The 143454-nt window shown below is 47.4% G+C and overlaps 3 protein-coding genes and 4 long non-coding RNA genes across 12 annotated transcripts; 5 read left to right on the top strand and 2 right to left on the bottom strand.

Moving 5' to 3' along the window:
- Positions 1-21123: 21123 nt before the first annotated feature.
- Positions 21124-24732, bottom strand: LOC125757172 (uncharacterized). 3 transcript variants are annotated; one of them, XR_007415101.1, is made up of 3 exons: positions 24703-24732; positions 22847-23019; positions 21124-21161 (listed from the first exon to the last, which is right to left on the bottom strand). It is a non-coding gene; the product is annotated as an uncharacterized LOC125757172 (long non-coding RNA). The 3 variants fall into 3 exon arrangements; XR_007415102.1 differs by lacking the exon at positions 22847-23019 and adding an exon at positions 23854-24026; XR_007415103.1 differs by lacking the exons at positions 21124-21161; positions 22847-23019 and adding an exon at positions 23612-23698.
- LOC125757171 (uncharacterized) lies at positions 21396-22945 on the top strand. 4 transcript variants are annotated; one of them, XR_007415099.1, is made up of 2 exons: positions 21396-21488; positions 22835-22945. It is a non-coding gene; the product is annotated as an uncharacterized LOC125757171 (long non-coding RNA). The 4 variants fall into 4 exon arrangements; XR_007415100.1 differs by lacking the exon at positions 21396-21488 and adding an exon at positions 21748-21821; XR_007415098.1 differs by lacking the exon at positions 21396-21488 and adding an exon at positions 22069-22163.
- Positions 23772-26023, top strand: LOC125757174 (uncharacterized). Its single transcript, XR_007415105.1, has 2 exons — positions 23772-23840; positions 25913-26023. It is a non-coding gene; the product is annotated as an uncharacterized LOC125757174 (long non-coding RNA).
- On the top strand, positions 24791-25294 carry LOC125757173 (uncharacterized). The gene is made up of 2 exons (XR_007415104.1): positions 24791-24856; positions 25184-25294. It is a non-coding gene; the product is annotated as an uncharacterized LOC125757173 (long non-coding RNA).
- Positions 26024-27159: 1136 nt separating the features above from the next.
- LOC119383225 (PHD and RING finger domain-containing protein 1) lies at positions 27160-94356 on the top strand. The gene is made up of 13 exons (XM_037651265.2): positions 27160-27279; positions 29740-29829; positions 32484-32564; positions 34205-34497; positions 40734-40984; positions 54840-55143; positions 59231-59418; positions 60758-61000; positions 69545-69783; positions 76449-76559; positions 78950-83630; positions 89937-90065; positions 93666-94356. Exons 4-13 carry the CDS (start codon positions 34257-34259, stop codon positions 93789-93791), a joined length of 6513 nt encoding a protein of 2170 aa, XP_037507193.1. The 5' UTR covers positions 27160-27279; positions 29740-29829; positions 32484-32564; positions 34205-34256; the 3' UTR covers positions 93792-94356.
- Positions 94357-99653: 5297 nt separating this feature from the next.
- Positions 99654-101517, bottom strand: LOC119383226 (serine/arginine-rich splicing factor 5). Its single transcript, XM_037651268.2, has one exon. The coding sequence runs from the start codon at positions 101058-101060 to the stop codon at positions 100134-100136; it is 927 nt and encodes a 308-aa protein (XP_037507196.1). The 5' UTR covers positions 101061-101517; the 3' UTR covers positions 99654-100133.
- Positions 101518-111401: 9884 nt separating this feature from the next.
- On the top strand, positions 111402-128317 carry LOC119383227 (cytosolic non-specific dipeptidase). Its single transcript, XM_037651269.2, has 12 exons — positions 111402-111559; positions 112289-112412; positions 114110-114280; positions 115945-116100; positions 118600-118757; positions 119473-119547; positions 121671-121815; positions 122735-122834; positions 123398-123569; positions 124302-124387; positions 127296-127462; positions 128204-128317. The coding sequence occupies exons 1-12, from the start codon at positions 111516-111518 to the stop codon at positions 128249-128251; spliced, it is 1446 nt and encodes a 481-aa protein (XP_037507197.1). The 5' UTR covers positions 111402-111515; the 3' UTR covers positions 128252-128317.
- Positions 128318-143454: the final 15137 nt, after the last annotated feature.

A 143454-nucleotide genomic window follows, 5' to 3' on the forward strand; every position in this document is an offset into this window, starting at 1 on the left:
CTCGAACAGAAGCACATAGAGACGTCATTTTTGCAGCAGTACTATTTAGAATGTCTGTAGATTCTTAAAATATCAAAAAGTGAAATTCAACTTTTTTGAAAAAAAAAAAAAACATCGTTTTCAAGGTTGGCAACATACCCTAACGCAGGAAAAATTTGCTCCGAAACACAAGCCCACGAGCCCCTCCCCCACCCTCCCTCTCCTGCTCCTATCGTCTTCACTGTGCCGGCCCTTGCGGGAGACGGTTAGGTTAGGTTAAGTTACGTTACGTTAGGTTTGATTTGGTTAGGCTGCGGCTCGCTAGCTGAGGTAGTTTGAGACCCCTTACCTAGAAGACGTAGCACACCCTAACAGCACTCACTTTCGTGTCACGCTCACGCGCCCATGCACCACAGTGCACGAAACAGGCCAGGTAGAAGAAGAGCTGTTGCGGCTTGAAGCTCCAGAACGAGTTCTGCTTGCCTTCGGGTGTCGCGGCAGAGAGACTCGGGTCGGCTGAAAGCGGCCGCCAGTCGGCTGACTCGGGCATGTGACTCGCTGTGTGCGCGGCAATGCTCACTTCGTACAGCACGCGAAACTCGTGATCGCTGGCGTCCGACAAGATGCCGCTAGCGCGGAGCACGTTTTCGAACCGGTACACGTCCTCGCCCAAGGCTCTCGGTCCCGGCGGGATGTTCTTGAGCCCGTAAGCCTGCGCGCGTCGCAGGCGATATCGCCGTCACCGACTACGCACTTTTGAGCGTGGAAAAAAAAACAATAATAATTCGCGAAGTTTCCAGTTCGTGAACGCGTTTTGTCGTAGGTAAGCCGGACGGCTTCACTAATGACATGCGAACGAACTATCAAGATTGGTTGATACTTTTTTGTACAAACAGTTTTAAGCATAGGCGTGCGCAGAGTTCTCCATAAAGAGGGGGGAGGCGGGGAGCAAGTTTCAGAGACAAAGAAGTGCTGTTAAGCTGCTCATAGCGGCCTGCCTTTGGCCCTCAGCTTTCCAGAAGTAAAAGTGGAACCTAAATAGCTCTTGGAATGCTGCATCTGTGGTACTCGGCTACCAGTACTGCCAAAAACTGCGTGGTCACAACCCCACACATTAAACAATGACGGGGCGGGTCCGCCTAATATAGGTACGGAGCAGACATGGCACCCTCCTTAGATTGACTTAGGTGCCCCCCCCCCCCCCCATGCCCTCCCTGCGCGCACGCTTATGGTTTTCAGTGCGTTTTGCCAGGTGCTAGGTCTCCGTCTGCAGAGCGGGTCAAGACACAGGGACGGGAAAAAAATTGCACTAACTCACATCTGGTTTTCAGCGGAATTACTGCATGTGAAAGTTTATCTCTTAAGCTCCTCCATCCAGGCTTTTACGCTGATGAGCAAGCCTGAAAGGCCGGCGCTCCTGCCTCAAAACATGGAACGGAAGATCGTGTTTATCGGCAACTACTGCAATTATTTTTATTATGTTTGTTTTGTTTAAAAGAGAAGTTTGTAATATAGTCATGGTAGCTTATTAGCAGTCTAGGCCGCCAAGAAACTAACACACTTAATTGGCTAACTTACAAAAACACAATTTCGCTACTCAATACACGCACTGCATGTAATAATATTCATATATGGTGGACAATACGCCGCTGTGAAATACCATCAGTTTATGAATGTAGGGGCTTTTTTTCAAAGCGCTCGTGAGCGGAAATTTTGCTTATAAGCTGCAACCCCATGTGTCGAATTTGTCGGCATTGACTGCCCTAACAGACGTTGTTTACCTAACTGTGGTAGCTACTTCGCGTGCAAAGTCACGGATTCGCAAAGTTCGTACATGCACACGTGGGCTCCTATTCAAGTGGGAATGTCCGCTCTGTTATCGCGTGACACTTCTGATCTAGCGGGTAAGTGGTGTAAGTCTCACCAACTATTTTACAGGCTGGGACATTCAATTGGAGGATATGTTCCCAGACAACGCGGGAATATAGAGCTTTCACGACAACTTCGCTCCCCGCAAACTTGTGCTGGCGAGTGTACGTCAACAGGGAAATGGTCGTTTGCCTGGATCTAAAGCTTCACTTCAAAGCAGACCTATATCTCGCTGGCGAAGCTGTGCAGTTCCATTGCAAGAAAATTTATGCAATTATTTTGGCGATATTTTTAAAGCATAATTTTCGTCCAACGCTCTAAGCAAAAGAATGTCCTTTGACTCTTCTTTTATACCCTTCCCTACATGCTTCGCCCCTCCCCAATTTTACTCCGAGAAATCGATGCTTAGTCACAATCATTAGTGGTTCTTCTAAATTAAGACTGAAATTTTTTTCTTAGAGTGAAGAGCGGAGCCCCAAACCATATATACTATACACTCTTAGAAAAAAAGGTCGGCATATTCACTAACGAAACACTAACCGTTTACTTCTCACAAAATACACTAGCCTCTTAGTAAGTGAACGTAGTAAAATGCAGGTTAGTGGAACTTGCTACCTAGTTAGAGAGTGAATAGTACTAGCCCGAATGGCTAGTCCATTACTAAGTTGTTAGTAACCGCGCTAGCAACTTACTAACCGTGTTAACTCTACTACATTAAGCCAATTAGAGGTTTACGCCTATTTTGTTTATATGTGCGTGTGCAGTGCCATATCAACATGATTCTATCACAAAAGTACCTAAAGGATTAAAAAAAAAACGAAGTGGCATTGTCCTCGTACATTAACTAATGGCCGCTAATTACTTCATGTAATTACCATGGTAAGTACACATCACAACAACATACATAGAGGCATGAATTGATCACGAATGAGAACGCACACGCAAGCGCACACACAGAATAGCAAGACTTTTACGTAGCCGATATCTACTCTAGCAGCAGCTTCAAGACTATTTATGCTCCTACTTGGGATAGCACACAGTGTTGTTGTACGGTTAGCAACCATAGAAATTTAGAAGATAATGATGTTTCTACACATTATAGTGTGCCCTTATATTGCTTTATGCGTCGTGCCATCACGTAACACGAAAAACTAATTCCAAAGATTCAATAAAATTAAAGTTTGTTTATTTAAATTTTGCTAAAGACCGTCACGATTATGGCAAAGTATATACTGCGCATCTACGAAAGATCTGGCAACGTGGGTTGGCTAGTAGTTACTTAGTTAAAAACACCGAGTAAACTTTCTGGTTAGTGAAGGGAGCACTTTACGACCTTTACTAACAGCTGGCTAGTAAACAGATTTCGCGAAGGTAGTAAAATACGTTCGAAACTAGTAAATGCAAGCATTTACTAACCATTTACTAACTTTTTTTTCTAAGAGTCTACGTTCAATGGCGGCTGAGCCACCTCACGCATGAAAGCATAGGCTTCGTGCCTATATTTCAAGCTAACTATATGCCTAAGGCACTGTAATACATGGATTCATTCACCCCCTTCCTTTTAATATATGATTTCGCGAAGTGCTGTACAGTTAGTATAAGAACGAATACAAACTGATGCATCACACGGACTTCGTGATTACTTCATGCAGTCTATTAAAGTTATATTTATTTACAGGTTCTGCAATCACCATTTGGTGATTTTAGCAGGGGGTACATGTAGTAGTCATGAACATATGGCAAGTACATGGACATTATTTATACATATATATGAGCTTTACGTGCGGGAAAACCACAATATGGTTACGAAGCACCTTAGTGGGTGACCACGGGTTAATTTCTGACCGCCTGAGGTTCTCCAACGTGCACCGAAATCTAAATGTGCGCAATCGTATTTGCATTTCGACTCGAAATGCATTCGCCGCGATGCTGCACTCGGATCCGCAACCTTTTTCTCAGCAGTGCAAAGCCATAGCCGCTAGACTACGGCGTGGGTTATATATGAGTATTCTATCAATCGTCCGTGTGCATCTTGCTGTTTGCCATCGGTCTTTGCGATATGAATTTAATCGTAGGAATAATGATAGCGTAATACTTTTCTGAATACTCATTTCAATTTGACGTTCATATTTCGTTTAAATTAATCTCATTTAAATTTATATCGAAGTTCCAGGCGCTTTTCAGACGTACGCTTATAAAGGCGCCAAGAATAACTCGTTGAGTAAGGCAGCGCGACTCACTCGGAAGCGGCTGTCGTAGTACATGGCGAAACGAAGCAGCGAGAGGACCTGTGTCGTGGCATAGATGCCGGCTAGAGCTGAAAGCACGGACGGCGGATGCCACGGCTCGTAGAGTGGCCACGACGTCAGGAAGTGCGGGACCGTCACCTCTCTGCCCACCATCGCTTGATACAGTTTGATAGAGGCGATCCCCGGCACGTGGTAGATACTATTCGCCGGTCGCCGCAGCGACTGCTTAAAGAAGGCCACGGTAGCCTTGGCGTATGTTTGGTACATCTCGAAGAAAGGCCCCTGGGTGTCGTTCGGGAGGTAAGCGAACGCGTTGTCGATCATCTGCCACGTGTTCGTCATGTTGAAGGCGTTGGCTCCCAGGCGCGACACGAGAGAAGCCACCAGTTTCTCCGTGTCGTCATCGTACGAACGCATCCAGTCGCTCAGGGCGCGCTCCGACAACCAACCGGAGTGCGCTCAGGTGGGCTCGAGGTTCTCTGGGCGTCTCGGTGCAGCTGCCACTTGACGAGCGGCATCAGGGTCTCCAGGGCATCGACACACTTGGAGAAACGGTAGTCGTCCGCGCTACTCTGGCGGTTCATGTCCTCCAGCATGCTTGGTCAGGTACGGACACTGTCGGGGACAACGCCCACACGACGTACGCGCCGAGGAACAGTTGAAGCGCTCCTGGTACCCGGCCTTGCGCAGGTGCGTCGCGTCCAGCCTCGCGAAGAACTCGGGCTGCATGTTGACGATCTCGTCGACGGGCCAGAGCTGCGAGTCGTCGGGTAGGTAGCCGTTGACGGCCCTTCGGAGGTCGGGGTCGCTCAGGCTGTGGTACTGCGGCACGGAGCCCTTGCCCCAGAAGCGGAGCACAAGCTCGACAATCTCCGCGTGCGTCTGCAGCACCTGCTGTATCATGAGCGAGTACGGACCTGTGCGGCCGACGATCTCGGCGCAGCGCCTGAGGTAGTCGTCCTCTTCCCGTCGGCGGCGAGGGCTTCGATGTCCCGGATCCACTGGCCGAAGCGCGGTTCCAGCGTCATGTAAATTGTGTTTTCCGATGGACGCGAAGGATGCCGACCCACGTAGAAGACCCAGAACATGGGCATACCTAACTGCAGGGACGCCCGCACCAAGGTGTCCAGGAGCTGAAATCGCGTTGCAGAAGACTTGCTCGGCCAGGGAAGACCCAGTTCGTTGAGGAACGCGGTAAAGGACGTTACGTTTTCCTTCTCCGTCTGCAAGCAGTTTGTATAAATGGCGATAAGCAGGACGCGTGGCTATCCTCTTTACTGAAGGATGAAAAAAAAAACAGGTTCTGTGACTGGGCTAGTTGGTAATACATATCTTCGTCTACTGCACAGAGGAAACGGACGGCGAAAAAAAAACCGTGCTTGCGGTCATTTTCGTCGCCCCTGTGCTCGTCTGCGTAGTAAGCAAAGCGCAAAAAAAAGAGGTGCATAAAATTGAGGAGCCATTCCACTCTGTGAAGTTGATGACGAGCGAAGCTGTTTAATTAACGCGCGACAAGGAGGTGACACATAATTTCGAACCATAGCCGATCACACGCTTTGCAACTAAGTCCGCAATGACTGTCCAGAAAGGCCCTCTTGAACTTATTTCATGCTTAAAAGTTTTCCATTTAGGCAGCGTTCGTAATTTTGCCGGGACATGCGTCGTCTTGCCTTTTGTGTGGCGCATATGTCGGTTTGCTGCCCATACGTTCCCGTCTTCATTTTTAGTAAACCTGCTGGGAGTAGTGGGTTTGTCTGATTTCTGTGGCACTACGATTGTGCCCGCTAACAAACGGAATGCCCTATAGCTTTATACCGCTTCGCTGTATTAGCCTCACACAAAGGGCGTTGGCAGCTATAACAAGGCTTAGTCTTACACTTCAGCTTTTCGGACGTTGTTTTAACTGTACATGGGTGTGACATTGATGCGACCTGGCTTGCAAAGTACACTTGCATGGCCTCCGCCCACGTGCCGCGGACGACTGAGGAGGCCACGCTTCCGGTGCGTAGAAAGAAAAAGTCACAGTTCCCTGCAAGGGCGAAGCAATGAATGCGATAGCAAGAAAAGCGGCCCGTGATGGACGCGCTGCTACGCTCGCAGAAACGTCTACCCCCGGCAGCAACTACCGCGCGAGCAGACAGCGGAAGGGCAAGGTTCTCCCTGCGCAAATATTAGAAGAAGCGAGCGAACTGGCCGACGACATTTAAATGCGCCCGTTGAGCTCCTCGCGCCATCTCGCTGGTAATGAAGAAACTCTTGTAAGCACCTGCCGCCTCTGAGTCCTTCCAGCGGTAAATGGTGTGTATATAACTCTCGCTGCTAGCTACCTGAAGGATCTACGCTTTGTGGCGTAGTGGTTAGCGACACGCGCTGCGGAGCGAGAAGTCGCTGATTCGATTCCGCGCTTCGGAAGCATTTTTCTGAATTATTTTTCTTTGGGACTTATATATATACTTATACATATACAGTGCATGACGGCGGCGACGGCGACGGCAAAAATCAACCGAGAATGTCCATATAATTACTATCGCAATAATAGCGTCCACGTAGTCACCATGCAGACACCTCACGAAGCGCATAACGAATATTTTAGCCAGAGGGTTTTAGGTATGGGAAACACCATAGCACAGGCGACCTCCCCCGGCGCCAACATGTTTGCACAAGAATACTATGATACGCATAATATCGAGGTCATAGATGCCGTCTACTTCTCGAAGGTTCTAAATAAAGAAAATATAGTGTAGTCAAGAGTACATTAGCGAAATTACAACTTCGTGAAAATTTTCAAATGCTCAATGTGACCACATTTCTAAAAATAGTATGGATAGATGGAAGCCTTCTGCAGCTCTATCGCCATACCTGAGCCTTGCGCCACGAAACGTCATATCCATCACCGAGGTCATCCGTTGTTTCTCAGTAGATATTTTTTTTTTTCGAAATGACGAAGATAATCTACCTCTAAGAATTACATATACCGTAATACGAAACTGCACAACCGAAATACGCGATGTCTCAACGTTGATATCTTCAAAGATGTATTAGATGCTTAAGGCACGTTCGTGTACGTCCATTGTATGTTTCTATATTGTGAGACCCGCTCTCTTGTACTCGAACATGAAGTGTTTAGGGGCGCTTTAAGGAATGTCCATTTTTATATTGCACGGAAAAGCAAAGTATAGTAAACGGCTCCTTTGCGAAACAATATCTCTTCTTTTCATTTAAGCGTTTTCAAACATTTAATAATATACATTTAAAACGTATCTTGTAAACATGTACAACAACCTATTGCTCTTTGTGTTATGCGATCCATGTCTCCTTTCCCTACGCAATGCCTTGTAGCGATGTAGCTAAAGCGTCAATTAATTAATTAAGTATTAATTAGTTAGTTAATTAATTAATGGCAGCAAACGGTGTCGGCACGGTTTCCATACATTTTAGACAAATTTTCATTGACGTATATTTATTGTTTATTTCGAAATATGTTTATTACACTATAAAGTTGTGCAGGTCTGTGCTACTTTCTATATCCACTCCCCTCTGTAATGCCACATGGCCTTCGGTAACTTGATATAATGAAACGTTTAAAAGATTTACGCTTTAATGACTATGCAAGCGATAACTCACTCGGCTCAGGCATCGAAAGAGGAAGCCCGCCGCTCTTCCCCTGGCGGTGGTGGGACGCTTGGGGATGTGATCGAGGAGAATGTGGTTGACGATACTTCGGCTGAATCTCGACTTGTATCTGCTCAAGGGAGACAGGTGCCGGACTTCAGTGCTTTCCCAACCGCCGCACACGTGCCTGCGAATTGCGAAGAGTGCGTTTCACCTGCATGCCATTGTCTGGATTGAAGCGCTTGTACCGAGCACTCGTATACAAGGGGAGAGGTCGCTCATGTAGTTCGCGTATACTCCGCGTAGTCTCCGAAACCTGGAGACATACAAAGAGTTCAACTTAAACTGAGGACGACGCAGCGAGCGATGGAAAGGAAAATGATAGGTGTAACCTTAAGAGACAGGAAGAGAGCAGAGTGGGTCAGGGAACAAACGGGGGGTTAAGGATACCATAGTCGAAATCAAGAAGAAGAAATGGCTATGGGCCGGGCACGTAGCACGTCGGCAGGATAACCGGTAGTATTTAAGGGTAACTGACTGGATTCCGAGACATGGCAAACGCGTGTGGGGGGGGGGGGGGGGGGGGGGGAGACAGAAAATTAGAATAACAGAGAGCTGAGCTAGTTGGTAAGTATTCATTCTAAAAAGACAGGGCGTGCAAACAAGGACACAAGAAAGAAGTCAGGACACCACAAACGCCGACTAACAACTGAAGAGACGCACACCGGCTGAAAAGAAAGAAGGCACGAAAACTTATCTGCGCATGCCCATGCAACAGGCGAACCTATCAATCCGGCACGCGTGGCGGTCTACGTTGAAGATAACTGTTAAGGCATTTGATTTCATCTTTATGCAAGTTAATCGACGGTTGGCTCACGCATGCGTTACCACTATTCTCGATATGCCATGCTTCTATCATCAGGCGCGTTTCTTCATTTCTATGACGGTACAACACTGCGCATTCATCGAATTTTGGCGTGCACTTACAATCTCGACAATGTAAAGATAGATTAGAAGGTGAGCCTCCTGTTAGCGATCTCTTATGTTCCAACAATCTCTGGTTTATGCACCGGCCCGTTTGTCCTACGTAGAAGCGACCGCAGCTGAAAGGGACCTTATACACCACACTCGTACGGCAATCAGTGAATTTGTTGGTGTGTTTTACGAAACAAATATCGGTCCGCTTCTTGTCTTTTACTCGCTCATTCTTCCTCTGCACAGCGGCGCAAATCTTACCTAGCTTATTGGCAGCCGTGAAAACAACATTAACGCCGTATCTACTTCCTACTTTCTTTAGCCTGTGAGACACGCAATGAATGTACGGTATACCTACGACACGTTTCTTCTTATCGCTTTCTGCAACCATGCTCGGACTTAACACAATAGACTTCTTTAAACGTTCAGCGACCGTGGCCACTGCATCACGAGGATACCCTACATCTAAAAGACGCGTAACCTGTGCGTTAAAGCTATCACTCATTTTGTGCTCACACGACTTGGTGAGGGCTGATTTAAGGCAAGACATGGCGATACCGTTTTTTACAACCTTCGAGTGCTTCGACGAAAAATTTAACAGCGGTTTCGAAGATCTAGGAGAATACTGCCAGCACACGTGATTCTTCTGGAACGTTAAGGAAATGTCTAGAAATTGTATTCTGTTATTCTGAGGTACCTCTTTAGTAAAGCGCAGCCCTCCTCCATTTAATTCAAATTTTTCGCTCACCGAAGTTACCACCTTTTCAAAATCCTCACCACTACAAAAGATCAAGTAATCGTCCACATAACGAAAAACCTTAATAACCGAATTACCTAAGGCGCCTTCCAAAAGATTGTCAATCTTGCTAAGGTATAAATCACTAAGAACCGGAGCAACCTTAGAACCAATACATATCCCTGATTTCTGCACATACACGCCTTCCTTCCAACCTACAAGCGTCGACTTTAAATACATGGAAAGGATTTCTAGAAATGCCCCGGTAGAAACACCACATTTATCGGTGAAAACCGTCTGGTGCTCTTGTTCGTTAATACATTCATTAACACACTTTAACAACTCCTCATGCGGTAAAGAATAATACAGGTCTTCAATATCCATACTAAAAGCCTTACAACAGCCGGGGTTCTCCTCGGAGAGGAACTGAACTAGTGCCTGAGAATTACGCATACGAAAAGGGTCTGAAAAACTCAAAGAGGTTAAGCAGCTCTGCAAATACTAGATACAGCGACTTGCCAGGTGCCTTGCTCTGAAACGATTGCTCGAAATGGGATCTCGTTCTTATGTGTTTTGGCTGAAAAAAAACAATTCTAAAGTAAGTGATTTAGCCTTCTTGACATTACAAGCTATTCTCTCAAGATTATGTCTTAACAAAAGGTCGACAGCACGTTGCCTGACTACCGATGGCTTAAGTTTTACCGTCCTAAAATTCTTTTCTATGGCTGTTAATGCTTTTTCTGAGAACAAACTGTCCGGCATAATTACAAAATACCCTTCCTTAGGAAGGGACGGTAAAACTTAAGCCATCGGTAGTCAGGCAACGTGCTGTCGACCTTTTGTTAAGACATAATCTTGAGAGAATAGCTTGTAATGTCAAGAAGGCTAATCACTTACTTTAGAATTGTTTTTTTCAGCCAAAACACATAAGAACGAGATCCCATTTCGAGCAATCGTTTCAGAGCAAGGCACCTGGCAAGTCGCTGTATCTAGTTATTTGCAGAACTGCTTAACCTCTTTGAGTTTTTCAGACCCTTTTCGTATGCGTAATTCTCAGGCACTAGTTCAGTTCCTCTCCGAGGAGAACCCCGGCTGTTGTAAGGCTTTTAGTATGGATATTGAAGACCTGTATTATTCTTTACCGCATGAGGAGTTGTTAAATTGTGTTAATGAATGTATTAACGAACAAGAGCACCAGACGGTTTTCACCGATAAATGTGGTGTTTCTACCGGGGCATTTCTAGAAATCCTTTCCATGTATTTAAAGTCGACGCTTGTAGGTTGGAAGGAAGGCGTGTATGTGCAGAAATCAGGGATATGTATTGGTTCTAAGGTTGCTCCGGTTCTTAGTGATTTATACCTTAGCAAGATTGACAATCTTTTGGAAGGCGCCTTAGGTAATTCGGTTATTAAGGTTTTTCGTTATGTGGACGATTACTTGATCTTTTGTAGTGGTGAGGATTTTGAAAAGGTGGTAACTTCGGTGAGCGAAAAATTTGAATTAAATGGAGGAGGGCTGCGCTTTACTAAAGAGGTACCTCAGAATAACAGAATACAATTTCTAGACATTTCCTTAACGTTCCAGAAGAATCACGTGTGCTGGCAGTATTCTCCTAGATCTTCGAAAACCGCTGTTAAATTTTTCGTCGAAGCACTCGAAGGTTGTAAAAAACGGTATCGCCATGTCTTGCCTTAAATCAGCCCTCACCAAGTCGTGTGAGCACAAAATGAGTGATAGCTTTAACGCACAGGTTACGCGTCTTTTAGATGTAGGGTATCCTCGTGATGCAGTGGCCACGGTCGCTGAACGTTTAAAGAAGTCTATTGTGTTAAGTCCGAGCATGGTTGCAGAAAGCGATAAGAAGAAACGTGTCGTAGGTATACCGTACATTCATTGCGTGTCTCACAGGCTAAAGAAAGTAGGAAGTAGATACGGCGTTAATGTTGTTTTCACGGCTGCCAATAAGCTAGGTAAGATTTGCGCCGCTGTGCAGAGGAAGAATGAGCGAGTAAAAGACAAGAAGCGGACCGATATTTGTTTCGTAAAACACACCAACAAATTCACTGATTGCCGTACGAGTGTGGTGTATAAGGTCCCTTTCAGCTGCGGTCGCTTCTACGTAGGACAAACGGGCCGGTGCATAAACCAGAGATTGTTGGAACATAAGAGATCGCTAACAGGAGGCTCACCTTCTAATCTATCTTTACATTGTCGAGATTGTAAGTGCACGCCAAATTCGATGAATGCGCAGTGTTGTACCGTCATAGAAATGAAGAAACGCGCCTGATGATAGAAGCATGGCATATCGAGAATAGTGGTAACGCATGCGTGAGCCAACCGTCGATTAACTTGCATAAAGATGAAATCAAATGCCTTAACAGTTATCTTCAACGTAGACCGCCACGCGTGCCGGATTGATAGGTTCGCCTGTTGCATGGGCATGCGCAGATAAGTTTTCGTGCCTTCTTTCTTTTCAGCCGTTGTGCGTCTCTTCAGTTGTTAGTCGGCGTTTGTGGTGTCCTGACTTCTTTCTTGTGTCCTTGTTTGCACGCCCTGTCTTTTTAGAATGAATACTTACCAACTAGCTCAGCTCTCTGTTATTCTAAGCTTCATTTCTAGTACTCTGAGCCCTTTTCCGTGTTCTCCTACTTATCTGAACAATCCTGCCTCTTTGGCTTCTTTAATTGCTATTTGCTTGGTCCGTGCTAGAACTTTTTCATGGTTTTCTAAGAATAGGGTTTGCCCAGTTGAAGTTCAACTGTTGTGCGGGTTTCTGCAACCATCTACCGGACATGCCAGGAGGATATGTGCCATAGTGACCGCGGAATCATGGCGTCAAGTGAGATTTTACCAGGAATGCCTCAAGGTCCGTTGTTCGACTTCGCGTGACGATCGCCGCCAGAAGCAGATGTACGCCGACTGGATGAGGGTAGCTAACCAGCATGCGGAATTCATATGGAGGGTAAAACTTCGAGAACTTCAACCATGTAAGAGGAAGATTATTTCTACTGTTTCACCGCAAAATAACTTGCTAGTCCTTGGAGGAGCTACCTTAGATGATAGTCACTGTAAAACCCTAGCCTTAGGTCCTAAATACTGTTTTAAGCCGAACCTGAAACCAATAGACGTTTTAAGTTTGCCGCGTACAATCACTAGACTTGTTCCTGAAGAAGAGCGTTCCCACTGCATTTCAGACTGCGTTGCTAGCATCAAGGGTTCTAATATGCATCTCAAGTGTTCTGATCCTGTCCAGCCTTTGGTTAATTACTGTGTGGAAAAGAAACTCAGGCCAGTAATTTCAGATAAGGAAGGGTATTTTGTAATTATGCCGGACAGTTTGTTCTCAGAAAAAGCATTAACAGCCATAGAAAAGAATTTTAGGACGGTAAAACTTAAGCCATCGGTAGTCAGGCAACGTGCTGTCGACCTTTTGTTAAGACATAATCTTGAGAGAATAGCTTGTAATGTCAAGAAGGCTAAATCACTTACTTTAGAATTGTTTTTTCAGCCAAAACACATAAGAACGAGATCCCATTTCGAGCAATCGTTTCAGAGCAAGGCACCTGGCAAGTCGCTGTATCTAGTTATTTGCAGAACTGCTTAACCTCTTTGAGTTTTTCAGACCCTTTTCGTATGCGTAATTCTCAGGCACTAGTTCAGTTCCTCTCCGAGGAGAACCCCGGCTGTTGTAAGGCTTTTAGTATGGATATTGAAGACCTGTATTATTCTTTACCGCATGAGGAGTTGTTAAATTGTGTTAATGAATGTATTAACGAACAAGAGCACCAGACGGTTTTCACCGATAAATGTGGTGTTTCTACCGGGGCATTTCTAGAAATCCTTTCCATGTATTTAAAGTCGACGCTTGTAGGTTGGAAGGAAGGCGTGTATGTGCAGAAATCAGGGATATGTATTGGTTCTAAGGTTGCTCCGGTTCTTAGTGATTTATACCTTAGCAAGATTGACAATCTTTTGGAAGGCGCCTTAGGTAATTCGGTTATTAAGGTTTTTCGTTATGTGGACGATTACTTGATCTTTTGTAGTGGTGAGGATTTTGAAAAGGTGGTAACTTCGGTGAGCGAAAATTTTGAATTAAATGGAGGAGGGCTGCGCTTTACTAAAGAGGTACCTCAGAATAACAGAATACAATTTCTAGACATTTCCTTAACGTTCCAGAAGAATCACGTGTGCTGGCAGTATTCTCCTAGATCTTCGAAACCGCTGTTAAATTTTTCGTCGAAGCACTCGAAGGTTGTAAAAAACGGTATCGCCATGTCTTGCCTTAAATCAGCCCTCACCAAGTCGTGTGAGCACAAAATGAGTGATAGCTTTAACGCACAGGTTACGCGTCTTTTAGATGTAGGGTATCCTCGTGATGCAGTGGCCACGGTCGCTGAACGTTTAAAGAAGTCTATTGTGTTAAGTCCGAGCATGGTTGCAGAAAGCGATAAGAAGAAACGTGTCGTAGGTATACCGTACATTCATTGCGTGTCTCACAGGCTAAAGAAAGTAGGAAGTAGATACGGCGTTAATGTTGTTTTCACGGCTGCCAATAAGCTAGGTAAGATTTGCGCCGCTGTGCAGAGGAAGAATGAGCGAGTAAAAGACAAGAAGCGGACCGATATTTGTTTCGTAAAACACACCAACAAATTCACTGATTGCCGTACGAGTGTGGTGTATAAGGTCCCTTTCAGCTGCGGTCGCTTCTACGTAGGACAAACGGGCCGGTGCATAAACCAGAGATTGTTGGAACATAAGAGATCGCTAACAGGAGGCTCACCTTCTAATCTATCTTTACATTGTCGAGATTGTAAGTGCACGCCAAAATTCGATGAATGCGCAGTGTTGTACCGTCATAGAAATGAAGAAACGCGCCTGATGATAGAAGCATGGCATATCGAGAATAGTGGTAACGCATGCGTGAGCCAACCGTCGATTAACTTGCATAAAGATGAAATCAAATGCCTTAACAGTTATCTTCAACGTAGACCGCCACGCGTGCCGGATTGATAGGTTCGCCTGTTGCATGGGCATGCGCAGATAAGTTTTCGTGCCTTCTTTCTTTTCAGCCGTTGTGCGTCTCTTCAGTTGTTAGTCGGCGTTTGTGGTGTCCTGACTTCTTTCTTGTGTCCTTGTTTGCACGCCCTGTCTTTTTAGAATGAGACAGAAAATTAGGTGGGTAGATGAGATTAAGAAGTTTGTAGGTATAACGTGGCAGCAGAAAGCACAGGACCGGGTTGATTGGCGGAACATGGGAGAGGCCTTTGCCCTGCAGTGGGCGTAGACAGGCTGATGATGATGATGGTGATGATGATGATGCTGATGATACTCCGTTGATTTCTTCGTTGTTTTACTTCGGCATAACAGGTATACATGGTTTGCCCGCGAGGTAAAGCAAAACGAGCGCTTTAACCTCCTTCACCTCACTGGAGCTGTAGAAGTAGCGCATTTACAAGTTAAAACTATATCTGTTTCAGTTATTGCTAGGCGTTGCGGAGTCGCCGACCCCCACTCACCCACGTCACTTTTCCCTCCCCTGGTTCGGCGTCCTTCGCAATTATATCATGTATGCGTGCGTTCTTTTGTTTTGTTTTGTTTTCGCACGTATAGCACCTCATTTTATGATGATTCGCAGTGGCCAAATGCCGACTGGCGTATACGTCTTAAAGTTAACAGTGGAAGGGCGAGCAGTACAGACAACTCTCCTTATTATTGGTGATATGGTGGCGACGAGTTCGTAGCCCCATGGAAATTACTGCTTTCACTTTCTCGGTATGCAGCCAAACCGGACAAGGAAAGCATAGCTCCTGTGTTCCTCAATAACTATATTACACTTCGCGGCGGCTCCTCTAGATCTACGTGTCCGAGAGAAGCACGAGAAACGATCCTGGCAGCTGTACACGGCATCATACAGGGTGTTTCAAATAAAATTAAGCATATAACGCTACGCGTCTCCAATTAGCGCAGTATTGTTCTGAGCCGTATAGAGCGCGTCAGAATATATTTGTGAACCCGCAAAGCGACCTTCGTGCGTGGAGCAGCCTTTGATAATTCGTTCAACTTACATTTGAGGGCACTAAAAGCGCCGCGCGTTACGCGGCAGTCACGAAGTATTTTTTTTTTATGCACGCGCTTTAAAGAAAGGCTGGAGAGAAATTACGCAGAGGAGTTATCTTACCATAGATTGAAAAATTCGACGTTTCTGAACAAGCGCCGCAACCTTTGTATTGAAGATTTTTCTCTAAAGTTACTATTTAAAAGTTCATTAAGCGATCTTTCTTAATTGCCAAGCTTTGCGGATTGGAAAAAAGTATTCTGACGTGCTCTATAGATATATGGCTCAGAGCAATACTGCGCTAATTGGACACGCGTAGCGCCTATGTTTAATTGTTTAATACTTGGTGTTTTTTTATCTGAAACACCCAGTATATGACGCGTCTTGGTCGTGGAAATATACGGTACCTCGCTACATTGACTTCAAAGCTTATCGCATTAATGGAGACAGTCAGAGAAATTTTCCCGCTATTAGTTTGAAACTAGAATGCTTTAACAGGCAACTGTGGAGCAATATCAGACGCGATTTCGCGTTACATGCGGTAGAAATGCGTTAGCACGACCTTAAGTACTTCCAGTTACCTTGATAGCCAAAACTAGCCTATATTAGATCAACACGATAGTCAACAGTTATCCGGTACGCAACTAAATACGGCACAGCCAGCAATGCTGACATTATGCGAGTAAAGACGGTGTAGGCCAGCCGCAAACAATCGGTTGGCTTCACACAGAATCGGAGATTCGTTTTTACCTTACACCCCTCTATTATAATATATAACTATTTTTTTTTCGTTTTGTGTTTTTTTTTGTTATGGGTTATTGCTATCGCATTACGACGTGCTTGAGATAATTTAAGAAACCTGCTGGTGATATGGTTTGCGAACTATTTTCGCATTGTTTTTATTATTGATTTGCTATCTTTTGCATTGTTCTTGCTCTTGTCTACTATCGTCGCAGCTATTTTTGCTATTGTTTCTGTTACTGCTCGTGAGCTTATGTATGGTTGGATGGAGCTTAGGCAGAGTTAATCTGCTTTTAGTCCTTTCAACCCAGAAAGCGTACGTCTAAACAATACCATTAAAAATAATGCCAACTCGTCAAATGGTTCGAGAGCTGCGCCTCACCAGTAAAAGTCGTCGCACGGGTGCACGCTCTCGTTGAGCGAGAATCTCAGATCTTTGGCCAGGGAGAGGCAGCCGTGCGGGCACGTCCCGACTCCGGCCATGAGCGCGAGGGGCACGGTGAACAGCGTCGCCGACATGGTCACGGCCAGGGTCACCACGAACGACGTGTAGCGCAGCCAGCGGCCCGCGTACGACGCGTCCTCCTCGGGTGGCAACCTCTCCTGGGCCGGTCCGCCGGCTCTCGCCGAGTCTGGCCCTTGACGCCGCTCGGCGTCCTGCAGTGGACGTCCCGGCGGCATCCAGCCGTCGACTACACCTTGGCTGCCGTTGGCTGGAGGCGAGGTCCACGACAGGAGGACAGAATCCATGGCGACCCCCCGAGCGATTTCTCCTTGCGCTCCTTAGGTAAAGAACGACAGTGGCGGTCTGGTCAGAGCGATATGAGGAACCAACCTTCCGGTCACTTTGTATCTTCTTCTTCTGCTGCTGGTGCTCGTGCCGACTCGCGACAAACAGGCGCGCGAACATGAGCCACGCATGTTTGTTTGTTTTGTTAAATGTAAAGCGTACGACCGATAAAAATTGCTGCATGTGTAATTGCTTATTGGAATCTAATCAACTGATATGGACGATTCGCAAACATCTTGCCTGCAACTGTACCCGCGAATCGAAGTTCGAAATGAAAGGGTAGTGGGAACTGGGACACATTGCGATGGTGATCATAATAATGATGATGATGATGGTGGTGGTGATCCACATTACTGACGCGTACCCACTAAAGGGCGTGGGACAAGCACCGGGTGGCAGGAAGTAGCCGACGAGATGAAGAGGAGGACCAGAGAATAAAAACAAATATATGGGACCGAGAAACGATAATGGTACAAGAGCGAGCAGTAAGGCTAACCTACCGCAGAATGTGAACGCGATACCACCATCGATTATAAGAAAGTTCCCACGAAATGGAAATATACGGGGCATTATTGTCACCGCCGTGAATACTGAAAAACGAAAGGTAAAGCCAATGAAAGCACGGAGACTTCACCACGCACTATGCTTTTAATGAGAATGACGATGACACTATACACAAGCGCACGCAGGCTTCCCCATTGGCGAAGGGGGGGAGGGGGGTATATCGCATCGCCCTCCTCCCCACCCCCACCCCACCTTCGTCGGTCGAGTTCAAATGGCAGCATGCTTCACAGTGAAGGCAAAAATGAAAATAAAACAATAACGGGCTGCTCACAAAGGCCTGCCTTTCGTCCCCGGCTTTCCGGGGCTGAGGGTGGGAAAGAAACAGTAGAATGCAACATCAGAGGCCCTCGGCCCTCAGTAGCCGGGGGGGGAGGGGCCTAGCCCCCCCCCCCCCCCAGCTACTGAGGGCAGTATTGGTATACAGGTATAATTCGAGCCCCTCTTAGATGATTAGAGGGTGCCCCCCCCCCCTTCTGCCCTTCTGTGTGCACGCCTGTGACCCTGCTGTGTAGTAAAAGCTACTGGTAGTCTAGTGCACAAATTAGCACACATCCATTTAAAATGTAGCGTGCACGAATAATAAGACGCTCTGCTGTAGCATCATGTGCAGTGTGTTTGTTATCAACCTGTGAAATAGAACGGAAGCCATGGGGCGATAACAGCTAGGTTTTATGTAAATTTATATTTCTTGTCCCTCTTGGCTTATTGAAACCTTCGTCATATACTCCTTGCCACTCGATTTTTGGTTGACCCCTTTTAAGTGAATACGCGCCATGGAAAAAAAAATTATCACCATCATCAACATCAGATATAAGGCTACGTGTCACTTCAGCAAGGAACAAAGAGAACGACGAAGGTACATCATCCCATGAAAGCCGCAACAACGCATTAAATTTACCGGTTTAAAGTCCTGGGCAAGAAAATTAGCAACGATGACTGAACGAACAAAGATGTACGCAAAGGCACTTCACCCCGCAGGGGAAGCGGGGGGCACACATTGTTCGCATAACTAATTGCTCGTTCACAAATCCGTGCTCGCATGCATATGCGAAGTGCGCGTAATGTCTTGTACTGAAAAGCAGCTCGCAGAAAACAGTTACAGGTATTAAATTGTAGTCACTCTGGATTCATTTATACGCAGAGCAAGTTTGCAAAAAACGAAAAAAAAACAAGCAAGTGTGTACGTAGACGGACCGTTGCATCCATAAACCATTGAACTGAAGGACAGTGCTTTGCGGCATGATATCATGCAGTCAATGACAAAACGACATGCTCAAATGTCCGTTATAAGTCACCTAATTTCTACATGGCTGCTGTCTCCAGTGGTATCGGTAGCCGATTGTATATCGGTTTTAGTAGTATCCGTGTCTTTCTGCTGCAGGAACTGAGACCGCTTTATTGCCGAGAGAAATGACCATGTATCTGTTGTCAGTCATTTATTGGTATGAACGAGTCAGACGCACGCTTTGGCAACGTGGTGTACCCTATACATGCATAGTGGGATTCTATAGCGGATATATATATCAGCGCGCGTCAGGTATTTTGGGGGCTCAAGGGAGATACACTGTTCATGAGGTGGCGTTGTGCAAGCGTTGCGTGATCCTTTTATTTGCATGCGAACGGCAGGTGCCGATATGAACCCATGTGACAATTAACATATAATCGTTATTCACGACACGTGCCCTTCCATTGCTTTAGATGGCCATCTCCCCGACGCTATAGGCATGTATATCTCGCCTAACAGTGCTTCATTGAGCAGGAGCTTTTAACACGTTCAGATCGCTCCACAGACTACAAGAATACAGACAGCGGTACAGTACAGCATCGTCCTGATGAAGGCCTAAGGTCTACGGTCCTATACGTATCCCTCAAAAGCATTCCTATTTAAGTCCACCTGAGCGGCTCGCATGACAACTATAGTGTGTGTCGGTCTGCTAGCGCTTCCTGAATGTGGAGACGATATTCCAGCGTAAGCGCGATTGCAAATACAGCTGTTTTATCAAATACTGTTGCCCTGTCCCTGTGATTAAGACCTTCATTTCTGCTGCTTTGAAACTCGTGAACTTGAGCAAACCGAGTGAGGTTGATTGTATAAGTAGGATTAACTCAAAATCCCATATAGTTGTTGTCTTAGCCCGTAGCATGGCATGTCCTCAGAACTTCGTCGTTGTCGTTGTCCTCTGTGCATGAACTGAGTCAAATATATATATGCCTTCTTCTTTATCTGCTTCACACACGCGTATATTCAAACGTATATACTTTACTTAGCAAAATTCGGAAATTAGTTAAAGCGTTTCTTTTTTTAACATACGCTCCTTTGATAAAATGCAAATACCAGTCGCCCAGCCGGCAGGTGTTAACGTTTTTGCGATGGGCAGTGCATTTCGCATCGTATCTTCGTTCACTTTTCAGAAACACCTGTTGCCAATTCCTTCGTCGTGGCTGAGAACTTTGCATGCGCACACAACTCGGAGGACGAAGATGACGATACGCGAGCCGGCGCTAATGTCACACCGCAAGTTATACTTCTCCGAAATAGACAAAACACGGTCTTGCAAGGGCGACGGCAGCCATGTTCTTCCAAGTTGGAACAAGCGATTCGGAGATGTAGCCGCTCGTACCACAACAAGCCTTCGAGTGACCTCAGACAAACACTGGGGCAGTGGCGTCGCCATGAGCGAAAGAGAAGACGACGAAGACGAAGAAACGCGACGAAGAAGAAGTCATCGGCTATATAAGCTCGCCCCGCATCGGCAGTCGGCACTAGCTGTCCGGGGGGCGCGGCCGGGACCAGCCGTGACCAGCCGCGTCGGCAACTATGTCTTTCATCTCATCTTTCTGCAGTAACGTCCAACCGACATTCCCTCTGCTCAAGTGGCTGCGACGCCTAGTCGCAGGCTCCGTTTCACGTTGCCTACGCTGAGATATGCTACCTGACCAAGCCAATACAACATTACCGGACGACCCTTGGTGCAGCGTTGGCCTTTACCGGAGGATGCCTGCTGGAGAATGGATGGTCCTTGCGGAACCACACCCGGAGCTTCAATAGGTGAGGCCGCTACCGACAACGTAAACGCCAGTAATAGCAGCAGCCAGATTATGTTGGCTAGCTTAACCACATCTGCTTAACGCATGCAGGTCCTCTCCGCGGTCCTCCTACGACGCGCTGACCTCGGCGAGCTTTAAGCACGTTCCTGTGGACGGACCAGCCGTGTGCAACCTGCTTGACGATCCTGGACGCTGTCAAGGTCTTCTGGAACCTGTCAGGGGCGTGGAAGGGGGAGGCGCCGAAGACGAGCCTAGCAGTGGCCTTTCAATGGCTCAGCTCGTCCGCTTCTGTTCATGGCCACAATCCAAGGGCGCTGCAACACAAAAGAGCCGCAGCAGTTGAGCCGATCAGTTTGGCTGTTACCTGCCCATAGCAACGACTGCCCCGTTGCCCCACGAGTTGCTGTCGGGGAGCGAGAAAGGATCCTCTTGCACAGCCATGGCGGTCCCGTGCACTATGTCCCCCGCTGCATCTACATCGTTTTCCAGATTTGCACAACACGGTCGTGACGGCCCTCTTCGGCTGGAAGTCTCCTTGGAACCTGTCAGGGGCGTGGAAGGGGGAGGCCCCGAAGGCGAGCCTAGCAGTGGCCTTACAATGGCTCAGCTCGTCCGCTTCTGATCACGGCCACAATCCAAGGGCGCTGCAACACAAAAGAGCCGCAGCAGTTGAGCCGACCAGTTTGGCTGTTACCTGCCCATAGCAAAGACGGACCTGTGGCGCTAGTCCTAGCGCTGTCGGACAGCTGAAAGGGGGCTCTCTGGTCGAACTGCTCTCTCCTGGGAACGGGACCTTGTTTTCATATGTGCATGTCTCTACTGACCAATATTCACTGCAGACTACTCCTGACGGCCCTCTTCGGCTGGAAGTCTCCAAGGAACCTGTCAGGGGCGTGGAAGGGGGAGGCCCCGAAGACGAGTCTAGCAGTGGCCTTACAATGGCTCAGCTCGTCCGCTTCTGATCACGGCCACAATCCAAGGGCGCTGCAACACAAAAGAGCCGCAGCAGTTGAGCCGACCAGTTTGGCTGTTACCTGCCCATAGCAAAGACGGACCTGTGGCGCTAGTCCTAGCGCTGTCGGACAGCTGAAAGGGGGCTCTCTGGTCGAACTGCTCCCAGGGACCTTGTTTTCATTAATGTGCATGCCTCTACTGACCAATATTCACTGCAGACTACTCCTGACGGCCCTCTTCGGCTGGAAGTCTCCATGGAACCTGTCAGGGGCGTGGAAGGGGGAGGCCCCGAAGGCGAGCCTAGCAGTGGCCTTACAATGGCTCAGCTCGTCCGCTTCTGATCACGGCCACAATCCAAGGGCGCTGCAACACAAAAGAGCCGCAGCAGTTGAGCCGACTAGTTTGGCTGTTACCTGCCCATAGCAAAGACGGACCTGTGGCGCTAGTCCTAGCGCTGTCGGACAGCTGAAAGGGGGCTCTCTGGTCGAACTGCTCTCTCCTGGGAACGGGACCTTGTTTTCATTATTGTGCATGCCTCTACTGACCAATATTCACTGCAGACTACTCCTGACGGCCCTCTTCGGCTGGAAGTCTCCATGGAACCTGTCAGGGGCGTGGAAGGGGGAGGCCCCGAAGGCGAGCCTAGCAGTGGCCTTACAATGGCTCAGCTCGTCCGCTTCTGATCACGGCCACAATCCAAGGGCGCTGCAACACAAAAGAGCCGCAGCAGTTGAGCCGACCAGTTTGGCTGTTACCTGCCCATAGCAAAGACGGACCTGTGGCGCTAGTCCTAGCGCTGTCGGACAGCTGAAAGGGGGCTCTCTGGTCGAACTGCTCTCTCCTGGGAACGGGACCTTGTTTTCATTAATGTGCATGCCTCTACTGACCCATATTCACTGCAGACTACTCCTGACGGCCCTCTTCGGCTGGAAGTCTCCATGGAACCTGTCAGGGGCGTGGAAGGGGGAGGCCCCGAAGGCGAGCCTAGCAGTGGCCTTACAATGGCTCAGCTCGTCCGCTTCTGATCACGGCCACAATCCAAGGGCGCTGCAACACAAAAGAGCCGCAGCAGTTGAGCCGACCAGTTTGGCTGTTACCTGCCCATAGCAAAGACGGACCTGTGGCGCTAGTCCTAGCGCTGTCGGACAGCTGAAAGGGAGCTCTCTGGTCGAACTGCGGGACCTTTTTTTCACAAATGTGCATGCCTCTACTGACCAATATTCACTGCAGACTACTCCTGACGGCCCTCTTCGGCTGGAAGTCTCCATGGAACCTGTCAGGGGCGTGGAAGGGGGAGGCCCCGAAGACGAGCCTAGCAGTGGCCTTACAATGGCTCAGCTCGTCCGCTTCTGATCACGGCCACAATCCAAGGGCGCTGCAACACAAAAGAGCCGCAGCAGTTGAGCCGACCAGTTTGGCTGTTACCTGCCCATAGCAAAGACGGACCTGTGGCGCTAGTCCTAGCGCTGTCGGACAGCTGAAAGGGGGCTCTCGGTTGAACTGCTCTCTCCCGGGAACGGGACTTTGTTTTCACAATGTGCATGCCTCTACTGACCAATATTCACTGCAGACCACTCCTGACGGCCCTCTTCGGCTGGAAGTCTCCATGGAACCTGTCAGGGGCGTGGAAGGGGGAGGCCTCGAAGACGAGTCTAGCAGTGGCCTTACAATGGCTCAGCTCGTCCGCTTCTGATCACGGCCACAATCCAAGGGCGCTGCAACACAAAAGAGCCGCAGCAGTTGAGCCGACCAGTTTGGCTGTTACCTGCCCATAGCAAAGACGGACCTGTGGCGCTAGCCCTAGCGCTCTCGGACAGCTGAAAGGGGGCTCTCGGTTGAACTGCTCTCTCCCGGGAACGGGACTTTGTTTTCACAATGTGCATGCCTCTACTGACCAATATTCACTGCAGACCACTCCTGACGGCCCTCTTCGGCTGGAAGTCTCCATGGAACCTGTCAGGGGCGTGGAAGGGGGAGTCCCCGAAGACGAGCCTAGCAGTGGCCTTACAATGGCTCAGCTCGTCCGCTTCTCTCACGGCCACAATCCAAGGGCGCTGCAACACAAAAGAGCCGCAGCAGTTGAGCCGACCAGTTTGGCTGTTACCTGCCCATAGCAAAGACGGACCTGTGGCGCTATTCCTAGCGCTGTCGGACAGCTGAAAGGGGGCTCTCTGGTCGAACTGCGGGACCTTTTTTTCACAAATGTGCATGCCTCTACTGACCAATATTCACTGCAGACTACTCCTGACGGCCCTCTTCGGCTGGAAGTCTCCATGGAACCTGTCAGGGGCGTGGAAGGGGGAGGCCCCGAAGACGAGCCTAGCAGTGGCCTTACAATGGCTCAGCTCGTCCGCTTCTGATCACGGCCACAATCCAAGGGCGCTGCAACACAAAAGAGCCGCAGCAGTTGAGCCGACCAGTTTGGCTGTTACCTGCCCATAGCAAAGACGGACCTGTGGCGCTAGTCCTAGCGCTGTCGGACAGCTGAAAGGGGGCTCTCGGTTGAACTGCTCTCTCCCGGGAACGGGACTTTGTTTTCACAATGTGCATGCCTCTACTGACCAATATTCACTGCAGACCACTCCTGACGGCCCTCTTCGGCTGGAAGTCTCCATGGAACCTGTCAGGGGCGTGGAAGGGGGAGGCCCCGAAGACAGCAGTGGCCTTACAATGGCTCAGCTCGTCCGCTTCTGATCACGGCCACAATCCAAGGGCGCTGCAACACAAAAGAGCCGCAGCAGTTGAGCCGACCAGTTTGGCTGTTACCTGCCCATAGCAAAGACGAGGACCTGTGGCGCTAGTCCTAGCGCTGTCGGACAGCTGAAAGGGGGCTCTCGGTTGAACTGCTCTCTCCCGGGAACGGGACTTTGTTTTCACAATGTGCATGCCTCTACTGACCAATATTCACTGCAGACCACTCCTGACGGCCCTCTTCGGCTGGAAGTCTCCATGGAACCTGTCAGGGGCGTGGAAGGGGGAGGCCCCGAAGACGAGTCTAGCAGTGGCCTTACAATGGCTCAGCTCGTCCGCTTCTGATCACGGCCACAATCCAAGGGCGCTGCAACACAAAAGAGCCGCAGCAGTTGAGCCGACCAGTTTGGCTGTTACATGCCCATAGCAAAGACGGACCTGTGGCGCTAGCCCTAGCGCTGTCGGACAGCTGAAAGGGGGCTCTCGGTTGAACTGCTCTCTCCCGGGAACGGGACTTTGTTTTCACAATGTGCATGCCTCTACTGACCAATATTCACTGCAGACCACTCCTGACAGCCCTCTTCGGCTGGAAGTCTCCATGGAACCTGTCAGGGGCGTGGAAGGGGGAGTCCCCGAAGACGAGTCTAGCAGTGGCCTTACAATGGCTCAGCTCGTCCGCTTCTGTCACGGCCACAATCCAAGGGCGCTGCAACACAAAAGAGCCGCAGCAGTTGAGCCGACCAGTTTGGCTGTTACCTGCCCATAGCAAAGACGGACCTGTGGCGCTATTCCTAGCGCTGTCGGACAGCTGAAAGGGGGCTCTCTGGTCGAACTGCGGGACCTTTTTTCACAAATGTGCATGCCTCTACTGACCAATATTCACTGCAGACTACTCCTGACGGCCCTCTTCGGCTGGAAGTCTCCATGGAACCTGTCAGGGGCGTGGAAGGGGGAGGCCCCGAAGACGAGCCTAGCAGTGGCCTTACAATGGCTCAGCTCGTCCGCTTCTGATCACGGCCACAATCCAAGGGCGCTGCAACACAAAAGAGCCGCAGCAGTTGAGCCGACCAGTTTGGCTGTTACCTGCCCATAGCAAAGACGGACCTGTGGCGCTAGTCCTAGCGCTGTCGGACAGCTGAGAGGGGGCTCTCGGTTGAACTGCTCTCTCCCGGGAACGGGACTAGCGCTGTCGGACAGCTGAGAGGGGGCTCTCGGTTGAACTGCTCTCTCCCGGGAACGGGACTTTGTTTTCACAATGTGCATGCCTCTACTGACCAATATTCACTGCAGACCACTCCTGACGGCCCTCTTCGGCTGGAAGTCTCCATGGAACCTGTCAGGGGCGTGGAAGGGGGAGTCCCCGAAGACGAGTCTAGCAGTGGCCTTACAATGGCTCAGCTCGTCCGCTTCTGTCACGGCCACAATCCAAGGGCGCTGCAACACAAAAGAGCCGCAGCAGTTGAGCCGACCAGTTTGGCTGTTACCTGCCCATAGCAAAGACGGACCTGTGGCGCTATTCCTAGCGCTGTCGGACAGCTGAAAGGGGGCTCTCTGGTCGATCTGCGGGACCTTTTTTTCACAAATGTGCATGCCTCTACTGACCAATATTCACTGCAGACTACTCCTGACGGCCCTCTTCGGCTGGAAGTCTCCATGGAACCTGTCAGGGGCGTGGAAGGGGGAGGCCCCGAAGACGAGCCTAGCAGTGGCCTTACAATGGCTCAGCTCGTCCGCTTCTGATCACGGCCACAATCCAAGGGCGCTGCAACACAAAAGAGCCGCAGCAGTTGAGCCGACCAGTTTGGCTGTTACCTGCCCATAGCAAAGACGGACCTGTGGCGCTAGTCCTAGCGCTGTCGGACAGCTGAAAGGGGGCTCTCGGTTGAACTGCTCTCTCCCGGGAACGGGACTTTGTTTTCACAATGTGCATGCCTCTACTGACCAATATTCACTGCAGACCACTCCTGACGGCCCTCTTCGGCTGGAAGTCTCCATGGAACCTGTCAGGGGCGTGGAAGGGGGAGGCCCCGAAGACGAGTCTAGCAGTGGCCTTACAATGGCTCAGCTCGTCCGCTTCTGATCACGGCCACAATCCAAGGGCGCTGCAACACAAAAGAGCCGCAGCAGTTGAGCCGACCAGTTTGGCTGTTACCTGCCCATAGCAAAGACGGACCTGTGGCGCTATTCCTAGCGCTGTCTGGCAGCTTCAAGGAGGTGCTTTCTCGACGTGTCTGCTCTTCACAGCCTTTGCTACATTGTCACAAGACATTCCGGGACCAGCTGCCTTCCTTGGTCCTGTCGGCGCCTCCCGGACAGCTAGAATAAAACGTTAAATGCGATATCCTCCAGTTGTCCCTCTTTTCACTGCTAGTGGCAGAGCACTTTTCTATCCCAATGCGCGAAATCTGCGACTGCTACAAGTGCCGCTGTTTTAACTTTGCGCTAAAAGCGGCGACTGCTTATGCTTACATCATCACCCTAATGTGCTAACTCGGTAACTTTTAACCGTCGCATTGAAGCCGTCATCAAACAAAACTACATAACCGCTGTTTACAAAGTACAAATTATATTATGCTTACATCATCACCCTAATGCGCTAACTCGGTAACTTTTAACCGTCGCATTGAAGCCGTCATCAAACAAAACTACATAACCGCTGTTTACAAAGTACAAATTATATTAGCAGCAACAGCAACCTATTGCGTTGACTCATATGCAATACGTCGCGGTGAGGGTGTTATAAAACGAAGCTACATGCTGAACTTCGCGGTCAACCACCCAATACGTCAGCTACAAATGGCGCTCTTTAAACTTCGCGGTCAACAGAGTACCAAACTAGAGGTGCTAGAGGTGCCATCTCTCGTTCAAGTCTGAAAGTGTAACATCCGGGTTTTTCTCGCAATGGTTGCCGGGAAGAGCTAAGGTTATGGACAATAATGGCTGCCGTCTCGGCGAGTAGTAAATGTCGAGCTTCGCATAAAGAATTGGGTGCGCACCTTTGGCACGCGCCGTTTGGTAATGATTTATCAGTTTCTCTCTCAAAGTTATGTGCTCGCATGGATGCCTGTACTGCTAACCGGTGCGCTTTCTGTGGTGCAATATCGCGTGCTGACGGATCTGTTGACCGAAGCTGCCGTTTGGATGAGGTGCCGGGAGCTGCTGCGTGCATGTCGTTTCCATGTTGCGTATACCACAGTGCGATATGTCGGCCAAGATCTGCTTCCGGACGTATTCTGTAACTACACTCTTCTCCTTTCTCGCTGAGTACGAGGATCTGGCTGGCCGGACGTCAGCAAAAATACTCTTACTTTGCGCACCGTGTCCACGATAAGCCTAACAAGCAGAAACTTCAACTCGACTTCCCATGGGCATCTCGTGTGCGATGTCTGCGGCCGTTTCAACCTTGGTGCTCTTTCCCGACAGTGGTTCTTGCCCCTACGACAGCGCGCGAGTTGGCAGGCGCATATTTTAACCTGCCGTGCTTCGACCGTCGTTGCCTACCTTGTTTTATAGATATTTTCTTTGCTCGGAGTGCTCTGCGTTGTGTCCGTCTAGGGAGCATTTTAACGCCCCGTGAACTGCTTCGCCACTGCGATCAGGTATGTAACAGCGCTGCGTTCCACGCGATCTTCAAATAGCGGTCCTGAGACCGTCGTCGTACCGAGTGCGGCACTGAATCAAGTGTCCAGTATGTCGTCTCCACCGAGACATCGGATTTTGGATCTTGTGTATCTGGCACAACCCATTGGGGATGCAGCGCTTTGCGCATTTGGTTGCTGGTGCTTTCTGCTGCTGCGTTGGTGAAAAAAATCGGTTAGTCTGCGAGGTAGCGTGTGCGACACGTCAGTTGCTGCTTGGCCGCTTCGCGTGCTTATCGGTAGGAGCCATTGCCGCGGTCATTTAAGTCGCTCCGTGTAGGGATCCAGTGGTCTATTTCTCTCTCCCCTCCCCCTTTTTTTTTTTCCATTCAAACGGGTGATTCAGGACCCTTCTTGACGTAGTTTTCAGCTGCGAAGCCAGAGCTTATATAATTTACTGGTCGTCTACGGCGCGACCACTGACCGAGGTTACGTGCTAGTGCCGTAGAGCACTTTCTTCCTTTTGAACTGGTCTTTTGAGTTTCATTTGCAGAACACGTCGCTGCTGAGCTCGTAGCCGTTGTCGCTACGTTGGTACGGCCTATAGGTGGTGTTCTTCACCGTTGTATCCTTCCAACACTTACAGATACTATCTTTAGTGCGAGTAATTAGTTAATGAAGAAAGAGTAAACAAAGAATTTTACCTGTGTCGCATTGCGCACGAGCTTGTGCAACACCTACCACGGCTTATGTTTTGTCACAGTTGCAAACGTGAACAGGCACCGAAAAGACTATTTCGTTAGATGATCATCCGTTCTGATATTCATGACCAACAATGGCTCTGTACGTAGTGATATTAGTGTGTATATGCATACACTGAAGTGCGCCTGAATAAAAGTGTCATTCCACGTACTGTACATTGACCATGTATGTGCAGTGCTCGTCAAATGAAACCCGAACACCGGCAAGCCTTCGCAGTGGTATAGTGCCGGCCGTCCATTTATCACCATGGACAGGTGCGCATATGCACAGTGCGGTCAAACCGGATGCGCGCGCCTGTCAATGGTGATAACTGGACGGCGCACGAAGGCTTGCCGGTGTTCGGGTTTTATTTGACGAGCACTGTACCATGTATGTATGCGTTGCCATTCCCAACAACACGGGTTATCTTACTTTCAGTTGTATATTAAAAGAAGTAGTGTTTGTTACAGTGGCCATTTGGCTGAAACCTAGTGGTTCTTTATTGTTGGAATAAAATAACAGGCCTGTTGTGTGCAGTCCTCTGCAAGCAGAACTCTTCATCTTCTTAGCAGTGCCAAACTTTAGTAAATGCTGTATTTAGATTCTCTAACTCAGAATGAGTTTTGTGGTGACACTCATCAAATATGTTAAACTTTGAGCACTACCCTTCATTACTTTTATACATAATTTTCACGTGACGTCACAGACAGGTTCTCTGCACTGGGTACCTCAACATGGCGGCCACCGTGACTCTTTATGCTATTAGAGTGTGTCAGTGCGGGGGAGAACACACAGTCGTTCGGTCCCAGTGTTCTTTTGTGTTCTCCCCGCTTTCTTCTCTTTGCCAGCTGCGTCAAGGGGGAACGCAAAGGAACGTGAGGGGCCACTGGCACTAATATGATGTCACCGTTTCTTTCTCCCCACATTCGAGTAAGAGTTCACGCAGCATGTCGACCAGCTAGTACTGCAAGATGGCGACCACGGTGACGTCAATGAAAACTATGGATATATGACAGGCATATATGACCATGACCACTGTCTCAGTTTTGGGCTCCGCTTTATTTGTTGATGTCCCTCCTTAAAAAGAAAAATAAACTATGTAGAGTGTAAGTGTGCTTTGCTGTCAGTGTTACAATGACCCCTTATTTTTGTGCAGACTTGTGCTGAGAACATGGTCATCTGTTCAAGTCTGCTTGGTTATTGACTGCTGCTGAGATCGGCTAGGCTTCGTCCACTAGTTTTCCAAGTGAGTGCACTTTCTTTCTTTTCATCCCACCAAAAGGTGTCAAATCGCTCTGCATTAAACACAGACATTGCAAGAATTTGCACAGTTTCTTAAGTATGACTTGGCCTGTAAAAAAATGGGCATAAGAAGCTAGTGTTTTCATGAATATCATGCACGCAACACTACAGTTGAAACTCATTTTAACGAAGGGGTGACCAAATGAAAGGCCAGGCCTTCGAGAGCGCAGAAAATGTACTACGAAGCGTGAATGCCCCCTGAAAAAGTCATTGTAGGATGTTTTTAAAAGCCAGTTTCGGTTCCTACTATACCCTGATGTCACAACATGGTATGAGCGTCTCGTCACGCGCTCCCGCAGGATATCATGTCGTTTCCTCGGCCGCTCTGCACTGTGGCCATTTTGGAAGTTTTAGTACCTGACGTCATCACAGCTAGTCAGACTGCTGTGTGCAGTCACCAGAATTGGTACTGTAGCCTGACGTCAAGCTAGTGTCGATGTCGGTAGGTGCGCCGTGAGAAAATTGACTCTATTATCAAAATAATATATCTTATCATCATTTGCTGAGAGTCACACTCGCTCAAAGCCGTCTCTTTATACAGGAAATTTCTATTGCAGAGTAAGCTTGCCTTCGAAAAATTGTGTCGGTGCCCCTTTAAATCGTTAAGTTGGTAAAATCGAGAAAGGGATTTTTTGGTTGTTCGATATCTAAAATTGTAACGTAGCGACACTGATTGACTACCACAGCATCGTTTTTGCCGCAATCCCACACCTGTACATGTAAATAACCCATGAGGGCACCCAAGGGCAGCCTGGACTGGAGTCTCCCATGTCACCCAAATATGCGGGTTTCCATGTGGGACTGATGCAGGCAGGTGGTCACGTGAAGCAGTCACAGGCTACCGATATGCAAAGATGGAGCGAACAAATGTAGTGATTGCGCCCGAAGACTGAGCGAGAAAGTTGCGAGGAGACGATCAATGCTATCTCTCGTAAACTATGAAATAACGAAAGCAGCCACCCCTAGTGCCATTTGGTATGTAAGAGAGTTACCGGCTGCAGAGTCCGTTGTTACAAGCATGGGCCGCACGTGCAGCCTCTTAAAATAAAGCTAGGGCTGTGACTAGGGTGTGTAGATGTTTTTAACACGATAGCGTCAGAGTGGACACCCGAAGAAACATCTACGTGTGCCAAAATCCGAAGGAAATCACTGCTTTGTTACTCGGTTATTTTAGGAAAAACTTCAGGTTTGGTGAGCAAGTTAATTCGGGTTCATGACAAATTGAATGCTATGGGTGCCTGCCAGGGAATTGAATTTTTTTTCATTAGATGGAGTTTCAACTGTATGACCCTGAAGCACGCAGGTGCTCAAAAACGTATATTAGCTTCTCTGCAAATGACACAAGCGCTATGACGGCTAGGCGTGTTTGGGTCCAGCATTTCTTTGCACTGAATACACAACGCATTCCAAAACAGTCCAAAACATTGCAGCAAATAGCTTGCTTGTGTGTTTTAATATTCACAAGAAGGTTACTAGTAGTGTCCCACATTGGCAAAAGCATAGGGAACTGAAATGCTGTAGCATCATCTGCTAAACAGAAACGGGTGTGTTTTCAGGAAAACAATGCCAATTTTTGTTGTTTTTTCTTCAGTGCTAGGAGCTCCTAAATTGGCTGATTGTGGTGGGGCTGGCAGACCATCTTATTCCTTGTTGTTGAAATGAGTTAGAATGAAGCAGAAGCTAATTGTACTGGACAGTCGTTTTTGTAATTGCGATGGAAGATTGGAGTGGCAAGTGTTGTATGGGGCTCTATGCCATCATCATCAGAAGTGTGTGGCTTAAGGCTCTTCTGTCCTCAGAGTATTGTGAGGCCCCTCTGGCATCTCTCTACAGATGTAGACACTAAAGAAGGGCTCCACTCTATAATTAGACGCGTTCCACTTGTCTTCGTTAAGTGAAGAAGCCAGCAGTAGCAAAGGCTAATCTAAACGGAAGCTGGTTTCCTTAGTACTGCCATAGTAGCAGTACTAAGTTCAGTAGCTAGTATGTATAAATTGCCTGCGAACCTACATTGCATTTCGTGCATGTACACTTTCACCCTTCTATTTTATGTACTACGCAATGGCTTTGCATTGCTGCTGCTGTGCATTAAACTTGCATTGCATTCGTCAAGCTTACAGATGCAAAATGACATTTTAGTAAGGAGCACTAAAATGTCATTTATGACCTTGAATTCTTTGTGTAAAGTGAATGTTGTAGTGCTCAGAACCTAAGCATAAATATTGGAAAGCCTCAGTGGGATCTCATATGCTGCGTAAGCCAGGTTATTTCATTTGCCAAGAGGTGTATGGAGAGAAACACACCATTTGCTCATCCTGCATTCCACTCACATGGAACCACACCAGTGATAGAATCTAAACAGAGCTGGCAGATTGGAAAAGTTACAGAAGAGCAGTACAGTCAATCTGCTGTGCGAGATTGTTTTCTTAACTCTGTAGTTCTTGATTCACTGGATGGCAAGCTGCTCTTTAGAGCTGCTGTATGTCATGTTCTGTTTAATGTTTTGAACCTTTCATGTTTGCTAGATGTGTGATGGTGTGAGGCCTGTTGGATGAGGTATTACATATCATTTTTTTGTTTTTCTTATATATTCCTCAGGGTGAAGAAAAGAACATGCCATCTTTGCCGACACCTTTCTGCCGAAGTAAATAAGGCCGCTACTTGAAACAACAAACACCCGTGAGTGCAGAGCTGTTTGCTTTCTTCTTAAAAGCCCTGGTGTGCTCGTTTTACTAAGTAGAAGGGATGTGCCATGGATGATGGACAAATAGAAAGCGGGAACAGTAATTGTGAAAACAGCACTTCTTTGTGGGAAAGTTTGGTTAGAGGCGATAATGGAAGGTATTTCGTGCATGTACTGCTGCATTCGTCAGCCCTGCTACGTGAGAGTAAAATTTGTACACCATTCAGGCAAGTGTTTAGCTTGAACTTTTAAGCTCTGTCACAACAGGTTCCATATTTATCCACGTTGAAGTTCTCACACCAACTCCTGAGGGCATCATGGATTTTAACAGTGTCTGCTAGAACTTGCATAAACCTCTATATAGCACTGAAGATAAATCGCACTGTGTTCCAAGGGAGCCAGAGACATAACGTGGAAATAGTAAATTTTATTGGGTCATCGTGGCTAAAATATTAAAAAGTAATAAAAAATGTAATTTTGCGGTGCGGCACTGATATTCAGTGCTGGAGTTTCAGTGCAGAATTGAAGAATGAAGCATTTAACTTAATTTTGTCTTCTAATGATGAATGTATGATTTCAAAATTAATGACAATGAAGTTCTGAAGGAATAATTTTTCAGTCTAAGCTGATTTACTGTGGCAGTTTGCAAACAGCAGTAGGCATAACACTTCACTCCGCTGCCGAGCTAATTGAGCATAGATTCGTGGCGGGTCCGCATGGCTGCTTTGTCATTTTACAGCTAAGTATGGCTGGGTGCCTTTTGTGCCTCTGGGAGGTTCAGTTATGAAGAATGCAGAAATAGTGCAGTTCTCTGCAGTGCCTGGGTGCCTGCAACTGTGTCAATGACAAGCTAGAACTTCTGTCATTAGGTAAATAATTTCAACAAAATTATAATATGTATGTGTTTCAGTGGCTTTGTTCAATGTATTTTGCTAAATGAGCAAAGATGTGTGCAGCCGATGTGTATAGCAGACAACTGCAGAAGCTGTATCTGCACAGCTGAGAATGCTGTATTTTTGTCAGTGAAGCATGTGTTACATAGATCCAACAATGATTCGAGAGATGTGAGGGAAAGACTGGCAAAAACAACGCTTACTTTAACAGAACAACATTTATTTAGATAATGTAAAGAAAACTGCTGGAGAGACAAGAATACGGCGTCTCTCGAGTTGCACAGCCGTCCCTCCTCTGCCTTCTCCCAGGGCCCGCGCACACTCGCATTACCCATGCTCACCACGGGAGTTCACTTCAGTGTCACATTACAGCTCCAGCCACCGGCCTGCTCGGCTCACACAGTGGTCGTGGCCTGGTGCCATCTTTCGAGCCCCGTCTCGCACAACAAGAGCGCGCACACATGTTTATCGAATTAAAGCATGTGCAAAGAGCATGCAACACCGTTTGGCGTTGTCACGCTTTCAGAGACATGAACCTGCCATGCCGGGCCTGAAAACGTGTCCGTGTGCCCAACAAAAGTACACTTTCTTTGGCATTGCAGTGAGGTTACTAAATTCTGGGCTGCGGAATTATGTAGCCCTGTAATACATGCACACGTGAATGTCACTCGCAGCTAAGCATATGCATACTATGCACTGCCAGTAGCTTATGTCAAAGTACATTATTCTCCCATGACCTTTAGGAGACAGACTCTACCATGACCAGCTGAAAGAGTTCACAGAGGTGTGACTGCCATGAGCTCCGACGAGGAGGAGATAGTCCCGCGGCGCAAGCGCAACGTAAGAGTGATAGTTGACGAAGAGGAAGAGCAGTCGTCGTCTTCATCGGACGGCGAATCGGAGGGAGGCAGTGGTGATGAGGATGATGATGACGAAGAGGGCAGCAGTGGGGAGTCTGGATCATCCTCAGAAGAAGCCGACTCTGCGGCGGAGGACGAAGGTGGCGGCGAGTCAGAGTGGGAGGAGATTCCCCAAGGTAGGCGGTGCATTGATCTGATCATGTAGCCGAGCGAGGTGAAGAGCGTTAACATTTAGTAGGGTGCAAGGCCTCGTGAGCAGTATGAACGCCTTTTCTTTTTTTCACTGTTTTAACATGTAACGCCAGATGCCTGTGTTACTGTCCACTCCCAGGTGTTTGCTTTAACTCCTAGTTATTTAAACTGACGTAACTGTAGAAGAATTGATCTAAGGTTGGTGAAGTAAGTGGCTCATTCTTTGTGTAACCATCTGCACATCCCTATGCTGTCCATGAATTACGGACCAGTGTGGGTATGTCATTATTCTCGGGAAGCAGCAGTATCGCTGCTGATCACAACACCAAATGATACCAAGACTGTCTTGTAATCACAGCAGGTCAGTTGGAAACCCATAGCAACCTCCTAATGTAGCGGCGGCTGGAGCGATGTTGCAGCTGTCTGTCAAACAGCAATGCTTTGATGGCAGAAGGCCTAGGACCAATTAAACTCGCATTCAGATTTTGGCAGCATTGTGGAGACCCGTTTAAAGGCGTGATGCCGTTACCTCTATCGTACCTCCCCCCAAAATGTGAGAGCATGCTTAGGGTACATTGGACTTAACATGGGTAACTGCGATTAGTGACACCTGGTGTGTACGGTGGGACATCATTTGCGTACACCTGGGGCCCGTTGCAGGTGCAACGCTTTTTGCTACCACCTGCCCCAGTGCACAACACTTGGTGACCATTGTAGCCTGCATTACAGGGGCCGTATTCTAAGACTATTGCTTTCAACAACAGTGTCGCTTTACATGGTATAGAATCTTACATGCCCAATGACTGAATCGACTAATTGCCTGCCTTTCCTGAATTAACCAAACAGCATGCGATGAAAGTGATATCTTGGCGATATCTCCAACTCAGAATACCTTTCCTGGTTTGCCTTTTTTTGTCAATGCATTCAAAATGTAATGTTGTTGAACGTACCATTACAAATGCAAAATATAGTTGTACAGGGGTAAAAAGTACTTTGTGTTGGTAATCTCTTGCTTCCCTACTTGCTGTATATATTTGTACCTTGAAAATTTCTTCTGAAAAGCTTGACCATACCGTGCAGGTAGTTGCGTAAAATGCTCGGACTTATATTTTAGCATCCAAGTGCAGTTACCGATGAGGCACAGCTCAAGAAACAAATCTTTTCTGTATGTTCCGCCGTTACCACTGCCATTTTGAAGCACTGTGTGGTTACTTGGCAGTATGGATTGACAAAGCTGTTGTACACACTAAAACATGGACATGCAGGGAAGCATGTACACGATAAATTATCGGATGTAACTAAGTCAAAGATGTTAATCGACAATTTTTGCGTATACAGTGAAATCTCGGTATAACGAACTTCAGGGGACCGCGGAAAAATGTTCGTTATTCTGAAAGGTCGTTATAGTGAAAGCCCAAAAATTTACCATAACAATAGAATTTCAGTAACGCAAACGTCCTACCTTTGCAACGGTACGTCCTTGAACTCTTTTCTCACAACAATGCACACGTGAACGTCAAACAAGGCACGTTTATTTGAAATAGGCCGTGACCGTTTTTGACGGGTGCAGCACAAACTCTGCGTCACGAACGATTCTAGACCGTCCGCATTTTTATGCGCCGCTTCGGTCGCTGTTCTGCTTTTTTCTATGAATAAGCGGAGTTTCCTCAAGTAGTCCAACGCATCTGTGGCCGACACGGACTCGTCGCGATCTTCGGGTGCTACCGTGACATCGTCCTCCATGTCATCGCTGCAATCCTTTAAGGCCCAACTGCATGCACGCGAGTTTTGAGCGACAGCCGACAGGATTTGCTGCCGCGGAGGGCCATCCATCGCCGTCGCTTGTCGCGTCGCAGGTTTCTGGAAAGCCAGGAAACATCGCTTGTCGCCCGGATCGGCAAAATGGCGGCATCTCTGACCCTCGCTTCGGTTGCAATTTGCTTGTGATGCTTCCAATCGGCGCGTACTTCAAGGAATACAAGTTATAGACTACCTTCTTTACAGCCCCATCTCACGCGGAGAGCGAGGCAGCGGCCGTATTTTGTCGTTAATATTGATCGACGGTTCGTTTTGATGTTTCGATGGTAGCTTGCTGCATTGGTGGTAGCTTGCTGCAATGTCAACATCGTCGTCGTGTGAGGTAGCCCTTCTACCTGCGAAGCAACGATGTGAGGCGCTGCGGCTTTTCTTAAACGTTCTATGACAGCAAGAGGAAACGTTGTCGAGATGTGCCTCATGGACTAACCCCAACATAACGCAGTTTGCAAAGTGCGACGTAGCGTAGGCAGCGTATGCTTCCGGGCGCCCCATGGGATCACAGCAGACTACTGTCGCGGTTAAACATAAGATTGCGAAAAAAGAAAGTCACGAAACGCTTTTATGGCATCCTTATCTCAAACAAGACAATAATAAATTTGGCATGTTGTTATTCATTCATGTACTCTGTAATTCTTTTTCGTAATTTGCCCGGTCGCGACAGCGCGACGGAGCCCGTTTGTCGCAGGCTCACAGCCGCCTTCGCTCGAAAGTCGCGTGCAATGCATGCGGTTGGGCCTTTACAAAACCTGATGCGTTGTCGCCTCCGCAACGGAGGGAGGAAAAAAATTCTCCGCCCGCGTCTTTCTCCTCCTGAGCCATCTCCGGTTCTTGCGGGAGGGCGTCCGCTCTTCGCGCTGCGTCGCCTGCTACCTTACAGCTCTGACTGCCATGGCCGATACACTGAAATCTAAGAATCCTCGCATTTCGGGATATAAGTTCGTAGTACTGAGGTGTTGTTAAGATTACATGGGAATTAAATAACGATCGTTATTCTGAAATGTTCGTTATTCTGAAGTTCGCAGTAGTGAAATATTTTTACATTGAAACTATAAGCAGTCGGCACGGGATTTCTTAAAAGTTCGTTAATTTGAAATGTTCGTTAATGTGGTGTTCGTTGTAACGAGGTTTGACTGTAGTGAGTTCAACGTAGTAAGTTGACCCTGCACCAAATGATAACTATTTGCCAACGCCCAGCAAAGCAACGTTGGGTTATGCCTAACGACCACTTGTGCAGCCATGACAAATGTGGGTCATAATGAAGGTACAGCCATCATTTTTATGAAAGAGAACACGCGAGCGCGTGGCGAATGGCCTCGTACCGCACGTGTGGCGTGGCGCTGTGGTGAAATGTGAAAACTAAAGGAGACAGCGGTGCCATTTCGTATGTTGCCTGCACACCTTGTTGCAGTTTTCCTTCTTTTTTTTATCGCTTTATATTTTGTTGTGCAAGTCTGATCTGTGCCAAAATTTGATTTGCTTTTCACTTCTCCCGAATGCTTCCGAAGCTGCGATAGCAACAATCCTTATCGAAAGCAATCGTTGTTCACTGAAATTTCCCAACAGAACATAGATATCAAGAAGAACGCGTAAAATAAAGACATTCGTGACGGGAGTGTAGGCAGTAGTCGGGAATGACCACTCTCTCCTTTTATTTTCATATCCTGCCACTGCGCCGCGCCACATGGGCGGCACAAGGCTATCTGCCACGTGCTCGCGTGTTCCCTTTCATAAAAATGACGACTGCACATCCGATTAGATTTCTGGGCTCAACGATGTTCTAAAAGGAGTGCCAACAAAAAATTTAAGGCAAGATAATAGCTGGCGAGATTGATTTATGTGGACACACACACAGACACACATCATCTAAAATATATCATCAGCAAATATAACCTAAAACATCTTTAAAGTCAGTTTTCAAATGTGTGTTCCATGCAACTGAGTACAAAACACAACACCTCACGACACGGATAGTATCAATTTCGATTGTATGTGAACCATAACCATCTACATCACGAGTCTCTGGACTGGCAAGGTAGTTTTAAACACTAGCGTTAGGGAGCTCGTTTCGCAGAAATTCCGCCGTCGGCATCGGTGACGGCTTCGTTGGTTTTGAGCGAAAAATCGTCCGTGGCCGAAAAATCAAGAAAGGTGCAAATAAAATAAACAATACGTAATAATTTTCGGTCCCATTGAGGATCGAACTCTGGCCGTTTGCGTGGCAAGCAGGTGTCCTACCACAAAGCCACAATGTTACTTGCAACTGCTTCGGAAAAAAAACACTACATAAAGGCCATGTAGTGGAAGGAGTCTCCTTGACACATTTTGTTTGGCAGGTGTCACGACGAAAATGAGCCCATTCGGCGATTTGTAGGCGCATTGGCGAAGCCATCAAACTACGTTTTACAGCGAAAGCTGTTATGAGATCATTTCACCGGCCGTTTTTGGCGCCGTAGTTGTCCGCTGCCGCCGCCGCCGCCGGTGTCCGTAACCAGTATCGCTCGAAATAAGAAAAAAAAAACGAAATAAGAAAAAAATTCCAGGATGGAATGAGGTTCGAACCTGGGCCCTCTGCGTGGGAGCCCAGTATTCAACCTCTGAGCCATGCCGGTGCTTGAAACTGCTTTGCATAAAGGTCCTATACAGGCTTCATGTCGGGAAGGAACCACATTAGAATATGCAATACAGCGTGGTAGAAGAGTAAAATAAGCACCAAGCGTCGCACAACGCGAATTCTGTAAGAAGGCGTCACACAATGCGAATTGCGCAACGAGTAGGTCGTTGAATGCTTCCAACCCATTACAAAGGGCTCTGCCATAATTCGTCAACATCATCAGGCACAGCATTAACAAAGTGCGCATTATGCCTTACATGCGTTTAGCAGGTACCAACGCTCTCCGTAGAATGACGAAAAATGGCACAGTGCCTGCTGCCCTACTTCTCAAAAATTACAATGATTTATAGCGTAGTGGGTTCCTCGCAAGTGCACTTGTATTGGTTGCCAAGGAATCCCATAAGCGCATGATCCATTTCCTCGGGGTCTCAGTATAAAGTTCTTCCCCCCCCCCCCCCCCCGTCTCTTTCCCACATCAACGTATGTTATACAGCATGACGGGAGAGGGAAATAGCGACAGGGCGTCACCCAATGCAAATTACATAACTGGTGGGTCGTTTCAAGATTCCAACCCATTACAAAGGGCTGAGCCATGATTCTTCATCGTCATCAGTCGTCGCGTCAACAAAGTGCACATAATGCCTTACAGACGTGTAGCTGGTGCCTCGCTTCTCAGCAGAATAACGAATAATGGCTTAGTAGGTGCTTCCCAACTTCACAAAAATTGTGATTTATGGCGTAGTGGGTACCTTTCTAATGTACTTGTATTGTAGCCCCAAGAGAGCTTAACGGGCTCTAGAAACGCCGCTCTTCCAGCTTTCGCTGTGACTGTGCTGCGGTTTCAGCGCAGGCCTGGCGTTTTTTTGTGCAATGCCATGCTTCGAAAAAAGCCGAGATAGTGCACCCATCGCCACTAAAAACAAACACACGAACTTTCAAACAGCTCCAAAAATGGACAACTATGTCCATCTAGCGAAAAACATATCAAGCAAACAGCAAACATTAGATAATGTGCTGCCATCTGCGAGGCATCGTGGAAAACATGTCTCGACTACAGCAGAGCCTATATGGTTCCGTCGTTCTAGCACAGGGAAGTGCTTTAGATTGAAAACCTGTACCATTACCATAGATACATCACGCGTGCGTGTGTGTGTAACAACACACATTAATAAGTATGCACTCAGTGGTTGAAGTGCGCACTAGGGGCTGGATTTCGCTATCGCGTTCAACTCTTAAAGGCGCAGGTTAAGGGTCCCCCAATTTTTTTGTCGTCTCTTCATGATGATGATCGCGAGAACATTGTAAAGCATGTGTTAAGCATAGCAGATTAACTATCAATGCAATGGTCACATACACATTGAAGCATGAATTCCCTGCAAATTTTTGTGTCTGCACACCTTTCAAGTGAAATTGCATATTATTTTTACACCTTTGTGCTTTAGTACGTGGTTTACAATGTCTAGGCCACAAGTGCAAATGCTGCGCTGTGGTTGCCCATGCAAAAGCACATTACTCTGCTCATTTGGTGGTAAATAGGTTCAGATCTTGGCCACCTTTCACGCAGTTTTGTCTTACCTCATGGCAAAGAAGTATCAGTCTTCATTTTGCAAACATGATGCATGTTTTTCTTTTGTATGTTACACACTATCTTTTGTTAGCCGATACAAACAGTGAGAAAAGTTGCACTAGCCTTTGTAGTGTTACCGGCTGTATACGAAACGGAGTACGCGATTCCCATCATTTGTAGCTTCAGATGACTACAGCTGCTCATTCATGCCCACTATATTGCAGAGCTGCTCTTGGAAGGTTGCCAGCAGCAGGTGGCCATTGCTGTGGCAGCAGTGCCAACCAAGAAGGCTGTCGTCGCTGTCGCTTCGCGCAAGGCCGCAGATGCTGCAGGCGAGGCTAGCGACAGTGACCTGAGCGACGCGCAGGCTGAGCGATGTGCTGTTTGCCTCAATCGTTTCCTTGGCCAAGAAGTGGGCACACCTGAAAGCTGTGACCACATCTTCTGCCTCGACTGCATCCAAGAATGGGCCAAGGTGAGCATAAACGTTCTGCGCTTGCGTTATTTTATTCGCTTGTTTGTTTTATATTCAGTTATGGACAAAAGCATTTTAGAGGAGTGCAGAACGTAGCTAAAACTCCTACTCTACTCGTGTTGGCATGCGAAATCATATCGCTGGTGCTCACCACCTTGTCCTTCCTAATGTCTTTTGTCCGATGCCTTCGGAATAAGGGTGGCTGGGCTGCAGCGCTGCTGAGATGAAGTCACAGGTTTGATTTTAGCCATGGCAGCCACATTCCGACGGGGGTGGGCTCGTGTGCCATGCATTGGATGCACATTGAGAAACCCCAGGTGGCCAAAATGAATCTGGATTCATCCCCAACAAAGCATGTCTCAAAAGAGAATACAGTAGACGTCCGATTTCTTGGACCCTCAAGGGACCGCGAAAACGTCCGGAAAATCGGGCAGTCCGGAAAAACGAATGCACGTGAAAACGCACCTTTTTGGTAGGTATTTTTCGCTGACGGAGAGGGTCACAGCCGGAGTACAAGATTCCCATAGCAATTCAGCCAATGCCTCGTTTAGGTGGCTCTGAAAAGAGCCGTTTATTAAAAAAAAATACGACGTGGCCGGCACTACCTCATAGGTCAGCACTTGGGCGCAAAGAAGTCGCTTATTTTCTTTTGCACGGTCCGCTTGCCCGCGATTATGTCTGCCTCAATTTCAGTCAACGTCATGTTGCCGCTGTACACCAATGACAGTGTCATCAGTGCTCGCGTCAACTCCGAGCTCGTTGGCTGTGTAGGAGCTGGCTCTTCGTTCTCGGTGTCGGAGTCATCGGAATCCTCCGTAACTTGATGAATGATTTCGTCATCGGTCAACTCCGCACATAGCTCGAGGTCTTTGTCAGCGTCGGCGAAGTCCTCAAGGGTTATCTCTGCTGGAATCAACACGCCGCCAGCGCGCAGATCGTCGAAGGCAACGTCCGCGGATGGCAGTTCGTCATCGTGAGCCTACGAGGTGGCTTTGTGCGCTTCGAAGGCACGGACGAAGACGAAGGAGCAGTGGGTGCCATTGCTGTAAACGGCGAATCCGCTCGACGAAAAGCGCAGCACGAAACAGCTAGGAACTCGGTGGATGCTGAAGGTCGGGAAACGGGATCACTGAAGGTAGCGCGCAGCAGCAAACGATCAACCGCAGACACGACCGCAGAGCTGGCACAGCTGACAAAACAACACGTGAACGAACACAGTGAGGTTTGGCTTGGCCAAGCTACGGCTGGCAACGGATTGACACGTGCGGCTTCGAGGTTACGGCAGCCGCGGCGCGGTGCGGCGGTGCTGCTGGCCACACCTGCAAGATGCGAGTATGGTGGGTTCAAGGATATGAAAATGAAAACAACCAAAATGGCGGCGTCGGTGGTGACTTTGGGTCGGCGGTTAACAGTAAAACGTCCGGGAAAGCGGATGGCGAAGGCTATAAGCGTCCGGAATTTCGGACTTTTTAATACATTGACTCTACGGGAAACTTGATGGTGCCACAGATGAGTCCGGGAAATCAGGCATGTCCGGAATTTCGGGCGTTCGGGAAATCGGACGTCGACTGTAGTACTGTTGTGGTGTGACATAAACACCAGAATTAGTCTACAGTTAAACCTGGATATAACGAAATTGACAAATTCCCGAAAAAATTTGTTACAAACAGGTTTTCTATATGCTGTTTCAGCACGAAAATTCAGAAAAGAAACGCACAAATTAAGCAAAAGGGGAACTGAAAGTAGAGCTCAACTAAAACATTTATTTAGCAACGAAAAACTGCGTTATTTTTTTCTACTGCTTGTTTGTGAGGGATGGCAATGCTGAACGTTCGTAGGACGTCAAACAATGCTGCTCCGTCATAGGCTAGCCGTGGCCTCAAAGATTGGCTCCGGCAATGCGCTGTCGCATTGCCTGAGGTAAATCATGAGGGCCACAGTCTTGCGAACCGCGGCACAAGATGGCAAAGCGCGTGATGAGTCAACCACCGAAGATCCGTCGTTGTCACCATAGTCACAGTCAGTTTCCACCAGCGCCTAATCTGACATCTCCTAATCCAGCACCTAATCTGAAACACGGTATGGGACTATGGTAGCGCTCCTCCTTTCTTGCTTGTTGTGCTTTTGCCGCGCCTAATTCCAGTAAAGGCACCCCAACACCACAAAGGCCTTTTCAATAATCACTGCGGGGTGTCGTGCCTTATTGTTGCCTGTCAGCCTATGCATTGTTAACGATGCACCTGTCGATCGGGGGATGCACTTTTTTATTATATAATAAGAATATTGAAACTTAAACAAGATAATTGCATTTAACCTACTTTGGAAAAAATTTGGGAAAAATTTCATGCAGATCTGAGCACCAGAAGTACCCGAAAAAGGAGGGGCACATTGACAAAAATGGCAAAATTTGCGTTTTGAGAAAAACGAGTTTTAAAGTCAAAATTGCATGTTTATTTATCAAAGATGTCATTGAATGCGACTAAATTTGTACACAAGAAAGAGCAATCCTCCTTGTAGTGGCCACTGCCATTAAAATGCGCCAGCACCATAGGTTTGGCCCTCACAGCTCTTTCGAGCTGACTCCTCGACAAGAGATTTTTTCTTCAGCGCACGCCGACGGGCCCTTTGCTTCTCCTGTTAGTTTTTGAGACATTTTTTTCTGGCGTGTGCTGTCCCGTGATGTGCCAAGAGCAACCAGATCATGAGGCGGGAGCACGCCAAGCTCTTCCAGAACACGTTCAAAACTGGAGTGCCCTCGATTAAACCAACATGTTCAGTGCTGTCATATCAGCAATCAACGAAGACTCGTCCTCCTGTGATGTTTTTTTCGTCTTCGAAGAGTCCGATCTTTTTCTGGGAGGCACTCACATATTCGAATGTCGCGGCAAACTCGTCGGACGCATCGGCGTCACTGCCACTACGCCTTGCGGCAGCAGACGCTCTCTTCGTGGTTTGAGTGTTCGGCTTTGATTTGCGCCGGCGTCCTCGAAATTTGTACGCCACGTGAACTTCACAGGCCGGTGACCGCACTTCCTATGGCTTTCTTCATCCATAACGGATAAGCACTCGAGAAAAGCGTTGTTCAGCTGCGCTGCTCAACGAGACACGGATCCTGCAAATAGGCTTCACAGCACACACAGGCGCGCAGCGGCCAATGGCGGCTCCCGATCCGTACCACGTGATTTAAAGCCAGTCGCGGCGCTCGAAAAAGGCGGCAAAAGCGTGCGTCTCTTTTTTTCTTGCGCTGCAGCAGCGCGGGAAACCTAGAACAACGAGCTGGAGAGAAGGAGCACTACTGTAGTCCCGTACCGTATTTGCGTACCGTATTTCCATAACTTGCTAAAACTCTCTATTCTCGAGCATACGCATTTGGGATACGATTCGCAAGATCACGCGCCACTCGCCCTGTCCGTGAAGAAAACTGCCACCCCCCTAAAGGCTTAACAAGCTCAACTCTGTGCAGTGCACGTAACAATTGCGGTACAACACGATATGTGAAACCTCGCGAAAGTGATATGCGTCCCCGAAAGCGACAGCTGTTCATGGCTATCGCATACTACGTCGCACACTCGCGTTGCGTTCTGTCTTAATTGAGACATGCGGTGGTATGTTCGCTGCCACTCGTAATTGTACCATCTCGCACGGCGTAATGGCAACCGAAAATGAAGTCCCCAAGCGCCTGCATTGCGATCCGTCAAGTCCTAACAAATATGGCGGCGAGCACGCATCCTCTAATTTTGGCGTCTGATAACCAGAAACCTTCCAGATATTTTCCAGAACAATTTTTTGTGGTAGCTTCTGATGGCCCGCTGGTAAGCAGAGTTGTCCAGCCAGAGAAAAACAAACGCCGACTGGAATTGCGCCATGCGATGGGAGGAACAACCCGAAAACGAACGCGCACCAGGAGAAAAGTCTGGGGGAAATTATCGGCCATATTCACTGGGCACAATGGCAGCGTTGCTGTGGTTATGTGTCGCGGCGTGTTGTGCAGTGGCGGCGATGCAATGGCGGCATGTGCGTTTCCGTAGGTCTTGTACCAAACCGTGGCGGACTGGAGGAGCGACAGCCTCCATTCTTTGGGCTGCATTGTTAGTTTCCCCGGCTGTTGTTGTAGCCACGGGGTCTGAACAAAAGTGTGTGGAACGAGTGTGCATCTATGTGCCGTGCTACGGATAAAGGATTTGCAATGCTCAGGAAAATCGTGCGAAGTGCTACAGAAAATACTTTTTTTTTTTTTTTTTTAGAGCCGTTTGAAGATTTTGACGGCACAGCGTCACCGCCTGCCTTCGGGTTAGTGTGTGGTTGACAGAGAGCGGCGATCTAGCAATTCGGAAGAGACGTGGAGGGGACAATTGAGCAATTCAGAGAAAGCGCGGATGGGGTAAAGGCACTGCGGAGAAGTCACCGCGCACGACTGTCTGCCACTTCACGCTTCACAAGTACACGAGAGGGCACATTTTGCACACCTGCATGAGAGTTTCTGAGTACAAAACGTATCAAACGACTGCAGTTTCCTGCGGTGCTGAACGTTGCTGCCGAATAATCGTATTTTCCGAGAACGTATTAACCAGAACGTATTACACACAGCTGTATTGGGTTATTTTTAATTTTCGCGATTGAGAGTGTAGGAGCCGGAAAATTGTACTAAGCGGGAATGTACCAACGAGGTTCTACTGTACATTTGCTTCTATGGAGTAACGGCGGGGGATAGAAAAACTTCGTATTATCGAGGAATTCATTGTATGGAGGTTCGTTATAGCCAGGTTTAACTGTATTTTGTTGCATCAAATTGTCGTTACAGTCGAAGCCACTTATAACGATCCCAGATATAACGATCTATCGGTTTTAACGACCATATTTTGGTGCACTTACGATTTTCCTATGCTACCCATTGAAATTGCGTCCACATGTAGCAACAATTTTTCAAAGCCTCTTACTCTTACAACGAACACTTCAGACACAGTCGTGGTAAAAATATGCCGTATACAAAGCGAAAGAAAGTTAAAGCAGGCCTTCTAAATCTTGAGAGGCGCACGCTCGTGCGTGCCCCGCTCCAGTTTACTTGTGACAAAGATATAGATCGGCAAGCACAGCAGGCTGATTTCAGACGCTGCGAGCGAGGTCGCTCACTTTCCTGGCATTTCTTCAGTGGCAGAATGGCAGTGACGAATACAGTAGAACCCCGCTGATACGTTTTTGAAGGGACCGTAGGAAATAAACATAAGAGACGGGAAACGTAAAAGCCGAAAAACAGGAAAAACGGCAAAATATTTAGTGGTACAGAATTTTATTTCAATTCTTACGAGCGGCACGAAAATTGGCACGCTCAGCTGCGATCTAGTCGATGGATAGAAACGCGGAGCTTAGGACGGCCTCATCCACAGAAATGTAATCAACGTATGTGATTTTTTTAACACCCACAGCTGTAGGCAGGAAAGAACTAAGCACACGCAATCACGACCGGCGCGGCGAGTCCGACCGTGAACCGCACACACGACCATGCGAGCTCCAACCAGCTCGAATTCCTCCCGTTCTCCGACAAATAATGATGATGATGAGTCTACGCCAACGCGATGGCAGAAGTGAATGCCAATCTCGAAGGCCTTGCTTTCGCAAGCAATTACGTCATACACGCCATGTTTGTGCAATGCAAATCTCAAAGGCTATGCTTTTGTCAATAGTAAATGCCAATCTCAAAGGCCTTGCTTTCGCGAGCAGTTACGTTACGTCATAGACGCCATCTTTGCAATTTGAATCTCGAAGGCCATGTTTTTGTTTGCATCAATTGAAAGATTCTGTTGCTTGCGCCTCTCATGCGGCTAATATTACGGTCAAACGAGGCCAGGCTGCGTGAAAATGCACCATGGCTGCTCTCTTTGGTAGTCACTCGGTCGGCTCCAAGCGCACTTCGCGGCGTATCATACGGGAACGGTTCAACAGTTACGACGTAACAGCGGGGTTCCGAATACATTGTATCCTATGGGAGCTATGCCGGGACCGGCGGAAAACGACGTAACAGCTGGGAAAACGCAGCAGTGAGGAACGTAACAGCGGAGTTGCACTGTAAAAAACAATAGGAGGCATCATGAAGCCTTGTGGTCGGCTTTCGCACGGCAACCTTTCCAGGCGCTGTTCTCGGCAGCTACGACCGCCTACGATGTACCTATGCCTTGGAATGCAAGAAGCCAAAAATGCAATATGCAATGACCGCGATAACTTTTCGGCGCTTAAAGGGACCGACAACTGGCCAGAACGGGTGATTAGATCCTGGCGGAAATGAAAAGGCCGTGAATTATAGTGACAGATTCCAGAATACTTTTCGCGATCTGAGTAGGATTTATATTTTTAAATCGCGTTTAAAAGTAACAAAAACCGGTATGTCGCGCAGCCTAGCGCGAGCGCCATGAACCAGACGTATGCAGTCTTAAGCACTTTGTTGTACGTAGTTTAATGCTTTTACACGCACCAGAACGAGGGCTGAAAATTTGAATATGTATGTTATTGTCAATTCCCGTTTGTTTCTAAGGTAAAAGAAATAAAGCATGAGATGCGGCGCTGCTTTCGTGGCTTCCAGTGAAACGGAGGCTGCGGTGCATGCGCGCGGCGTCCGGCGGCGTTTCCCGCGTAGCTCGACTCTCGTCTGCTCTCGTCGTATCGGACTTTTGAAGAGTAGCACGCGAGTTTGCGCTGCTGCTCGCAAAATGCCATCGACTTGCTGTTCTGTGGAGGATTGCTATCACTTCATGAACAGCACTGCTGGTGTATCCTACCACTTGTTTCGTTTTCGAAGGCTTAGCTTGGCTTGGCTTGACTAAAATATGATAAAACGACCTGTGAACGGCCAAAGTACTTCTATAAGAAGCCCCAGAAAAACGCTATAACTATTGTAAAATAATTTAATAGGCTAGAACGCAGTAGTCGCGGCACCGCATGCTTTGCAAACGTAACATTGCCTTTTCATACTTGGAGCATAACTTGTCACTACTGCTGGCGTATAATCACTATCGCGCTCACCTCTCACTGTTTGCAGCATGTGATATTAAGACTGCATAATCGCTGCAGATCGAAAAACTGATTACAAATGTTTTACGGCGTTCTCCGCTTTACCACTCCGTGATTAGAAGCTCTGACCGGTAAGCTTCCCATTGCACTCAAGAAAACGGGTACCACAAAAGTTGGTTGTCAGTCCCTTTAAACGTTCACTGCGTCGACACCACAATGTGCCGCAAGATGTCTTTCGTCTTTTCGGTAACGGCAGAGACCGGCTGATCAATGCATAATTACGACTTCCGCGCGATTGCGGCGATTCCTTCACGATAACCATCAGAAGAGAGCGAAGGCGATGTGGCGGCCGGTGATGAACGTTCCATTATGTCTTATCGCCGATGACGTTATCACAGTCATCTGCAGCTGTCGGCTCGGCTGCATGTGTGGCGTACACTGTTCGGATGGATGGTGGTACATGCAGTAAGCGCACAACGCTGCCGTTCACAAGTTCGCCGCCGCCGCGCCATGCGAAATAAAGTGTGTGTCGCTTCGTAGAAATGAAAGTAGCTCGCTGGTGTTGCGCGGCATGGGCACCGAGAAACGTCGATGCACTTAAAGCGAGCGTATACTGCGTGTTTATTAGGCGACAACCCAAGCGCGCCGCGCCTCTTGTGCAGGGCCGTCAGAGCATCGTAGCAACCTAGAGTGCACGTTGCTTCCAAAATGCTTGTCTTCGCCATGTTGAATGAGCAGGCTACTCGCCACACCCATGCACGGACCGAAGGGAAACGGGCACAAAGAGTGCACAAATGCACGTAATACCGTACATTGCCGATTATAAGTCGATGTTTTATATATACAGTCGAACCCACTTATAACGATCCCACATATAACGATCTATCGGTTATAACGACCATATTTGGGTGCACTTACGATTTTCCTATGCTAACCATTGAAGCTGCGTCCAGATATAGCGAACATTTTTCAAAGCCTCCTACTTTTACAACGAACACTTCAGACACGGTCGCGGTAAAAATACGGCGCATACGAAGCGAAAAAAAGTTAAAACATGCCTTCTAAAGCGTGACAGGGGCGCGCGTTCGCGCGTGCTTCGCTCCAGTTTACTCGCGGCTGAGATACCCAGATCGGCGAGCACTGCACGGAGATTTAGGACGCTGCGAGCGACGTCGCTCACTTTTCAGGCGTTTCTTCAGTGGTAGAATGGCAGTGAGGAAAAAAAAAATAGTAGGCAGCATGAAGCCTTGCGGTCAGCTTTCGCACAGTAACCTTTCCTGACGCCGTTCTCTGCAGCTACGCCCGCCTACGATGAACCAAACAATGCCTTGGAACGCAAGAAGGCATAACCGCGATAACTTTCCATCGCAAAAAGGTTCACTGCGTCCCTAAACTCGTCGAAGCCACAATGTGCCGCGAAAAGTCGTCCGTCTTTTCGGTAACGGCAGAGACCGATCGATCGGTGATTACGACTTCCACGCGATTGCGGCGATGCCTTCGCGGATAAGCATCAGACAAGAGCGAAGGCGAGGTGGCGGCCGTCAATGAACGTGTCATTATGCCTTATAGCCGACAACCTTATCATAGTCATCTGTAGATATATCTGCTCGGCTGCGCGTGTGGCGTACGCCGTACACTGCGGATTGACGGCGGTACGAGCGCGCCATGCTTAGCCATGCTGCCGTTCGCATGCAAGTTCGCCGCCACCGCGTCGTGCGAGACCGCTTTAAAGTGCGCGTCGCTTTGTAGAAACGAAAGTAGCTCCCTGTTGAGCGGCGCGGGCACCGAGAAACGTCGATGCACTGACAGCGAGCGTATACTGCGTGTTTGACTAGTAGGTGACAACTGAAGTGCGCCGCGCATCGTCGTGCAGGGCCGCGAGAGCATCGCGGAGACGTAGAGTGCGCGTTGCTTGCAAAATGCGTTTTCGCCGCGTTGAACGAAGAGGCTGCAGTCGCCGCACCCGTGCACGGTCCGGAATGAAGCAAGCACGAAGAACGTACAAACGTGCGCATACGGCATACAGCAAGCGGCCCGGCAGTGACTCCGCGACCCGAATAGGCGACGCGCTGCACGCAACTAGCCAGGGATGATCGGCTCCACGTCGCGGTACCGCGCCTGGTGAAACAGTGTCAGCTCATTGCAAAGGCGGTTAATTCACTCGTGAGCACGCAGCGGGCGTCGCTTCACGACGCGAAAAGGCTTAGCTTGTCACCGAAGGGGTTGTTAGCACTTTCATAAAAGTGCACAAAGAAAAAAGAACGGCTTGGCCGCTAAGCGCACGTTTTTAAGGCCGAGTCCATATACAACGAACTACTGATATAACGACCATTTTTCGCGACACTTTCGAATTCGTTATAAACGGGTTCGACTGTATATATAAAATGACCTTCCAAAGTTCGGGGGTCGACCTATAATCGGAGTCGACCTATATGCGGAATCGTAAAGTCGACTTATCTGTGGGGTCCGACGAAAGGTCGTCGTCCTCGGATTTCCTGCTATTCGACGCATCGATAACATCAGCCGCAGAGGCAGCGGAGTCGCGGCAACAGCTATCTCCCAACGCGTGCCACAACGATCGCGAAACTATAGCGAAACCACACAAGGCGAAACTACGGAGTGCATTTAAAAATCACTGCCGCGTGGCATTAATGCGAACTGCTTGGGAAACACGGTCTCGAAAGCAGCATTTCAAACCTTTGATAGAGAGCGAACGATGCTCTATAAATAAAGAGGAATTTACCTTGCGATGCGTCCTACAGTTTTGTTTTCATACAATACAAACGATTCGTTGACAAACCATCGGCGTCTGTGTGGGCTGGCAACACTTCGCAGGGAACTAAACCACATGACCAGTCACATTGCGCCCACAAGTGTCTTCGCGTCTTTTTGCACTCAGGCCTGTTCGCCATTTTTGCATTTCGCTTCGCTTGCGAGTAGTGGTGTGTGCGATTTGTGACGCTGCCAAGCGGACACCAAGATGCCACCGCTACACCGGCAACAGTACAGCGCTGCTTTCAAGAGGCAACCGATCCTCTACGCAGAGTCGGAAAGCAACGTTGAAGCAGGCTGCAAGTTTGATGTGTCGGAAAAGTGCGTGAGGGAATGGAGAAAACAAAGGACCAATGTCTTCGCGTGCGCTTCTACACACCGTTCCTTTCGCGGACTGAAGTCTGGATGATACCCTGCCGTTGAGGAGGCGGTTCGAGATTGGGTTCACGACCACCGGCACCTGTTCCGACGGTGAGCAGCAGCAGTGACTCACACGATGGCAATGACCGTGACTGCGTCCTTCTCAAGTGACGACGAGTCGTAAGCAATGTTTCACGGGCAAATAAATGTTTCTTTGCATCACTCCCTCTTCTGAAGAACTTAATAGTGAGCTATGGCCGCAGCATGAGGTTGTGTTTTTTCCCCTAGAAGGGGTTGCAAGTTGGGTGGTCGATTTATAATCGGAGTCGACTTATAATCGGCAATATACGGTACATTAAGCGGCCCGGCAATGATGGCGTGAGCAGAGTAGGTGACGTGCTGCATGCAACTAGCCAGGGATGATCGGCTACATGTGGCGGTACCGCGGTTCAGTGAAACGGTGTCTGTTCACTACAAAGGAGGTTTAATTTGCTCATGCACGCAGCGGGTGTCGCTTCACAACGCGAAAAGGCCTAACTTCTCACCGGAGGGCTTGTTAGCACTTTTCAACAAAAATGCGCAGAAAAAAAAAGCGGATTAGTCGCTAAGTGCATATTTTTGAGGGCGAGTCTATTTACAACGAACTACTGATGTAATGACCAGTTCTTGCAGCACTTTCGAGTTCGTTATAAACGGGTTCGACTGTAATATAGAGGAGTCCTGCTGCATTTATTCCAACAAGCCTTGGAGGTTGGCATCTGTGAAGCATGTGGTAGCATGCCATGAAAAGATGCTCGAATTCATTCGAAATGCTGAAACAAAGTTCTGTGTTCGTACCATGCATGCAGTGAATGTGGCTATCTAGACTTCCAAAATTTTTTGACTGGCTGAAAACTGGCAATGTGATGAGCAACGATGATCGGTTGCCTTCCACAGCGGAAAAACTTGTCACTTGTTGCCATCACTAAAGAAATTGCGTATAGTATGTCGTTTATTTTTTATAGCAGTCTATCAAATACTTTACACATCTTCCATATGTTCCACTGTACATTTCTTGTTCATCATTTATTAAACAACTCTGCATTAATGGCAAATGAGACATTAGCTATATACCTAGAATAAGCTGTTTGTTAGTTCATCCTGCAACTCGCGTATTGCTCTTAAAAAGAAAATACAGTTAAGCGGGAACATACCGTATTTTCGTGATTGTAAGCACCCCCCGACTCTAAGCACCTCCCCTGTCTTCGCTAGAAAAAATTGGGAAAAAAGTTTGCTTGCGAATCTAAGCACCCCCCCCCCTTTTTTTTTCCGTGAGCATGGTGCGGTCAATAATGCCGCCATGCGCACTTTCTCGCCGCTAATCTCGGAAGCCACGTCTTGTGTTGCTGCGTTCAGACAAGAGATGGTGGCACAGAAGTCGGCGGCGCTTGGTAAGTGCGGCAAGTCCGGACAGGTTGCACTGGCATCGTGGGCGCAGGGTCGCGGACGGGCGTGCATTGCTTTGTCAACTGTTCCTTTGATAGCCCTAACAGCGATATGAGTGCGAAGAGGGCTTCCTACAACTTGAAGTTCGAGCGAGCTGCCATCGCGTTTGCTGAAGACAATGGCAACCACAGTGCTGCAGCGGAATTCGGCGTGGATCGAGCCTGCATTATCAGGTGGAGGAAGCAGTGGGACCAGATTTTTAAGGGCGCCACGACATGTAAAAAGTTCATGGGACCGCGCAAGGGCTGAGATCCGCAACTTGAAGAGTAGCTCTGCGAGTTTGTTCGCAGCGAAAGAAACAGGGGCTTCGCTGTCACTGCCGATGCGATCCAGACGAAAGCGATCGAGATCGCGAAAAGAATGCAGATTCCCCGCGCGGTGTTTCGTGCTAGCCGCAGCTGGGTGGAGCGCATGATGAAGAGGAATGGGTTTTCTTTGAGGTGCCGGACAACCATATGCCAAAAGCTGCCCGGTGACTTTGAGGATAATCTCATTGCTTTTCAGCAATACGTCATGGATCTTCGCTGACAAAACTGCTACGATCTCGGCCAGATCGGCAACGCTGATGAGACGCCAGTGTTCTTTGACATGCCGAGAGCGATCACTGTGAATGAAGTGGGAGCCCGGGAAGTTAGGGTAAAGACGACAGGATACTAGAAGCAGTGTGTCACGGTGATGCTGTGCATCACAGCCAACGGCCGCAAGCTTCCGCCCTACATAATTCTCAAAAGGAAAAACATGCCAAAAAATGAATCCTTCCCAAAAGATGTCATTGTCCGAGTGCAGGACAAAGGGTGGATGACAGCTGAACTGATGGAGGACTGGATCTGAGTCGTGTGGCAGCGGCGCCTGGGGGCACTGCATGGCGGACCTTCAGGCACGAAATCTATGCTTCTTTTAGATGCCTTTCGCGGCCACCTTACCTCGGAGGTTAAGACCGAGCTGCAAAAGAGCAACTGAGACTTGGTCGTCATTCCAGGGGCCATGACGCCAGTGCTACAACCCCTGGACGTCTCGTTCAGCAAGCCGTTTAAAGCTCACCTTCGACAGGAGTAAGAAGAGTGGGTCCGGAACCCCGACCGGAAGAAAACGCCAACGGGAAAGCTGCAGAAAGCATCCCCATCAGCGATAGCTACGTGGATTTCGGACACGTGGAAGAGGATCAAAGTTGACGTTGTCGTCAAATCGTTTAAGAAATGTTCCATCACTAACAACTTAGACAGCACCAAAGACAATCTGCTGTGGGTCACCGAGAGCGGCAGCTCAAATGGTGCGACGGACTCGAGTTGCTCGGGTGGTGCAACGGACTCCAGCGGCAGTGAGAGTGACTGACTGCAGACACAAGTGGTGGGTTCACTGCCTGCACTTATTTTTAGAACTTATTTTTATTTTTACTGTTTTCAAAATGTGATTTCTCACACCCATCTCATTGAAATATTGCCGCGAAAAAGGGTTGGGCCGTGCGGTCATTTTTTTTTTCGATTTCTCGAATCTAAGCACCCCCCTCACCTTTAGTATCGCGATCGTGAAAAAAAAGGGGTGCTTAGAATCGAGTAAATACGGTAGGTCCTGAAATTGTTTTTTTTTTATTCTTTATTGATTGAGATAAAACTTGCCGAGTTTATGTATATATTTGTGTGCAGATTTCAAATATGCAATTATTTTTCTGATATAACATGTAGTTTTTAAAATACCAAACATTTCATATGCTTTTTGGGAGCCCCAGTTTGCCTAGACTGAGAGAGTTGCAAAGTAATTAAGCACATCAGAATGACCTGGAATGAGTACAGAATGCAAGAAAACAAGAATGGATGTTGTAAACCCAATTGAATAAAAGTTACGAGACGTTGAACATTCCAAATGAGTCTACGCTAAGCTGGGATTTCAGCCACAGATATTGAACATACCACAGCTTTTGTTCAAATGGGCTTAGGACATGTTTGCCTAAAATATGTATTGGTGGTGTTCCACTGCACTCTTGTGAATCAATCAAGCGCCAAGCTATTAGAGTTGTCACTGGGGTTAGGCATATGAATGGTGACCAGTGAGGTTTATCTCATAGGTATGCGTGAGCATCAGTTGGAGGTTTCCGTAGGGGTCTAGTTAACCGAACCATTTAGGCATTCTGGAGAAAAACTGAAAGAAGTGCACTTTATTTAACTGAGTAATTGAGAATGCGTAATATTTGCATGAGCGTACCCTTAACGTTTTTGCTTGGGCTGTTGCACGTGCGCAGAACATGAACACGTGCCCTGTGGACCGGTCAGTCTTCCGGCTCATCTTGGTGCGCAAGGGGGACCATGTCGTGCACCAGATCTCTGTGCCAGCCCCCGGTGAGCAGGAAGAACAGGAGCAACAGGAAGAAGAGGACCTGACGTACTGCGAGGTGTGCGGCCGGTGTGATCGCGAGGACCGGCTGCTGCTTTGCGATGCCTGTGATCTGGGCTATCACTGTGAGTGTCTGAGCCCCCCACTAGACTCCGTGCCAATAGAGGAATGGTACTGCCCCGACTGTGCACCCGACCATGCGCCGCTGGAAGGTGAGCCTTACGTGTGCATCACGTTGCTTGCGACGACACTTTCAATTTACCTCTTCAATTTTCCCGACATGCCAACTGGCCACAGTGGTCTAGTGGCTATGGCGCTTGACTGCTGACCCGAAGGTCGCGGGATTCAATTCCAGTTATGGCGACCACATTTCGATAGAGGTAGAATGCTAGAGGCCCGTGTGTTCAGATTTATGTGCATATTAAAGAACACCAGGTAGTCGAAATTTCCGGAGCCCTTCACTATGGCGTCCCTCATAATCATAACATTTTTTTGGAACGTAAAACCCCCACAGTTCTTATCACCCGACATGCCGTGTGTGTCACACTTCTATTGCCTTCTGCACCTGCTTGACAGAGCCCCTATGTGCCTCTGTGTGCTAAATGGAGCAGAGCTGCGACGTGGTCTTCACTATGGTGTAAAATAATTCGAGCACTTCTCGAAGGAGGTGCGTCACTGGGGAGAGAGCGACGAAGTCGTTACGAAGGAGGAGGGGATGCTTAGTGAACGAACGAAGGGCGGAAGGAGGAGAAAGAAAAGAAAAAAAGATCAAGTGAGGAAGGAGGGCGGTTGCCTAGGCGATGGAGAAGCCTTTGCACCTGCGCAGCTCCGGCTGCTTCCTGGCCACGGGCGCTCCACATGGAACGTGCAATCGCGTCCGCATTAAGTGTTCTTTTAGTTTCCTGTCAGGAACAGCATCGTCGTTGTAAAGGGCAACAGATATCGCGCTTCTGACCTCATCCGCAAACTTAAAGTGTTGTTTATGACACGAGCTTTCGCCTTTGCTGCCGGTACGCGGACAAGCTTAGCGGCCTTTTGTCGTGGCTGATCTCCTGGCTGAGAACCCGAACTTCTTATCACGCGCACTGTTCTTGGGTCACTGCCTGAATGCGATTTCTTCGATGCCCGATCTTCATGTTTTCTTGGACAAACTTCCCACGACAACATGCCAACCTGCAGGCGAGGCCTAATCAGCGGTGGTTGCCTTTTCGGTACTGGTCGCGGGCAATCAAAGTTGCGGTTTGGTACGGAATCAACGAAAATCTTTGCGTTGGCTGGACTTGAAGGGAAGGGAATCATATTGTTAATGAAAATAAGGGCATGGGTGGCACGTGTAGCACTCGAATGGTGGTTCTCAATTCGATTGCAATGTCTTGGACATCGGGTGCACGCCCGTGAGATCGAACGACCGGTACCGTTCAGCGCACGGAATTTTGGTCATGATTTGACATAGTTTCTCTGTAATGCACATAATCAAGGTGGTCCGTAACACAGTCGGCGACTTTCCATGATGGCACTTCCTTTTGTTAAATTTTTTTTTTCCTGCATTCATTTTGTTGGCAACGCGGGTCATTGGACAATAAGTTTTGAACATTCGGAAATTCAAATGGTTATATAAGCACCTCGCATCGCATGCTTCGATTCTCAGACACGCAATGCTGCATGCTCAACACGTTTTGTGTGACTGCAACCTTTGAAAAAGGTTGTTTTGATTATAGTGCGGATATTCGCGACTTCGGCGACTTACGTTATAAGCGGTCTATGCTGTATTCAGTGCACTTTCAAGGTGGAGATTGAAACCGACCTGACGGTCTTGTGTCATTTGTTAACGGTGTGAGTAATGCCACCTTAGTGCTATTGGTTTACTTACATGAATGTTATTTGCATTGCACATTGCCACCACAGTCCTTGTTCTCGTGTACATTCTAGATTTCCTTAGTTGTCTTGGCAATAGGCAACCATAAACCTTGGTGAATTGAAAACTGGTGTAACCTTGTCAGTTTATGGTGTGGACGTAGCAGTGTAAGTGAAATTGTACACTGATTTCATCAGTCAATAATTTTGCTTATGCTGCTATACATCTGTGCCATAAACTGGGGCAAACCTGCGCATTGAGGAACTGTGGTCAGTGTAGGTAATGGGAGGAAGAATACGGTTTCTGAATGGCTTTTTTTTTGTCACAATCCACGTGTGTGATGTCTAATTGTTGGCTAGCATCAAAATCGTTGATACGCTCAAACCTTGGTATAACAAACATGGATATAATAAATAACGAAGTAAAAGAAGAATAGTCTTGTCATAGATACAGTGTTACAAATATATGTTTATAATGAATTTCTGGATATAACGAACTTATTTTCATGTCAGATGCGACTTTGTTAGAATGAAGTTTGAGCGTATTCAGATTATTGCGCTCAACATTGTCGCTTATAAAGCAACTCTTCACGTTCAGTGAAAAGATTGATTGTGAACTCGGTATCACACCATTGATGAAGATCAACAGCGTCCAGTGAAATTGGGCTATTAGGCCTGGCAATAATGGGAACCTTAAAGGGACTGTCTACCGCTCGGAAAAATTTTTCTGGTTATGGTGAAAATGAGAAGATCGTTCATCACATCGGCGGCAACGAGCGTGCTTTTGCCCCGTAAAAAAGGAATTATATTTTTAATTTGACGTTGAAAATCGGGAAAGAATAACCGCTAGCGTCACCCAACAGCGATATGGTTCAACCTACTGGTAGGACAAGAAATCCTCGCAGGTAGACTCATTTTGCTTAAAAAACAACATGTATATCTTGAAATTGTATTTTATGCACTTGAGGCACCTTTCGGTTGCGTCAGAGAGTAATTTTTTGCTTTTCTTTTTCTCACGCATCCAAAAAGGTGCCCGGTGGCGCTGCTTCGGTGCCGTCTTCGATTTCATCTGCTTCAACTCGTGCGCTATGACATGCGGCTCTCCGCACTGGTCGTACTGTGCCGCTGTATTGTTGTTAGGATATCTCACATGTACTGCACTGTGCATTTATTGTCTCTTTTTGATGAATCGACCTGGCTTCGATTGCAGCAGCAGGGCTAAAATAAACGCATAGACTGCGATTGCAGCAAAACAAGTGTTCTGTAATCGTATAATAAGGCTTCATTTAACTACTAGCCCACTGAAAACGACTGTTACATTCATTACAATAGTGTTCAGCGAAAGTAATCCTACTAAAGTAATCCTACTAAAATCACATGTGCTTTCGGTTTTAATTTTTACCGGCACTACAATCGTCATCACGTCCACCAACCAATGTTGTGGGCACGATTCACGCCAATGGAAGAAGACCGAACGCAGATCGAAAAATTCTATTTTAAAAATTTCTACTCACCTTCCAGAAAAACCGCTGCAAGGTCGGACACTTCAGACGGTACGCTTTCTATTGCGGTACAAAAGAGAAAAGCGATGAAGGACAGTAGACAGTCCCTTTAACGAAAATCCCCAGCAGATGCAGCTGCCTGGCTGGTGGGTATTGTACACACATGAACAGACACCTAGTACAACTTAGTCTGATATCTTTTTGACTGATAGCTGCTTTTGTGTCTGGCCAAACAGTCTGCAACAGATGTCGAATCTGTGCAATTCGAATTCAAGAGCTAAAAGTTTCTAATAATCAGAGTTTCGAATCGTGAGGGGGCATCGTATGGAGGATTTTGCATGCGGCGCCGCATGACATTAGTGCAAAGAGACCACGCACATAACGAGTTGAAGAACACCGAAAGTCGCGAGCCAGTTCAATTTTGTTTTTTTACAGCTACAGCACTACAAGGAATAATGATGGCATAGAATCTTCCCTCCGTGTTTTGATTAGCTGAAGTAATACCTACTTGAAATATTGTGATGGTCAATGCCACAAGTTCATTTTGCGTTCGCCTGGTGCGAAGGCCAGATAAGGTTTAGATAGCATACGTGCGAATTTGGCATTACCAAATAGGGAGTCTGCTACCACAGTTGCAATATCGTGCCAAGTATACCACGCTGTTTTGAATAGCTGCTGTGAACATTTTATTGTTAGCTTTACGGAACCCTGTCAAGCTACTGTTGTAGTAGCTTTCTGCTGCTCCTCTTTTCTTTTTTGTTTCTTTTCAAAGAGGAAGAAATGTGAAGTTAGGGGATCTGAAATCTGATACAGTGTTAGGAGATTTTCACTTTATTCTTACAGCGACTTTCTCTGCTGTCACTCTTCATTGTAAAATTCAGGTGCCTAGAACTCTTCTGAGAGCCTGAATGTTCCCTTTGTGCTTTCCTAACTAATGTCGCAGATGAGCCCTTGCCTGATGATGTGATGGAAGAGTTCAGACATATGCTGGCATCACGGTTTCGGCCTGGGCAAGTGGGCGGCCTTCGCCGAGCCATTGCCCGTACACGAGCCAGTGAAACGGTGCGCACTCGCATTCAGCGTCGTCGTGCAGCCATTGAGGAAGTAACTGCATCATCACCCGAACCCTGTGTGAGTGGTGACTGACCCCGTTTCTTGTGGATCCTGTAATGTGGGCACATAGTGGTGAAGAGACTAGCTGGAATAATGATTTAACGCCCAGGCACTAGCTGTGCTTGTCTTTGTAACGATGTAGCCAATAATGAGATGCACTCGTTCAGCCCGAAGCTGTGCTTCCCTCGGCACTGAAGTTACGACTGGCTATTGGCTTTTGTTTCATTTACTTTGCAAGAGGGTGGTAGAAGACTGGAGGAAAAAAAACAGCATTTTGTGACTTTGCTGGGATTTAGCCTGGCAGTGACGATTTTGGCACATATAGGGATGCCAGTGGCAGATATGGCTCCTGAAAAAGCTGCTTCTTGGAGCAGTTCGAACAGCAGTGCTGTGGATGAATTTGTCTCTGGGAATTAGTCCAACTTAGGGGTACTCAATACCATTAAAAAAAAAAGCTTAATCGAGAGAAGAGACTAAACTGAAAGACGTGTGTCACCGCTGCCTTGTCTCACTGCAGGACATCATGAATTTTAATGGGGTGTGCTTTGCATTCCATGTCAAGTTTAAGCGCTTTGATGTCATTTGTACTTTTATCACATAGAAAGTGGGCGCCCCTTCAATTCAGAGGTGTGTTGGAGTCTGGAAAGTACTGACAAATTAGTTAGCTGTCTGAACAGGCGCTTTTTCTGCTACTTGGTCAACTTGACCAATCAGATAATAAAATCAGTCTAGTCCATCCTGTTGAAGTTGATTAATCATAGTCGACTGTAGTCGATTAATATAATCTTCTTTTTCTTCTTTGTGTGCCATCTGTGTACCTCAAACGTTTCCTTGCATGAGGTATTTGCAAAAAAAAGGCACACAGCACATACAGTATGTTGTTATGATCATCTTTCGCTTACGTGGCATTGTAGTGCCCTATGAAAAAGCCACAAATACAAAAAACATTCTCTTCTCCTGGCTTTCTTGGCCCCTTTGCACATTACGGTATCACCTGGGGGTAAAAGCTGTTGATTGGTCAGGAAACGAGGGACAATAGCATTGACACAAACAGGGGAAGGGGTTGGGGGCTTGTCTATTGTGTGCCACTGATTCCTTTACGAAGCTCCCATTCAGTGGCACAAAGAGCAAATAGGGGCAGACAATGTAGGACCATTTCTTCTGGTGTGTTGCACTGCTGGGAGTTGGAGAGGATGCACGATAGCAACAGCGAATGAGACACCATGGCTGTGTTGATGCAACCCGTAGCTTCTGTTGAACTGGGAAGTTGGTGAGGGCGTGCGACATCAGAGGTGAATATGGAGCCATGGCTTTGTGGACATTTAATTCAGTCGTTTTCTCCTCTTTTCAATTTCAGCAACAGTCATTATCATCAGCTAGACGCGCCCCAGCAAAGCGTTCCTCAGCACCTACACGGCGGAAAGCATCGAGTCGCAAGACATCAAGCCGCAAAACAACAAAGCGCAAGCGGCGCAGCACTGGCCGCCGCAAGCGCAAGACCAAGACCAAGGGAAACTCGGCCAAGCGGCGCAAGACGACTACTAGCAGCAGGCGCAAGTCTCATCGAAAGGGTGTCAAGCGCAAGAGCAGCCGACGCACTGTGAGTACTCTGTTGTGTTTTGTCTGCAATTTCTTGTTTGTCTTCATGTTCGTTGATATTAGAAGGTTTAAGTGTGTGCATGAACGTCTTACTGTTTAGAAAAATAGATTACTAGGTTACTAGCATTGTGGACAGTTGTATGAAAGCTGGTAGCAATGTTTTGTGTTGTTTTGTCTAACTACTACATCACATCTGAAAGAAAATTCGCGCCATGTCACTGCTCTCATAGAAGGAAAATCTGAGAAGTGCTGCTAGTACTTGGCGGTTTATCTCATTACTAACCCTTCACTAGCAGGTGAGCAGTATATGTAAGTCGCTGGAGTATTATTAGGCTTTCATGCTTTCTACTAAGTCTCCGCATCATCAGATGTCACTTCTAGGAGTGCTGCTGCCATATTCCTCTCCGGTAAGCCAGTATTCCCTGAATGACAATAAGTTGATATCCTAAAACTCTATTGTCAAATTGCTTCGGCTATTATGAACCAGACACTTCAAAGCATTACTTCATTTGAACTGCAGTGTTATATTTATTTATTGATGAATAAATACTAGGGGTGTGCGAATATCAAAATTTTCGAATACAAATTGAATACGAATACATAGCTTTGAATACGAATCGAATACCAAATAATCAAGAGAGGTATTTTTTTCGACCAGTAATTTTTTATTTTACTACATATATTTATTTTGAAAACAGTACACTTGTATGCTATCAGCACAAAATCTGTTATTGCACAAAAGAATATCTGTACTTGCCAGGAAGTGCATAACTGTGCTATATTGGCCTCGAGGCCCACCACTGGAAACGCCGGCGCCACCATCGGCGTGACGTGCTTGGCAGGATCACGGCCGCGTCGGCTGCTTGTGTAGCACTGCCGCGTGCTTAGAAAACGAGTTTAAAGTCCCACATGCGCTGCGGTCTGTTCAAATGCGGAAGTTTTCTCTCATTTTCTACTCAATTGAAACCATTGTAATAGAGTGGCTGCCTCTGAAGGCGACAAACATGGGGCTCTACCGCTCGGTGCCGCAGTGCCGGGTTTACGCAACGGAGCCCAGTGTCAGCCTGCACCGGTAACCGCGGGACAAGAAACAGCGTGAAGCATGTGTTGTAAAGCTAAGAACCGGCAAGTAGCCATCGGCTACGAGTCTTGTGTGCAACAAGCACTTCCGCGACGAAGACTTTCGTTACTGCGTCGGGCCTGCGATGTTCAGTGAGTAGCAGACAGCACTCACTGAGACGATGGCTCGCGCGCGCTTCCCACCGGCAAATGATGCTTATCTGCCACAGGATGGTAAAAGCGCTTCCTTTTACCACGTGCGATGCCATCTCAGAACCCTCCCGTGTGACCTCTTGGTCGTCAGCCCCGTGCTCAGCGTCCACAAAATCGGCTGAAGATGCGCAAGTCATTGTTTAGATACGTTGAATTAAAAAACGCACAGGGTCCCTTATGCATTCGTTAAAGATGACTAGAAGGCGAAAGCCATCTTCTTCTTGTCAGTCGATGTACTGATTCTCCCGCGCCCCCCTCCAAAAGCGTTCTGCACCTAACGCAGTTTTACATGGCCTCCGTGACCAATCACGGAGGCAATGCAAAGCGACCATGACGTGTGAATACGTCATCATGTGACGTCACGTGATGTGACGTCATAATGACGCTACATATTTTGGCGATCTGTGACATCATGATGACGTCATATGGTGACATCATCACGTGACGATTATTTTTTGCATCACTCGTGTTGACGCGGCCGACGCGGGACGCCGACGGGCAACCTTCCCGTTTGATGGGGCATCTAGTGCTTTCGCCTTCATAAGCTACATAAGTTTTGCATTGCTTCATAAGCTACATAAATTTTGCATTGCCTCTGTGATCGGCCCACCGATGATCGGCCCACCGGCAACCCCATGTATTTTCTTGGAGCCTCATTTATTTACGTGGGAAAGATGCCACCCTGTTGGCGTTAGACACGACACTGCTGCCAAAATTGCTGGGGTACTCGCCAAATAATTACTATCCTGTTTTGCGGCTGCTGGTTGCTGCAATAACTTCTATTTTATTCACCGTTATTTCAAGTTCATGTGGGTTCTAATTCAAAGCCGACGTTTGCAGAACAAGCCCGGCAAACGTTACTGTATTTTCTTTCTTTTTCCTTGGCGTCGCATGTTACTACAGTAGAACCCCGCTGATACGTTTTTGAAGGGACCGTAGGAAATAAACGTAAGAGACGGGAAACGTAAGAGCCGAAAAACAGGAAAAACGGCAAAATATTTAGTGGTACAGAATTTTATTTCAATTCTTACGAGCAGCACGAAAATTGGCGCGCTCAGCCGCGATCTAGTCGATGGATAGAAACGCGGAGCTTAGGACGGCCTCATCCACAGAAATGTAATCAACGTATGCGATTTTTTTAACACCAACAGCTGTAGGCATGAAAGAACTAAGCACATGCAATCACGACCGGCGCGGCGAGTCTGACCGCGAACCGCACGCACGACCGTGCGAGCTCCAACCAGCTCGAACTCCTCCCGCTCTCCGACAAATAACGATGATGATGAGTCTACGCCGACGCGATGGCAGAAGTGAATGCCAATCTCGAAGACCTTGCTTTCGCAAGCAATTACGTCATACACGCCATGTTTGTGCAATACAAATCTCAAAGGCTATGCTTTTGTCAATAGTAAATGCCAATCTCGAAGGCCTTGCTTTCGCGGGCAGTTACGTCATAGACGCCATCTTTGCAATTTGAATCTCGAAGGCCATGCTTTTGTTTGCATCAGTTGAAAGATTCTGTTGCTTGCGCCTCTCATGCGGCTAATATTACGGTCAAACGAGGCCAAGCTGCGTGAAAATGCACCATGGCGGCTCTCTTTGGTAGTCACTCGGTCGGCTCCGAGCGCACTTCGCGACATATCATACGGGAACGGTCCGACAGTTACGACGTAACAGCGGGGTTCCCAATACATTGTATCCTATGGGAGCTATGCCGGGACCGGCGGAAAACGACGTAACAGCCGGGAAAACGCAGCAGTGAGGAACGTAACAGCGGGGTTCTACTGTACATGCTCGGTCTCGTAGACTGGTTCTACTTCCACCAGCAATCTTGAAGTGGTGAAGCTTTGTTCTATGAATTTGTTGATGACAGAGAGCGGCAAGTTCACTGGAATGCAAAGGGAACGATAATTAAGGAGCATTAAAAAAAGACGTCACATTTGCTCGCGTTTTGTGTGAGCACCAAACGAAACGAATGCACTCAATAAAGAAACAGAAGCAGCGGCATTTGCCCGCTGAGAAGACAGATCAATACGCAGTGCGAGACAACTTGTCAAATGACATTGAAACATACCCGAATTTAGACCGAAAAAGAAAAAAAAAACACTGAATCGTCGGGACGGCAGATAACAAAGTTGCCATGCGCACCGAAGCCGCAGTTGTAACGAAATTGTTTTTGAACTGCGCTGATAGCGTCCGCGCAACGTTAGTTGTCTGTGTACTCCCAAATTCTCATATTTCGTGGCCTAAAGTTCACAGCGTGGTGCCAAAACGCGCTCGTAGCAAAAGCGAAACCATCAGTACGAACATACATGCAGATGCTCATACATGCAGAGGCACCGTCAGTCGTCGCGAACCCGTGCGATCGCTGGCTTGAGGCTTTCTGTTATCCTCCGTTTGATTACACAGGCAGTCTACTCTAACGAGATATTTCACGTAGTTTGCACTCAGCCAGCGACTACCTTTTACGCAAGAAGCCGGTTCAGGAGTCTCCAACGCGGTGACCGCGTGAAGCGGGTGCTTGGTTTTTGTGCAAAGAGACAGCGACTGTAGACTGTCTTGTACTTTCAGTGCATCGAAGATGATTATTTTGACGTTAAAGAACACAGAATATCGTGGGTACAGCGCAACATCAGAAGGAAAAGAAAACGACACACAAGAAAGAGCGCTGACTTTCAACTAGACTTTATTGAAGGTGCTCCGGCCGCTTTTATACATGGTGCAGGTACCGTGCGCATGCTCGATAACACGTGTGATACTATGTATGACTACGCTAACTAAGAAAAGAATATTCTATATCGGATAAGTGAAGAGAAGGTGTACTAATGCACTGATCCGAGGCCTTCCTGATAAAAAACGCTTCTATAATTTCTCTTTCATGCTTCGTTTTTGCTTTTTTCAGAAACCTTGTCTTATGGAATACAGGACTGCACTTGCATTCCTTGCAATGTAAAGCCATATGGCTACCATACCCATTCTTGACGTTGTACGCATGCTGCCTAGCTCGATCATTAAAACATTGCCCTGTTTGACCTATATATAATTTTCTACAGGTTAACGGTATCTCATTGACAACATTTGATTGGCATTCTGTGAAGCTGTGCTCATGACGTATGTTACATGGTCGATCAATCTTCTTGCAATTCAGGACACACACTTTTGAAAGCTTGCACGGGGTGTAAAACAACAAATTAATATCATATCTGGTTGCTATTTTCTTTAAGCTGTGAGACACCTTATGTACATAGGGTATGACATGCAATGGTCTTTCATCATTTTGTTTTCCCTTTGGTCCCGTGTTTTGGCGCTTTACTTTCTGTAGGAGGCTTTCGCAAACGGGTACGACGACGCTGTTGGGGTAGCCAGCAGCTTTTAGTTTATCAATCTGCGTAGTGAGACTAGCCTCAGCCTTGTGCTCACATGACTTATGAAGGGCGGCCTGAATACACGTGGTGGCAATGCCTCTTTTGATTACCTTTGAATGGCCACTGTCAAAAGGGAGGACATTCTTAGCGCTCCTAGGTTGATAGCTCCAGCAAGTATGCCTGTTGTCAGAGAATGAAATGAGAACGTCTAAATATTGTATGCACTTGTCTTTTGGCAATTCAAATGTGAAATTGAGCCCCCATGAGTGCTCTTTGAAGACATTGAGCACGGCCGTAACTTTATCATTAAAACACATTTGTCTGCTCTCTTCAACAAGCACAAGGTAGTCGTCAACATAACGATACACTCGGCGTACAGGCACACATGCAAGGCTCGCAGAAATGCGGTTGTGTATTACGGATAAAAAGATGTCTCAAAGAAGTGGGGCTAGTGATGAACCTATACATATGCCGTTGCGTTGGATTAAGAATTGCCCATCGTGGTTGATGGTTGTCGAACTAAGATAAAATTCTAGGAGCGTGATAAAATTGTCAGAGTTCAAGCCTATAGCGTTCTGAAACTGCGGCTCCTGTTCTTCAAAACACTTTCGCACTGCACAAAGAAGGCCATCACGTGGAACTGAGTAATAAAGGTCCTCAATGTCTATTGAAAATCTCACGACGTTGGAATGGAACCCCATCTGTAGTTCCTTGACCAGTTCAGTGGAGCTTCTTATTAGGAACGGATCTTCAAAAGTCAGCTTTTTCAATTTGTCCTGAAGAAACTGTCCTACATGTTTCTGCCATGACGATCTCTCCAAAACTATCACTCTGAAAGAATGCTCCGGCTTGTGCGTTTTGCAAGAGAAAAAGCCTCCAAGTAGCCTCTTTCAGACTTGCTCACTAGCTTTCTTAGTGTCTCCAAATTCATGTCCTTGGTCAGCTTCAGCACTTTTCTTTTCTGCTGTTTGGGGTCAAATTTTATGGGCTCAAAATGTTTGTTAATAGCCGTGGCTGCTTTTGCCTGAAATAATTCTTGCGGAAGCACCACGAATCCGCCTTCTTTATCTTCTTCTTGTTAAAGAACACAGTTCCTTTCGAAAGTACTTACAGAAATGCCCTGGAGGGCTTCCGCGAGGTGTTTTTGTAGAGCGCCGACAGCAAAACCTATGCGGAGCGCGCCGGCGGTATCCTACCTAGCATGCAATCGAGGCGCGTCCGATAGAGGGCGACTCTGTAACTCCTCGAGGCCAATTTAGTGGAGCTTGTGACATAATAGCTTAGGCTTAATTCACATGTTAAACAAACTTTCTGCTTCCTTTTCTTTATGTGCATGGTAGCACTGTATTAGGAAAACAACCAACCAAAAAAAATGCTTTCGCACCCACCTTGGTGGCTTCACGGCTGTGGCGTCATACTAGTGGGTATGAGGGTGCTGGTTTGATTCCTTCCCATCTACATTATGAAGAGGTCAAATGTAACAGTGCCCATTAAAGAACCCAAGGTTGTCACAACTGATCAGGATTCCCCCACTGTCATTGTCGTATCGGGGTTTTGGGAGTTTTGGCACTACAACCCCCTCCCCTGAACTTAATGTTATTGTTATTTCTATATACACTTTTGCCCCTGTTATCACTGATCAACACTCTAAGGCAAACAGGAGTATCTGCGGCGTCTACCAGCCACACAACGATCATCATCCCGGTTGCTTGCCTTTCCTTTCTCGAAAACTGTGCGCTGGCTACTTTCCTATCATGAATGCTATGTCATGCTGACAGCCACATGTTCGTGATTGGGAAGCACTTTGCACGCAATGATAACGCAAGGAAAGTCCGCGAGATAGGTAACATTATTGTTGGGTGGTAAAAAGACGCCCCGAATACGCCCTTTTTTTTTTTTTTTTTTGAGTTTACGGAGCCGCAACTCCTGTTCAAAATGCGGTGTCGGCGACGCGCGCGTTATTTCGCCACTTCGAGGACCGCCTTCGTGCACTCGTTGCTGCCGGCAGTAAACTGATGCTGGCGAAAGAGCGAGATAGGCGAGATCGCACGAATGATATGCCCGGGTGTGATGCACATTCGATGAATGCACAGTGTTAGAAAGAAATATATGTGATGACACCAATGACGCCGCAGTAAAGGTTACCAAAGTGCCCACTACTGGCGTTAACATCAAATCATTTCAAAACTATTTCGGAACATCGCAGCGCAGCGGACGAACGAATCATGCGGCTTTCGTCGATGCTTGCGCGTATGTTTGTACGGTGGTCCGTTACCGAGCGTCCCTTGTTAGTTGTATGCAGCGCGTCACCTGCTAAGCTCACCCAGTTAAGTGCCGGGACGTTCCTGTCGCTGTAACGTACGCGTGCGTTTGTTTGTGCGAAGCGTGATTTCTCTGCGCTCGGAAAGCACCGGACCGAACGTTCGCTGTAATGTACGCGTGCGTTTGTTCATGTGCAGCGTGATTTCTCCGTGCTCGGAAAGCACCGGACCGAGCAAAAGTGTGCCGAGTACGTTCTCAGGCCAGTGCGGTGACAGCGAGCTGCTTTCATTTCTGCAAGCGCCACGCACCTAATTGAAGCGGTCCCGCACAAGGGTGCAGCAGCAAACGGCGTGTCTGGGTTGTTACCTGTTCTTAAAAGCGTGCAGTACACTTACACCAGCGGCAACAGCGCTAAGCCACATGCACTGCCGAGCAGGCAGTTCATGATTGTTCATAGGTTTGTTGGGTTCGTCGCGGAGAAGTGCCGCAGCGCATTTGTCAGTAGCTGTCGTCACGCCCCTGCGTATTTCCAATGCTTATCTGTGTGGGCATCACCGCACTCGCGCCGAAGTCGTAGTAATCACTGGTCGACCGTCCATGCGCTTACCATAAAGGCGCAAAATTGTAAGTTCTTTTCATTAATATACATGACCGAATATTCGAAAAGATCGAATATTCAAGTTCTTTCGAATATTCGAAACTTCTCGAATACATGGTCTTCGAATCGAATGCGAATATTGCAGATGTAATATTCGACTGATATTCGAAACTTTCAAATATTCGCACACCTCTAATAAATACATAACACTGCCTGTAACTTGAGCAGATGCTGTTAAAATCTGGTATCATGGAAAGCTGGCACAGGAATATGAATCAAGGTAGCAATGCCTCATATCTTCCTATCTTTTCCCCAGCCTTTCGTTCTTGCCCAGTCCTGTATAATATGTGAATGTATTACATCTTAAAAAAAATGTGTAGTGTACTGCTCTCTTAGCACTTAGCAGTTTGTTCGAGGAGGCTAATGATTTGGTAGCGCAAGGCATGTCTTCCTCGTGCAATGTTGCGTCTGACTTGCCCTTTACTGCTAGATGGTGTGACAAACTGATTAACCTACTCAACAGGATAAAAGGGCTCCTAAACAGCCCTTGAAGATACAAAGAACAAATGCGTTATTTTCTCCTGGCGTTTCCAGTCTTTTTGGCACAAGTAATGACGCCAGAAGTCTGTTCACGTGACATAATGAGGAAATAAGCTCTCAACTGGTCCATATACGAGAGGTGTCAGTTGTGAATTGTCTCCTACCCTGCTTTGCCATGCAGTCGCACACCTGTTCTGCTTTGTGTCACATGACTATCACACGTGATCAACTGATTTTGCTTCGTTTTGTGCATTTTCGACTGTGCAAGTGGAGGTAACATCATGTAGCCGAAAAGCACGAAATCTTGTTAGGCTCAACACTTAGTGCTGACATTGTCATCATTTTTATGAAAAAATAAATGGTGAGAAGGGGGTAGCTCCTGTAGGAAAGGTAATGAAGGTGAGAAATATAAACCACTTGGTTCAGGGGCCCTTTAAGCTATATAATTTCAGTCACAATTATGCCAGCAGGATAACCCTTCGGTTTCCTCTTTCGGTCGTTATTGCAGACACGCCGGTCACGTCTATCCTCAAGACCGCTGGCCTGTCCCCCGTCAGTGAGGCAGCGGATTGCCGATCGATTGGGACTTGCCCGGCCTCCACCAGGCCAGAGCTTACCACTCATGCGCCGCGTCGACCTGGGGTCTTCTTCCACTTTCGCCATGGGCCCACAGTCTGTAGGCTCAACTTACGGCCCTTCCTTCTCTCTGTTTGGTGATCGAGATGAGCTGGTCTCGCTTGATGGCAGGTGAGGGCTACTGCTGTTACATAAGCTTGGCAGTGATAATACTGGTGCAAAATGGATGCACCAAATACAGTCGAACCTGGTTACATGAAACTATCAAAGAAAGAAACAGCTTCAGTGTGAGGGATAATTCAATGTAATGCCTCTTAATAAATAACTGGATGTCGTAAAAGTGCACACTATCTATGAGAGCAATGCTTATATGTAAGCTTATAGAGTGAAACCCCAGTACTGCAGAATCTTGGTGATACGATTACGGCACGTACGAATTTCGGGGTCATACAAATTTTCTGTGGTCCCAGCCAAACCTCATCAGCCTGCAGTGAGCTATGGTACGGTTGTTGTGAACCACCTTTCACCTCGTAATTTTTGAAACACACGTTTGCTACAAATGCTTGAAGTGCGCTATATTGACAGTCGTTAGTTTTGTTCAATTTAACTGTAGATTTTGCTATATATTCTCCTTGTAAGTTTACCATATTGGGAAATTGTTCAGTATGAAAGATGATTTGATGATGATGGGCTTGATGTAGTCTGGTTTGACTGTACTTTCAAGAAGTAGCATTATTTCCTGCGCAATAAATTTGCTTTCATTGTGTTCCTAATCTCTAGTTGATAAATTTTTTTTTGTGATAGGCAGTAATATTTATATTTAAAATATATTTCATTAGAATTGCGCTTGGTTTTCGTTTCATTTGGATCCACTTAAAAAGTTCAAATTTGATATTCACACACCCTTATAAACACCACTGCGCTGAGCTGTTCTTTGTTTTTTTGTCATGTTTAAAGAATGTTGCAAAAGTTGTTACTATGTAGCCTTGTTAATTTTTCATTTGGGTAATCTTTTGCAGCACAATGATAAGTAGAGACTGTATTTTTTTTTTAGGCAAATGCCTAGTTTGTTCCTTACGCTCCTATCGTGCCACTTTGATATATTAGCATGAATAAGAGGCTAAGGAGGGCATTTATAGTATTTTTATCGTGCCTATAAATGCCTATTTTTGGTGTTTGTGCATACTTATTTATTTATTTATTTACAATACTGCTACTCTCCTTCGAGAGTGTGGCAGTTTGGCAATACAATAATTTTTCACATAAAATGTAAATAAAAAAGAAATGTAGACGTAAAAACTTGCAAGCATTAACAGGACATGAAGATCATAAAACAATTGAGCAGTACTGAAGTTACACACTAAATATGTCAATAATACACAATGTATACAATAACCACAAGATACAAAGCAAGTTATAGCCATTATACAAAGCTAAGACCTTGCCGAACGGTGATAGAAACAAAATATATCATTCAAGAAAGGCAATCATGTTAGCATTGGTATCATGAGGGAAAAGTAAATAAAACAGATGTGACAGGAATAACAAGCACTGAAAGCATATTTCAAAAAATAGCTATACTATCGTGAGAGGAACGTTTCTAAAAAGATGTGTTGCTTTAAAGGACCCCTGACACCAAAATTGAAACCTCGAGATCTTTGTGTTGTTTGACTTTCCTGTATACGGGGGCACATCTGACCGATTATTAGTGACGAACGTTGCCTTTAAGATATCTTAATTTGGTTTTAAAGTAAGCGTGAGTGCTCACTTGAGTTGGCTGCACCTTGCGACATCCTGGTACCAGGTAGCTAGAGGCCCCGTGTGACGTTCCACGAGTAAAGCAAGTATTGTGGACGTCACAGAAGGTTTGCGGGCGAGGCCTATTGTTCCGCACCCCTCTGGCTCTGTTGTCGGGCTGCTTTCGAGGTAGTTTTCGTGAGGGGACACGCGCTTAACAGGTTTAACCCATACCGAGGCACCCACATACTTTCAATTTCTACCGCGCGCGGGGCCCCGATTTGAAAACCGCGCTGTCAACGTCACCACAGCTTGAGTGCACGTGGTCTTTGACGCTCCCCCGCATGGGGCGCCGGTTTCTTGTGGTTTTTAGGCGGGCGTTTTGAAGTGATGCTAAAATGGTCACAATTAACTACGCTAGAATTAGTTGTACGATACGCTAGAGCATTTACGATTTAATTTAGAGATTACCAGACACAAAGCTACAAATTACAGCAAAAAAGTCACTAACAAAAATTTCGCTGTCAGGGGTCCTTTAACTAACGAACAGTAGATCTGGACCGGTGCGTCTGGATGCATATCTACTGTTATGCGCGCACAGTTTTTTCTATCTGTGCGATAAATTCTGATAATGATTCGGAGTTGGTGATAGTGGCATCAAGTTGGTTCCATTCCGCTATCGCGAGCGGGAAGAATGAATACTCAAACGTGTTGTTTCTACATGCGTATTCTGTCAATGTGCGCGCATGTTTATTGCGTGTTTGCCGAGCCTGTGAAAACGAAAGGTATTTGGATGAATCTATCTTGTAGTTATTTTTTACTAGCTGAAAAGGGAATTTTAAGCGAGCGTGTTTTGTTCTTGTGGACAGTGTTTGTAAACCTGACTGAGTTAAAAGATGTGTTGGCGAATCTGTGCGCCTAATTTGTTGTAAATAAATCTTACAGCTTTCCTTTGTATTGCTTCTAGTTTGGTTATATTAGTCAGCATATACGGAAACCAGACAGTGTTTGCATATTCTAGAACTGGTCTTACAAATGATGTGTAAGCTAGCAGCTTCGTTGGCGTTGTTGAGAGCGCTAGAGTTCATTTTAGGAAGAATAGTTTGCGTAGCGCCTTTGAAGTTATATTAGCGATGTGTTTGTCCCATTTGAGATCAGAAGTCGGTGTAACTCCTAGATATTTATGTTCCTCAACTTTATTAAGGGGAGACGTGGGTCTTAAAAAATGGTTTTTTAAAAGTTGGGTGAATGGCATGAAATTTAATACACTTATTCAGCTTTTTCTGCAGATTCAAAATCTCTAAGTAGATTTTTAATAGCTGCATTAGAACAAAAGATATGCAATTTCTAACAAAGTATGTGGCAAGATTGCCAGGAAGCTGGTCTAGCCGGTGATGCTACAGTAAAACCTCGTTAATTCGAAGGCCTCGGGACCGAGAAAAATATCCCAATTAAGCGGGATTCCCAATTATCCGAAACAACGCGAAATCAAAGAAATCAGCCAGAAAACGTGATGTACGGAAGTCACACCTTTATTGTGGCAAGTCAGCCTACTTGGAGAAAAATTCCTCCATGCGTGACTGACGCGTTCGGTAGTTCCCAGCACTGAAAGTCATATTTTCCAGCCTGTCAATGAGGCGCAGCATCTCAGCCTCGCCGCCGTTGCACTCGACGAAGCTGCGCACAACACTCAAGACATCGATGACATCCGCCAAAGGGGGTGCTCGGGAGGGCTCGTCATCGCTGTCAACATTAGAGGCCGAATCGGTCGATCTCGCAGCTATCTCGCTGTCGATGTCGGCGTAACACGTCTGCACTGTGCACTCGACATTTGCGTACTCGGAGAATCCGATTGGAGTGCACTCCTCGTCCGCGTGCAAAGCCTCATATCGAGCGCAGAGAGTCTCCCCTTCTTCATCAAACGGGCAAGTGACAGCGGTGACAGCAAACTCAGCGGAGGTTGCCTCTTCTTTCACAAAACTGGCGTGCTCAAAACACCGTCGAATAACGGTGGCCTCCACCTGCCTCCATGCGTGAACAATGAGGCAAATACCACCGAGGAGGTCAATGTTATACTCCTTTCCGTTGTCATAGCAAAGGAGCATTCGCTTCAACAGATTGTAGCGATATATTTTCCTGGTATGGTGTATGACGCCCTGGTCCATCGGCTGCGATAGCGACGTCGTGTTCGGGGGTAGAAAGACCAGCCTGATTGCCTGCAGGTTCTGAATGTCGCCGTGAGCTGGGCAATTATCGACGATGAACAAAACGCTGCGCCCTGCGGCCGCAAACTTGCGGTCAAGGTGCCGCACGTATTCTTCAAAGAGTGCAGCCGTCATCCAAGCTTTCTTGTTGTTTTTATAGATCAGGTCATCCTTGGATGGCAGTCGTGCATTTTTGAAACAACGAGGCTTTTCTGTCTTCCCAATAACAAGCAGTGGCAGCTTGTGCTCACCGCACATGCTTGCACCAAACAAAACAGTGATTCTATCTTTGTTCTGTTTCCGCCCCTTAATGTCTGCCTCCTTCAAAGCGAACGTCTTCGTAGGCAACATTTTGTAGAACAGACCAGCTTCATCAAGGTTGTAAACATCTGCTGCTTCCAGCCGTCGACAACAGACTGATCCGCGCTGCCACTCTCGCCACAAACAGTCACGAATGTCAGGTTGTTGCGCTCCTTAAATCGGCAAAACCATCCATTGCTGCATTTAAACTCAGAATGTCCAAGTTGCAGCGCCAGCTGGTTGGCCTTCTCACGCAATATGGTCCCATTCACAGGAAGGTGTGCTGCGTTGGCTTTCTGCAGCCAGTTGATCAGAGCTGCTTCAACGTCGGCGTACGTAGGCGGGCGTACTCGTGTACGCTTTGACGAGTGCGTCTTGCTGTAAGCATCGAGAATTTTCTCCTTATTCTTGATGATGTTGCACAGCGTTGACAGAGGCACGTGGTGCTTTTCGGCGAGAGCCGTTTTCGACGCCGTCGACTTGCTGGCCTCTTCAATTAAGCACACCTTTTCGTGCAGGGACAAGCTCTTGTACTTCGGCATCTTCCTTCCAAGCACACCTCAATCAACTAATTCACAGGGAAGACACTCATGCGGAGACAGGAGACAAATGGAGCAGTCGCACCGAATCGCACAATGCTCGCCAGCCGACATCCAAATGGCACAAAGACTCCACAAAACATTCACTTTGCTAGAGTGGCTAACATCGCTGTTGAGATGATGATGATCATGATCGCAACCGCACGCATCGCCGCCTGGCAATTGCTAAAACATGGCGTCTACGACGTATTTCCGGTAAAAAAAACATGGCCTTCGAGATCCGTACATCAAAAAAAAAATGCATGTTTTAGTTACAGCCTCCGAGATTCGCAACACCCTTTGCATATCTTGGAAGTCGCGGCCAAGTGTGCCAATTAACCGGGAAGTCGCAGACTGGCCGCACCAATTATCCGGTTAAATTTACATGTAAAAATTTGGGACCACGCAAATAATACAAATTATCCGGGATTCCCAATTAACTGAGTACAAATTACCGAGGTTTTACTGTATTTATTTTATAATATTGTTCACCAAATTATAATTCTCGATTTTCAGAAATAGTATGCAGCAAAAAAATTTCACTCACATTTACGTCTGTTTATTTTGCATTCAAAGTTTGTTGAAGACAATCGGATTAGCATCACCGGCTAAACCAGCTCTCTGGCAGCCTTGCCACATACTTTGTTTCTGTGTTTGACAAAGCAAAGTTGCCAAAAATTCCCGTAAGAAATATGCTTTTAGAGATTGCACATCTTTTGTACTAATGCAGCTACCAAAAATCTAATTAGAGATTTGGAATCTGCAGAAAAAATTGGATAAGTTTGTTAAATTTTGTTCAGTTCACCCAGCTAATAAAAGAAATAAAAAAAAAGACACGCGTCTCCCCTTAAGGAGTGTGTTGTTAAGGGTGTACGGTTAGCTGGATGGTTTTGTGAAAGACTTAGATATGCCTATAAGTGCCTGTAAATGCCTATTTTCAAAACTGGTGCCTATATGAACAGTATTTCGCCTCAAGTTTCGCTTCCCGGTGCGGCTTGAACCCATCATTCATGTTAACGCGCAACATTGATGGTACGGAACGCTATGGGGTTCAACCTAGTCCTCTAGTTCAACTCTCGGAAAAGAGCCGTTAGCAGCAGTGAAACGGGACACATCGGTGAGCATGCGCTGCCATGCTGAAATGACGCGAGCGGTCGGCGAACGCGAGATTGCCGAGAGTCGTCAGGGGAGAGTGAAGAGCAGAAGACGAAATAGAAATGTGATGTGCACGCGGCTTTTGTTTAGTTTGTAATTTACTTTTTAAGGTGTTCACCACAAGGGGAGAAACTGGTTCTATGCGATTCGACCCAGCCAATAGGAAGAATCCCTCCTGCTCTTTTAGCGATCTGGATGTCTGCTCCAGCTCGACCCTTCTCAGTCATGCCGGAAAGAAAGGCACAGAGGTGTCCGTTGATTCGAAAGTGGACACTTGACTCACCAGCTGCAGAATAAGCGGAGAGTCCGTGTTCTGCAAAGCGTGCGTGAATAAGGACAATTGCACGGCTACGTTCAACTGTTGGTGCTTGTGCACCACCTTAAACATTTTTTTTTTTTGTTTTCCTGTTGTAAACAGTGGCCACGCACGCTTTCCTTTGAAATTATTTGCATTTATGTAAAATTTTATTGTGTCTATATTTACGATATTGAAGGCCTAAAACATTGTTTTGCCTGCCTATTTTTTGTGTGTAAAATGTGTTGATGCGGTCTCTAATGATAAGACTCTACATGTGCTTTGATTTATTGTACCTTGACAACAGTGTTATGGTTGCAACTGTACAAGGGCATGTGATTCACCCACGATACTTTTCAGCGTGCGAAACTCACAAGATTTCAGGTGTTCTTTAGGCCACACTAACAGTGATGTTGTTTTCTATTCACATTAGACATGTGTAGACAGAGTTCCATGTGATCACTGTACAGTTGCAAGATGTCCAGTTTGTCATTGTCTCTATTCTGGGTAGGAGTGTGCCTTTGTAGCATCGTACCGATATGTCCTTTTGCTCTCCCTTGGTTTCAGCTGTGATGAAGACAGTGGCGGTGATGTAATGGTAGCCCGCCCAAGGCTACCACGGCACTCCTTTACCCAAGTCAAAAAAGCCATCTCAAGACCGTCATCATCACTCAGTCGGTGAGAAAACATTTTTTTTTTTCTTTTTGTAGATCTTCATTTTACTTTGGATATCAGCTCGCTGTGTTGAAGGCAGACATCACGCATGGGGATGAATGGATCTTTGCTTAAAAGACAGGGATATTTTAGGCTGTATCAATTGCAGTAGTCTTGACTGCAGTTTAAGCGGAAATGTAAATGCAGGCTCAGTAGAAGTTTGACGCTGTTTCTGGAAAAATGCATGCCAGGGCAAATTCTTTTGGGATACAATGAGTGCTTTCTTGTGCATGTGTGCGAATACAGTTGCCGACCGTTTATTCGAACGCTGAAAATTCGGACGTGCTCGTTTATTTGGACACCATCGCGGCACTGCCACTTGTCCCATTAAAGTAATGTAAACTCGCGACCGAAAATTCGGACATCTCACATTGCGCCGTTCGATTTTTCGGACTCCGGCTGGCTGATCGAGTGTGACGTTGAACGCCACGACAAACTGTCAGCAATGTTTACAATATTTTTGTTAGGTTGCCAGCACACTGAAATGCTGCACTGGCGATAGCTAGAGATCGTGCCAGTGTCAAAATCCACGCAGAAATTGCCGATCTCGAAGGCTCCGTTTGTTAGCTATGCGTAACGGTTGCCTTTTGGCTTTAGCCAGTCAAGTATCCATTGAACGCTATTGCGGCCCAACAGCAGGCCAAGCCAAGCCGAAATCGGAATCAGCTCGGTGCGGCCTTTGAGGTGAATGACAGTGCGTACGAGTATGACGCGGATCCTAACTCGTACAAAGAGAGTACGCCAACACAAGCGCTGCAACATCAACTAGCTCAACGTCGTTCCCTTTTGGCGTTTGAGGGTTTGCGCTGTCAGATGTTTTTGTGGCTAGGCCTGATCTGCGTCCCGAGCTTTGTGTCTCGCTCCCTTGTTTGTTGCTTGGCGTGCGAGGCTTGATCTGCTGAAATTGCTCCGACACCACCCGTTCCGTGTGCGCCGTCGTAACTAAAGAAACGCGGCAACTACAAGGCCCTGACGATGGCAAAAAATGCAGCGATTATTCGCCAAGTAGAAGGCAGCCGACCTCAATCCGAAGTTGCTTGGGAGTTTTCGCCGAGTTGCGCGATGAGATCATCCGTCAGCTACTCAAACCAGCGCATGTGGGCAGTGACTGCCGTGATGACGTGCCTCCCACAACACAGCCATCAAATGTGGATTCAGCGTAGGCCGTTGCAGTGCTATTGCCGACCCATAGGAGTGGCCAAACAGTGGCTGAAATACAGGCCGACTAGGTCGCGCCTAAGTGTGCATGTGTAAAGAAGCGCACTGACAAGTTTTTTCCGGCCGCTGGGTCAATACAGGTGCTTTTTTCTAGTGAATCCTTTTTTTCGGACTCCCGATTATTCGGACTCTTCGGTGGTTCCCGCAGAGTCCGAATAAACGGTCGGCGACTGTAGTTGAATATCATTATACCTCGTTATAATGAAATGTATACTATTAATGGGGGGGGGGGGGGGGGGGAGGGCTAAATGGATGGTGTGGACTAAGGGGGACGAATGACAGGTGCTTCTTGTAGTCTACGTCGTCCTTTTAGCGCTTCACCCCCCCTCGTTAGTAATGCAGCACCAACTAGCCCAAAAATTGGGGGACCCTTAAGCTTCGCCTTTAAGAGTTGAACGCGATAGCGAAATCCGGCCCCCAGTGCGCACTTCAACCACTAAGTGCATACTTATTAATGTGTATTGTTACACACACACACGCACGCACGCGCGCGAATTGTACAGGCTTTCGATCTAAAGCAAGAGTCGCATGGCCTCCAAGATATACGCCGCGCGCCCGCCCTCTCGGATGCCATGAAAAGTCGAGACATATTTCTCACAATGCCTCACAGATGGCAGCACATTATCTAGCGTTTGCTGTGTTGGCTTGATATGTTTTCCGCTAGATGGACATAGTTGTCCGTTTTTAGAGCTGTTTGAAAGTTCGTGTGTGTATTTAGCGGCGATGGCTGCACTATCCCGGTCTTTTTCGACGTAGTTTGATGGCCTCGCGATTGCGCCTACAAATTGCCGTATGGGCTCGTTTTCGTCGTGACAACTGCCGAACAAAATGCGTTGAGACTCCTTTCACTGCATGACATTTATGTAGTGTTTTTTTCCGAAGCAGCTGCCAGTAACATCGTGGCTTTGTGGTAAGACACCTGCCTGCCACGCGAACGGCCCGGGTTCGATCCTCATTGGGACCGAAGATTTTATCGTTTGTTTTATTTGCTACTTTCTCAATTTTTCGCTCACGGATGATTTTTCGATCACAACCAACGGTGCCGACGCCGACACCGGAATTTCTGCGACACGAGCTCTCTAACGCTATCGCGTTAAAACTACCACTCTACTAAGTTGTGTGTGTACTATTTGCAGGGTGCGTGCAGCTCTGGCCAAAGTTTCTCCTCCTCCAGCTTGCGGTGACCTACTGGGCAGCATTCTAGAGATGCAGTCTGTGTTCCATTCCAAGGGTGGACTCTCAGGTGCTATTGTGCAACGTGATGGTTCTCTGGATCTGCGTGCAGTGCCTTCAACAGCACGCAAGTGCCCCCGAAGTCCCCCCGGTTCGCCTGCCGAATCCCCGGCTTCTCCTCCACCTTCGAGCATAGGTGGTCACTCAGCGGGTTCGGCAAACCAGACTCCCAGCCGACGAGCATCAAGTGGTAGTGGCTACACCTCAGGCTGTGTTGGTGCTTCAGGGGACAATGGCACAACACCTAGTCGGCATGACGACCATGCACAACGGGAAGGTTGTGGTAGCTACCACCACTTGATGGTTCCCTCTCCACCAGATGCCTATGCCCGCAAGAATGGCCGGGACCGGACTAAAAACGGTCCGGTGGAGGAAGACGACGATATTGACATTTACAGTGACATCGATGATGGTGATGACAGTGGTGGTGGTGGTGATGGTGGGGGGGATGGTATGAATCATAATGGAGATGATACAGAACCTTCAGTGAACGGTGAAAGCCCTACAAGAGTGTCTACAGCAGTGTCCATTGGCAGAGAGAGTGTGCCACGACGTGTCCCAGCAAGCGTCGTGGACCACGACGAGGAAGCATCGTCGAGTGAAAACGAGCTGGTTATCGACGAGCAAGAAAATCCTGCTGATGTGCCAGAAGATGAAGAAGTTGCAGGTGATCACTTAAAAGCAGCTGGAGAGAGCGAGGAGGAGGGCCCCATCCTGGAAACGGCCAATGTGAGGAGCCCATCCCCCGAAAACGACGAGGGCACATCACAAGTATCAGATGAAGAGGGTGGGCTGGAAATCGTCGAGAATGGAAACTCAAGTGATGGTGAACAGGGTGAAGATGAAAGTAATGGAGCCAAAGAAGGCGATGGTGGTGGTGATGAAGCAGGAGATGGTGATGAGGAGGAGGAAGTGGAGGAGGAGGAGGAAGAAGAAAAACCAGAAGTGCAACCGTTAGCTGAAGAGGAAGAAAGCTCACAGATGAACCCTGAAGAGGAAGAAACAGGTTCAGCGCCAGTAGAAGACACTCCAGCATCCCCCACAGAAGAAGAGGGCCCTTCCTTCATGCAAGATGCGCCTGCATCTCCCCCAACTGAAGACAGTCCATCATCTCCGCTAGAAGCAACACCATCTCCTCCTACCCCTGTTGATGCGCCGGCATCGCCAACAGAAGACGTGGTCCCTGGGGCATCACCTATTGAGAGTGGAGAGGACTCCTCGGCACCTGTGTCTCCTGAAGCAGTGCAAGTAGATGAGCAAGCAGCAGAGGTTTCAAGAGAAGGTGAAGATGGGGAAGAAAATGACGAAAAGGTGATTGCAGACGCCAATGAAGGTGACGACGAGGACACACAGGACAATACCTCCTCGCCAAAGGAAATTGAGAGCCCGGAGGCTGAGCCAGAAGAGGAGGAGGGAGAAGAGCAGGAAGAGAGCAGTTTGGCAGCAGGTGGACCAGGTGACGACATTGCCTCCCCTGCACCGGAAGAATCGAAGGAGGCAGATGATGGCGGTGTCCTTGGTAACCTCCTAGATACTGAAGATATATCCTCTTCTGAAGAAGAAGGCCTCCTTGAGGATACCAGTAATGGCATGGAAGATATATCGGAGCCTGGTAGCACAGATGGCTTGGTAGACAATCTGGAGGCTGTTGTGAGGGAGCAGGAGGAGCCGTGGCGACAAGACCAAAAGGACAAGGAACGTCCACTACAGAAGGAGCGCAAGACCAAGCACAAGAAAGACACCTGTCATCATCGGAAGCACCGTCGTCACCGGCGGACAAACAGCAACAATGAGGACCGTGAAGAAGGTGAGATTGTTGAAGAAAGGTCGCCTTTATCTTCGAGCCGACGACGGAAGGAGGCAGAGACGTCTGCTGATGACTTGGCCGAGTTGGCACCACGCATCAACATTTCAGAGTTGCCACGGATACCCAAGCTCAAGAGAAGTGATAAAGCAGCGAGTCACACTGCTGACAGCGAATCTAGCCTTGGAGGTGATAGCACAAGCGCAGCGGTAGCATCGCATGCCGAAGTGAAGCGCACCAGTGTGTTGGGCCGAGTTGACTCTGGCAGTGATATCAGCTGGAAGAAGCTGTCAAAGCATTCACGGGAGCGTAGCTACCGAGATGGAAAGCAGCGGGATGACACAGTGTTATACAAGGAGCGTGAAATCAAGAAGCGTGAGAAAGAAAGTCGTGTCGAGCGCTCCGATAATCCGACACGCAAGGACGGTGATGCGAGAACAAGCTCTCCATCGCCACCTCCACCGCCCAAAAAGAAGGAACGACGCCCTGATCGGGAGCTGTACGTTCGCCCTGACAAGAAGCGTGACTGGAATAAAAAAGACAAGGAAAAGGAGAGATCATCATATAAAGATAGCAAGTCATCATCATCATCATCATCTCACAAAGACCACAGGGACAAGTACAAGGAGAGAGACAAGCATAGCAGCAGTGGGAGCAGCAGCAAAGAGCACACTCGCCACAGCAGCAAAGACCGACGACGGAGCAGCTCAAAAGAACGCCACGAGCACAGGCACAGCAGTCGCCATCGTAGAGACCACTCGGATGAGCGCTCATCAGAGAAGTCCTCCAAGCACAAGGATTCACGTCGAACAGATGACCGAGAGTCAAGACGCTACGATGACAGGGACACTAGGGACTCGAGGGAAAAGCGAGACTCGAGAGAAACTCGCAGCTCTAGGGAAACCAGGGATTCAAGGGACGATGGCAGCCGAGGGAGAGAGTCTAGAGATGCAAGAGATTCAAGGGATAGTAGGGAGTCGAGAGACAACAGGGAATCAAGGGATGTGGCAAGGGACAGCAGAGAATCGAGGGACAGTAGAGAATCAAAAGACAGCAGGGAATCTAGGGAAAGCAGAGAAACGAGGGAGTCACGAGAAATAACTAGGGAGCCACGGCGGACTGAAGAAAAAATAAAGGTGGTTGTTGAGAAGGACTACTGGCGCGATAAGCATGAGCGGCGGAAAGAGAGGTCACCCAGTCCTTATTTGGAGGAGGCAGAAGAGCACACACCCATAGAGTCTAAAGAGGTGATAGCCAAGGGTGACAGCATCATAATCAATGTAAATTTCAATCGCAGCAAGAAGGAAACAAAGGTGGCAGCCACGCCATCGAAGGATCCCGATACGCATTCGAAATCTAGCACGAGGGAGTCGAGGCCACGGAAACGTGAGGCCTCCTCTCCCGCCACTCCGCAATATGGAAGTGACAGTGATGTCAACGAGAGTTTGTCCAAAAAGAGACGCCGTCACCATCTGATTGGCCACGATGGTGATAGGGATGAGAGTGAAGCAAGTGACCAGGACAACGAGCAAGAGGCGATGGAGAGGTCGCCAGTTTCTCCGGCATATGACTTTGGTGATCAGGCATCAGCATCTTCGCCATCAGTGAGCGACGGCTTCGCTGACAACAAGCCAAGCACACCCCCAGAGGTGCACCCATCACCCCCATCACCTGGTACTGCAGACAAGTCGCCAACATCATCACAAACAACTCCTCAGGCACCAGAGCCACCGTCGCCGCCTCTGCCACAGCCGCCATCGCCACCACTACCACAGCCGCCTATTTCAAGTGGCTCTGCCAAACAGCTGTCACCACGGTCGCCCCCATCGCCGCCAGAAGACAATAGCTATGACCCATGCGAGCCAACCAAAAGCCCGAGCCCACCGCCACCTCCGATGGTCGCAGCTTCAACAGCCACCGAGACTGATCCTCGCCCACCTCCTGAGCTCGAGCTGCCACCGCTTCCACCAGAACCAGAGCCGCCGACACGTGCCGTCAAGGCAACGGCAGTGTCTTTGCCTTTGACTCAGCCCGTGCCATCAATGACAGTTGCAGCACCTGTGAGTGGCCCACCGGTGCTCCCGACCATGGCGGGGCTACAGTTGCAACCACCACCACCGTTCCTGCCAGCGCGGCCTCTGACTACTGTGATGGGCAATCTGGCAGGTGCCTGGGCTCCTGCTGCAGCGCCCGTGATTCTTGGCCTTAGGGCGCCGTTTGTGCCACCTGCACTTGGCGCGCTTCTGCCTCCACCAATGGGCCTCTTGCCACTGAGGCCGCCGCCAGCACCTATTGTGCGGTTGACTGCCCCGCCCATTGTCACTGCACCTGCTGCTGCTCCCCCAACAACTCTGAGCCTGCCCCCTGAACCTGCAGCGCGAGTGACAGAGCAGACAGGTGTTGTGGACATGGATGTTTCAACGCCACTGCTGTATTCCCCCACGGATATTCCCGTTTCACCTCCAGAGCCTGTTGCAGTGCCTCCCCAAACAGCACCTGCTGCACAGAAAGGGTCCTTCGACTCCCTTTTACCTACGGACCGAAAAAGTGGCAAAGGCAGTTCTAAGTCCAAGCGTCAACACTCCAGCAGTAGTGGTGGTGCTTCACAGGATGCCAAACATGTTATACACTTTGTAGTTGACAAGGCCAAGGGTGGTTCGTCGAACGTGACCCGGAGCCGGTCGGAATCCAAGTTTAGCAGTCGTAGCATGGACGAAAGCCAGCTCCAGATCCTCGACGAACTGCCCAGCTCGGCTGTTGAGATGCAGGTCAAGGACAAGGTGAGTGCTGACACCGGAAAAAGCTTCTGTCGCATCCAACTTTTAAAAGTTGGCGTTCTCGAGTCATAAGTTGTCGTTTTCTACATCGTCCTTTCCTGAAAGTATGAATAGGATGCTAGGAAGAAATATGGTAAAGCCACGAGCCTACACTTGTCAATGCTAGAAACTAGGCTTACGTGTCGAGTGTCTATAACATGTCGCTATGGAACAGCTGCATTAGTTCGCCGCAGCATGACACCAGCAGCTACAGAGCCATGGTGTTAGTGCTGCATCTTTCCACTTGCAAGGTATTCACTTTGTGGATAGCCATTTGTGAGTGTAGTCAGTTTTGGTTTGGCAAGCTGAAGTTAACTGTGAAGGCAGCAGCTAGTAGGGTAACTATTTGCTGGATAAAGGCAAGCAAGAAGCACGATATGAAAGTGTGAAAGTACCTAATATTTCCCTCTTTAATGCATTGTACTGCCTATCTCTGCAGTTGAAGAATTTTGTATTTTGTTAATTTTCTAGTTAGGTAGATAAATTGGTAGCTGCAGATGTGTGGACGCTTTCTTTTAAGTTAGCTCACAGGAATTATTTCCATGTCTCTTGTGTCCTGTGTTTAGTCATTTTCTGACATATCACCAGAAACACTCCATTGTTTATACAAGTCATGCTGGTGTGCTTGCAGTGCACGCCTTTAGATTTAAAAGAGTGTTAAATAACTGTTATGTCCGGTGTTGTCGTCGGCCCATAGACGTACGCGTGGGTCGCGGTAGTCTCAAAAAGCGTAGACAGCCTCGAACGGTTAAAAACAAGTTTATTCCTACTCAGATGGAGGCGGCAGCCGAACTGCCGGGGGAAACGATCGGTGGCTCGTTTTGAGCCGAGCGGGGGAAGGAGAGGAGTCAACATCTGGAAGTAGTTTCAGCATCCGGTCCTTCGCGGGGCTCGCTCGTGACACAGGGAGTGCATCGAACACAACATCTCCTCCCTCCTTAGATTGTCGCTTGGAAGCGATCTGGGGGCCGCCGTGGGCGCGTGGACGCTCTGGACGCACTAGGAAGAGAAGCCTCCGCTCGCTGGGTGTCGTTGCTCTTGTGTTGAGGGCCGGCGGGCGGTGGCGCCGATTCATCTGGTGCGAGATGCCAGGCTAAGTGGGACGAAGCTTCCGTCGAGGTGGCTGCTTGAATGGGAGGTTCCCTTGGCAAATTACCTGAACGACGTAGCTGATTAAGGTGGCGGCGTGTGGCCTTTCCGCCGATGTCGACGAGCCATGACCGCAAACCTATGCGTTTGAGTGCCGTCGCTTCAACCCAGCCGGGCTTTCTGTGGAACTGGCGGGCGTATATGCGCTGTCCACTTTCAATTCTTCTGCTAGGCGGGAGCATTTCTTCCTCCGACAGTGTTTTCGCTGAGGGCTCCGGGACAATTGCTGTCAGCTAGGTTCTCATTTCTCGTCCGAACATCAATTTCGCTGGCGTTTGATCAGTGGTGCTTTGAAGAGTGTTGTGCTGTCTGAAGAGAAAGCGCGCGATGCGGCGTTGCATTGTCCCAGTCTGATCTTTAGTAAGGGCGCGTTTTAGCTCAGCCACGTAGCGCTCGGCTTGTCCGTTCGTCGCCGGGTGGTAGGGAGCTGATGTAACAGACGAGACGCCGTTGTCGCTGTAGAACTTGAGAATCTCCGTTGACACAAATGGAGTGCCGTTGTCCGAGACCACCTTGCGCGGTAGACCGAACGTTGCAAACAACGACCGCAGAGTGTCGATAACTGCTGCCGATGTCGTTGTAGCCATTTGTTTTACCTCAAGCCACTTGGTGTATGCGTCTACAACAACCAGGAATGAGCACCCTTCGATAGGTCCAGCAAAATCAATATGCAGGGTGTGCCAAGGCGCGTCTGGTCTTTCCCATTCAGGAATAGGGGCTCTTGGCGGACTTCTGTGGTTGCATTGGTAAGGCTGGCAATCTTTAACTGTCGATTCTATATCACCGTCGATACCCGGCCACCACATGTAACTTCTGGCACACTTTTTCATAGCAACAATGCCTCGATGACCTGCGTGGACAAGCGACATGGCCTGTTCGCGAAGTGCCGCCGGAATTACAACTCTTGATCCCAAGGTGACGCAACCGCGATGAGTGCTCAACTCCGCAGCTCGCTTGCGGTAAGCGTTGAAGTGTTCACCCTTTAGCTTCTGCACGTTGCCTTCTTGTATAGCTGCGTAGACTTCCTTCAAGACAGTGCACTCCTGCGTTGACGCTGCTACCGTGTCAGCTGTTAGCGGAGGGTTCGGCAGCACCTCGAACATGAGTATATCACCCGGCGGGGGTGGTTCATCTATTGTGGTGTCTAGCGGCAGGCGGCTTAGTGCGTCGGCGTTCTGGTGTTTCTTCCCTGTGCGATGTACGAGTTCGTAATCGTACGACGACATCTTGATGCACCATCGTGTCATTCGCGGCGACAAAGTCTGTGGCATTGGCTTCTGGGGACCCATAATACCCAATAAGGGCCGGTGATCTGTTATGAATGTCACTTTTCTGCCCGTGATGTACTGCCGAAAGTGATCTGCTGCGTAGACGATGGCAAGTCCCTCTTTATCTAGCTGGGAATAATTCCTCTCTGCCTGCGATAGGGTGCGCGATGCGAAAGCGATCGGGGCTTCCCGTCCCTGGTCGTCAGCTTGGGAGAGGACTGCTCCCACTCCGTATGGTGATGCGTCACAGGCTAGCAGTAGGGGTCTCCTTTCGTCGTAGTGTCGCAGAACTGTAGACTTACGAAGTAGTTGCTTAAGGGCAACAAATGACTTTTGGTGGCGTGGCGACCAAGTCCATGGGACTTCTTTCTGCAGGAGCTGGTATAGATCGTTGGCCACTGTAGCTCGATGTTCTAGGAACCGGTCGTAGAACGTCAATAGCCCTAAGAACGACTGCAGTTCTTGCTTGTTAGTAGGCGCTCGTGCTTCAGTAATTGCTCGCACTTTGTCTTCAGTGGGATGGATACCCTGCGCGTCAATTTGATGTCCAAGAAACTTCACTTCAGGCACCGCAAAAACACATTTTTCTTTGCTGATGCGCAAGTTAGCATTTGAAAGCTTTTCCAAAATGAGCTCCAATCGTTCTGTGTGCTCTTCATTGGAGGCGCCACCGACAATAACATCGTCCAAGTAGACGCAAACGCCAGGGATCCCGCTAAGTGTAGACTCCATAAATTTCTGGAAGATTGCTGGCGCAGCAGATATTCCGAATGGTAGCCTTTTAACTTTGTAGAGACCCTTAATGGTGTTTATCGTGAGCAGTTCAGACGTTGATTCGCTCACCTTCAGCTGCTGGTAGGCTTGTGTCAAGTCCAGAGTGCTGAAGATTTTTCCACCACGAAGCGTGCTAAAAACCTCTTCCGGTGTCGGCAGTGGGTAGGAAGATGCTTTTGTCGCCAGGTTGACAGTGCTCCGGTAGTCTCCGCAGAGGCGTAGGGTACCGTTCTTCTTTCGTACGACAACGAGTGGTGTAGCCCATTCCGAATGTTGCGTCGGTTCGATGATCCCTTGTTCCTGCAGTCGGTCAAGCTCATTCTCGACTGACGTTCGTAGGGCGAAAGGCACCGACCTAGCTTTCAAAAATTTCGGCGTCGCATCCTCCCGAAGCTCCAGTGTGACTGGAGGTCCGTTGTTTCCAGGTATTTCTTCGGAGAAAACCGCTTTGTACTTCTGTTGAAGCTCCTCCACTGACGGATAGGTGGGTGTGTGGTGAACTCCGCCAATGACCACTCCAAGAGGGGTGAACCAATTTCGTCCTAAAAGGCTTGATCCGGAACCGTGAACGACCAGCAAGGGGAGCTGATGGGTCTGACCGTTGTAGCACACGTCTACGTTGGCATAGCCCAGTAGTGGAAGAGAATGTCCGGACCACGTTCTCAGCTGCGTGTCGTCTTGCTGGAGAGCTGGTGCGTTCTCACGCCAAGTGGCGCGAAAAGTGTCCTCGCTGATGAGCGTACATGCTGCTCCGGAATCCACCTCAAACCTGATAGGGCGCTGGTGTACCAAGATTTCAGTCGTAATCTTCGGTCTCGTGCCGAGGTTCACAACGGCGTTCAAGTCATATAGTGCCGATGACGTTAGTGCTGTTCGGCTTTTATCTTGCGTCTGGCCCTCCTGTGCGTCGACATTGTTGTTCCGTTGCACTGAAGTCTTCGGTCGGAGCTGTTTGCGCTTCGTGATGCATGCCTTTTCAATGTGTCCCAGTTTGTGGCAAAAATTGCAGGTCGCTGTCTTGTATCGACATACCTGGGGATCGTGCATGTCGTCGCATCGCCAACAGCGCTGTGTCTTTTTGCTTGATTTCGCCTTAGACGTGGAATGACCTGACTGCTCACTGGTGTGATGTACCGGCTCGACGTTCCGTCGAATATCCCTCTGCTGGTGACCGGCGCTCTCCGCTCGTTGGGCGATGTTGTAGGCTTTGGAGAAGGTGAGACCCGTCTCCGCGAACAGGCGTTGTTGTAGGCCTTCGTCACGCAGTCCGCACACAAAACGGTCACGCAACATAACGTCCAAGGGGAGCATAGGGGTGTTAGCAGGTGTGGCAGTCGATCCTCCCTCCTGCGCAGTAGCTGAAGTTGTCGCGGTCAACGTCCCGAAATTGCAGTCAGCAGCGAGCTTTTTGAGAGCCGCTACGTATTCGGCCACTTTTTCGCCTTCCAGTTGGTCTCGCCGTTGGAAGCGGGCTCGACAGTAGACCTCCGATGGCCTTGGGTCATAGTGTTCTTGTAGCGCTGCTACGATGTCGTCGTAGTCAGCGGTTGCTGGAGTGCGTGGCTGAATCAGGGCACAGACTGTGTCGTATGTCTGCTCCCCACACAGCGTTAGCAGGTTGGCTCTCTTCATTGCTGCATCAGTGATGTTGTTAGCCTCGAAGTAAAATTGCAGGCGTCCAAACCATGATGACCATGATGAGCCGTTGAATTCAGGTAGCCGATTTGGGAGCCCGTGCGTAGCCATAGCTTGTAGCTTGTCAATATCGTTGCGTAGCGTAGGTCCAAATCCACTTCCTCGTCGCCACTGTTATGTCCGGTGTTGTCGTCGGCCCATAGACGTACGCGTGGGTCGCGGTAGTCTCAAAAAGCGTAGACAGCCTCGAACGGTTAAAAACAAGTTTATTCCTACTCGGATGGAGGCGGCAGCCGAACTGCCGGGGGAAACGATCGGTGGCTCGTTTTGAGCCGAGCGGGGGAAGGAGAGGAGTCAACATCTGGAAGTAGTTTCAGCATCCGGTCCTTTGCGGGGCTCGCTCGTGACACAGGGAGTGCATCGAACACAACAATAACCTTAACAACTTCTGTGAAGAATTTGCAGCATAGCTAAAGATGTGCATACTTAACATACCTCTGTATGTGGCCATTTAGGACTTGCACTCAGAGTGACCACATCACTCGAACATATCAGTCTGTGCTTGTGTTCAGAACAACACCTTACTGTGTAGTGATGATTCTGGTTTCATTTGGTGCTTTTTGCAAGGCTCTGCCTCTAGAGCACTTAGTGTATTCACTTCTACCCCATTCTTTGTGTGTTTGAGCTCTTGTCTATGCTTGCATCACTCATGGCAGACAGGTAAGCCTGAACTAGCGGCTACACCTCTAGCCTGCTACTTTGCACAAAGGAGGAGGAAGTGAAATGAGGGTAGCAGCTACAATATTTTGTGGCAGTGTGTGAATACATTCACATCTTGAGGACCTGTACACTGCCATGATTCTAATTGTGTGCTACCCAGAAATGAAGAAGTGCACAGATTGCTTTCATAATCTACATTAAGAATCTTGGCTTACAGCCTTCTGCAAAGTCTGTTTGTAGTTGGTGTACAGTGGGTATATAGCAGCCAGCGCTGGTCATCTACACATTGTATGTCTGGGACAAACAGCAAATATGTGTGCCTTGGGAAATTCACACAAAGCACAGTTTGCACGCACTGTGCCTGTTATAATCAGCATACTTGTTGTGCCGAGGTCACACCTGATCATAGCCTGGACTGGTGGTTAGCATGCCTATTATGCCATATGTTGCAAGGTATGGAGCAAATGAGCGGCCACAGTGGTTGGAACTCAGCTGTGTCCAATGGGAAAGCTTGTTCCTGTCGTTTCTGCGTTGCCTAAGAAGGTAGTGTCCCACATGCCTTTTTAAACATCGTGAAGGACTGTGAGAGTAACTTTCGTTCTCCAATTGTCAGCTGAATCACCGTCATTCAATAACTTGAATTCTCTTATTTGATCGAATTGTCTCTTTGGCAGGTCTTGTTCTGTGCATGGATTACAGTGTCCCTTTCCTCCCCTGTTTGCAGTTCCTGAAGAAGCTGAACAGGCAGGAACGCGTGGTGGACGAAGTAAAGCTAGCACTCAAGCCTTACTACAATCGCCGCGAAATCTCAAAGGAGGAGTACAAGGACATCCTCCGAAAATCTGTCCCAAAGGTAGGGAGGGAGGCTTTGATGATGACCTTTAGTTGCATTGTTGCATTCATCTGTCTTAGCTCTGGACTTGCCATGGTGGTTAAATGGCTATGGCGGTCAGCTGCAGAACGCAAGGCCAGAAGCTCAATGCAATTCCTTGCCACTGTGGCTGCACTCAAGTAGGTGCGAGACGCAAAATCACTCACGTAATTTGGAAAAACTGCAGGAAGGGGAAGATGGAAGCTTGCAATGGAAAAAACCCGCTAACAGAGGATGGTTGCTCGAGCCAACGTTTCGACAAGTGGACTTGTCGTCTTCAAGGCTGGAACTGCCTTGAAGAAGACAAGTCTAGGTACTTGTCGAAACGTCGGCTCGAACACCCACCCTCTGTTTACGGATCTTTTCATCACGTAATTTGGGTCGGACTACTCACAGTGGCAACGATGCCTGCTAACTGCTTTAGAGTATTCACTCCTGTGAATTCATTTGAATGCTTTGACAGGATCTGGTAGAAAAATTACAGGGCAGATGGAGAGTGGGTGGTAAACGTTGTATGCTAAAGCACTGGACTTTTCTTTTTCTTTGTTCCTTTTTGTTGTTCTTGTGCATTTCAGTGCTGGCCAACAGACAAAGCACCTTGGTGTCTGCTCTAGCACACGTGGAGAGTGTAAGAATACAAATGTAAACGTACAGAACATAATACGGAGCAAGTAGACATAGTAAACTAATAACTGCTGAAAGTGTTGGCACGTAACAGACGGTAAAACATTGTTGATTTGGATTTCACGAGACTGGAAAAAAAGTTCAAATTAACCAAATGTCAAATTATTGATGGTATCAAGAAGGGGACAAACAAATGGCTACTGTATATCAACACTTTTACTTATGGAATGAATCCACAAATCTCATTATTATTTTGGTTAAAAGTGGTGTGCACGATGTAACTCTTGTTGTGTCACAACTTCCTTCATAACTTGAGAATAACTGGTAAGGTGCAAAAAGGGGCGGGAACGAAGAAAAGACACAAACTGACAAACATGGCACCAGTATGTGTCTTTTCTTCATCCCCATTCTTTTTACGTCTTACCAGTTTTTCTCAAGTAATGAACCAACTAGCTCAGTAACAAGCCCCGTTTCCTTTATAATGTGACTGCGGCACAAGACCTTCGTATTCATCCAAGACTGACATCAAATTAACTTCATTTTACTGTACAGTAAAAGCTCGTTAATTGGGATTTCACGGGACCGTAAAAAATGTTCCAAGTTAACCGAATGCCAAATTATCTAAAGAATCAGGAAAACAATAATCAGATGTTTGTTACACATACACACTGCGCTTTCATTTTCTTGATGAATACAGAAATCCTGTACGTTTTTTTTTTTTTATAAGAGCAGTGTAAAAGCCATAATTTTCATCATCATGCGACTTCGTTCTCGAGGCGACCACAGCACCAGACTTTCGTGTCTAATTAGTCCGAAACGTGCTCTGCACTCCTCCCTTCATACGCACTCACTTGCGGCAGAGAAACCGGCGCGCACATCCATAGCGAAAGCAAACTGCGCGGGTGAGCGCACTGAATAAAACTGTGTAGTGTGAGCGCATCCGGAAAGCGAAAGCAAGTCCGAAACCTATAATAATCCATCATCTTATCGCCAAGGAGACAGAAGCAGTTTTTGTGGGTCCCCGAAACAGGAAACACAACCACAGCGGCATCGTTTGTGTCAGTCAGTGTCTGCACGGAAACAGGCATAATCACGCCCCGGGGAGCAATAAACGAAAGAGTAAAACAAAATGGTCACCCTTTGAGAGATTCTAAGCCGAAGAGATGTCAGTTTTGCGGGCGCAACAAGCGGGAACCGGCCAAAGAACGAAACCGAAACTAGCCGGCGCACCGCTGTAGTAAAGCATAAAAAATAAAACCGGAGAGACATCGGTGCAAGGAAAAAATTCCACGTATTCCCGCAGTGTGGCAGCACTTGCCAAGTAAGGGAAATGATCGAAAAAGGCGTGCGTTTTGAACATACAGGCATGACATACATGTACGTCTTTGACAGTCTTGTGGCTGTTGCAGGTGACGTACATGTATTTCTTTGACCCTCAAAGTGTTTTTAAAACATTAAGTCACACACAGATACTTCTAGAAGCCCTGTTCTTGAACTTAAGCTTCCTTCTTAAGGGGTTCCTAAGCCACCTGCAGTATTTTACAGTAGACTCTCAATAATACAAACTCGAGGGGACCACGGGAGTTTGTTTGAATTATCAGAAGTTCTCAAAAATGACTCGGGGCAACATACCAAATGGCCTTGCAGTGTTTATTGTTTCTCATTGCCGCCGCAACATCATAGACATCTCTGCATAATTGCCAGTGAAGTTCTTGGATGTGCGCGATCATACTGGTGCTTATTAACATACAGTGCTTGCACGCATGTGTAATTGAGGGATGAAATGTGTTGGTCCCGTGACAGCTGGTAGCCCCCTTCCCATTCTTAGGACGCTTTCCCGCCTGACACTTGTGTGCTGCAGCGAAAGTGACTTTCAGAAGGTTTCGGCATGTGGTAGACCAAGGCCAGACCGTCTCCCTCTCTCATGTGATTGTGGGTTCGCCCAGTTTGGCTAGCTCTGGCTGCTTTGTAAGCAGGTAATCGGCTTTATTTGTGACATAAAAAGTCGAATGTTCAGATATAAGCAGCAAAAGCAGCAATTTCCAGGCACGGATAAGAAAAAAGCTTGAATTAGCCGAATTTGTGCAATGGGGCAGTTTGAATTGAGCAGCTTTAAAATGCATTGAGAATGTAGCGGGCCAACCAAAAATTTAAGATTTGTTTGAATTAATCAAAAATTTGAATTGTCAGAGTTGGAATCATCGAGTCTACTGTATTAGCATTTTAAGTAAACGCGCATCTACTTCAGAACACCATCACCATCAACAATGTCAAACGTGGCAGCAGGCGCGCCACGAAATCTCGTGCCCCTATCCAGGCCTTTCCAGTATCCCCAGCACTCGTTGTGATGTCACCAGGCACAATCTGATGCTGTTCAAGAGTAGCAGGCATTGTCGATTGGCCCACAGGAACCTGTTTGATAGCAGGTATGCACGCTCCCTGCCCCTCCTTATCGTCTTGCTCGCTGTACAGCAAGAAGGAGCACTTGGTGAGGAGGAGAAACAAGAGGACAAATGGATTGTAGCGAAGGAAAGAGCGAACTGAGCGAGGACCGTGTTTCTGTCGTCAAACGCGTGTAGCTTCGCTATTACGGCACCATTTCGAAAAATTTGTGCGGCTACATGTTCGTTGTAGACTCGTGCACAACTGAAACAGCACAACTAAATTTCGAGCTCCGGATAGTTTAGGGGTCTTTTAATATAGAAGGAATTGCTTAAGTTGTATGTGGAGCCTTTTGGTGCTTATAATTGAGTATTAGCAGTGCAGCATGTCCACCAGAAAGACTTTAGCAAGGCTACAAGTGATGCTCTAAGAACTTACACAAGAACCAACTGCCTTTTTTTATGTCTCCGACAGTTTGCATTGAAAAGCTGCAACAACCAATAGACACAGTGCAAACTGGAAGCATTATATGCATCAGTGACATAATCTTCTTTTTCAATGAAACGAAAATTGCAGATCTGCCACAACAAGAAGGGCGAGATCAACCCTATGAAAATCAAGGCATTTGTCGAGGGCTACGTCCGGAAGATCAAGCACTATCGCAAGAGGCTGGGCAGCGAGCAGCGGCACAAAGCATCCTGAGTAACGAGTGGCCGTCACTTGGCTCCCTCGTTGTCGTCACCGTGAAAGGAAGGCCTTGCCTCGCGAAGTGGCCACTGGCGTCTGTGCCTGGCAGCACCCAACCGAGTCATCGTCATCACGTGGTGGGGTCGCCTGTCATCGCACGTCCTGCCAGCTGCACGTTGTACAAACAAAGGACCGACTCCCATCCCCGCCCCTTCGTCCCACCACAATGCACCACGAGCCTTTCCTTCGCCCACTGCCCCACCATCCGCCCCAGCCTCCAGCCGAGACAGCTGCGACGACTGGTCCATGACCGGAGAAACCTACATTGTCACCACAGATCTTTCGGCAATGGCCGCATCTTTAATATGTTGTAAAAAAAAAGGACAGAGCAGAGGAGAGACAGTTGTGCGTGCTTTCTGCAGTGCAATCTCGTGTGTGCGTGTGAAATGGAACTCCTATAAGGCACGCAACAAGTAGTAACTGCTGCGCACACAGTCTCTCTTACCCAGTGCCCAGACCTTGTGTAAATAGAGTGTGTGGGTCGTGCGATGACATTAAAAACGACTAACACATTGGAAAACTGTCCATCACTGTGTGTGTGTCCCCACCTTCCCTTTTTTTTCCTTTAGAACAAAACATCTCTCGGCGATTAAGGTGTTTGCCTGCCTCTACATGTTGCCAAGATGTTTGCTTTCAGTCAGGTCATTCAGGTAAGAGTACAACGGCGGTTGAAGGCAAAATGTTGCTGAAAGGAACAGAATGACAAAAATTAATTAGTTTATGCTGTCTTAGTAAATTAATCTTCTCTGACACCTGAAAATCCACTCTTAGGAGTTTCAATATGCCAGAAAAGGCGCAGAGATGAAAGATGGGTGCCAACACATCCTTGGAAGTCTTTGTAGTGGCTTGCTGTAACATTGTATTTCCATGGTACCTGCCTGGGACTGTTTTATTATTTGTCGTTGATGACAGACTACCCACTGTATTCTGAATGCAACAAAGGCTGAAGCCAGCAAGTTTGAAAAACATGGAAGAGCCCAAATATGGAAAATTACTTTGAAAGCTTTCATGTAGCACTGGTGTACTGGCAGAATATAGGAATGGCCAGGGTGTCACTTCTGTGGTGAATAGAACAGCATGGACACAGGATGAGACAAGAGGAAGCAGTGCTTTGTTGAGACGTACCAGTACTCGGCTTGTGACGCAAAACTTGAAATGTGTAAGTGACATTCACTTATTAATCAAATAGGCAACTTGTTAATAGAACGTGCTGTGAGAGATAGAGAAGGAATACAAGAAAGGCAGAGAGGTTGACTAGACTACACCCAGTTTGCTAACCTATACATGGGGAGGGAAATAAGGGAGTAGAAGAGAGAGAGAAAGAGGAAACCATCAGTACCGTGAAATGAATGACGTGCCAGCTTGGTGAGAGTGCTTTCTGTTGTGGCCTTAATTAAGGAGATAAAAAGTTGAAAATTGTGGACGGCATCCGGTCACAGCAGTGTTTAACAGAGCGCATTGTTGCGTTTTTTGTTTTCTTCCTTTTTTTTTGAAAAAGAGGTTCAAGCAAAAGCATTGACTTTCTGATATATATATCACACACACACAAGAAATAAGATAATTTGAACCACCGATGGGTCAAATTGCTTCAAGTGCCAAACCTGCCAGGTAATCACACTCGTGCCATGAAATTGCAACAGCAGTGATTATGAAGCATTCACAAATATATGAAGTGTTTCAGCTTCTACTGATTCACTGGTTAACTGGGACTCGTGTCTTGCTGATTAAGAATGTGTAACCGCGATATGATCGGCAAACTTGGTATTGCTGCAGCTTCCACCTCTGCCTCTCTTGTCTGCCAGACACTGTTATGGTCAATTTCCATAATGCTGATAACTGACACATTCTTACAAATGTGGAGGAGTTGAGTTTGGTTGCATTGCTCACAGAAAAGCAGGAAAGAAATGCTAGATCATTTTCCATGTGTATTCTTTTCTCTGCTTATCATTACTGCTCATCAATAACCCCAAAGTGAAGGCGTGGTTTGGTCGTCAATTGTTCACTTGGCTTTTATTTGGAAGCAAGTCAAGGCAGACGTTCTCTCTCAGTAACTGTTAAAGAGTTAACTGTGGCCATTGACACTGCAGCCGTGCCACCAAGTCATGCATGTATGTAGTTGCCAACTTTCTCGCTGCCTGATTCTGTAAGAACAGCCAAGAAGCCAATATGTGAGTTGATGGGAACGGTGCACCACACGTTGTACAATACCACAACGTCATGTGGACAAAGTACACGTACGTTATGGAAAATGGGATGCATTGCCTGCACAACACCAGAAATCAGCTCGCCATACTGACTACAGCATGCTGAGGTTGAAGGTTCCAAGCTGTAGTTTCGAACATCCGAGAACAGTATGTAAAGCGCTCTTGCTCTTTTATTCAGATGCATGCTAGAGAGCCACAGTATCAGAAGTGCATCTGATATCCTATCTTCTCGCATGCAAAAAAAAAAAGTAGACACTTGGAAGGTGTCTTCACAAGAGTATGCTGGCATCTTGCTGTTAAAGGGACACTAATTAGAAACAATGAATTGGTTTAGATTGATCAAATGTGCTCGGAGAACTCTTGTGTAGCTTATTTCACCACCCTAGGTTTATTATTAGAGGAGAAAACCAACTTTCGCGCCGAACTTTGTAAATCGTGACGTAAAAGGTTTCAAAGAGCATTTAACGTATTTTGGCGCCACTGGCTCGACGAAATTTCCACGAACTCGTTATGTCAAGTCTCTGGCCCCCTCAGAGGACAATGTACAACGTTGGCTATATTACAGGTCAAGTCCTGGGAATATGTGTTTTTCTTGTTGGTCAGTCACTTAAAATACAAAACCTCCTAGGCATTATGAACAGACATCTTGAAAAATACGCTATTAGTAGAAATCTTGAGATAGACCAAGGTGTTCTTAACTTTTTTAAACCATTCCTCGACACCTGCAAGTTCCTTTAGTTTATTGGGTTCTGCTCCTGTTACTTATTTAGTATGCTTTAGCAAGAATGGCAATTCATTTATGGCATATTTTGGGCATAAATATATCGAGAGGTCTACCATTTCTGTTAAGCATACGTGACTTCACTACAGATTGGCTTTGGCTTTGATTGCTTAATTGCAAGATGTTACAGTTGTTAAGTTAAAAGCCCAATTGCAACGAATTTCAGGTGTTTAGTTTCTGAAGAGACTAATTCTGAACTGTGCTGGTAAGAGCAGTCCTATGTAGCTACCACACTGCACATGGGCTGTATAGCTACCACATGCCACATAGCTTGTGTCACATGAAATCCAGTTACCTTACCGTAAAATGCCGAGCAAGCGCCCCCTCCCCCCCTACGGTGAAGGATAATACGACCAGATTTGGAGGGGGGGCGCTTGCTCGGTCCCGGACCGAAATTCCAGATGGCGGCAGGAGAGCCGCTAAAACTAAAAATGCCCATCCATGTTTCAAATGAAATGCTTTATTTATTTACTGTTCTTATTCCCCCTCGTCACTTTCAAACAATTGAAGCAGCAACCGGTTTGACGAATATACGACCGGCCACATGACAACGAAATTTCATAAACAGCATCAGATACGCAGTCAGTGTACTCATTCTTGCGGTTCTTTTTACACAAGCGATGCTTGTCTTGAAAAAAAGTGGCCGCGGGGGAGGAGAGGGAGAGGAGGGGGGGGGCGCTTGCTCAGCATTTTACGGTAATTAATACAGATGAGGCAACTTGCACTCAGTGCATTAGGATACAGTGCTTGTATAAACCCTTACATTTGCTCAATATGATTGTGCCTAACACTAAGAACGCCGTGCACCTGCATCCTCTCTTACCATTAGTGTTGAAAGTATCTTTTATGTCCTGGAAACAGAAGACACACTTCTCGGTTTAGACTAACAATGATCTTAGCCTCGCAGCGTTTAAATACATTCAGCAACTGGACAATGGAGCAAATCTTTTTCACGAAAAATGCCAGCTGCACAACAAGGCAGTTAATTTTTTTTTTTTTTTGGCAACACTTAATGTGTATGTTTTCTCATTTACCCTGGTACACTTAGTTCATACATAAAAAAAAACAAAAAAAGAACAAGGCATCAAGCAAAAGTACAAAACGGGCCGTGATAGCATACAATCGCTTCTTTGGTACTGACTAACAGTTGGTGTTATTTTGACATATTGCAGCTTACCACATTTTCTGAAGTACAAGATGCATTTCAAAATCAGTTGCTTGTCATAGTATATGAAGAAAATTTAGTAGGTGATAACGCGGACTACAGGAACAGGCAATAAGTTCTCGCGTTACATAGCCTGGACAAATTAACAGATGGGCTCGATGAATTTACCGAACATGGGAAATTATGTTACTAATCAAAGCGTGGAAAAGCTTTACGGATTGAAATGATAGAAGTAAGCTAAAGAGTAGAGTTATTAAAGGTAGCAAGAAAATTCCTGTCATATCTGAGCAACAATTCCTATAGCAACAATTTTTTTTTCTGCTATGGAGTTTTAAGTGGATTCTATTTACCTAAGTAGTACCTCATTGATTACGCATGCTGGCTAACCTACACACATGGCAAATGCTGCGTAGTTTAGCTGTTGTGTGCAATTCTAGCAGGCAATTGAGATGGAAAAGTGCAAATGACTAACAATTGGTCACAGACGGTTATTTAGTCATAATGAAAACATTTAGAACTAACCACAAAATTTTAACTAACTGGCAGCTTTTCCTTACCTATGTGTTTGTGTAAATTACTTGCCTGCAGCAATTGTGTCTGCCATATCACAGATCAGCCGAGTGAAGGATTTATGTAGATGACATGGCCTTTTATTAAAATTACGGATAGCTTAACTGAAGGTACAGTCTAGAATCTGTACTAGGCTACACTGGTAGTTGAAGGAAGATGGGCTTTGTGATGTAAAATTTCAGTAGCCCCGTTAAACAAGGAAAGGAAGGTGTGCACAAACCTCAACATAGGTTGACTGAATTGTTTTTTTTTTTTGTATTGCAGTGAAGACTTTCCCTTAAGGCACCTTTATTGAGGTGTGTATATGTAGAGTTCCACCTCAGCTTATCTTGTAACAACCCTTCTCCCCCCTCCCTGCCCCCCACTCAAGTTACACCGCTATTCGTTAAAACTAGGAGTGCAAGTGAACAATGCTACAATGGTCTAAAACCGTCTACGCGTTCATATGAAACCTTACTTTCATTTACCCGACAGTAAATGGCCTATTATTGCAAGAGAAAATGAATGCAATGTTGTCTACTCTTGGAAGTTTGTGTCAAGGCCTTGGTTGCGATACATCAGTGTGACTCCACTGATTTCGAAGTATCTTGTGATACTGCCACAACTAATGCACTCAAAATTTTGGAAGTCTCGGCTTCTTTGAGCATGCAGTGCTGTCATTCTTTCCAGGTACATGATCACCTGGACACATGCAAACACGTTAAAACGAGATCATGCTGTGGGGAACTCCTAGAGTAGGATGTTGGGGACGTCCATGTTCATTCTACACACTATTTCTTAATTGTGGAGGTGTGATATGGTTGTGCAACTTCATTTGATGTTGCTCTTTCATGTCCTTTTAAATACTACTCACCCCAACTGTATGCGCTACATACGTTCCAGCATTGACAGAGGTAACATGATGCGAGGTGTGTAGCATTTTGTTTTGCAACACCTAGCAGTGTAATGAACATAATAACTGAATATACATTGTATCACACATCACAAAATGTTGAAGATATTAAATTCCCATTTTCAGCAGCTTACAATGAATTAGCCTAGCAATGAGACATATGCCAGACTAATCCCATTGCAACAGTGCACTTGTGGGGCAGGGCTACAGCTCGTACACAGTGACTTGATACTTTATTTGTTCAACAAAGCAATTAACAACAAGCAGAGCGATGAGGGCTTTCCGCTGGCAAATAGCATGCATGCACTGCAGTTGCTGCAGCACAATCGGGCTACAATGCCTTTACCTTTTCAACTTCATTGGTTTTGCATGGAAAATGTGGTGAAAGCTTTGTTGCTTTATTGACCACAAAACCCAAGGAACAAAACTACAACAAGCAGTGGCTCTTTCTGCCACACAACCACACCAGGAACACCAACACAAACCAGCACTGCTTCCTGAGAAGAGCTCTTACAACGGTGACGGAGTGTTTTTGTTTTGTTTTTTTTGCACACGAGTGACTATGATTAGAGTTCCACATGTAAATAGGCTGGTAGTACCTCTCGCTGACTCGAAAATGGTGTCATTCAGTGGAATCACGGTTAAGAACAGCGAGGTGAGCAATGTTCAAGCGATGGTTGCTGTTTCACTCGGCGTATCCCGACGGAGAATGCGAGCTGCTCGCTTCTTCGCAAGGACCAGTGTTGTTCTCTTGGGCTTTGCAATCGGCTTGGTCTGCGGGTTGTTCGGTACCAGAGGGTCTCTGGTCGGGACTGACGCGACGTTCCCTGGACGACGATCGTGAGCTGTGGCGCTTTGCCGGTGAACGTGGCGACTTCGAACGACTCCGACGACCGTTGTTAACTCGGCGTGGCGACCTGGAGCCAGACCGCGACCTGCTGCTGCTCGGGCGCCTCGACGAAGAACGCGACCGACGACGCGCAGAGGCACGTTCGGAGCCAGACGAAGACCTGCGGCGACCCGAGGACTGGCGCTGTCTCGAGTTGGACCTGGAGCGTCGCGGCGACCTCGAGCGCGAGCTGGATCGGCTCGAGCGACGTTGCAGGCGTTTGGTCTCCACAAGACGGATCCTCCGTCCGTCCAGGCTGACGTTGTCCAAGCTCCTCAGGGCGTTCTTCATGTCCGAGTAGCTGGCGAACTCGACGACTCCCTGGTGGCGACGCAGCTTGTGCGCGTCCGTGTACGTCACGTCGCCCGCCTGACGCATGAAGTCTTTCAAGTCCTGCCAACTCACGCTGCTGCTCAAGTTCTCCACAAGCAGCTGGTAATTTGTGCGTGTCGGAGGCCCGAAGCGCCGCGGACCCCGATCGTAGTCCGGAGGCCCGCGCCGCATGCCCCTCGCCAGCTCCACTGTGACTCGCTCGCCCATGAGCCGCTTGCCGTTGAGATCCCGCACGGCATCCTCAGCGTCGCGGTAGTCGCTGATATCCACGAAACCGAAGCCATTTTTGAGAACGATGTCTTCGATGCGGCCGTAGCCTCGGAAAAAGCGCTCCAAGTCGCGTTCGCGAACGTCGTAGTTGAGCCGGCCTACGAACACCCGTGTCGCCATGGTTTCGCCTCTGCAATCGCCGATACCGTAAACACTCGAAAGTAGGGGCCGCCAGCGGCCACGACTCTCCGATGCTTTAGCGCACGAGGACCGCACTCAAACGCTGCTCCTGGGCGGTGTTAATCAGTGTTTGGAACATGGAACCTCGGTGGCACGGTTCGTGGCTCGACCACGGCCCCGCTGTAGAACGATAGGAGTTCAGAAACTCACGTGACGCGCCGCGCCGCCCGGCACTGTCGGTTCCACGAAATGGCGTTCGGCTGCAGCACGGAGGCTCGCCGTACAGTCAGCGCGCTTCTCTAAGGGCGTTGGCGTAGCTTGCTACTCCGCATCTTCAGTCGTTGTAGCTAACGTTCTCAGCGATCCCGAAACCGCCGAAACCATGCAACGATTACAGTCCCTGCAATCCGATTACGAAAAAGAAGAAAGCGACGAAGCGCGTTGGCTGGCGCAGCTGGAATGATCTAGAATGCTAAAATAGTTGTGAAAGCGCCGGAAGAAAACATGGAAAAGTGTGAAACTTTTGCGGTAAACTCCCGCCAGTGGTGCTGCTGTACTAAGCCCGTTGACTCTCTCCGTTCGGAAAGCGATGGTCGTATGCTCTACGCTCGATTTTCTCGGCTATAAACGCAAAAGCATATGTACTGTTCGATTGTACGCCACTGCATAATGAGAAGGCAGCTACCTTCTGCACAAATTACTTGTTTTCATTCCATTCTTGGCGGTGCATTTTAACTGTTCGCGAGCTTCCAGCGTGTTGTCACTTATTATGGGGTTGGGTTGTGTTAATGGCAATCCCGGTAATACAATAGCATGACTTGTATTATTATTATTATTATTATTATTATTATTATTATTATTATTATTATTATTATTATTATTATTATTATTATTATTATTATTATTATTATTATTAATGTCATTATCGATGTTGTTGCATCGTCTGATGTGTAGCTTTCGTGCAGCTATAAGTGCGATATGGCAAAATTTCGTGTGCATTCGGTCGATCGCGTGTAATATCCCATGCTACCTTTATGCACTGCACTGAAATTAAAACACCAGTTCATCTAAACGACGGACACTGCAAGTGTATTTGAAAGCTACTTAATAATGTCGCGCAGACGAGGTGACATATCACGATGCTTTTTTTGCGGGAACGATGGTTAGAATTAAAAACATTAAGTCAGCTTCCCGCTATAGTGATGCCAAGCCTGAAGGAAGTGCGGAGCTGGGCGGCCTGGCCTGCCTTGTTCCTTTCTTTCTTTCTTTCTTTCTTTCTTTCTTTCTTTCTTTCTTTCTTTCTTTCTTTCTTTCTTTCTTTCTTTCTTTCTTTCTTCCTCCCCTTCTTTCTTTCTTTCCTTCTTTCTTTCTTTCCTTCTTTCTTTCTTTCTTTCTTTCTTTCTTTCTTCCTCCCCTTCTTTCCTTCTTTCCTTCTTTCTTTCTTTATTTATTTCCTTCTTTCTTTCTTTCTTTCTTTCTTTCTTTCTTCCTCCCCTTCTTTCTTTATTTTCTCTTTCTCTCTGTTCTTTTTCTATCTCTTTTTGTCTCTGTTGATTTCTATTTATGTTTTTCTCTATATATTTATTTCTCTTTCTCGCTCTTTCTCTTTTTGTCTTGTTCTCTCTCTTTCTGTATTTGTGTCTGTTTCTTTCTCTTTCTCTATCAGTCTATATATTTCTTTCTCTGTCTTTCTTCTTTTTCTTTCTCTCCATTTATCTCTCTTTCTATTTCTTTCTATCGCTTTCTTTACTCGTTCGCTCGCCCATCAGATTTGTTGCCTCCCACGACGGACAAATAGGCGCACGTGTTCTGGGAGCGAAGCAGAAGAGGACGAAGAGAGCGCGTGCCTGTTCATGATGATATTAGTTTTGTTCTGCTCTGCACGGCAGAACTAAAAGCTTAATAGCTCCGCTGTAAAAGGTATATGCACAAGGGCGTCCGCAGAACATTTTCCAGGGGGTGCATCCGCATAGGCGGGGGGGGGGGGGCTTCCACTACAGGCAGCGCAATTAGTAACGTGCAATGCTGGCTGGCAATCCTGAAGACCGTTTCACACAGGTATGCGAGACCTGAGTGTGCTTATCAAGGTGTGTAGAATTGCTACTGCATAGAAACGTTTACAACAAAGAACGCACGAGCCACAAATTTGATGACACCACCCTTTAAACTTGCGCTTAAACAGTGTGTGTGGTGTGTGTGTGTGTGTGTGTGTGTGTGTGTGTGTGTGTGTGTGTGTGTGTGTGTGTGTGTGACACTTGTTTCATTACATAATGCCATGCGCGACGAAGCTCGTTCCTCCTCGCAACCAGAAATCACTTGCCATTTTACTGCGTGACATTACAGTGTCCATTTCTATAAAGTTGTCTTTATGTATACGCCTTTCACCTCCCTTGAATGATAAGCCGGAGCTAGCGAATTGTCCAATAAAAAAATCACAGCATATTCACGTGGTGAATGATGATGAGTGGGGCGAAGCGAACTCGCGCTGCAGCACGGCGATGGCATCCTTCGCAACTGCTAGCCTCCCTAGTGAAAATGTGTAACTGGGAATCCAACTGGTTTCAAATGGTTCCAGTTCAAATGGTTTAAGGAACACATTTCCAGTACCTAACTGGTCCCAGTTGCCAAATGGTCCCAGTTGCCTACTGGTTCCAGTTGCCTACTGGTTCCGGTTGCCTACTGGTTCCAGTTGCCTTCTGGTTCCAGTTGCCTACTGGTTCCAGATGCCATCTGGGACCTGTCTCCACCGATGTAATCATACTCCAGTCAGCTCAAGTACACTTGAACTTGTGGATTATTGTGATAACACCTAAGACATTCGAAAGAAGCATTTAAGGTTTTAATATATATTTATTGAAACCAATAAATTACAGTTCAAAATAAGCTTGCGGAAAAAAAATGTTCATAATGCCGGACTGCGCACAACCTCCCTTTCTCTTCGGCGCTCAGCCTTCACACTATCCTGGATTTTTTCGGACAACACATTGGTCAAGTTGGTTGCTGCCGCCAGCGCTTCATTTTTTGTTGAGCGGGCCCAATGGGCAAGGGTCGCTGAAAAATAAAGAGTTCATACCTTGTTAAACAGATTAAAAGTATTAGTAATAATAATTCACCACAAGGTATATACACAGCAGACCAACCTCCAACGACGTTGACCGTCTCCGGGGTCAGTGCGGGTTTGGGGTCTTCGCCGAGGTTCCTTTTGCGTGGGTGCACATTCAGTGCAAAGATTTCCTCCGCTCGGCTTTCATGCAGTGCTGTATTTTCTCAACCAATATACTGGTGAAGTTTCGGGCTGCGCAGCTGATGAATCTGTGCCGTTCACCCGTGACCAATGAAACAGCGTTGCTGCAAAATAAGAGGTAACATGTTTCATGCATGTCTCAGAACAGTCATATCAATTTATAGATATACACAGCAGACCTACCTTCTAACAATTCACACGACAAACAGTGTCTACAGAGATCATGCGCTGCATCTATTCCGAATTTTTAGAAGTCGAGTTTATATATCATCAGCAAAAAATAATAAAAAAACACCATTATTTTCACTCGAATTCATATGCCTACACATGCAACAGGTTCAGAAATATTCATTTAGAGTGCAAATACGGGCCCTTAGCGCTTTCTTTGAACGTCGCGGACAGAGTTACGAGTACACTTCATAGTTATTTAGCATGCCGTTCAAAGCACAAGTATTGCACGGCACTCATTTTCTGTGATGGTCCCAAACAAATGGCAGCAAGTTTGCGAGCACTCCGCACAAACCCATAAACAAACTTAGCTAGAGCAGTATATAGAAAGCATTTGTTTACAATGCAACGCTCCATCGTCTCAACACTCAAAGCACTCTGCCTGCATTATATCTACATCTTCTCTAGGATACTGAACGACTAGCACTCGAAGCATAAATGGTATAATTACCTTCAAACGGCTGCATCGCTGACAATTGGCAGGCAGCATTCCGCACACAATGGGTCCATATATCCGTCTTGTCACAGGCGTAAACACTTGTCCGGCGTTCGCCTGAAGTCAAAGTCTTCCACAGATGAAGCTGCCGAACACTATAATTCGACAAAGTCTAATTTACGCACGCCATGACTGCACGTTCCTTTTGAAAAACAGCACAACTAAGCAGCGCGACCACGGACCACCGAGCGCTCGGTAGCTAGCCCTCGTCCCATGTGGTGTACGAAACTAGCATCCCTGTTTTTCTAAATTTTATGTCTTTGTTATCCAGTTTCTTTCTTCCATTAAATATTGCCGAATTGGCACGAAATAATTCATTTCAGTTTATTTTATATGTAATCTTTATGCTTGATTACTTTACTGCTTCGTTCAATGTTTGAGCCTATGAGATACGGGACTAATGTGACGGCAGTCGATGTAGAGAGGCTGCGTTTGTGCAACGGTTTGTGGGTGGGTTTGTGTCGGCAGCATGTCGGCAGTCTCAGCTGTGGTAGCTTTCGGCACTGGCACTACTCCATTTTTCGTTCTCTTACGGAAGTAACCGCTGTGCTGCACACAAGACTATTAAGCATGGCATGCTCCCAGCGAGACGACGGCAATATTAACACCCCAACGTCAATTGGGCCCGCCTCGGTTGCGCGTATTGTCACCGTGATGGACGTAAAAAGATTGACAACAGCTTTTTAATGTTAGTTGAATGTACCGATGCTAAAACAAGCGTACGCTTGTGTGCACTGTGTTGCGCATTTGCGCAACGGAATAATCCACGATAATATGATTTTAAAAAATACATATATATCAGGTGAGGTAAGGCTGTATATATTAATGTAATGGGGTTTAAACAACACGAAGAGGATGACGTCTAAACAAGAAAAGATAATTCATTCGCAAACCATGAGATGCTATTTTCTTATTCTCTCATTGTCCTAGGAATATTACTAGGCCAGTGATGGTACCCTTCTGCTAATAGGACACAAAAAGCTCTTAGATAAAACCCATTTACTCAAGTGCAGCAATGCTGCGTATGCGTTCAATTATCTTTCTTCTTTCACTTTGAAGAACCGTACAACCAGGACAACTGGTCGCACTTCCAGTTAGGGCGCAACTGGGACCACTTGCTTCCAATTTAACTGGTTATGGTTCCCGTTGGTGGCCAGTTGAGCTGTAACTGGAACCAGCTGCTAACTGGGACCAGTTGCAACTGGAATTAACTGGGACCAGTTGAGTTGTAACTGGGACCAGCTGCTAACTGGGACCAGTTGCAACTGGAATCAACTGGGACCAGTTGTTTCCCAACTGGAACCATTTGGTCCCAGTTGATACCAGTTGAAACCAGTTGGATTCCCAGTTACTCATTTTCACCTAACTTCTGTTCTCGGCGCCTCAACCACGCCGTAAGGAAACGAACGCTTGTGTGAGTAACATTAGCCGTTTCAAACTATCCTATATAATTCCTACTGCAAGTACAGTTGCATAATTCTTCCTTTTGCGAATCAACGAAGGGCCCACTACGCGTCCGTAAAGCAAACGCGAACCCACGCAGCTGCTCACTTTGATGATGCTTTTGCTGCTGCTTATGATTAAATATGTCTGAGCGCTTCGTAATAGGTGGGCTTTCAAAACAACCGCTCATTGCGCTATTCACATGATTTGACGCCTGGAGCGATTATACGCTTCTGCCGCGCTATATTACATACGTTTAAGGAGACTCCTCCCACTACATGACATTCATATAGTGTTTTTTTTCCAAAGCAGTTTCAAGCAATGGCGTGGCTTTGTGGTAGAACACAGGCTTGCCACGCAAAAGGCCTTGGTTCGATATACACACTCGAACCGATGTTTTTTTTATTATATATCTTATTTGCATCTTAACTTTTCTCGATTTTTCGGTCACGGACAACGCTGATTTTTCGCTGCCCCATTGGCATAATTTTGTTCCCGTTCTATCATCGTACTTGTGATACTTTTTTGCTTACCGCGCCGACCGCGCACTGTCAGTAGGTCCGCGAATGATGCCATTAGACAGATGGTTCTTGTACCAGCTTGCTGCTATCGCGTCAACAAGACCAGTTAATAATTTGCAAGTCTCATGTCGTACTGCATCATTAAAGATAAAATGCGTTCAAGTGGCTTGTACATCAACTGAGAGCGGGTAGTTACACCGCGTAGCAGATGTCCTCCGCTCTCCGCTCGCTAGCCAAGCGCCGTCAGCATACGGGTTCGGAACAGGGGCGTCACGGCGCGGCACTTCAGCGCAAAGTCCTCAAATCGAGCCGGCACTTGTCACTCTGTTTCGTTGCTCTACGGCAATTTAGTATGTGAAGCATCTCGTAACTTTGTACAAGAATATGTGTACTTCCTCTAATTACATTAAAATGTTGCTGAACAGTTTTTAAAATAGTATGATAAGGGTGATATTGAGCCTGACCATTGTGGACAAAGCCGCCGAAGTGCCGTACTGGTTGGGATGAGAAGCGATGTCCATTCAAGGTTCTGTTTGTAATGAAAAACGATTACTTCATGTTCGATTGGTGGCGTTTTTCCTTAATTAGGAAAATAACCCTCCAAATCACAATGCGGCTGCTCTGCGTGCCACTTAGTTCTCCTCTGCTGCTCTCTTTCGGCGCTTTTGTGCCGGAACACTAGCAAAGGGACATGTGCATTGCCGTGGAGAAATTCATTTCCGAATTAAATGTCATCTACTACGCTTTCTAGGTAGATTAGTTATCCAAGCAGTGTCTGTAAAACGTTCAGCAGTCTATGAATATGCCTGATGATGACAGGGTTGCCATGGTGGAAGTTGGAAACACTGGCGGCAAGACGATTTCCGAGTATTTCCGTTAAAGAAGTGCGGCCGGTGCGGCCCTCTGGCCGTTGCCAGGCGAGCGAGACCGGCGAGACGCGTAGACGCGGTGGCTCCGGCCATCGTATCGATAGTATGCGCTCCCCTTCTGCGGTAGTGTGTTATTTCGGCAGAGTAAAAAGCTGGGCTTGGTGTTCCCCGACTACTAACACATACAGTGCGATGGAGTTGGGAGAGGCTAGGATAGACGCACATCTTCATTATTTTTGTTTATTGCTAGCGTGCATGCTTGTTGTTGACATTCAACGTTCGTGTTGCATATCGTGCTTTAATTGTGGTGTTAATTCTAATGCGGCCGGACTGCTCGCACTGAGCTTACAATAGTGCCCCCTACCTCTAGGCCGCACACCTTGGTTTAACAGCACTAACACTGCTTCATTTCGTTGTTGCTGCAAGAATAAATTCTGCGTGAACAAATCAGTACAAAAGCGTGTACTGTCGGCGCAGAGTATTACGAAGTTCGGCGACGAGTATGGCGAGTACGAACAAGGTTCTGTCTTCGGGAGAAGAAGCGGTGCGGCGGGAAATATGATGTGAATTTGCTAGAGCATGGGCCCAACGATGACGGGCCGACCCCGAGTTTCGAGTGAGGGAGGCGTGTCGCGGCAACTGCACGACAAAACTCATCGGGAAGAGAGACGTCGGCCGCCCAGCAACGAAGGGAAGCCGATCCTGGCTTCGAGTGGCCAAAGCAGGAGCTCACGGACCGTTTAGCGGCGTCATATTATCATCGCTGTATCGACAGCTAAAATAGTACTTAGTAAAAAAGGCACCCCAAAGCCAAGGAAAAGGCACCAGCTCCGCAGTTTCATCAGTCTTCGCGACGCCAAGTCAGTGAAGCTGTGCTAAATTTTACCCATGAATGTTGCATTTGTGCACTGTGACGTGCAGCAGATGCAGTCCTGCAGCTCGTGCAGTTACTGCGTCATCGCCATGCCCACTGAATACATTGTAATAACAAAAGGAAACATGGCACTGCCGCAGAACCCAACGACGGGCGGAGTACAGTCGGAGTGCCGCCGCGGCCGCGCCTTCGTCGCCTAGGTAGAGTGTACTATATAGCCTAGGCAACCGCGACCGCCGCGCGCGGAGCATCTCTGTGTACCACGTGACTTTTTTTAACGCGCGGCCGAAATACTCTCCCGAAACGCCTTGAGCTAGTCTAGCTAGCGAGTGAGAAATTAAAAACAAGAAGAATGACAGAGAATGAGCAATAAGTACATTGACACTGATAAAATGAGCTGCGGCAGTATGAATGACTGTTCATTTCTCCGCGCACCTGTGCTAAACTTGCCTGTTCCAGATGGCTTTCCGGCTCTGCGTTTTTTAAACTGTTGTTGTGCTAGCACCTCAGAGCAGCTTGATTTTTGTTTTTTCTGCTTGCAACGCCGCATAGCAGCAGCTGTGTAACCAGTTAGAATGTCCTTTTTACAACTGCATGAAAATGAAAAGTCGGCAAAGGTTGGCAACGATTATTTAGACTAACAATATGTTAGACAGCTCAGGGGCGTAGGCAGAAATTTTTTTTCGGGGGGAGGGGGGCACCCCCATGATCTGAAAGGGGGCCAGGGCAGGCAGATGTGGTCGAGTGTAAAAAAAAAAAAAGAATTTTGGGAGATGGGGGCACGGGCCAGGTGTGCCTCCCCCCCCCCCCTGTCTACGCCGCTGAGATAGCTTGCAAGGAACATTCTGCAGAGGTCTTAGTGCCATTGTGAAATTTATTAGATTGATGATGGTGCTCAATGAGGAACCACAAAGAGCCACAACTGACGGCATATTTCATGAGCAGGATGATGAAAATATGAAAACTATGTTATGAAACAAAAAAGAAATGCAGCCAACTATGCATGCGTGTCCTTTTAAGTAATGGAGCCTTATTATTTTGGCAAATTGCAACTTCGTCTGTAGAGAGATTGTACACATTGAAATCAAATACAATGCCCAATACGTATGTTAGTATGTAAAAATATAGTTTCCACTCCAATTTATATTGCATATTCAGAATAGACTAAGTCAGGACGAATTTTATAACAAAAATTAGAAGCACATAAGAGCAATGCGATGGTGGTTGTCGTATCCCTCATGTGGGACTGCGAGAATACTTTTCCTACTCGTTTTGGCTTGTGCATAGCTCATCCAGATTTTTTAGAGGTGCGATGTGTTATGTATTACAAGGCCTTACTGATGTACAGTCAGTGTGAAAAGTTTAGGGACCACAAAGCTGAATATTCCCGCTGCTTCGGCGGGCAGCCTTGATTTAAATTTCCGGTCTGCTCTAAAACGCGCTATCAACATCTATACTGTGCATTCCGACTGAAAACAGTCACAGATCACTAGGAAATTCAAAATTTTTTCAGACACAGATGTCTCTAAAGTTTTGACGCCGACTGTACATGTTCACTCGCATTGTGAGCATTTCTGGGTCCATCCTGTTGTTGCGTCTTAAACATACCTTAACTGGAAAGACGTTCTCTCATAGCAACCTTTAGCAGTGCACAAAAATGTCAGCGAGCTTAGGCTAATGCGTGGTAGGGTCCTGCCAGTTGGCCAGTACCATAGTGGTATCGAGGCTTTGTTTTAGAAGATATTGTTTAAACTAGCCCTCCAGAAATGCAGACCTGCGCCGTGATGTAGTTCAACTTTTGGCTTTTTCAACTAAGCTTCCGTCCCAACGATGATGTTAATCGCTGTGAGTCGCCCTCCATTAGGTTGATTGATCGTCCTGATCAATGGTATTTTGCTGCGATGCCCTCGCTCTCTGCAGTGTCTTGGAAGTACCCAGCAGAAAACTAGTGACGTTGGACGTATGTTCAGAATTATCGACAGAAAGTGGCGGCAGGTTCGGCGATACCAAAAACCTACCGTGCGACTATGAGACAAGCAACGTCGCGACTACTTGTGGGAAACGATGCTGATCATGATATTTCAGGGACTTAGCGCTCAATCTGCGCATTTGACAAGTTAAAATGGAGAGATTGACATCAGAGGAGACTGCATGGCTTGTGAAGGGTGGTTGTCTGACCGCATGCTCCACCCTGTTTTATTTTCTCTCTCTAGGTGGATGCGTAATTAGGGCACAGGTCCGAGCCATGTGGGATTCCTTAATTCGATTCTGTTGTGAAGAATGGTGGATTACTTTGTGAAGAATTCGATTTTCTTGTGAAGAATCCTGACCCCGAAGGTCATGTACAGTCGCGGCCATTGCAAGGGTGAATACAGGAGCCTATGACATCAAAAGGCCTCTCGCATTTTCTCCTTCCATGCAAACGCTAAGAAGCCAGTCACGACCCGAAGCAGGGGCCGCTTAAAACTATGGTGTAGCGGTGAGCGGCGATACGCGAACTTATAAGAAATTACGAACTTCACGCATAACCCTTTAATTGGTCCGTTAATGGTCCGATTATCTACGCTACCGGTGATCCACGGTATCCGCGTTCGAGGGCGCACTAAAAACGGCAGATATACTCAAAGAAAAAGAAGCTCCAAGGGCACGCGCGCCCAGGGGTACATTACTAAAAGAAAAGAAGAACTTGGCAAGGCGCCTGCGTCGGAGTCGTCATTTTTTCGCTTTGAACACCCTACAGCCTTCACTTCTCGCTGTTGATCCCGACGCCGTAAGTTACGATGGACGAAAGCGCCATACCCAAGGATCTGGCTTCGGTGTTCAGGTAAGTCTTGCTGAACATTACTGTAACTATGGAAACGTTTAATAATATGCGTGTTTTGTGGAACCCTTCCACACGTTTAAATCTTCGCCCAGAAGCGTGCCGTGAGTGTAAAAATTATTAAAGTTATACGGTACCGGTCGCGTGCGCATATTCGAGAGAAACCACAGCATATTAAATAGCGAAAAAACCTATGTTTCCGTGGGCGTCTAGCAAATAGGCGATTATGATCATATCAAGTATGATATAGGGACACTAAACCGCCGCGCCTGGTTGAATTGTCTCTATTGTTTCACGTCGGGGCTGTCACCTGCAGAATATATTTTACGGCTTCCGTGTTTCTTATGTAGTCGACTCAGAAGGTTGTGTTTGTAGAAGTAGACAATGTTTGTGTGTTTCTACTCGTTAGATCATGAGCAAATACTGTGGCGTGTTTCTTCATATTTTCCTTTTATTTTTCAATTTTATCACGCGTCATGCCAACTGGCCGCCAACGGTTGATACCGTTGGCGTGTTATAGCTCGTCGGATAAAATGGGAAACATAATAAAATGCTATGAAATACAGTCTTTCGTGATGGGGACTTGTTTCACAGAGTACTGGTTAGGCCGCGTCTGTATGTGATGAATAAAAAGAGAGAGGGACAGAAAACGTCATTCTACTACATTTGTGCAGGTGTTCAGTTCCTAGTTATCGTATGCTACTTTGGTTAATAACGCGATGACTTGCACAGGATAATCGAAGAAGACAAGGATGATATGTTGTCCTGGCTGAAGGAATTGGTTGCCATTCCTACTGTCTCTGCAGAACTGAGTCACCGCAAGGACATCATGCGCCTGATAGAGCAGACACAAGAGGTTTGTGCCAACGATATTCCTGATCTAAGCAATCCGCGTAAACGCTTTTTGGACATCTACGTATCTACGTCAGAAAGTGTCACTGTGACGCATTAAGTTCGAAAACTGACTTCATATGTTGTCTGCCTGACGGCGTATTTGCTCTATGAGAGTGAGTTTGAGACTCTCCGTCTCTACAATACTGTGCAGTGCAGAAAAGGCTATCATTAATGAGGGCGGGCTTAGTGATTCAAAGTGGTAAAGAAGGCTCGCCCATTATTGTGCATTCACTAAAGTTGGTGAAAGCTGGAAGGTGATTGGAGGCAGACACAGGAAGAGCTTTTGATCCGTTTTGGCTGATGGCTGTCACGACACCGTAGCTTTGACATTACTTCGGGTGAGTGAGATTAAATATACATGGCCTAAGTTAAATTACTGAGTTCTTTTTGACAAATCCAATGACATAGCTAAATACGCAAAATTTCATAAATCTTACTTTTCATTTCATTTTTATTTGCTTATAAGGACCTTCGAGGGGGCGTTACATAGTACAAACAATATTGTCAAAATTATCAACGTGGGGTTACATTATATATGTTATACGCGAAGCTTGATGGGCAGGTGAGAGTGGCGACTTTGTGGGAAAGGCCGTTTCAGCCTTTTGCTGCTCTAGGAAAAGATGAAGCAGGAAATGTTTTGATACGCGCACGTGGGCGGAAAACTTGTAGTGTATGACCAGTGCGGCGAAATATGTTAGGTGTTTGGATAACGTAAGCAGCGCGATTAAGTGGCGAGTGAAAGAACTTGTGAAGTGGAGAGAAGGTTGCAACGCGTCGACGACAGGACAGGGGTGATAAGTTAAACTCGGTTTCCGGAGATGAATCTGTTTGCACAGATTGTTGATTCACTTTGGCGGGCAGAACTTTCGCCAGCAACTATGGTCATTAAACACGTAAATGTCGCAAGTTTTCTCATTGTTCGCTATCGACATGTTTGTACGTGAAATATCAGTACGATCTTCTATGAAGATGACATCAGTTTGGTTATCCTTGAAGGCTTCTCTTCCTTGCAATTCGAAGCATCTTTGTATCTAAATTTGCGGTAATTTTTTGTACTGCATTTTCTTATCTCCGGATAAGCCCATATAAAGCTGTTGTATATAACTCCTCGACATCGAACGGGCGCTGCTTCGCAAGAACAAGTGTCGAGCAGTTATCGACGTAACTGACACTCGAACTTCTTCTTCCGCAGCAATATTCCGCTGGGTACATATTGCTCATAATTGTTCTTGATAATATATAGTAATTATTGCCGTTTTACTTCCCTAAACCACGATATGATTATGAGGGATGCCGCAGTACAGGGCTCGGGAAATTTTGACCGTCTGGTGTTCTTTAACGTACACCTAAATCTAAGTATACGGGCCTCTAGTATTTCGCCTACATCGAAATGCGGCCACCGCGACCGGAATTCGATCCCGCGACCTTCGGCTCTGCAGTCGAGCACCATAACCACTAGACCAGTGTGGCGGGTAATTATTTTTGAGGTGACTGATGTAACTATGTTTTGAAAAAGTCCATCAATTAGAAGATCTCGCTCATTCCATCGAGATACATATTTACATTATTTTCTTATTGTTTGAGCGATGACAAACTCTGAGCGCCGAACTCCAAACAACGCTCAAATTCTTTCTCTTCGCGGTGTCATGTCGCCTGTAGAAGCTGAAGAAACACGGCATGCACGTCACCCTGGAGCCCCTGGGTGACCAGAATCTCTCGGACGGCAGCAAGGTACCGTACCCCCCTCTTCTGTTGGCCAGCACCACTCACGACGCCAAGCGGAAGACGCTGTGTGTGTATGGCCACCTGGACGTCCAGCCTGCGCGCAAGGTAAGTTACGTTCTATATATAGCGTAATTGCGCGGAAACAACGACTGGGACACGAGGGGATACCCACAAGCGCGAACTTTCAACTGAGTTTTATCGTGAAACGAAGCAAGATATATAAGGAAACAGTGACTATAATGAACAAGAGAAGAAAGAAAGGCAGGCACGTGTCCGAACAAGCGAAATCAGAATAAACGAGCACTTGTTAAAACATGGCAAGTGCAAAAACAGGAGTGGTCACCGCATGCGTGAACCTGCACCTTCCAAAACTCTTTATCACATAGCGAAATGGACGGCTTGCTCACGCAGGAGCATCCCTCCCGCTTCATCTGAGCCGCTTCTACAATTACGCGGGTGCGGTAAGCCGGTTCTACAGTTACCTTTGGGCCGGTACAAAACTGATGTGTTATCGAGTCCAGGACGACAGCCACACTGATCCCGATGAAGTGTCAGAAAACCAGAAAAACACCTGAAAGTTAGCGCTTGTCGGTGTCCATAAGCGTGCCCAGGGTTCCCCTTCAGGGGGGGCGAAGGTTCGTCGCAGCGCCCCCCTCCCTATTATGTCAATGTATGCGGCTGCCTTTGCGCCCCTCTTCTCGCCCCCCCCCCCCCTACAATGTATAGGGCTGACTGCGCCCCCCCCTTCTCGCCCCCCTTGCCCCCCCCCCCCCCCCTGCGCACGCCTATGTCGGTGTCCCCTCTTGTTCCTAGGCTTGTTGTGTTTCCGAGCTATTAGGCTATAGGTCATACAGTATACCAACTACAGTGAACTCTCATTTGAGTGAACTTCAAGGGACCCAAGGAAATAGTTCACTTAACTGAAAGTTCACTAAACTGAATTTTCACTAGAATATGGAACAGCATTAGGCACACCGGACATTAGAGTCAAAAGTGTGAAATGCAGTTTATTTTGAAAAGAAATCTGCCATTTTCATTTGGACTGGTGCATTTAAAGCGCAAGAAGAGACAAAGCTTTCCAGAGAGTCTGCGTTTCTGTGCACTGCCTCTGGCACAGCTTGTTGCTGAGACACGAAGCCTCGCAACTTTCTAAAATACTGTACCGCCTCGGCTAGAGTTACAGGATTTGAACCTGCCGCCGATGGATGGGCGATTTCGTGGCGGCTCGCATCGGCTATGCCAGTGCTGCAGTGCACAAAACTTCGTTGAATTGATTAAAAAAATGAGCCTGGGTCCGCGGATCAAGTTCGTTCAACTGAAAAATTCACTATTCTGAAATTCGTTTAACTGAAAGATTTTTGCATAGAATGCATAAGAAAATCGCCGGGGATTTTGTAAAAGTTCGTTATTCTGAAATATTTGTTAAACCGACGTTCGTACAAGTGAGAGTTTACTGTAGTCCGATCTGTCACCCTTGTAAGTTACGTGGCAGCAGATGTGTTTCAAAGCTGGAACAATTCGGAAATAATTGTGCGTTGTTTCATACGCGGCATGCAGAGGATGCTTGCTCTATATATGATTCTTTGCACCTGTGCGTACTACTACTGGTCTCACTGGGTATCCCTGTTTGAAGGCGCTGACAGAACGTGCGGTTGATAGTCGCGCGAGTGGTTAAAAATGCGGGAGGCGGTATATACTGTTGGTCGAAACCGCCGTGTATGATGCTGTATCGCCTTTTAACGGAAATTGTTGTGTCGGGCTTTCCTCAGGACGACGGATGGGATACGGAACCGTTCCAGCCCGTGGAGAAGGATGGCCGTCTGTTCGGCCGCGGCACCGCGCACAACAAGGGCCCGCTGACCGCATGCATCTGGGCTCTGTGCGCCTACCTGCAGAGCACGGGAAGGCCGCCCCTCAATGTCAGGGTGTGTACTGGGTGTGTTTCCCAGCGCCACTACCGCGCTTGCCCCGATCTATACTTCGCGGCTGCTCACGCGTACGCTGCAAAGACAAAGTGGACGCGCAGCTTGCGAGGTCAAGTTCTGTGCCTCGCAACGCGACCTTGAAACCTAGAGGTCTAAGGCTGTCACCTTCAAAAATAATGATGATGATTGTTGGGGTTTAACATCCCAAAACCACGATATGACTATGAGAGACGCCGTAGTGGAGGGCTCCGGAAATTTTGACCACCTGTGGTTCATCAACGTGCACCAAAATCTAAGTACATGGGCCTCTAGCATTTTCACCTCCATCGAAAATGCGGCCGCGGGTCAGTAGTCGAGCACCTTAACCACTATACCGCCATGGCGGGTGCCTTCAAAAATAAGGGAAGCAGCATTCGCGCGACTCGGCCTATGCTGTAGGCTACGCAGTAACGCGGAGAGGGCGCGCGATGGAAGACGCTGAGCTAGGACCTAGTGGATTGTGCGGCCGGCCTAAGGGGTACGTAACGCCAGAGGAGGCTTGACAAGCTCAAAAACGTGGAGGGCGCTTGAGCTTCACCTTCAAGAGTCGAAAGCGATGGCGTATAATCAGGCACCGTTCGCATCACCTTCTCATTCGCTAGCGGGCTTCGCTTCCCGATGGACACTTGAACACGTGCCGTGAGGAAAGGAAGGAACAGCTGTGCGCGTAGCGTTGACCATTTTAAACTCTCCTAGAATGCATACTGAAGTAAATTTGCGACGTGCCCTCCATAATTCATCATTTTGCGAATCAGAGAGGTACGCCCTACGCGTCCGTAAGGCAACACGTGCAGCTGTGCAGCTGAACACTTTGTGGAGGCTGCTACTCATAATGATCAGCAATTACGCCGGAGCGCTTCGTAATGGGTGGGCCTTTAAACCACCCACTCGTTGCGCTATTCACATGGCCTGACGCCTGGTGCAATATTACGCTTCTGCTTAATATTATTAAGGCGACTCCTCTCACTACATGACACCGGTACAGGTTTTTTTTTTTTTTTTTCATTTCAATTGGCGTGGTAGAACCTGACTGTCGCAAGAAGGCCTGGGTCAGATTGCGACTCGGACCAACGATTTTAACAGGGAAGTGTTTTTACTATTTGCATCCATCGTGATTTTTCGCTCACAACCAACGACGCCGACGCCGTCGCTGATACCGAAATTTCCGCGACACGGGCTCTTTACGATTTGGCGTTAAAATGAGACGCGACGAGAAAAGCGACTCGTAGGATTCTGACGTGGCGTTTCAGTTTCTTTTTGTGGATCGCCACTAAGGCTTTCGCCTTCGAGTCCTCGTAGCGATAGTGTAAAAAACCCTCGGAACTTTTTGCTTCCTGAGGTTCTCGCCCTCAACGCATTTTTCTGCGTTGTCTAGCCTTCCCAATTTTGCCCTCTTTTATTCTTAAGGTTTATGTTATTGTTTGTTGTACTGTATAACGTTAACTCCACATTTTGCTACATGGTCGAACCGCTTCACCAGCATCTCGAACCATGGCGACTGTGTTGCGGAATTTACGACCAGTGAGAAAATCCGGAGTCCACTTTTCCTTATAACTACTTAAATACGTCCCGGTGAGGCCAGTTAAACCAAATCTTCACACAAAAAGAAAATCTGTTCTTCGCAAGCACTAATTTTGTTTGTATCGGCTGCGTGATTTTGCACCAGAATTCTTAAGATTTGCAGGCGAAATACCTTTTTAACATGACGTAGTCAAAAGAGCTGGCACTGGCTGCACTGCATAAGTTCATCGCAGAAGCAAGAGAGGGAGAGAGAGAGAGAGAAACTTTTATTTGTACAAAGGTAATATATCTTCCTCGTAGGGGTGAAGCCCTTAGTTCAGGGCCTCATTGGCTGGCGGGACTCTACGTTCCCGGCGGATCAGCCGTCGCTGCTCCGCGGCTCTGAGCGGGTCAGCGCAGTCTCACCGGAGGAATGTGGGCGTGAAGGAAAAGGGGGTTAGCCCGCTAAGTGTGGACATTCCCATGTGCAGTGATACACTGTGGGTTTCGCTCCACAGTAGGGGCAGTGTGAGGGATATTGTGTGGGGCGGAGAGGTGAAGCATGAAAAGACAGGGGAGTGAATTAGTCTGAAGCTGCCGCCACGCAGCAGCATCCTCTCGGTTGAGTGATTTGTGTGTCGGTGGGAAGTACATCCAGATTTGTCTGTAATGAAGTAACGTTTCAGTGTAGTTTAACGGTTCTGTTGGTGGACATCGTCTGGGTTGTACAGCTCTTCCAATGGCGCCCGGTTTGTGAGCTCTCGAGCTACCGCATTATCGCGTTCATTACCATGGAGATAGGCGTGTCCAGGTGTCCAGGCGATACGAACTCTGTGTAACAATGTGGGATGTAATGATGTCAGAAGCAACAAATGTACTTGCTGTATAGTTAGCGTCTTCGAATCGTGTCTACGTGCTTGACACTAGTTTGAGTTATTCCCGCTGTGTCCTTGCGTGCAGATGCTGATCGACAGCATGCAAGAGGTCGACTCGCAGGGCATAGCCGCTTACCTCAAGTCCAGCAAGAAGAGCGATCTCCTGGGTGGGATCGACTATGTGTGCATAGCGGATGGTGTGTGGCTGCGGCCGAAGACGCCATGCCTCACCTACGCACTCAGGTAAGTAAGGCCGCTGGTGCGGCCTTACCTGAGTTAGACACCTGAGTTGAGATAGATAGATAGATAGATAGATAGATAGATAGATAGATAGATAGATAGATAGATAGATAGATAGATAGATAGATAGATAGATAGATAGATAGATAGATAGATAGATAGATAGATAGATAGATAGATAGATAGATAGATAGATAGATCATGTCCTCGATGGAACGTAAAGGCAACGCAAGGATCACTGAGAACTCCACTTAGCGCCAAAGGCACCAAAGCACCAAAGGACACCAGTTAGCACCAAAGCCTAGTATATGCACCAGACCGGTCTGGTATATTTTTATACTGGGCATGTAATTGTGTATATACTTGCAAATAACGAGCTGCTATCTTTAATGAATAATAATGTGAAAGCGATAGCTGAATCGAACACACACTTGCAACTCAATATGTATAAAAACGAGCCATTGCGACAAAAGGCACTTGACACAATCTTAGGTTCCTTGGATAACCAGCGATAGAAGCTGAGGCAATCAGTGTTGCGGGAAAGATGTGATTTTAAAGCTACGTAACTTCGGTTGACTTTCTGTTAGATTGACACGCACGGGAAACGGACAATTGCAGGAGCGCTCCGTCACGCAAAAAGGTTAAACGCAGTGCACTCAAGAAGACTTTGACATGCACAGAAGACATTGCCTCTTGTCACTATTTTCTTTTCCCTCAGGGGTATATGCCATTTTCAAGTCGAGGTGACCTGCGCCGACGCAGACCTTCATTCGGGAATCTACGGCGGAACTGTGTAAGATGTTCGTTAATCTGTAGATTAAAGGTTGCTGCGTGAACGCGTGACCTGTATGAGCAGCTATAGTGCAGAAGCAGTATAATAGTGTAGTCTTCTGCGATAAGCTGGTCTGGATGCTGGCGTCGTTGTTAGAATCAAAGAAATGTCGGAGATTTCAAATTACACGAGATAATGAAAACTGAGACATCTAATGAGGGGACGTTACTTCTCAAAACCGAGCTGCCTTCCATGTATGCATTTGGTTTACTGTTTGTGGTGTCCTTGAAAAAAGAAAATGCAAGCTTCACGTTGCTTTTCGTAGCCGACTAGTACGTTTCATATGAAGTGTGGGTGGTGAACCAGCCTGCCGCGGCAGATGCGTTGCGTTCGAAGAGTATCTGCTGGGTTCATGAAAAGTTAGGGAAATGATCTGATATGGAGGGAAATCTGTAATGTGTGCCAATTTTATGTCAGCGTGGACCGTACCCTATGACAACCTCGATCGATTAGTTAAAGTGAGTAAAAACAGCGTGCAAACTAGAACGCGTAGCTCATTTCATTCATAGGAAGTTTTCTAAATTTGATTTACGACTGGTTAATATTGCTCGTCCAGGAACGACGTCCTTTTTGCTTGAAGGTTTAATTTAGTTTGAAGTGCTTGTCTCTTATCCAACCTTATTTTTGTGCTGTGTCTTTCTTGCGTTCTAATTTCGCTCTCTTGTACATTGTCTGTGTTCCGCGCTCAGAAGCATTATGAATGATTTGTTCCAACTAGCCCAACTCACAACTTTCCATAGGTTGGCAAACTCACTCATGAGTCGACTCCCTCAGACTCACTCAGACTCAGGTCGAGCCGTGAGTCTGAGTGAGTCCGGGTGAGTAATATTTTGGTCAGCTTGAGTCCGAGTGAGTCCGGTTGCGAAATATTTTAGTGAGTCTGAGTCCGAGTGAGTTCAGTTGAGGAAAATTTTGGTGAGTCTGAGTCCGAGTGAGCCCTAAGCGCAAAATATATTTCTTGAGTGAGTCTGAGTGAGCTTCACACTTTTTTGACGATTTATAGTTCTATATACACAACTTCAGCATTACTATAAGTCTTATGTCGGCTCCCGTTTATACACCCGTCGATTCACATATACTCCGAAGCACTAGCGTTCATACGCCAGCTCAATATTTATTAATGAGATGCGTGAGTTACGGAGATGGGGGGGGGGGGGGGGGGGGTGAGGCAGGTTGACCCCCCCCCTCACACTCTTTCACAAAAAGTTCTTGAAAAAAATGTCTCGTGTGAGTCACCTCATTCAAATATATGTCCTTACTGGATTGCAACCACTGATAGCTCATATTTGAAAGTACGAGATCTAAGGGCGCCAAGTAGAGCGCCAATTATGCGAGATATTCGTGTTAAAGAGCATTCACACCATGGTCGGAAAAGCCAATTATACGCTAACGGACTCATGACAAAGCAGAAAACTGGGCGAGTTGGTATGTATTTATCGTCACTGGATAGCGCGCACTTACAACGGGGACAAAGGGAGAAGAACACGACAACAGCATTAGCTTTGTCCCCGTTGTAAGCTTTGTCCCCGTTGTAAGTGCGGGCTATCCAGTGACGACGGACTCATGAGTCGACTCACTCAGGCTTACTGAGACGCAGATAGAGCCGCGAGTCTGAGTCTGAGTGAGTCCCAGTGAGTAATATTTGGTGAGTTTGAGTCCGAGTGAGTCCGGCTGAGAAAAATTTCGATAAGTTTTGGTGAATTTGAGTCCGAGTGAGTCCGGCTGAGAAAAATTCCAATAAGTCTGAGTCCGAGTGCGTCCGGTTGAGAAACACATTGGTGAGTCTGAGTTCGAGTGAGCTCTAAGTGCAAAATATATTTCTTGAGTGAGTCTGAGTGAGCTCCACATTTTGTTGCCGACCTATGCGACTCTCTAACTTATGTCAGTGTCCTCATTCTCTCTGCATTCTGCCAGAAATTGAGGTCGCAGTCTTCCGAGTCAAAGTTGTTAGAACGTGGGTCGTGGAGAGACACTTTATAAACGAAATGCCTTCTTTTTTTGTGCGGTTCTGGATGGTCTTCAGTGCTTATGCGAATTGTTCATAGTATATTTTCGCAAGGCGTCGCAATTTCTTCATCCGGCAGCATCGAAGCGATGCCCGACCTGATGTACCTGCTCAACAGCCTGACTGACGCCGAGGGGCGAATCAAGGTGCCGGGCATCTACGACGAAGTGCTGCCCTTGTCGCACGAGGAGCGCAAGGTGTACGAGGGCATCGAGTTCGACGTTGTACGTATAGTGTGATCAGAAATGGACTAATCTTTCTATAGTTTTCTCGTCAAGCGCCGTAGCGAGGACGGGGACAACAGTTTGAAGGACGAGAGCACTGTCTGGTGAGCAAATCTTGCTCAGAATCATGCAAGGTGTAATGGAATATAAATGTGACCAGGAAAGAGGAATAAAAACCTGCTTGCAGGCCTGAAACAAATATTGCCCGGAAAGCGAAGTACCCATATTTTATTCCTGTCTAAGGCTTCCACTGTTTCATTGATAAGAACGAGGAAATTCGAAGGGCATGTCTTTTCTTTTTTTGTTGGCCATAGCCGTGCGAAGAAGCAGACCGTGTGCGGCGACACTAGGGGTGTCCTATAGGTTTAATAATGTAAATATGCACGAATGCTCAACGTAATTCACGGATGGATGCCGGCCTCGCTAAACTAGTAAGTAAATTCTCGTATTGAAGATGTGGATTCAACTTCCTCCCGCGTCAGGCTATTTGTTCGTCATCTTAAATTTCATTTTGCTAATGTTTTTTCTAAAACTTCAATAGAAAAATAATTACATTCGCCAACAATTTTTTCTATCTCCATTTATTTATTGTTTCAACTGTTCAACGGGTAACTAAGGCATTCGCCCTATTAAAGGTGGTACGTACCCGGATTGGTGTAAGAGATAGAAATAATGAAGGAACCTGGAGGATTAAACAAGTAATTGCATTCACTGGCGAAAGCCGGAATTTGCTTCACTTATACTGAATCTTTCAAGTGATTCCAAATGGAATTAAAACCATGGCGCGAATAACCTGATGGGAGTGACGACACCAGAAGAGTGAACATTCTAGAACGAAATGTTACGAACGCTGAGGATTTCTCCTCAGTGTTCCTAACATCTCAGTTCGTGCGACTGCGTTGACGGGAACCTTTTGCAGGAACAGTACCGAAAAGAGCTCGGCGTCCCCAGGCTCGCCACAAACGACAAGGTGGAATTGCTGATGCGTCGGTGGCGCTATCCTACGCTCTCCATCCACGGTGAGAGACTTTACAAACAAAATGTCGTTTGTCGAACATGTCGATTTCAGGTTTTTTAATGTTGTGGGCGCGTATCCACTGGCCTCGATGCCACTCACTGACTTGTCCTGCGACCTTTCATTTCTTACTGTCAGGGATTCACCTGTTCACTCCTCGCCAGGTGACTTGAACATAAAGGATATTAACACGCACACTTGTTTTTTTTTTAAATGGGACCGTGTTTCGTAATAATAATTGATGGGGTTTTAAGTGCCATACCACGATACGATTATGATATTGTTTATGTTGTGCCATCTAAACAGATATAGAAATAATAGTTGAAAATACGAAGACGTTGAAAATAAGTAACTAGTTGACAGGGCACACAGACTAAAGTAATGACAACTAATAGAATGCCATAGTAGGAATAGCAACAGCATGGATAGGAACAGAACGAACACTCTTGGTCAGGAACAAAACACAGCACAGAAAGATACCTTGCGCACGAGAGGCCAAGAATGTGAACGTGCCGCAGTTGCTGTTGGAACAAGTGCGTTGAAAATATGGCACGTGAACTGGTTCAGGTGTCGAGGGTGCCCATTGGTCGTCCGGTGACAAGGCCGTCATTCCTGCCCGGGTGGTGGGCAAGTTCTCCATCCGCACCGTGCCGAACCAGAAGGTGCAGAAAGTGCGCGAGTGCGTCGAGAAACACCTGCAGGAACAGTTCACCAGGCGTGGAAGCCCCAACCAAGTCAAGTGAGTCTCAAGCAGTGTGCGCGGTACGCTTGCTTATGCAAGGGACACATACAGGCAGGAGAAGAGCTTGTCCTGTCTTTATGTGCATATGTGTGCGCACGAGAGGGTGAGGGAGGACGGGCGCACATTATCATGTGTAGACGCCTGTTCACCGTATTTCCGGGAAGCACATTAAGAGGGGAAAGGGACCACATTCACGCAACTCATAATAATACGTGACGGTTCCTTTAGGTGAGCTTCACAGCGATACACTTATTTTACGTGGTAAATCATGTGATGATTGAGTTGGGGACACAGTCACTTGGCTTAATACGCTTTCCTTGTGTACGCACCCGCCATCGTCAGTCACAGTACGAGTACGGAGGCATTTGGAAAACCTGCTGGAAGACTGTCGAGCTTTTGCCGATGTGGCTTGGGTGATTTATATCCTTGTTTCGCCAACCTTGAGCGTCATGTAGTATGAGAGCGTGATGAGCCTGCAATGTAAGAGCTGATTCATTATATGCATGCGGGTACGCGCCGCCTCAGGATGCAGTGCGTAGACCGAGACCGCACGCCCTCAATTCATAGCGTAACCTCCAATGCACAGCACAACTGTACTGCTTAGAAAAAAGCGATAATTAAACTACGCATGTATGACCCTTGTCCATGTGTTGCCAAAGTCCTAGTGTGCTGGTGCGAAGCACCGAGTAGCCAGAATCTTGCGAAAACCGAGTGCCACTGATGTTTCAGGGTCATCATGTCGCACTGTGCCGATCCCTGGTTCACTGATCCCAGCGGGCCGAACTTTCAAGCCGCCGAGGCCGCCGCGAAAGATGGTACGTTGGAGTAAATAACAAGACAGTTCGTTAATCAATGACGCATACTATTGGACGAACTGATAATGATGTGAGAAATCGGAAGACGTCAGAAACGACTTGACTAACGATTATAATCTCATAGAAAATTCTGGTTTTGCTTGCTATAGTTTTCGACTTCTCACCTAGTTCGGTACAATGGTAAATTGTTTTTAACATACGCGGAGCGAGTAAACGATGTCAGGTAGTGCTAGTTTTTAGATGCGAAGCAGCTTATGAACGAGGCCTGTTCCCCCGGCGTAACCAGCCAACTGTAGCATGCGCACGCTCGCGCGAAAGAGAAGCCTTCTTGCTCTTGTTCTTCGAGAGCCTTGATGATGATAATAACGCAGGCAAAACCCGATTATCTCCGAGCCACCTCCTAGATCATCACTCACTTCATGGTGTGCAGAAAGGAATGTTTGCCTGAGAGAAAGGTGCCACTAGATGTATGGAAGAAAGAAGAGGACGAAGTGAGAGCGAATTGTTGGCACGAGAGGAGAGCTCGCGCATAGTGTCAGAAAGGAATGTTTGCCTGACATATGGACGTGCGGTAGAGCGCTCGCTCCACTGCAGCGCGTGCTCTAGTATAAATCATGCAAGGTACCCACTACGCCATAAATCATGCAAGGTACCCACTGCGTCAGAAATCATCGTCATTCATGCAAGGTACCCACTACGCCATAAATCATGCAAGGTACCCTTAGATGCGAAGCAGCTTGTGAACGAGGCCTGTCCCCCCGGCGTCGCGTCGGCGTAGCCAGTGCCCCAGCCGACCCGGAGCGGCGGGCTCGCGAAGCCGAAGCGAAACGGGCGCGTTGACATTGCATTCTCAAACTTCAAGCTGCAACCTTTGGAGCAAGAGCCATTAACTTTATACTTTACGGACCACAAGGCCGTTATACTCAAGGGGAACGTTCCCCTGAGCTTAAAGTCATATATGACGAGTAACAACATCAGGGGAACCGTTCCCCTGAGCTTCAAGTCATATATGACGAGTAACAACATCAGGGGAACCTCGAATGGAAGGACCATGAACAGTGATGAAGACAATAGAAGATTTACAGAAATCTAAGTCGACTCATGGCTGCTTCGCATACTGGTTCCCTTTACGGGGAGATGGCGGGATTTTTTATTCTTAGGCTATAGCAGCCTCTTGTTTCGTTGCGTGAAGCTTGGCTTCATAATATTTAGTTTAAAGCTAAGCCGGTAGTAACGAAATTGAAGACAGTCACGTACGGCTAGCCGTGACCTGTATTGACATGAAAAGTACAAGGTCGTTCTGGCTTTCTTCAGATCGGCATGGGGCGGGGCTTTGAAAATTAGTGGCGCATGTCTCTCTGGAAATCAGCAAAATTCAAATAAAGGGACGCTGAGGGACTGCTTGAACATGGAAGGTTTGCCTTGTTCAGGCAATACATCAAGTACCGCGTGTGGCAGGCTCTAGAGGCAATCAATGCTATCAGTAAAGAAGGCTCTGTAGAAGAAGAGGTAGAAAAATAGTGGAGCTCACTATGAAAGCAATGTAACTTATCAAAATATGTTGTTGGCCTGGTTGGTTTATACTGAGCAAGGTGGTTCATACTGAACAAATTTTGCTCAATATGAACCATCTAGCCCCAAAAAGAATGTTTTGAGAAAATTTGCCTGTTTTCATTTTGCTGCCTATTTTTGGTAACACTGATCACATTTTCATGACTGCAAAACAGCGCGGAAAACGAAGACACAGGAATACAACAGACGGACCTGTGTATTCGTTTTTCGGGCTGCTTTGCATGCCTGAAGCCAAACCAACAGGCTCATTTCCAGACCCTTTGAAGGATGATCACAGTCGTCGTTTTAAATGCGAAGCATTTCTAGCGAACTTCTGCGACTTTGAGCGTATCTATCTATCTATCTATCTATCTATCTATCTATCTATCTATCTATCTATCTATCTATCTATCTATCTATCTATCTATCTATCTATCTATCTATCTATCTATCTATCTATCTATCTATCTATCTATCTATCTATCTCTCATCTATCTATCTATCATCTACTATCTATCTATCTATCATTATCTATCTATCTATCTATCTATCTATCTATCTATCTATCTATATATCTATCTATCTATCTATCTATCTATCTATCTATCTATCTATCTATCTATCTATCTATCTATCTATCTATCTATCTATCTATCTATCTATCTATCTATCTATCTATCTATCTATCTATCTATCTATCTATCTATCTATCTATCTATCTATCTATCTATCTATCTATCTATCTCTCTATCTACTATCTAGCCGCCTACGACTTTGTGCTCTCCTGGTCGCTTGGTTAATCGAATGTACACCAAAGTTGGTATGATGTAACATGACTGTATGACGAACATAAATGACAAGTCATAACATGAAAATCATGACACGCGTGTCATGTACAGCATGATTTACATGCCACGCTCATGGTGCGCTGGCGGCCGTTTCGCTAGCTTGATATACACCAAAATTGGTATTGCGCGACGTGACTGTGTGACGAATATAAATAACACGAGTTAACACGAAAATCATGACACACATGTCATGTACAGCATGACTTACGTGCCACGCTCATGGGGCGCTGGCGGCCGTTTCGCTAGCTTGGTCTACCCCGAAGTTGATATTGTGCGACGTTACTGTGTGACGCACATAAATAATAGGAGTTAACATGAAAACCATGACACGCATTTTGCTAAACGACATACAAGACGATGTATGCAGCTCTTTGCTGGCTGCTTCACATTACATCGATACCCACAATGCGTGGGATCTGCCGGCTTTTTCATTAGCAATTGCGAAGGGACGCGAGGGGTTGTGCTTTGCCAATGCCGCGTCGCGATTATTCTTTTCCACTTCCGCGCAGCGTACGGCGTGGTGCCCGACAAGACACGCGGTGGCTTCACGGTGGGCCCGGCGAAGCTTATACAAGACCACGTCTGTCGGGACATGCTCGTGATGTCCATCAACCCGCCCGGCTGCGGGTTCCACTCGCAGAACGAGAACATCAGCGTCGCCGATCTTGTCTCTGGGGTGCGTCGTCCCTCTGTTCCTCCTTTTGCACTACTGGCGTTAGTTCGGCTTACGGCATGATTTGGATGAAAAGGTCGTCGAGGTCGGCTTGCTGGACTAAATATACGGCTTGTCAAGCGGCTTTTGATTACAGCTGTGTTTTTGAACTCTGCACATTGTCATTGTGAAGTTGCAAGCTGTAGCGCGTTCTTGTTTATTTCAGCATGGCAGGCGCCACAGAAGTAAACCGATTTGAGTGAAAGAGAAGGCTGTTTCTCTGCAGCCCTTTGTGACGAGCCTAGATCACTCTTGTTCACTCTACCTGACCTAACCTAACCTAACCACCTTACTTTACCTAACCTAACCTAACCTAACCTAACCTAACCTAACCTAACCTAACCTAACCTAACCTAACCTAACCTAACCTAACCTAACCACCTTATCTGACCTAAACTAACCTAAACTAACGCTATTGATCTTCCGATTGCTCAACTTCCGAATGTCTTTCCTAAAGGAAAAGTTTGTGCAGTGAATACTCAAGTATGCGTATGATTTTAAGTATTTGTTACCTTCAGTCGAAATACACACTTGCTTGCGTAGTACATATTAAAAACATATCGGCAAAAGTGGTCGCAATGTTTACTCTGGGCTAAGGAAGTACACTGGCCATAATAACAGGATTCGCCCGACTGTTTATTTTCTTCATAGGAACGAAGCTAATTTAAGAACCGACCTTGTTCACATCCTTCTTTAATTTTTCAGGCAAAGCTGTTCGCTGCTTACATGCACGAGCTGTCCAAGCTGAAGTAATGAGGCGGCCGGACGCATGAATGGACAATCATCTGGAACCCAGGCAGTGTGGCGGACTTCGATCGACGCGCGTTCTCCTGGGCGTAGAAAGACATAATTTAAGCAGCCGCTTTTTCAATGAGCTCGTCGGATTAAGAACAGGGGTGACGCTTGCATCTGAGGAAAGTGTCTTTGCCGGAGCCCAAAGGATGTTCTTGTTCGCGCGTGGCAGTTATCTTTTTTTTTTTTCAGTGTGCATATTACGCATTCTCCAAGCTCGCTGAATCGGCACGCTTTGTGCGGCTAAGCATTAGTCGATGACGAGAACGCTAATATATAATTTTTTTTACAATTAAGAATTTGCTTCATTGACAAATTTATTGCCACTATAGAACGTACTGCAGCGCTGAAAATGATGCTCCCACATGTCAAAAAAAAAAAGAGAGAAATGGACACTGCGCTGTTTGCCATCCGAATGTAAATGAGAAATTGTTTTGTGTACTTCGTCACTGTATTCTATTGACTCGATGTATAGGCAAAAGGGCTATTTTGTCGTTTCTTTTTTCAGTTTCAGAAGCCAAGCAGCAGAAGGAATCTGCAACAGGATTGCTCGTTTAGGTGGCAAACTTCTAGTGTTACACTGTGATGTCTGCAGTGAAGCGAGAGTGATGTTTGTCCGTGAGAATGCTCACCTAAGGAATACACGTTAGAGCGAGCAGGGAAACAGCCGCGCGAAATAAGGAGTAGGAAGGGAAAGTTCGGAGCTTCCTACTCCTGCTTTCGGATTTCTGTCTTTCAGGTTCATGCTACCATGTGCTCCTTGCATGTCGACCATCACGCCCAGCAGCAAACTTCACTGAAGATGTTCATGAAACGATCAACAGCATATACAATTGCGCAGTCCTATGTGACCCCAATGCAATCTAAAGTGTTTGTTGGTTTTTCAAAATTTGCAAGGTTTTTCCAAATATCTAAGGATTTGGATAAAGCTGGAAACTAGCCGTTCTCATAAGAAAACAAAAATTCCTTATGGGATGTTCATACAGGTGCGTGCCGCCTCGGTTTTTCAGAATTCTGTTTTACGTCGACAGGTTTATTTAAAAAAAAAACAGGCGCATTATCTGGTGGTGAGGTAACGTTACAGGGTGTCCATGACTCGGCGATGACTTATGTTTACGTCCCCGAGCTAGCTAGAAAGGGGCTTTTTAAACTGCCGCCTTAAAGAGGAAAACGGCTGAACGTATAAGCCACATGAGTGCCCTGCATCGTCTTTTTCCTACTAGACAAACTACGCAGTGACGAACTCGCAACGCAGCTTCATGTACGCCATTTGAAAGCATCAGCTCTCGGGTGGGGACATATTCGTCGGGAATGAAATTGAGAGAGCTCAGAGTTTAGCTTTAACGTGCGTTTCATTTGTGACGCGTGAGTGCCGATCTAGAGTAAACAGCTGGCTTTCACGTCGAACGTTCGATCAACTGAAAGTAGTTTCGCTTTCTTGCACACTGCTGCAGAGGTACGAAAAACAAAACAGACTTTTTGCCTTCGCAAGTGCAGCGTTGCGGACATTCTGTCCACATTCCACTCTGACAAAGCAGCAGCTTCGAGGGAGCAGAGTCGCAGATTCGTCGGAAACGCGTAGAGCCGTCTTCGGTTAGTGGGTATTTTCACCTTTAAGAGAAAAATGAGTCCTCCAGCGCCATCAGCAACTCACGCTACGTCGATAATCGCGCCGTATTCGAAACGAAAGTCTATTTTCACGATGACTCGTGCGCGATACTCTTTAGGTGGTGGTAGTAGCGAAGAACTTTATTCGGAAAGCCGTCGGTTTCTAATGAGATGACTGTCAGGCCGTTCGTGGTCGCCGCCTATTCAGCGCGTTTGATGGCTGGAGCTGGGTGTCGAGGTTTGTGGTAGTGAGGGTTCCCTCTCGGGCCTCACTTGACGGTGACTGTCCTAGGGGGTCTGGTGGGGTAGGATCCTTGCTGCATCATCTAGATGATGTGGTCCATAGTCGCGGTCTGTGTCTTTCAAAGGGTGCAAGTAGATGTGAAGAGGGCTGGGTAAATGTGTCGATAGATGTGCGGGAAGGGAATGAGTGAGTTCGAAGCGGTCGCCAAGTTAATTGTTGTGGGACACCTCAGATTGTTGACAAGGCACGGTCGACTGGACAAAGTAGCAACAGCACGCTCATCGGCCCGGTGATGGCAGCGGATATGTATACAAGCGGTACGACGAAACGTCGCGGCGAATTCAAAAAGGTTGAGCAGCGCGGCGAAAACGGCGAAAGTAGGTCAGCGGCGGATAGATGCCTGTACCACGCGCGTCCGACAGCTGGTTACTCGCGCCGAGTTAGACACGTCACCCTCTGTCATTGAAATCGGTCTTTCCGCGAAGCGCCGGTTGCCATAGCAACGCGAGACAAACCTTTTTCTGGCGCTTCTTCGTACCCCCCCGATAGAAAAGCGCTGCCGCCACCGCGCATGCGTGCTGGATGCGTGCTTGAGAGAGCACGCATATTGCACCGCGATCTAAGAGCGCAATATTTATCACTATTAGTGCGGGCCACATTGAACCCGCGACGTCGAGCGACGTCCACGATGTGCTGCTTCGCTGGCGCGCCGTGTTCACTCTATACCGCTGCCGGCTGTAACGCTCGTCGTGAAAGCGGGCCAACATGCAGTTTAAAAATTCCTTATCCATAAGAGGCGTGCTCGGAAGCTAAAGAAATGCGCTTCAGAAATAGAGGTCACGTCGGTTGATACAACGTGCGCGTCGACGCTTATTGTGGCCAGTTCAGCGCGACAGACTCGCGAAGAGAGAGCGCATCGATGCCGCCTTCTGCAGCAGACGTCGTATTGTTGTTGGAAGCAGTCTCGACAGTGCCGACGCGGGAAGGGGAACTTTCGTTGGTTCTTACGCTGCGTGGTTGTAGCGATACTGCTGTCAACGTTGGTCTCGTCTTCGGTGACTTGCACCAAGCTCCCCTATACTGGCTGTAGAACGAGGTTGTCGACATCAGCACGGGCAGTAGAGAGGAGCAGGCAGAACGCTACAGAGACCAAGGCTGTGACCGGGGCTGTATTGTTTCCGATCTCCCTTCTTAAATCGGCTTCTTCAACCTTCGTGACGACTTTCAGAGGCTGCGCGGATAGACACGGTTGGGTGAGTATTGCGGTTAGCTTGTACCGCCTTCTTTGTTTTTTTACAGCAGAGCTGTTATTTTCGAAGTTGGCCGTGTTCGTCCACTTTACTTTCTTCACACTTACATCATAAATACTACAAATAACGCCCCCTATACTTTCGTTGGCGTTATTTTCTGTTAGTTCTCATTAATATTGTGTCTAACAAAGAAAAACGAGCCCTTAAAAGTCGTCTTCTTTCCTTCATGTTAGATTGTGGTTTGATGGGATGTCCACGGTCACGGTGACAGCTTTTAGTAATTAAGAGTCTGTTGGAAGAACGGCCGAGATGTGAAACACTGTCGTTGTAGTCAAGAATTCGACGAAACGTCTAGCCAGATAACAAGATGAGGAAGAAGTTGCGGTCACTGACCAAGTCAAGGTGAAAATCACACAAGTGTGATCAAGCAACCCGTGCGGGTCCCGACACGTCTTTCTTGTGTTTTTTTCATCTAGAAGCTTGGTCAGTGACCCGCTGCTTCTGCATCACTGTCATTATTACTCCCCAATTTGTGGCCAGCGTATTGGTGTGATTCGACGACCCATGAAGTGTGTTGTTGCATGCACTGGAACTTTGCGAAAGGCAACGAATGTGTAGCTGTTGAACATTTTTATTCATGAATTACGACGCACTGCTTAAAAAAGTTTTGTACTGTCATGTTTTTTATGTAACATTACACGGTAACCGTGGACAGACCCCAAGCACAATCTCTTCATTCTTCTTCTTCGTCTTCTTCCCGTTCCCACCAGATCTGTCCTTCGACTAACCTCTCCTGGTCTTTGTTTCATGCATTCGCTGCAAATAAGGGATGACGTTGGCATTGGCGGCTATTTCCATCGCATCGTTTTCCGTCGAGTAGCCGGTGGTCTTGAATACACCTTTTTTTGTAGCCAATCATACCATTTTAAACGGTGTCACATGACAGTCAATCTGAGTTTCTTTTGCCTATACATATAGGGGTCAGGAATAGGGTGTTTATGAGAAACTGGCGCGGAGAGAGAAAACCGTGTTGATACTAGTCCAAGCAAGGGGAAAATGGATGCTTGAAGTGATGAAATATCGTTGAACCGAACATTTTAGTGGAATCAACGTTTCGACAAGAGAACTTGTCTTCGTCAGGGCTGCCCTGACGGAGAACGGTCCTCTTGTCGAAATGTTATATTTCCTTCAACACTCCAATCTCTATTTTATTCATTTATACGGACAGACGAGGCGCGTTGTCCCCGTCGGCGCGCACGTGCTGTTTCAGTATCGACGACGCACGCGCGTTTATTGCTAGTTGGTCAGAGACTCGACAAAAGAATTTAGAAAAAAGCTTTGAGCCCCCCCTCTACCATGCAAGAATGAGTTTAAGTCTTTCTTCCATGGAGTTGCATCGGTATGGCGCCTTGTAATGAGAAGGCAGTGCATGGTTTAGAACGGCGGCAAGTTTTTTTTTTTTTCGTAGTTTTTTTGCTGTTTTCATTCGCTTCTATCTCAGTTACTAAACTTAAAATTAAAAACTACAAGTAACGAACTTTGAGCACCTGGGCATCATCACCAGTTGAGCTCAGATGACTGCGTCTAACGAAAACGGGCCCCACGAGTCTTGTTTTGTTTTGTCGCCTATATAGGGGAAACTGGCTCATACCCACGAGGGGGATTGGCGACCCTGTCGATTATAAAGGGAACATGAAAATGCTATGCAACATTAGAAAGAAAGAGGAGGGCGAAACGCGATGAGTCATTCCCTTTGTTTCTTTCTCTTGTTTGTCGTCGTCTTCGCGCTTCTTAACTCAGAACAGTGCTACGTGACACAGCATGCGCTGCTGCCGCAAGCATAAAAGCAGGCTGAAAAGCTGGGCCAATTAGTACTAGTTCCATAGGCGAAGAACAGCGCCTCAAGAAGCAACACAGAGATAAGTGGTAGTGTAGTTACGGTGCTCGGCTGCTGATCCAAACGTCGCGGGTTCGATCCCGGCCGCGGCGGTCGCATTTCGATGGAGGCGAAATGATAGAGGCACATGTACTGTGCGATGTCAGTACATCTGCTAACAGGAACACCAGATGGTTGAAATTTTCAGAGCCCTCCACTATGGCGTGCTTCGTGTTTTTTTTAACCTATAACCTCAGATATAATTGTGCATTTCATAGTGTTTACAGTCGGCACACACACAGCTAGTTAGACTGTGAGGTTTAACGCCCCAAAGCGACTCGTGCTGTGAGAGACGCCGTAGTAGAGGGCTCCGGATAATTTCGACGACCTGGGATTCTTTAACGTGCACTGACGTTGCACAGCACACGGTCCTCGAGCATTTCACCTTCATAGAGATGCAACCGCCGTGATCTGTATCAAGCCCGCGTCGTTCGAGTCAGCAGCCGAGCACATTAATGAGTGAGCCACCGGGGCGGTTCGCACGTATTAAGCAAATCCAAGGAGGAGTCGACTTTTACTAACACTGTGCACGTACACTATTCGAGCCTTGACATCGGTATCGCAGAAAATTGCAAGGAATAAAACAATGCGCAAATTTGCCATCTGGCGATTACACTACACGTGTTTCGCAATAGTAAAACTACGAAAATTGCGAACAATCACTGGACCGTAATCCTAGGTAGAATCGTATACATTAAGACGCATCAGCGTTAAGGACGTGCGTTATCACGACCGTATATATTCGTCACTCAGCGGATGAACACGTCCACGTCGCTCTCCAGGACTGCCGTTTTCGTGCCGTTGTCGGCAGATGCTGGGGCGATTCCTCTTTCTAAGGAAAATCGCGCAACCGTCCCGTTGAGCGGCGTTCGGCTTCCTTCGAAGTCCTGCACAGTGGAGATCGCGGCTTGGTTGAGGCTGTTGGCCCTGTTGAGGAGGGCGGCTACGCGGCGGGAGGAGGGCGACGTCGGCCACGAGGAAGCCGACACGATCAGGGCGATGCCGATGAGGACGGCGAAGGTGAGCGGCACGGTCGTCATCACCACGGCCACCATGCCCCAGCCGCCGCCGCCGCGTACCACCGATGCGATGATGCTGGCCTCGCTGTGTTGCACGGGGGATAACGCTGTGGCGCTCATGCTTCGAGGCGAGCAGACTCGGTGTTCAATTGAGGTGTAGGTTGAAAGCCTACAACAATGGCTCACTGCTTGCAGAACTGTCAGCTTCTTCTCCTTCCTCTTCTTTCCGCGGTGACTGTCACCCGTCCGTTGAGACCACAGCGGTTAATATTATGCCAATGATAACCTGAAAGGTAGTATAGTGTACGCTCACTGGTGAAGAAGCAGTGAATTTCATAGATGACTTGTACAATGAGCATTTTAGGGGAACATCACTCGGTTTTCAATGTGTTATCTTTCATTTTTCAGATACCTAACACAAGTTATCTACTATAAAACTCAGACCCAAATGTGTGCATAGCTCGGCACACTCACTCATGAGTGCACTCACTCACACTCACTCACACTCATTTGAACGTTGTGAGTGTGAGTGTGAGTGAGTACTCATGAGTGTGAGTGGACGTGAGTGTGAGTATGAGTGAGTACTCATGAGTGTGAGTGGACGTGAGTGTGAACGTGAGTGAGCACTCATGAGTGTGAGTAGTCGTGAGTGTGAACGTGAGTGAGCACTCATGAGTGCGAGTAGTCATGAGTGTGAACGTGAGTGAGCACTCATGAGTGTGAGTGGACGTGAGTGTGAACGTGAATGAGCACTCATGAGTGCGAGTAGATGTGAGTATGAACGTGAGTGAGCACTCATGAGTGTGAGTAGTCATGAGTGTGAACGTGAGTGGGCACTCATGAGTGTGAGTGGACGTGAGTGCGAACGTGAATGAGCACTCATGAGTGCGAGTAGATGTGAGTGTGAGTAGTCATGAGTGTGAACGTGAGTGAGCACTCATGAGTGTGAGTGGACGTGAGTGTGAACGTGAGTGAGCACTCATGAGTGCGAGTTGATGTGAGTATGAACGTGAGTGAGTGCTCATGAGTGTAAGTGGACGTGAGTGTGAACGTGAGTGAGCACACATGAGGTTGAGTAGGCGTGAGTGTGAACGTGAGTGAGTACTCATGAGTGTGAGTCGATGTGAGGATGAACTTGAGTGAGTGCTCATGAGTGTGAGTGGACGTGAGTGAGTACTCATGAGTGTGAGTAGGAATGGGTATGAACGTGAGTGAGTGCTCATGAGTGTGAGTGGACGTGAGTGTGAACGTCAGTGAGCATTCATGAGGGTTAGTGTGAACGTGAGTGAGTGCTCATGAGTGTGAGTGGTCGTGAGTTTGAACGTGAGTGAGCACTCATTAGTGTGAGTAACTGAGTACACTCTAAGAAAAAAAGAGTCAGAAGAGGGCCACGGCCGCGTGACTCTCTTCGGGTGTCCATTTGATCCCTTTTGGAAGGCAGATGAGAGAAAGAGAGCATTTGGGCTGGAGTCATGGGACTCTCCTAAAGCGCGTTTCGATTGGCGCCATACGTATCGCGCGTTTGCCGTTCGGCGCCGTTCTGGCGCGGTGGCTCGCCTCCCTCGCCGACGGAGCCAAGCGGGCTGGAGCCGCGCCTCGGCCTTCTCTCTCAGTCTGCTCAGTCTCTTAGAATGCGTTGTGCGTTGCGTCGGTTGCGCGGGTTGCGTCAGTTGCCTGTGGTGCAGTTTTGTGTTCGATCAAAAATGCGCATCTTCGGTGGCGTTGACGCCAGGCTCCGTGCTCGAAATCACGCTAAGTGGGCGGAATATTCATGGAGCCGCAGAAACGGACAACGTGCGCCCGTTAACGGTGAGTGTACTGCTTTCGTAGGCACATATATACAGCTTTAGCTGGGCGTCTGCAACAGCTCTGCGGAAGTTATCTGCCAGCCATTTCCAACAGCAGCCTGCGTCCGCGGGGCTGTTGTGGATGCCCAACTAATGACACCATTATGCGCGTTGCTGTACAAGCTCAAATAAAATGAGCGATGCAAACAATTACCAAGGGTCATTTTTTGCTGATCGCACATTGTGTCTGCACTGCTGAAGGTGCAAGGTGTCGTTTTGAGATGCGCTTTAGTCTACTTCATAACAACATTTCTATCAACCTTGAGTGTGCAGCGTGCTTCCGCGCGTGGGAACGTGAAAAAAAAAGCCCGTCTACAGAACGCTTAGACGCACTATATATTATGGTTTTTCTTGGCTTAAAGGCGCTAGTTTGAGATGCAGATATAGTAGGATGCTTCCAGCACGTACGCGTTGGTCACTTAAGTTGGACACGCTTCTCCGGTAAGGGGAAAAAGCGAGAGATTCGACGGCGCGCGTTGTTGCGGTCGCCGCCGTGCACTTTTTTTCCTTGGTTTCTGTTTGCTGTTTTCGTGGTTAGCCAACGTCTGCGATTACGCTATAACAGAATCAAGTGAGTTTACGTGATTGTGGGAGTTATGTACGCTAATTCTAGCATATGACATGTCCGATTTCGACGTAGACGGCGTCCGCGCGCGCTGGGTGTCGTTCGGGGGCTCGTACTCGAATGTGTTTGCTGAGTATTATTTAAGGATGGGTTACGTTTGTAAAACATGCGGTCAGTAACCGCTCACGGCGTGCCGGAGGATGTGCTTGGGTGTCGGAATATGCTGGCGCAAAGCCGTGCTTATTCTGAAACCAAATGTTGAAGCGATTTCTCAGAAAAGAAGTGCTTTCATTCGTGCATAGCCAGTGCCGACGCGACGGCGAGCCCCGGCGGCGCGCCAGGCAGCGTGCGCGAACTGCGTGAACCGCGCCGAACGGCAGGCAGCCACGCGACCACGCGATGTATATGATGAATACGGCGGCATCTTCGACACGCTAGCCGATCGAAACGCGCTGCAAGAGTGACAAGTGACTCTTGCAGAAAAGTTAAATATCATTTTCTGATTCTACCTTCCAAAAGGGGTGAAATGAATTACCGAAGAGAGTTGGTTGCCGTGACCCCTTTTTGACCTTTTTTTTTCTTGGAGTGTAGCACTGTTTCGACTATTAATTTTCTTGGGACCGGTGACGTGCGCAACACCACCACGAGCAACCTTTTTGCTAATACTAGAGAAAGTACGAGTCCGCCGCGGTGGTGTAGCGGTTAGGTGCTCGGCTGCTGACCCGAAGGTCGCGGGTTCGACCCCGGCCGCGGCGGTCGCATTTCGATGGAGGCGTGGTGGTAGAGGCCCGTGTACTGTGCGATGTCAGTGCACGTTAAAGAACACCAGCTGGTCAAACTTTCCGGAGCCCTTCACTGCGGCACGCCTCATAATCATATCGTGGTTTTGGCGCGTTAAACCCAGATATGATTATCAGAGAAAATAAGTGAGCGCTCAGCAACAGTAAATGATTTCGCCAACTAACATAGTGGTGTTCCAGTTTCTACGGCCTACTAATTCTACTTGATCACTGGAGTTGGTAATACATTATTTTTTTTGTAGTTTTGGAGAATTTACTTAACCCTTTCAGACGCCAACTATGAAGAACTGTCCGTAAATGCGTCGGATCAATACAATGTCACTTCAAGGCACTCGATATTACATTGCAACAAAAATAATGTCATAATACGTTCATTTGTGTGTGTTAGGGATCGTGAATATCCTAGAAACCAGGAAAAAGATTCACAGTGGCCCTGATGCATTCTCCTAAGACGGCTTGAATACCAAAGCCATCGGGTGCGACTATTTTACCGTGCAATTTATACTGCACAAGCGCCGCTTTGCTTTTTCTTTTTCACACGGAGGCCGCCAAGGCGAAGGTAGCGCACAGTTTCGCGCTTGAGAGGTCACTAGATATTTTGAGCCAGCCTTTCGTGCTTCGCGTGAGACACAAAAGGCTTTTGCCTTAATAAATTATGAGTTTGTGATGACCTTTTGACCCTTGAGCATAATGAGGTAGGTAAGTAATGAACTTTAAATTATTTAGAGTCCAACGAGGAATCACTGGCCCGGGCTAGGCCTCCAGGAGCCGTCGTCCGGGGAACAGCGTGCCACGTCCTCGGCGATAGGCCTGGCTCGCTGGACAGCCCAGATTTGGTCCACTAGATGTGGGCTGAGAAGGGCGGCTCGCCACCGCTCAGCCAGTCGTCCTGGGGTACACACTCCCTCGTCCGGGTAGTGGCGGTGAATACCGCACTCGCACTTCCAAAGTATGTGTGCCATGTCGGCTGTCTCGTGCCCGCAGCATGGACAGCCGGGTGACGGGTGGAGCAACGGACACAGCCTGTTCAGATGCCGGGGATATTCGAATGTGTCAGTTTGCAGACGTCTCAGGTCAGACGCCTGAGACCTCTCTAGCTGCTTGTGGGGTGGCGTTTTCCTGTAGTGGCTGAAGATCTCGTGGTACGTGACCATGATGTCCATGCAGTCCTGTAAGGCTTCGGGGTCTGTTATCATCGTCGCAGAAGAATGTCCTCCAACCTTGGGTGCCTCGCCATCGACGATGTCTCGCACAGCGGTGGCCCTTTCGTCCACGTCGCGGCGGGTTAGCAGTCTCGCGACGCGGTGGGCGCGCTTGTTGTGGTTCGACGGGAGGTCGGCCGGGTCTTTGTTCGTTGCCAAGCTCTCCCACATGCGCGGCGAACCACTTGAGAGATTTGGTGGTGATCACGTCGGACTTAAAGTTCGCGACTCTGGCGTTCAGCATGTGCGCCGCCTCGACGGAGACCCATCCCTTGGTAAAGTTTCGGACCGCCGGCTTGGCGTCACTCACGACAAGTATGTCCTCGTTGCCACTATGGATTATTGCTAGGGCTATGGCCATTTCTTCTGCCGCCTCAGACGATGGCAGCCTCGCCGGTCCCGTGGCGGTGGTCGACACGAGCGCATAATGAGGAGATGATGTATTTCCCGTGATCTCGTGTGTGTGTGTGTGTGTGTGTGTGTGTGTGTGTGTGTGTGTGTGTGTGTGTGTGTGTGTGTGTGTGTGTGTGTGTGTGTGTGTGTGTGTGTGTGTGTGTGTGTGTGTGTGTGTGTGTGTGTGTGTTTACTGATTGGGCTTGTACATGGACGAAGGAAAAGGACTAGGAGGGAGCATGACATGGCATATACAGGTCACTTTTCCTGCTTGATGAGGCATATAAGACGTTCGCCTTAATACGAATACCTTTTTATGAAGTACACCGATTCAATGTACTAGATACACATTTTTATGGCGTAACGCAGACGTCCATACTGATGAGGCATATAAGACTTTCGCCTTAATAGAAAAAATGTACACCGATTCACTGCAGTAGATACACATTTTTATGGCGTAACGCAGACGTCCATACTGCGGCGTCAACTCGCCATGTCTCAAAAGCGGCATAATCCAAGGATTAACGCGGCTGCTGGTGTGGCGCACAGAAATCACAATGTGGCACAAGGCCGACCAGCGCTGTGGTGGTGTGCTTCTTCCTCGACGTCGTGATTGTGCGCTGGATTTTCACTGTGTTCGCCGACAAAACAAACCTAAGCATTCAATGCTATATTGGTCGAGAAGCGTGCAAGCGCAATGCACTTTCAGGGGCGAGAGGGGGGGGGGGGAGAAAATTGTCCCTGACATAGCGGCGGAACATGTTCATGCATGGCCTAACATTTTGTAAAAACTATTCCTACCCGCCCCCCGCTCTTACCTTCGTCATTGTGTCCTGGCCCTTGCGGGAATAAATTTTCGTGACTGCGGCTCGTTAGCTGACGTGAGTTTTAAACCCCTGGCATAAGCAGTGAAGGAGGAGTTAGCAAATAAGCGCGCTATACATTTGCTGTTTGGTCAGTCGACGAAAATGAAAGGTTATACGCTAAAAGGTCGTTATTCGCCCCTCGTTAATTCGGAAAATCGGATAATTCGGACGTGTTCTCTGGTCGCGGCAAGCTCATGCATTGTGTAATGGTATCAAACTCTTGTTAATTCGGTCATATTTACCCGCAACCCGGTTAATTCGGACGATGCTCGGAGCGCACCAAGCAATCCGAGGTTCGACTCGGAGTTCGACTCACAGGAGGAAAAACGGCATTCGCGAACAACTTAAACGGCCGCGGTCCTTCATGAAGGCGTGGTCACCGTCCACGATCTAGCCATAATCACGTTGTTGGCGATAAAGACTTCGACGGCTGCGGCCCACTTGCTTTGTCTTCAATTTTGCTCGGCGCACGCGAACTGCGTGGGTGATATATCTATGATCGCGTCCATAGCGCCAGCGGCGACTGCGGGTCAAAGCTGCGACAAGCAGTAGTTTCGTTTTCGCCGCGTCGCTTCAGAACTGTGTAGTAGCCATTCATTATTGTGCATTAGCGAGCCAGGTTTATTCAGCAGCGGATGCTGTGCCGAGCAGTTTCGTTTCGACTGTGGGCGCAGGCCGCGCACGCGCCTTCGGAACTGCGTGGTCGCTGTGATCGTGTCTTAATTTAGCGACCGCACTTTCGTCCACAGCGGATGCGGCACTCAGTAGCCTCGTTTTGACTTCGGGCAATGCACGCGCAATGTCACGCAACTCGAACATCGTAGAAGCTGTTGAAGGTGAAGAGATTCAGCCGCAGTACGCATGCTGGTATAAAATTCGGTTGCGACATTACGATGAACGAACGATCATTTGTCGATCATTTTTCCGGCCCAGAAGTTATCTTCACGTGCGCATGGTGGCGGTACGTAATACGGGAGGGGGGCAGATCACGTTTAGGGTTAAGACACGGCTGTCTTGAGCCGCGGTCACATTGTGAACTGAGTTGCGAATGAAGAAATTTGCGGCATTTGCATTGCTTTTATGCCAGATATGTACCATGAATTTAAGTGGTCATCAAGAAAATGCGAATCCATTGATGTAATAGACATTTGTTTATTGTTTCCTTGATACTTTCGATAATTCGGCATTCGGTTAATTCGAACATATTTTCCGCGGTCCCGACATGCAACAGCCTTTGTCAGGCTGTTGCATCTGCCTTTAGACCCTTCATCCCAGACAATGTCTGTCTGAATAAAGTTCAAATTAAAACAATATAATAATACATATACATAGCACATTTCCCTTGAACCAGTGTTAACATCCGCGGCTTGTCCCTGAGACTATCCATTACAAATTTACAAATCTGCACGTTCGGATATAACGAGAATATATGAGAGATGATCATCTTAGATGCGAATGCATACAAAACTTTTGTCCAGTGTGACAGAGAGATGTGAATGAGACCCGGCAAGGTTGAGTAGGTGGGAGTGGTAATGATCGAAGATGGGAGCTTTTAGACGTGTAAACGCGAGTATCTGTGAACGGGAGTGTCCTTCAATATGGACATCAGGGGCCGTATGTGAGTGTGAGTAGAGCGGAAAGCTTGGCATGTTCATTCATGCGTAGACTCATTTCAAAGGCGTGAGTGTGAGTATGAGTGAGTGACGAGGGATGTGAGAAGGCATGAGTATGAAAGCAACATACGAGTGTAATAGGTGTGAGTATGAATACTCATGGGAGTGAGTAGACATGAGTGAACGTGAGTTCAAATGGCTGTGAGTAGGTGTGAGTATGAACGTGAGCACCGGTGTGAGTAGGTGTGAGTCAGTACTTACCAGTGTGAATGGGCCGGTGAGTACCGATGGGTATGAGCAGGTATGAGTATAAACGTGAGCGAGTGCCCATAAGTGTGAGTACCCTTGAGTGTGAACGTGAGTACTTATGAGCGCAAGTGGGCGTGAGTATGAACGTGAGTGAGTGCCTATGAGTGTGAGATGGCGTGAGTGTGAACGTGAGTGAGTACGAGTAGATGTGAGTAAGAGCGTGAGTAAGTGCTATGAGTGTGTGTACGTGTGAGTGTGAACATGAGTGAGTAGGTATGATAGTCAGTGTACGTGAGTATGAACGTGAGTGAGTACCAATGAGTGTGAGAGGCGTTACTGAAAGTGAGTGAACACTTATGAGTGTGAGCGGGTGTGAATATGAACACGAGTGAGTACCAATGGTCATGTCGTGTGAGCATGAACGTGAGTGCTTATGAGTGTGAGGAAGCGTGAGTATGAACTTCAATGGGTGTGAGTGGGCTCGAGTATGGGCGTGAGTATGCCCATCAGTGGGTGTTGGTGGGCGTGAGTATGAACGTGAGTGAGCGCCTATCGAGTAGGAGTAGGTGTGAGCATGAACGTGACTGAGTACGTATGACTGTGAGTAGGCGTGAGTATGAACGTGAGTAAGTGCCTGTAAGTGTGAATATGAACTTGAGTGAGTGTCTATGAGTGTAAGTAAGCGTGAGTATGAACGTGAGTGAGTGCCTATGAGTGTGAGTAGGCGTGAGTATGAACGTGAGTGAGTGCCTGTAAGTGTGAGTATGAATGTGAGTGAGTGCCTATGAGTGTGAGTAGGCGTGAGTATGAACGTGAGTGAGTGTCTTGAGTGTGAGTAGGCGTGAGTATGAACGTGAATGAGTGTCTATGAGTGTGAGTAGGCGTGAGTATGAACTGAGTGAGTGCCTATGAGTGTGAGTAGGCGTGAGTATGAACGTGAGAGAGTGTCTATGAGTGTGAGTAGGTGTGAGTATGAACGTGAGTGAATGCCTATGAGTGTGAGTAGGTGTGAGTATGAACGTGAGTGAATGCTTATGAGTGTGAGTAGGTGTGAGTATGAACGTGAGTGAGTGCTTATGAGTGTGAGTAGGCGTGAGTATGAACGTGAGTGAGTGCCTAGAGTGTGAGTAGGCGTGAGTATGAACGTGAGTGAGTGCCTACGAGTGTGAGTGGGCGTGAGTATGAACGTGAGTGAGAGCCTATGAGTGTGAGTAGGCGTGAGTATGAACGTGAGTGAGAGCCTATGAGTGTGAGTAGGCGTGAGTATGAACGTGAGTGAATGCTTATGAGTGTGAACGGGCGTGAGTATGAACCTGAGTGAGTGCCTATGAGTGTGAGTGGGCGTGAGTAAGAACGCGAGTGAGTGCCTATATGTGTGAGTAGGCGTGAGTATGAACATGAGTGAGTGCCTATGAGTGTGAGTAGGCGTGAGTATGAACGTGAGTGAGTGCCTATGAGTGTAAGTAGGTGTGAGTATGAACGTGAGTGAGTGCGAAGGCTGAAAAAATTGGGGTGAGTGAGTGTGAGTGAGTATTCTCTTACAGTGCCGACCTATGAATGTGTGTGATGATT

Source organism: Rhipicephalus sanguineus, chromosome 2, assembly GCF_013339695.2.
Source record: "Rhipicephalus sanguineus isolate Rsan-2018 chromosome 2, BIME_Rsan_1.4, whole genome shotgun sequence".
Classification (NCBI taxonomy): domain Eukaryota; kingdom Metazoa; phylum Arthropoda; class Arachnida; order Ixodida; family Ixodidae; genus Rhipicephalus; species Rhipicephalus sanguineus.

Bases quoted from the DNA above. Each gene is read 5' to 3' on its own strand.
- LOC119383225 (XM_037651265.2), top strand. From the start codon at position 34,257: ATGAGCTCCGACGAGGAGGAGATAGTCCCGCGGCGCAAGCGCAACGTA. The intron at 69,784-76,448 runs GTGAGGGCTACT...CCTTGGTTTCAG, and splicing joins CTGGTCTCGCTTGATGGCAG to CTGTGATGAAGACAGTGGCG. The intron at 76,560-78,949 runs GTGAGAAAACAT...TACTATTTGCAG, and splicing joins CCGTCATCATCACTCAGTCG to GGTGCGTGCAGCTCTGGCCA.
- LOC119383226 (XM_037651268.2), bottom strand. From the start codon at position 101,060: ATGGCGACACGGGTGTTCGTAGGCCGGCTCAACTACGACGTTCGCGAA.
- LOC119383227 (XM_037651269.2), top strand. From the start codon at position 111,516: ATGGACGAAAGCGCCATACCCAAGGATCTGGCTTCGGTGTTCAG. The intron at 116,101-118,599 runs GTGTGTACTGGG...CCTTGCGTGCAG, and splicing joins GGCCGCCCCTCAATGTCAGG to ATGCTGATCGACAGCATGCA. The intron at 124,388-127,295 runs GTACGTTGGAGT...ACTTCCGCGCAG, and splicing joins CGAGGCCGCCGCGAAAGATG to CGTACGGCGTGGTGCCCGAC.